At 39.1% G+C, this 144,179-nt stretch overlaps 6 protein-coding genes and 2 long non-coding RNA genes across 9 annotated transcripts; 5 read left to right on the top strand and 3 right to left on the bottom strand.

The window, feature by feature from the left end:
* Nucleotides 1–3,281: 3,281 nt before the first annotated feature.
* LOC131536404 (uncharacterized) lies at nucleotides 3,282–10,997 on the bottom strand. The gene is made up of 2 exons (XM_058769291.1): nucleotides 10,976–10,997; nucleotides 3,282–6,033 (listed from the first exon to the last, which is right to left on the bottom strand). Exon 2 carries the CDS (start codon nucleotides 6,015–6,017, stop codon nucleotides 3,939–3,941), a length of 2,079 nt encoding a protein of 692 aa, XP_058625274.1. The 5' UTR covers nucleotides 6,018–6,033; nucleotides 10,976–10,997; the 3' UTR covers nucleotides 3,282–3,938.
* Nucleotides 10,998–28,578: 17,581 nt separating this feature from the next.
* On the bottom strand, nucleotides 28,579–31,193 carry LOC131537759 (uncharacterized). Its single transcript, XM_058771386.1, has 3 exons — nucleotides 30,905–31,193; nucleotides 30,154–30,647; nucleotides 28,579–30,046 (listed from the first exon to the last, which is right to left on the bottom strand). The coding sequence occupies exons 2-3, from the start codon at nucleotides 30,632–30,634 to the stop codon at nucleotides 29,535–29,537; spliced, it is 993 nt and encodes a 330-aa protein (XP_058627369.1). The 5' UTR covers nucleotides 30,635–30,647; nucleotides 30,905–31,193; the 3' UTR covers nucleotides 28,579–29,534.
* Nucleotides 31,194–51,954: 20,761 nt separating this feature from the next.
* Nucleotides 51,955–52,889, top strand: LOC131537806 (cystatin-B-like). Its single transcript, XM_058771457.1, has 3 exons — nucleotides 51,955–52,149; nucleotides 52,488–52,583; nucleotides 52,691–52,889. The coding sequence occupies exons 1-3, from the start codon at nucleotides 51,973–51,975 to the stop codon at nucleotides 52,817–52,819; spliced, it is 402 nt and encodes a 133-aa protein (XP_058627440.1). The 5' UTR covers nucleotides 51,955–51,972; the 3' UTR covers nucleotides 52,820–52,889.
* A 20,042-nt stretch (nucleotides 52,890–72,931) lies between these two features.
* Nucleotides 72,932–91,543, top strand: LOC131537530 (uncharacterized). The gene is made up of 3 exons (XM_058771050.1): nucleotides 72,932–72,973; nucleotides 81,371–81,456; nucleotides 90,286–91,543. Exon 3 carries the CDS (start codon nucleotides 90,294–90,296, stop codon nucleotides 91,317–91,319), a length of 1,026 nt encoding a protein of 341 aa, XP_058627033.1. The 5' UTR covers nucleotides 72,932–72,973; nucleotides 81,371–81,456; nucleotides 90,286–90,293; the 3' UTR covers nucleotides 91,320–91,543.
* A 5,784-nt stretch (nucleotides 91,544–97,327) lies between these two features.
* Nucleotides 97,328–100,034, top strand: LOC131535861 (uncharacterized). The gene is made up of 3 exons (XR_009269760.1): nucleotides 97,328–98,440; nucleotides 98,532–98,619; nucleotides 99,460–100,034. It is a non-coding gene; the product is annotated as an uncharacterized LOC131535861 (long non-coding RNA).
* Nucleotides 100,035–100,519: 485 nt separating this feature from the next.
* LOC131535860 (uncharacterized) lies at nucleotides 100,520–104,805 on the top strand. Its single transcript, XM_058768369.1, has 2 exons — nucleotides 100,520–103,798; nucleotides 104,105–104,805. Exon 1 carries the CDS (start codon nucleotides 100,857–100,859, stop codon nucleotides 103,317–103,319), a length of 2,463 nt encoding a protein of 820 aa, XP_058624352.1. The 5' UTR covers nucleotides 100,520–100,856; the 3' UTR covers nucleotides 103,320–103,798; nucleotides 104,105–104,805.
* Nucleotides 104,806–117,511: 12,706 nt separating this feature from the next.
* On the bottom strand, nucleotides 117,512–118,930 carry LOC131537930 (uncharacterized). Its single transcript, XR_009270432.1, has 4 exons — nucleotides 118,900–118,930; nucleotides 118,573–118,654; nucleotides 118,232–118,308; nucleotides 117,512–117,666 (listed from the first exon to the last, which is right to left on the bottom strand). It is a non-coding gene; the product is annotated as an uncharacterized LOC131537930 (long non-coding RNA).
* A 7,162-nt stretch (nucleotides 118,931–126,092) lies between these two features.
* Nucleotides 126,093–129,454, top strand: LOC131537729 (phospholipase A and acyltransferase 1-like). 2 transcript variants are annotated; one of them, XM_058771358.1, is made up of 4 exons: nucleotides 126,093–126,166; nucleotides 126,337–126,445; nucleotides 128,257–128,486; nucleotides 128,650–129,454. In XM_058771358.1, the coding sequence occupies exons 2-4, from the start codon at nucleotides 126,340–126,342 to the stop codon at nucleotides 128,746–128,748; spliced, it is 435 nt and encodes a 144-aa protein (XP_058627341.1). In that variant the 5' UTR covers nucleotides 126,093–126,166; nucleotides 126,337–126,339; the 3' UTR covers nucleotides 128,749–129,454. The 2 variants fall into 2 exon arrangements, with proteins under 2 accessions (XP_058627341.1, XP_058627342.1); XM_058771359.1 differs by lacking the exon at nucleotides 126,093–126,166 and having other exon boundaries at nucleotides 126,193–126,445.
* Nucleotides 129,455–144,179: the final 14,725 nt, after the last annotated feature.

The raw sequence follows: 144,179 nt of genomic DNA, 5'->3' as shown, positions 1-144,179 counted from the left end.
TTACATGCCTTATTTAAACCCTGGACTTTCTTTCCCTCTCTGCCGAGTATTGTATGCACATATCCCTCTCCTAGCGATAGCTACTCTACAGAGCCCTTGTTAGTAATCCTAGTCTTGCCTTGCCTGTTTTCCTGTGTTCGTTTTCAAGCCCGTGTTTCCTGGATTAACCCTTTCCGTGCCATTCCGTGTTTCTGTTCAGTTCCTGTATTGTCCTGCGTTTTTCACTCCCCTAGTGTTAGCTGCTTTATGGAACGTTTGTTGTTTTCTAGTCTGTGTTCCCAGAATTTACCCCCGTCTCACTGTTCAGACTCTGTTTATTCCCTTGCCTGGATTATTGCCCGTGTACCTGGATTATCTCACTGCCTTGCCCTTTTGGATACTGTTCGCCCATCGTCGACCTTCGCTTGCCCTAGGATTACTCTTTGTCTTGTCCCTGCCAGACCTGTTTGCCATTGTTTTAACCCTGCCTGTATATATGACCATGTCTTTAAATAAAAGCTTGCACTTGGATCCGCACGTCTCACGTCTCATCAGCCCCGTTACACATATAGTGTAAAACTATAAACTTAAGATAATTAAAATCTGGTTGTGCCACTTCATGACAATTTAAAAAGTACTCTCCCATCCAAAAGAAACCATGGTAAATAATTCTGTTTTAGTGGTCTTAAAACAGTGATTGTCTAAAACATTCTTTCATGACTTAATTCAAAATGTAATATATATGCTTATATTGTGTAAATAATCATGAAGTTGCAGTTTTTAATGAAGTTGACATTTTAGATAGTAGTATTACATATAATGAGCTTTTTGAAGTTTTTATGTCAATGAGTAATGGAAAGGCCCCTGGACCAGATGGCATCATTATATGTTATGTCCCATAATGCTCTCTTTATATAACAAAATATTAGATACAGGTGACTTCCCAGAGATTTGGTGAAGCTGTGATTTGTCCGCTATACAAGAATGGTGATAAAAATGATGTAGGAAATTACAGGGGGCTTAATGTGCTTGGTGCTTGGTCTTGAACAGGAGATTAGTATCTTACGTAGAAGTAAATAATATGTTTTATGAAGAACAAGCAGGGTATAGGTCAGGTTATCCTACAGTAGATCATATTTTTATTTTGCAGTCAGTGGTTCATAAATATATTACAAAGAAAAAAGGAAGGATGCATTTATATTTATTGATTTCTCTAAAGCTTTTGACAGTTTCCAGCATAACCTTCTGTATTTCACTCTCATTAAGAATGGCATTGGTGGAAAAGTTTCTAGTGTATTGAGATCTATGTATTCTAAACTTAAATCATGTGTGAAAGGAACCAATGAGTCCACTTCTGTTTATTCTTTTCTTAAATGAATAATGAATATATAACAATGTTGAAGAGACATGTAAAAGATATTCAGATCGAAAGTATCACCGAAGTACAGACCTTGTTATATGCTGATGAAATGGCTAATATAGCAGATACAATTGGAGGGTTACAGAAACAGATTGAACAGCTGGAAAATTAGTGTAATCTTTATGGTATGAGAGTGAATTTGAGTAAAACGAAAATTGTGGTTTTTAGAAGAGGAGGCACAATAAATAAGGATGAAAAATTGCTAGTGAACAGATTGAAGTGGTTAATTGTTACAAATATCTTGGTATGTGGTTTACACCAAAATTGTCATGGTGGAAAACCTGACAACTTTTAAAGCAATGCTTTCCTTGCTAAGGTTTGTTTGTAAACATAAAATTAGGTGTAATCAATCTTAATATTTGTTTGATCGCATGGTTGCACCCATACTTTATTATGGATCTGAGATATGGGGTTTTGAACCAGTGGAGTGTATCGAAAATGTTCAGGTATTTTTTTTTTTTAAACTCCTGTGTATCATTACAAGTGTGATCAATGTAGCTGTCTTGGGTGATTTGGGTAGATTTGTGTTGTCCATTTCTTATATGAAAAGATGTACTGGATCATTGTATTGGATAAAATTAGTGTGTATGTCTAATCATCGTTATCCAAGAAAATGTTATAATATGATTTTACAATTAGATGAAGTAGGTAGTGTAGTGTCGTCCGCCGCAGCTCAAAGAACAATACACAGTCTTGGAGTTTTGATGCCAGAAGAATAGATTTTATTCAACAGGAATAAAACCGAAGCTTGTCTGCAGAAAGGCTTCCCGATGGTCTCTCGGCACTGGTATATATACATGATTTTAAGGCGGGCTTCTATACATTAAGCATCCCTCGTATGTAATTCTATCTCTCGCTTGGGAGAGATCCTTCTAGACTTTGTTATGGTCAAGGGGGGAAAAGCCCCCTCCTTATTTTTTCCAGATGTGTCTGCCACGTAGGCACCTTTGCACAGAGGCCTTAGAATATAATGGGAGATTACATAGATATATTAATGGTAAGATTCACATTGATTATACTCGATTAATTCAGATCCTTAACAATAAAAATCTTCTACATTCCTCCCTTTGAGACTTCATTAAGTCTCACAATTGCTTCTGTCTACCCAGAGTGCTACTTCATAATTCAGTCCCTTCAGTTAACACTATCTAGTGACTAAATAAGTCACACAGTCTTACCATCAACGACTAAATGATGGGGCAGCACTCTGGAGGAGAATCAGAACCAAACATCTCTCTCCACCCTTGACTAAGAGAGAGTAAAAGATTATGTCTCCTTGCCTCCTTTATCATAAAATACAATGTTATAAGCATGAGCGTGCAATTGGTTCAGCGCTTGCCTGTGGTTGTCACAGTTATGTATATCAAAAACAAAAACACATTCAAAATATAATACATTGAATATTCCAAGAAACAATAGTTCAGATCCGTTGATCTTCAGCTCAGATACTTTGCGCATCGTAGAGGGCCATCCATGGGCAGGGGTTAGGCTAGCACTTACACCCAGGATGTGGCTCATCTTTACATCTCTTTTTCATAGTCATCAGAGTCGCTGGATCCGTCATCCAAATTTTGCTCATTTGAGATCAGTTTGTTTAGCAATTCTTCATAATACTCATCCAAGTTTCTTTCTGTGATTACTCGTTGATTGTTCGGGACTTTTATCATCTCCATTTGTTTCACAGTAGCATTGACGACCAATGTTCTTAGTATAGGTAATACACAACAAAATAATAAACCTCCTATTAATATGGCAACTCCTAAAAACATTCCCAGTTTAGCAAACCAAGCTCCTAATTTTAAATCAAACCAATCCCACATTTTACCATCTGTCCCAGCATTGGTTTTAAGTTCAACCCTTAAGTTTTTCAATTTGGTCTATATTTTCACGTTTTTTGTAGTGCATGGGAGGCACAAAGTGTAGGTGAAATAAGAACATTTACAGCTATTCTTAACCAACAATTGAAAGAAAAAGCACATGAGGCATGGTATACATCAGTTTTGGAAAATAATGAGTTAAACATTCACAATACAAGTCTCTGTTGATACAAGAGAGCTACATTACATCTGTTTATAACATGCAACTGGTACGATCATTGTTCCTTTTTATCATGTTTATCAAGTCATCATGTTGCTATAGAAACAGATAGAGTAATACACCAGCAGCAGAGAGAATCTGTAGTTATTGTAAGTTAACACCAAATATTTCTGTGATAGAAGATGAGAAGCATTTTTTGTATGATTGCTCTTTGTATGAGGATTTGCGTAAGAAATACTTAGGTGTTCTTGTTCTTGTTGGTGATGTTTGTATTGATGTGTCAAGTGTTTGTGATTCGGGGGATGCATGGAGATTGGCATTGTATATATATCATGGAATGAAGAAAAGAATGTCTGCCATGTCATTATGATTTTGTGGAACTTTGGGCTGAATTTCATATTCCTGACTTAATTCAAATTGAAAATTTGTTTTTATTTAACACAATATTATCATCTGGTGCTCAGTGCTTACCAATGTAAAGAAAGTAGAAAATGCACAATGCTCAGATGTATTTTGCTGCTTCTTCCTCATTGAATCCAGCTTCAACATCTTCTCGAATACTCTTGATTTCTTCGGGAGGAGCAGCAGGTAGAATGGCAAGCAATTCTTGATCAATCCTTTCTAGTCTTGCAGTGCTCTTCTGGTTATACTCCTCTTTGTTCTTCAGGACAAGCCTTAAGATGGCTTTCTGTGCCTCATCGCAGCTGTTCTGGAGCTGTTTACGTTCATTCTCAAATTCTGGTGCATGTTTATCCATGGCCATCAGTTTGCCCAGAGAACTGATACGGTCCATCAGGTACTTGTTGGAAACATCAGTGTATGTTCCAGAGATCATATGGACCAGACTAGCGATGTTACAGGCTTGGGAGGCTTGAGTGTACAGCAGATCTTTTGAGAAGAGCTTTGCGTTGTAGGAGAGGGCTTGTGTTTTCTCAGATGTTGAGACAAAGTTTGTGAGAGTTTTGCTCAGGCTTGTTTTCACAATGTTGGATACCATCTGAAAGAAGTGGACCATCTTCTCCCACTGCTCCTTCACTCTCCCCATGGCATACATTCCTTTAACCAGCATCTCTATGGTAGTTTTGAAGTCGATCTCTTTCAGTTCACAGTTTCTCATAGTGACCAGGATATCAGTTAGTTCCTTCTGGTTCTTCTCTAGATTTTCCACACACTTTTCATAGGTCTCTCTGGTCTTGTTCAGCTGAGCTCGGGACTGCTCTATGGCAAATCTTGCATTCTCTGTAGCCCTCTGTGAAGGACTCATGTTCTCTGACTTGCTTTCTTCTTTAGACATCATTGGTGGTTTTTGAGAAATGGCTGGAGAATTTGTGATGCCTTTGCTTTTGCTATCAAAACTACGAGCTGACTTAATCAGAGCCGAGACCGCTTTTATTATCTCAGCGCTTTTGTCTTTGTCACATTTCCCCTCTGGTGCATATGTTGCAAGCTCAATGCATATTTTCATGCCCTGTTTGCACAACTCCAGAGCTTGTTTCTTTGCTGGGCAGTCAGGGATGTCCTGGAAATTCTCACTGATTCTTCCATACTGATTTGCTACAAAATCCGTCTTTGTGGTTTTGTTCTTCTGATCGTATAGATTTGTCCAGTCAATGTCTTCCACCTTATTCTTCTCATTCAGTTGTTGCTGGATAGTCTGTGCACATGTTAGAATTTCTGCTGACTTACTATAAACATTTATTTCATCTACCATATCTCTTTCCTGATCTTTAATGCAGCTCTTAGGACCAGATGTCGTTGTTGTTGCAGAACACGCCATCATTTGCCCTGGTTGAGAAATAACAGATGCCACTCCATTGATAATGCCTGTAATGCTCTGTGTTATCCCACTCACGAAATCCATTCCAATCATTTCCCATCCATTAGGGAGAGAATCCAAAGATTTCTTGTAGCTCTCGTGAGCCTCATCCAGTTGCTTCTCCATGGCACTCATGGCCTTCTCAGTCCTTTTCTTGGTTTCTAGTGCAGACTGCTCCCTCAGTTTGCCCTCTTCTATTTTCTTCTTGATTGCTACCATCTCCTCCCCATAGAAGTGCTCTGCATTCATACATGCTTCGAGCAGCTCTTGGATGATATTGATGACATCAGTGAAGCGCTTTTCAGCAACATTAGACAACTCAAGACATTCATCTGCAATGACTTTGATATTGCCCAGCTGGTCAGGAAGAAGTGCTTTAACAACTTCATCATTACCTTCGAATAGAATCTTCACAGCTGCCTTCATGTAATCTGGAACTTGGGCGGTATGGAGGCGAATCTGATCCATGCTCTTATGGGCCTCGTTAAATGCCCACCATCCAGAGTTACACACTTGCATGAGGCAAGCGCGAAAGGAATCAGGGTATTTGATGTATTTGTAGCCATTTTTGGGTGTATTTTTATTGATAGAGAAATCTGTTGAGGATGAGATGAACACCAGCTCTCCGAGGATGGCTATAGATAGAGGTGCTGGAGTCAGATACTCTTCCCAGTTGGCATAGGGCTGCATAATTAGTTTGGTTTGGTTCCTCATGTCTTCAGCAGTAGTAAGACTTTTAGTAGATTTTACGATTTCAGAAGTCATGACTTTCCTGTTTCTGCTTAAAAAAAGAAAAAATTTGAAAGTAAATGTCTTACGAGGAATCTCTGTAGCTTGAATTGCATGATTTGCAGCATTCATCACAACAACTTTTATCAGAATGTACATAGATGTAGCGATAGAAAGAGAGAGGATCAACGTACTAAACAGACACACAAGATATGAGGTCCTCTTAATTCACATATCTCCGGTTTCGCAGGCAAGGCTTAAGGCTAGTCCCAGACTAAAACGCATGTTGGAGCTGTCTTAACTGAAAATAACTTGCACCAACATGTAATATATCTGTGCTATTGTTTTGTCTGAAGATGCACTCCGCTCGTGTTTTTTCACAGAAGTGAGTACACCCCTCACATTTTTGTAAATATTTTATTATATCTTTTCATGTGACAACACTGAACAAATGACACTTTGCTACACTGTAAAGTAGTGAATGTACAGCTTGTATAACAGTGTAAATTTGCTGTCCCCTCAAAATAACTCAACACACAGCCATTAATGTCTAAGCCGCTGGCCACAAAAGTGAGTATGCCCCTAAGTGAAAATGTCCAAATGGACTCAAAGTGTCAAACTTACTGACTTTGTTCACACAGGGTATTAGTACTTCTCAGATTTTTTTTTGTTTTTAATTTTCGTCATTTTTTTTTTTGTGGCTTTTATTTCACCTAGTAACAATTGTGATGCTCCCGGTCAAAAATGACCGGACTCCAAACAATTGCTTATAAATCTCTCATTATGCTATATTATCACCAAATATTGGATTCTATTTTTTTTGTCAACTTGTTTTCTTTCATTTAGGACTAGTTTTGTGTTTCTATTTGCATCTGATTAATCGTGGCTTCATTTATCTGAGAGTATAGGTACCTCGTTTTTTGAGTGAAATGTTTTTTTATGAATAATTTTCACAATATTAAACAAAAAATTATAACAAATTTGCACTGTTTATCACACTAGTGTGCTTTAATATTTAAACAGGAAGTTTGCTTTTAAATGCTTTTATTCTGTACAAAATTGCAAAAAGTCACACTTGTGGTGTTCCCGGTCAAAAATGACCAAACAATTGCTTATAAATCACTCATTATGCTATATAATCACCAAATATTGGATTCAATCTCAAGCCTCATTTATCCAAAAGTAGGCACCTCATTTTTTGAGTGAAAAAAACCAAAACATTTTTTATGCATAATTTTCATGATTTGAGATAAAACATTCTAAAAATTTGCACTGCTTATCACACTAGTGTGCAACATTGAGTTATTCACATATTCTTATTCTGTGACAACTTATTTACATCATGTGATGTTTTTTTTTTTTTAAGTTTTGTACATTTTAGGACGTTTTATTTAGAAAACAAAAAGGTTCTACAAAGTCGAACTCTAACTTGGTTCTACAAGGTTCTATAAGGTTCTATCTGTGAATCAGCCAATCAGCACTTCGAATGCACACATGAGGACCAATCAGGATCAACGTTCTTTGTCATGTTGCCACACTGCTAAGTAACAGCAGGAAAGATTAAACATTATACAACAATAATAATGTTTGCATAATCAATAAGTGCAATTCACCTTTATTCCACAAAGTGGCACTGTTTAAAACATAATGATGACCTGATTTTTCACTCATAATTAGCGCATGCATAAAACAAATAATCATCTGCAAAAATTGAACTGGCTTGAATGGCTTTACTGCAGAGCAATTACTGCACATAATGAAATATAAGTGTCACTGTCGTTTGATGGTGGATGTGGTGAATAGCGATCAAAATGTTGTTTTTGAAGATGCTGAAAATGATAGTTTTGAGAATATATTGAGATTGTGAATATGAGCAGATGCTGATTGTATACTGGAGAAATGAGCTCTGACGGTAAATGAGCAGTGATGGTAAAATCATCTGCTCAAATCAAACCCTTCTAAGTTTCAAAAGGTAAGAAAGTATGCTTATTTGAATCTTTTTTTTTTTTTTTCTTCAAATATCAGGAGAGTTTGCTATTGCAGCAGTTAGATAGCAGCAGTTATATTTAAGGCTTAATATTGTAAAATTTAAGACATTTTAAGACTGCATGAATATGGATCATCCATGCTGGATATAAGTCTGGGTCGCTAAAGACCCGAATATGTAATGATGGGCGAAATATTCATGCAGTTTAAAGTCTTCAAATGTCTTAAATTTTACAATATTAAGCCTTAAATATCAAATAGTCAACCATTTAAATGATGGGGTCTTAATTACAACAATAAACGTCAGCATGTTATCTCGGTCATACTGATTTAAAGAGAAAGCCATTTTCCCGCTTTTTGTGGAATAAAGTCCTGGTCAGATTGATTAGAGTAACGTTAGCTGCCTTAACTGTTACCTCAATAATGTGTTTAATTACCCACTATAATCCTAGCTAAAATTAACATTAGCACTGAACAAAATATTTAGTATTGCCCTTTGTGCCTAACTTAACCTTAGAAAGAATTATTTGGAATAAATATGATAAAGAAAGCATTAAATTGACCTTTCTCATACATGTTGACACAATGTTACAACACTAGTTTTATGTTTTAAAACAAATTATAAAAAAACTATTTGTATTTCTTGAAAATTGTTGCTTCAATTAATGTTTTGTGAGATAGAACCTTATAATTCCAAGCGGAAAATGACTTTTTACAATTAGAAGGTTCTATCTGCATTTGACCCGTTCCAAAAATCCCCATTTAAAAATCTGAGAGGATTTTGATATTGTACATTTAGAATACATTTAGGGCCGCTGTCATTTTCATGTAGGAAAGAGACTTGTTCCCCATATCATTTTTGCTATATGTAATGCAAAAACTTTGAAGCTCAATATCTCAAAACCACCCAGAATACAGATAGAACCTTAATTCCAAGGCGACGAAATATTGGATTCAATCTTTTTGTCAACTTGTTTTCTTTCATTTAGGACTGGTTTTGTGTTTCTATTTGCATCTGATTAATCGTAGGCCTCATTTATCTGAAAGTAGGCACCTAATTTTTGAGTGAAAAAAGCATTTTTTATGAATAATTTTCACAATGAGATAAAAAAATTATGAAAATTTGCACTGTTTCTCACACAAGTGCGCTTTAATGTTTAATCAGGAAGTTTGCTTTTAAATGGTTTAATTTTGTACAAAATTTCACAAAGTCACACTTGTCAAAAATGGCTGGCCATTGAAAGTGAATGGGGAAGAATGAAAGTAAGAGAAACGACTAGTGTTCAGGAGCATGTTGTGCTTGCAAACATAAAGGCCTTGGACCAGTGTGTGTGTGTGGATGCATGTATACTCACGCTATCACACACACACACACACATCCATGCATGCAAACTATTGTGAATATCACACCTATTTCCTCCTACCCTAAACTGCATGCAATATGCTTTTATGATAACTCTCTCTCTCTATCTATCTCTCTCTCACACACACACACACACACACTCAAACTGCCTTGTCTTTAGCCTGCATTGACTTCAAAAGAATCTTTTCTTGCATCACATATTCTAAACAAAACTTTATGACCATAGGTTTTGAGGCTTTCGTGTTCTCACAGAGTAAAAGTATACATTTTAATTAGAAAAAGTAGTGAAGTAAAAGTAAAATTTGGCTGAAATATAAAAACTCAAGTAAAGTACAGATACTCCCAAAAAATACTTAAGTACTGTAACAAAGTATTATAAGTTCGTTACATTACACCACTGCTTGCATTTTAGACGCGGGCTGAGAGCACTAGCTTCCATTTCATTTATCAGTTTTATACTGCTGTTTCACCTTCCTGTTTGTGCAACTGACTGTGCTGACAGACGACTATGGACGTCGTGGTTTCGAACCTCTGATTTACCGCATGTTTTACGGCTATTCTGCCCTATTGATTCGTATGATATCTAGGTGTTTGGACATTTTTGTCTTTTGTGCCATTTACTAAGCTAATGCCTTGTATGTTGGTTAACTGAAGCCACTTTGAATGATTTTAAATATTATCTGTGATTTGTGTCATTTTGGTTGTTGAGTTTATGTATTCATGCCCTGCATTTGCCAGTGTACCCACATGTGAATGCTGGATGATCTGTGATACTGAAGCTGAATGGAAGGGGAGTGTACTATCTTTTTATGGTATTAGGATTTTTATTTTTTTGTCACTTGCTTTAAGAAATTTTATGCACTGATTTGCTGTGTGATTGGTTCCTTCTGTCTAGTTTTCACAAGGTTTTATTTTATCTGACATTCATAGGTTATTTTATTTTAGTTCATGTTTTTTGTTTTTAAATTACATTCAAGTTTTGATTATCAGTTTCAGTGATTATGATTATCAGTGATTATGAATCAGTGATATTATTGTTGTTGCATTCATAGAGCAAAACTTTCACTGATTGTTTATAGTTTAATGAAAATGAATTGCAGTAACTTTGCCAAGCATAAAGTAGGCTTATTTAACATATATGGTCCTCTTTTATAGTGTTTTTAACTACTATGTATTAACACTTAAATGAATAATTTGCATCATATAATGCACTTAATGTGAACATACACATTTTTTACATTGCACTTACATTTAAAAAATAACAGTGTGTACATCTGTAATTAAGTATTGCAATTACATGTACAAATATGTATTTCCTTTCCCTATCTTTTCTCTTTTGTAATTTTTGTTGTTTATTAAAATCCCTTCTAGGGACAAGTGTTGCAAATTAGCTTGAGCTACAAGCATTGGATGGCTGTTGTTCTCAGTGTTATCTATGTTTACTCTATCTGTCCCTATACAAATAAAACATTAAATAAAATTAGACCAACACTGTTGATCCTACGCCGTAACTACAATATTGTACCTAACAGTTGATTGATTGATTGATTGATTGATGCGAGTACATAGTAGTTAAAGACACCTAATATAAGGACATGATTTGATATGTTAAAATAATAAGTAATTTTAATTGTAATCGACTTACCTTTTTTGGAAAGTGAGAAGCGTTTTGCCAAGTAGGGTAAAGTCTGGTAGAATGGTGAAATGAGCACACACCTCTGTTTTTATGGCCATCTGAAAGGGGCGGAGGTGAAGGATGAAGACTTGGGGAGGAGAAACTAGTATGATAACTCATACTCTGTCTTAATGTTATTAATGTTTTTCCCAGATTACACAAAAACTCTCTGTAGATGGTTTGGTTTTAGCCTAGGAGTTTAACGCCCAAAACCAGCCCACTACCCAATTTTTTTATGTTTCAAGCAGATAAACAAATTACATACTATACATCTTAAGCAATCAAACTTATGACTGGGCACAGCTTAAAAATACACCATGTACAAGTTAAAAGGTCAATAATTAAAACGAATATCATAATCCATACTGATGTATGTTCTTATATGAAAGAAGAAAAAATATATATACAGTGGGGCAAAAAAGTATTTAGTCAGCCACCAATTGTGCAAGTTCTCCCACTTAAAAAGATGAGAGAGGCCTGTAATTTTCATCATAGGTATACCTCAACTATGAGAGACAAAATGAGAAAAAAAAATCCAGAAAATCACATTGTAGGATTTTTAAAGAATTTATTTGCAAATTATGGTGGAAAATAAGTATTTGGTCAATAACAAAATTTCATCTCAATACTTTGTTATATACCCTTTGTTGGCAATGACAGAGGTCAAACGTTTTCTGTAAGTCTTCACAAGGTTTTCACACACTGTTGCTGGTATTTTGGCCCATTCCTCCATGCAGATCTCCTCTAGAGCAGTAATGTTTTGGGGCTGTCGCTGGGCAACACGGACTTTCAACTCCTCCAAAGATTTTCGATGGGGTTGAGATCTGGAGACTGGCTAGGCCACTCCAGGACCTTGAAATGCTTCTTACGAAGCCACTCCTTCGTTGCCAGGCGGTGTGTTTGGGATCATTGTCATGCTGAAAGACCCAGCCACGTTTCATCTTCAATGCCTTGCTGATGGAAGGAGGTTTTCACTCAAAATCTCACGATACATGGCTCCATTCATTCTTTCATTTACACGGATCAGTCGTCCTGGTCCCTTTGCAGAAAAACAGTCCCAAAGCATGATGTTTCCACCCCATGCTTCACAGTAGGTATGGTGTTCTTTGGATGCAACTCAGCATTCTTTCTCCTCCAAACACGACAAGTTGAGTTTTTACCAAAAAGTTCTATTTTGGTTTCATCTGACCATATGACATTCTCTCAATCCTCTTCTGGATCATCCAAATGCTCTCTAGCAAACTTCAGATGGGCCGGACATGTACTGGCTTAAGCAGGGGGACACGTCTGGCACTGCAGGATTTGAGTCCCTGGCGGCGCAGTGTGTTACTGATGGTAGCCTTTGTTACTTTGGTCCCAGCTCTCTGCAGGTCATTCACTAGGTCCCCGTGTGGTTCTGGGATTTTTGCTCACAGTTCTTGTGATCATTTTGACCCCACGGGTGAGATCTTCGTGGAGCCCCAGATCGAGGAGATTATCAGTGGTCTTGTATGTCTTCCATTTTCTAATAATTGCTCCCACAGTTGATTTCTTCACACCAAGCTGCTTATCTATTGCAGATTCAGTCTTCCCAGCCTGGTGCAGGTCTACAATTTTGTTTCTGGTGTCCTTTGACAGCTCTTTGGTCTTAGCCATGGTGGAGTTTGGAGTTGGACTGTTTGAGGTTGTGGACAGGTGTCTTTTATACTGATAACGAGTTCAAACAGATGCCATTAATACAGGTAACGAGTGGAGGACAGAGGAGCCTCTTAAAGAAGTAGTTACAGGTCTGTGAGAGCCAGAAATCTTGCTTGTTTGTAGGTGACCAAATACTTATTTTGCCGAGGAATTTACCAATTAATTCTTTAAAATCCTACAATGTGATTTTCTGGATTTCTTTTCTCATTTTGTCTCTCATAGTTGAGGTATACCTATGATGAAAATTACAGGCCTCTCTCATCTTTTTAAGTGGGAGAACTTGCACAATTGGTGGCTGACTAAATACTTTTTGCCCTACTGTGTATATTATAGAAATAAATAAATAAATAAGTAAATTATATATATATATATATATATATATATATATATATATATATATATATATATATATATATATATTTCTCATCCAGTTTATAAAAGGCACTTTTATGAGAAGATTTGTTCAGTCTGGATTCTTCATCAGCTTGTTTCTTGCACTATGATGATGAAAAAAAATAAAACTAATATTTTTTTACTAGTACTGGTTAAAGGAGATTACTTCTCATAACCGTGACACTTCACAGTCCTGTTAAAGCCATTTCTGTGGAACTTCATTGCAACATTGTGCATTTCTGAAAACAGATAACGATACACAGTACAAAAACTTTACTACACATTTCATAGGAAGAGTATTGTGTCCTAAGGGGAAAACGAACACAGCGGCTGCTTCAGTTGCATTTAAAAAAAAAAATGTATTAATCCTTTTTATTCCTCAGAAAATCTGAAGAGGCATGTTGCTATATTTAAGGTTTCTCTCTATTTAAATTACATATTCATTATTCTACAGTTCGGTCCTAAAATGTCTTCAACTATATAAATGTTTAGATTAATGTGCTCACAGTCTTAGAAGAATAAAAATGTTAATAATATAATTATTCACAATTGGTGGAGTCAGGCCTGGATTAAGAACACATAGGACTAGAGATCTTGGGTCCTAAAATCTGTACCCAACCCGAATCACTTCTTACCAAAACCCCAACGTTTTTTTTAAAAGAAAAACCTTGTTCTATATAGTATGAATGTAATCTGGACGTACTCAATTCGTCATGTTGTCATTGTCATCTGATCTACCAGCATCAGCTCTGTCACATCACTGTCATGTTGTCATTGTCATCTGATCTACCAGCATCAGCTCTGTCACATCACTGTCATGTTGTCATTGTCATCTGATCTACCAGCATTAGCTCTGTCACATCACTGTCATTGTCATCTGATCTACCAGCATCAGCTCTGTCACATCACTGTCATGTTGTCATTGTCATCTGATCTACCAGCATCAGCTCTGTCACATCACTGCCATTCATAAATCCTCTCCCATGGCCTCATGGGATAGTAAAGTGTTCATCGTTGCCTACTATTTTATGACTTTTGCCTACTATTTTATGACTATTGTGACACACTTGTCATATACTGTTTTTCGCCTACTATATAGTAGAGAAATATGTGTGATTTCGGATAAAGCCCTTATATTACTCCACCCCTGGACAGAGCGTGTGTAAGAGCTTTTTGAGGAAAATGCACAAATAAACTAAATCTATTACAACTGTCGCTAAATAAGTGAAAATTAAATTACCACACGTGGAGATTCCACAATTCTCAGCTGAGAATGCGAATACCTCTTTCCCCGTAATGGAACAAGGGCAGCCTACACAACCTTGGTGAAGACAAGAAGTGACAGGGCCAGCCCGGAGGGAGGATCGAGACATCAGAATCAGAATCAGAATGAGCTTTATTGGCCAGGTATGTTTACACATACAAGGAATTTGTTATAGTGACAGCTGGTCAGCACAGATTTTTATGCAGGCTGGTGACACACCGTCTGGGCCTGGTGCTTTCCTTCTTTTGTCCTTTCTGAAGACCTGACACACATCATCTTCACTGATCTTAATTGCAGGTGTGGGGGAGCGGGGGGGTTGCTGGAGGTGTGAATGGTTCTGTGGAGAGATGCTCAGAAGAAAGTGAAAGAAGAGGGGGACGGGGGTGTCGAGTCTGTGTCCCGTGCAGTGCTGTACTCACCCCCTTGGGAACCGGAGACATAGGAAACTGCTCTGAAAGTTTGGGTACCACGGGCCGGAGAGCCAGTGGTGGAACAACCCAAAAAGGGAAAAAAGGATTTTCCACTGGGGGAAGGAGTGGACTCACCATCTCCTGAAGAGCAGGATCCAGTGTGCAGCCCCTCCGTCCACTCATCGCCGAGGGCGCCCTCCTGCTGCCCCCACCTTTGATTCAGCGCGGCCCCAGCAGCAGCCTTCACTCCGGCCGCATCGTGTGCGACGGAGAACTGCTTGGCAAAGCTCTCAACTGCATCACCGAAGAGGCCTGCCTGGGAGTTCAGGGAGTCCAGGAAGCGGTGCTTGTTGGACTCACTCATATCTGTCAGGTTCAGTCATAGGTGGCGTTCCTGAAGCACCAGAGTAGACATCTTCTGACCGAGGGACTGTGCTGTGACTTTCGTTGCCCGAAGGGCAAGGTCCGTCGCTGTGCGCAGCTCCTGCATCAAACCTGGGTCAGAACTGCCCTTGTACAGCTGCTTCAACGCCTTGGCCTGGTAGGTTTGCAGGAGGGCCATGGTGTGCAGGGCAGAGTTGGCCTGTCCAGCAGGCGCGCTCAACTGGGGGGATCTCTACATACCCCTCCACATACCCCCTGAGGGCAGTGAGGACAGAAGAAGCACTAGCTCTGTTTCGGGCAGAAAAGGATGCTCTCCAAGACCTAGTCACTTCTTCATGCACTTCTGGGAAGAATGGAACCTGAGGTGGCTGTCAATGATCGGCCTGCGCCCCCAGGAACCAATCGTCCGGCCTTGCGCATTCGGGAGAAGGAGGAGGCCTCCAGTGCAGCCCGACGATCTCAGTGGCCCGGGAAAGCATAGCAGTCAGCCCTGGATCTGACTCGGGCAACGCCACTCTTCCTGACGGATCGTCATCCTGTCATCCGCTGGTGCTTCGGACGAGATGCTGAGCCCTGCCCTGTCCGAGAAACCAGCAAACTAGTCTGGAAACACCAGATGGTGCAATGTGCTGGAGGAATGAGAGGCCCGCGGAGACACACTCGACGGGGAAGCTCTCACCATGATCTTCAGATCACCCTGACCATCTTTAAAAAGACGCCCATCGCTCGTGGAGCTCTTTTAGATATATGATGTTTTATTAACAAAGTTCGGGAGGAGCACGTTCAGATAATTAACCTAATTAACACGAGCGGAGAAGAATCAACCCAGTTAACAAGATAAGAGGTGTGTATACTGTATATACACAGCAGACTTACCTCTGTTCATTGGCAGTTTTCCAGCATCCCTCCGCCACCCCTTCTCCGCACTTACAACTATTCCTGTCCTAACCTGTACTTCCGAGCTTGGAGCCCTCCCCTCGGACAGCACACCAAATATGCATAAACTTTATTCTATTTATTATTTGTGTATATATAAGTGTTAACTCGTGAATGCTCTTTTAGAAAGGAAAAGTGTTGAAGCGCCCAGAAGAGGTCGCAGCGTGACAGCAGAATGAGAGCAACCTCCGCTGATGCGCCATCAAACCAAGACTGTCAAACGCTGTCCTGCAGACACTCTCGGAACGTCCCTTCGCCACAGTAGCTGTACCACCACTGTACAGCCGGGCACACAGTCTCAGCTCCCCAGCGAAAAGCTGATGTGCGTTTGTACGCACTCTCCTTTTATACCCACGCTTTGTGGGCTGTAATCTAAAATGTTACCCTTACTTTCTTATTTGACATAATGTAAATTAGGAAGGAAATAACAGGAGTACAATTATTTTTTGTGAAGTTCAACAAACAAATAAAAAGTCACTGGTCTGAGCGATGGATGTACTGTTGTCACACAGTCACCAGCAGAACCAGCCTCCTACACACGCTCCCTCTCTCCTGATTACTGATCACCCGCACCTGCACCCACTTACCGACACCACATTTAAGCACACTCCACTCACTCACTCATCAGCTAGTCTCAAGGTAGCAAGCTATTGTCTGGTTGCTGTCTACCTCCTGCCTCGGATCTGCTGGCCTGCCGTTTACCCGCCAAGGAAGGAACTAATGCCCAAGATAAGACTCTTTATACTGCTTCCTCAGATGTTTTAGTTACTTGTTACCTGGAAGCAAGATCTTTTGATTTCTAAATAAATTACTCACCTGCTTGCCTGAACCCTCTCGTCTGCCTACTTGACCAGACTGTTACAGAAGACTAGCTCCCAAAAAAACAAAAAAAAACAAATTCTCTCACAATCAAGTCATGGATCCACAATCGGACACCTTCGCCACATTCGTGCATGCCTTACGAGAAGCTCTGCCTTCTCCCATTCCTCCCTCTGCCAGTCCCATGGCCCGACCTGGAACCTTCTCGGGTGAGACAGCTGCATGCAGCGGATTCCTGCTACAATGTTCCCTTTATCTTGAAATGCAACCCCAGCTCTTCCCTACCGAGTGTTCCAAGATTGCCTTCATCATCTCGCTCCTCTCTGGCCAAGCACTTCAGTGGGCAGAAGCCTTATGGGAAGCCGATAGCCCTCAGGTGAACTCCCTTGAAAGTTTCGTGGAACACTTCTGGGAGGTCTTCAGTCTGTCTACCACCAAAGTCTCTATACATGATGAGTTGCTGCAGTTACAGCAAGCAGATTCTTCAATCCATGAGTACACCCTCCGGTTCCGTGCCCTCGCTGCTAGTAGTGGCTGGAATGATTCGGCACTGCTCTCTGTGTTCCGCCGTGGGCTCAATGCCACTGTTCGTCAACACATGTCCATCTATGACACGGTGGGTCTCAAGAGCTTCCTCCTCAAAGCAAGCCGGGTATCCCAACACCTGCTTGCCTGCCACTCAGAGCCCGTCATTCCCGCTGCCCCCTCATCAAAACCGGCCCTCGACGATCAAATCCATGCCGCCACTCTAACAGAACCTGTTCCGCCGGGAGGTCCCGAAGGCAAGAAGTATGTCCCATCTACCCTTCGCCTCACCCTTCTGGACTCGATCCACACCTCTCCGGGATCCGGACACCCAGGCAGCAACCGAACCCTCTCGCTCCTCCAAGGTCGCTACTGGTGGCCCAACATGGCCCGGGATGTCGGCCGGTATGTCAAAGGTTGTTCAGTCTGTGCCATCTCCTCCACGCCTCGTAAACCACCAAGGCAAATTGGTTCCTTTACCAATACCTGCCGACCCTGGTCTCACCTGGGAATAGACTTTGCCACAGACCTACCTCCTTCCGACGGATATACCACCATCCTGGTGGTCATAGACCGGTTCTCAAAATGGTGTAAGCTAATTCCCCTACGAGGCCTACCTACCGCCCTAGAGACCGCAAAGACTCTCTTCCAACATGTGTTTAGGAACTTTGGACTTCCTGAGGACATAGTATCTGACAGAGGGACCCAATTCACCTCCAGAGTCTGGTGAGCGTTCTTCCGCCTCTTAGGTGTCTCAATCAGCCTATCCTCCGGCTATCACCCTCAGACCAACGGCCAGACTGAACGAAAAATTCAAGAGATCGGTCGATATCTCCAGGCCTACTGTCACAATCATCAAAATAGCTGGAACCAGTATCTACCCTGGGCAGAATATGCCCAGAATTCGCTGCGTCAATCAACCACAGGATTAACACCCTTTCAGTGCGTTCTTGGATTCCAGCCACCGTTTCCCTGGACCGGGGAGTGCTCGGAGGTCCCGGCGGTAGATTACTGGTTCCCGGGAGAGCGAGAGGGTATGGGACTCAGCTCACGTCCATCTCCAGCAGGCAGTCCGGAGACACAAGTTCTACGCTGACGCTCGCCGATCCGCTCATCCTGTCTACCAACCTGGTGATCGCGTCTGGCTATCGACCAGAGATATTTGTCTCCGACTGCCCTGCAGGAAGTTGAGTCCCCGGTACATAGGTCCTTTCCCCATCACAAGACACGTTAATGAAGTCACCTACCAATTGCAATTACCGGATCATTACCGAATCTCACCCACCTTCCATGTCTCCTTACTAAAGCCCTTCACTAACCCTCTTCTCCCTTCCTCCTCAGAACACGAAGTATCACCCCCTCCACCCGAAATCGAGGTCAGTGAGGCCATCTACAGAGTCAAAGAAATTCTCGACTCCCGGCGGCGGGGCGGCCAGTTACAGTACCTCATAGACTGGGAGGGGTACAGTCCTGAGGAGAGATCCTGGGCCGACAAAAATGACATTCTCGACTCATCCCTCATTTCAGATTTCCACCAAATCCATCCCGATCGCCCTGCTCCCAGGGGGCGTGGTCACCCTTGCCGTCGGGAGACGCCCGTGGAGGGGGGGGGGTAATGTCACACAGTCACCAGCAGAACCAGCCTCCTACACGCGCTCCCTCTCTCCTGATTACTGATCACCTGCACCCACTTACCGACACCACATTTAAGCACACTCCACTCACTCACTCATCAGCTAGTCTCAAGGTAGCAAGCTATTGTCTGGTTGCTGTCTACCTCCTGCCTCGGATCTGCTGGCCTGCCGTTTACCCGCCAAGGAAGGAACTAATGCCCAAGATAAGACTCTTTATACTGCTTCCTCAGATGTTTTAGTTACTCGTTACCTGGAAGCAAGATCTTTTGATTTCTAAATAAATTACTCACCTGCTTGCCTGAACCCTCTCGTCTGCCTACTTGACCAGACTGTTACAACTGTATATCCTAAGGGCCCAGACTGGAACAATAGTACACAAGGAAGACCATTTGTGACCCTGGACCACAAAACCAGTCTTAAGTCGCTGGGGTATATTTGTAGCAATAGCCAAAAATACATTGTATGGGTCAAAATTATTGATTTTTATTTTATGCCAAAAATCATTAGGACATTACTAAAGATCATGTTTCATGAAGATATTTTGTGAATTTCCTACCATAAATATATAAAAACTTAATTTTTGATTAGTAATATGCATTGCTAAGAACTTTTCTCAATTTTTAGATTTTTTTCTCACCCTCAGATTCCAGATTTTCAAATAGCTGTCTCGGCCAAATATTGTCCTATCCTAACAAACCATACATCAATGGAAAGCTTATTTATTCAGCTTTTATATTAAGTATAAATCTCAATTTCTGAAAAATTACCCATATGACTGGTTTTCTGGTCCAGGGTCACATTTTTGTTTTGCAGTTAGGTAGGGTTGGGTACCGTTCACATTTGAACCGGTACGGTACCCAGTGGTACCTTTTTTCGGTACTTTACTCTCTGTGTAACAACAAAAACATTTATTTCAGTGAAAAAATAAGTCCAAACCTCTCAATTTCAACATTTTGAACAATAGTCGGTATGCTCACCCTGCAGTCTGCGTGGGTCCTAATGCCCCAGTATAGTGATGGGGACACTATACTGTCAACAAGCACCGTCTTTCGGATGAGATGTTAAACCGAGGTGCTGACTCTCTGTGGTCATAAAAATCCCAGGATGTCCTTCGATGAAAAAGAGTAGGGGTGTAACCCCGGCATCCTGGCCAAATTCACCCTTTGGCCTCTGACCATCACGGACTCCTAATCATCCCCATACACTGATTGGCTGCATCACTGAGTGCGTTTACATGGACCCTCTTAATGCGATTATAATGAGATTTTGGCGATATTGCGATTATGCTTTACCTCATGTAAACGCAATACTTCGATCTAAATAATACGATTAAGCTCATAATCGCAGCAAGCATAATCGTATTAACATAGGTGGCGTACGCCGATTTTAATCGGAATATACAGGCATGTAAACACCTTAATCGCAGTATTGCCGCTCTGACCAAAGTGCGCATGCGCTTGTGACATATATGAATAACGTGACACGCACCTGTAATAACACGGAGATTAGAAAGCGATGGAGGGAAGAAAGCATCGCATTCTGAGGAAAACACAACAAGCTGCCAGCAGTCTCTGTGCAACATGATCTCACAGAATTCCGTGTAATGTTCACGGACTTAATTAACCCCGAATCTGTGGTGGCATCACGGAATCGCCGAAAATTCCGTGATGGACTCACAGAAAAAATTCCGTGATGGACTCACAGAAGTGATACCAATGTAAGTCAGTGACAGGCATCAGCTGTGCTCCATGCACGGAAACCAGTGAATCCGTGCATTGACCACGGCTGATGCCTTCTGTGAGCCCATCACGGAATTTTCGGCGATTCCGTGATGCCACCACAGATTCGGGGTTAATTAAGTCCGTGAACATTACACGGAATTCTGTGAGATCAGGTTGCTCTGTTCCTTACCCTCATCCAGAAAGGACGAACAGAACGCGACGGCAGCGTATAGGCAAACAAATTCCATCATATTTCTATCATGGCGCCGAAAAAGCGTGGAATACAGCGATACAAAATCATTATGCATTAGACGTAAATAAATTAAAACAGCGACCAGTAACACTGCTCTTTCTGAGTCCATCATTTGTGCTGTCCAGTGGGGTATGTGAATAATGGCAGTGAAAAAATTAACCACAATTCTTAGCGAATAATAAGAATAATGGAAACTGCATGTAAACGGGAGTAAGAGCTTTGCTCTTGACATGTAAACATCAAAATGCGATTAAGTCCTTACTCTGATTATTGGAAATGATCGCAATATTCGTGCGCATGTAAACGCAGTCACTGTCTCCTCTCCACCAGTAAGCTGGTGTGTGGTGGGCTTTCTGGCGCAATATGGCTGCCATTGCATCATCCAGGTAGATGCTGCACATTGGTGATGGATGAGGAGACTCCCCCCTTCCATGTAAAGCGCTATATAGATGTAACAAATTATTATTATTATTGTGAGAAAGCCAACTTACTGTAATTGTACTTAAACTTATAGTGATTATTAGTGGTTCTTACCAAAGGCAAGGCATCACTATTGTTATCTTGCATACTTATTATTATTCTTCTTCTGGACAAAAGTTTGGTGCGCTACTCCTCCTGCTCCGTTTGTCACAGACCCATGAATGAGGTGTCAAATCGACCGGCTCATTGAGGAGAGGTGTGCTATATCTTTTCTAAGCAACTGGCCCTACGATCTGGCCCACAGCGAACGAAAAAGTGGGCAAAAAAAGTCCCTTTGACTTACAATGGCAGAATGTTCGTGAATTTGAATCTCAGCTGTCACTTTCTCTCATACACACATACACACATACACACACACAGGCCCTTAAGCCCGGCTCACACTACAGGAGTTTTTATTATGAAATCTGGTTGCAGCACACACATAAGGAAAATCTTTGCAGATTATCTTCCCTCAAATCTTAAACATGCACACACTACAAAATTTGTGGCGCATCACACACTACAAGATATTATTGAGATTATCATGCCAGAGGGAGCGCCTCACGTGATCTCACGCAGCAGCTCTCAGCAATGTTTACATATGTTAGCAAGCGTGCTAGCAGCTTTCACTCACCCGGTACGTTCAAAACTGAGGCGATTTCACCCCAGCGCTTCTCTTTCTCCTAACGGTTGTGATACGTTTTCAACATATTATACAGTAGGGATGTCCAGATTCGATCACGTGATTGGAAATCGGGCCCGATCACGTGGTTTCAGACTCGATCGGAATTGGACATTACCTCCCGATCAGGACTCGGATATATATGTATATATATTCTCATTATTTTTTTAACACATCTATAGTTATGCGGTGGCACAGAGCTAGACCTCTTGACTCCACACAGAAACAGCAACGCGTGCGGCATGACATCACTTTGTTGCAGAGACGCTATTGGTTAAATGCCCGCAAAGTAGAACACGGAAGCAGCTTGAAGCGGAAAGCGCGAGTATGTCTGCGGTCTGGAGGTATTATAAAGTTGATGACAACAACATTGCTATAGCAAACTGTGAGATATGTAAACTTGGGATTGCAAGAGGTGGAAAGGAAAAGGCTACATTTAACACAACAAACCTGATACGGCACCTCAAAAACAAACACCCAACACAATACAGCGAGTTTACCCAGGCAACCCAGCCGAAGACGAGTCAGCTCACGCTGCAGGAGAGTTTGAAGAGGAGAGAAAAAATGCCACAGGACATCACAGCCAAGATAGCACAAATGATCGCAATGAGTGACCTACCATTCACCTTTGTAGAGAACCCTGGATTTCTTATGCTTATGGAGCACGTAGAACCTCGATTTGAAATGCCATCTCGCCACTATTTCACCGAGAAAACTCTGCCAGCCCTTTATAAGAAGATTTCTGACAAACTACTTGTCCTGTTATCAGATGTACCCCATGTTTCGTCCACCACAGACATCTGGAGTTCGTCCGTAACTCCCATGTCTCTACTAAGCCTTACCGCACAATGGATTGACTCAAGTTTTGTTTTACGCCGTGCGACCCTACATGTCCAGGAATTTCGCGGATCGCACACCGCAGAGCGCATCCAGCAATTGATGGAAAAGATGCTAAACAACTGGGGAATTGACAAGCAATGGGTCCATGTTCTCTTATGTGCAGACATGATGGAACAGCAGCCTCTACATGCTGCAGAGCCTACTGCAACAAAAGCGTGCTCTTAGTGTCTTTGCAGCTGAGCGCACTCTACCAGCAACACTGACAGCTCACCAGTGGGAGCTGATGAATAAGACTGCTGATGTGCTATCCCCCTTTGAAGAGCTGACCAGGGATGTAAGCAGGGAGACTGCAACTGCAGCTGATGTGATTCCTGCCATAACAGGTCATTTGTATTTTTATTTATTACTTTATACTGTAACATTTATTGATGTTGTTTGAAACAAACTATAATCCCATGCATTCATTAAATCATTCATTCACTCATTAGTCCTCAGACGTGTTCTGTCTCGGGAGGATGATGATGACCAGGGAATAAAAACAATGAAGAGGACTCTGCTGGAGGCAGTGGAGAAACATCATGTTTATATAAAGTCAAGTCATCACCAGACACCAGTATTAAGCCAATTTATTTTTTACTTCCTTTTTAATTTAGTTTTGGGTAATTTCGTTCTAAGGTTAGATTTTTTTTATTGTTTATTAATTGAGTACATGTGTAGGCAGTTGCCTAACTGAAGAGCTGTGCTATGTGGTGTCTCTTGTCTTATTGTTTTGAATTGTGTGTTACTTTTATCTGTTTCTAGCTTTTTCACAAAGTCAGCCAACCTGTTGCTTGCAAAGGAACACCTTATCCAGGAGGTGGCAAAGACAGAGGGGAGGAGGGCTGTCAGTGCAGTGCCAGAGGAAAATGAGGCTGCAGCAGAGCCAGTAAGCAAGGCACCACATCATGAAGCATGTAGCAGCCTGGACATCGCCTTTGAGGAAATCTTACAAGAGAGGCAGTCACGGTCCGTGAGTACCACATCAGCAGAAACTCAAGTGCAGACCTACCTCTCAGAAGAAAAGCGACCCACTTCAGTACTGGAAAGAACATGCTAATCAGTTTCCCTCTATGGCTGCTGTTGCAAACCAGTATCTCAGTGCCCCCTGCAGCTCTGTGGACAGTGAGAGAATTTTAAGTGCCGTTGCAAACGTCCTTGATGAGAACAGAAACAGGCTCAAACCTGACAAGGTAGAGATGTTAGTTTTCATTAAGAAAAACATACATTTCCTTCTGTGAAACTTACTACTGTGATGACAGTAAGAGTTAGGAGTGCAGTTCCTAAAAGCACATTAGTGGCTTTGCAAACACTGTGGCACTTTTATTTTTTTATTTGTTTACATGCCTGCCGGGTATTTTAAGTTGAGGTGCTATTTGTTTTTATATTAGACTTTTTTTATATTTACTGTTGCACTAAAGTCCAAAAGTGAAGAATTTATGTTATTTATTACTTGATTGTTCAAGCTACCTCACAGAAGTGCTCTGTTTGTTAACAGAGTTGTTGAATGTTAAAATAAGGTGAATTAAATAAAAAATAAGGAACATCCTGGATCTGTTTCTTCGCTCTTATTTATTCTTTTTTGATGTATTATAGAAGTATCGGATCAGGATTCGATATCGGTAGATACTCAAAATCAAATGACTCGGACTCGAGGGCAAAAAAACCTGATCGGGACATCCCTATTATACAGACAATCGTGTTACTACAAAACTTCAAGAAGCAGTTTCACTATTCAGCGGAGCCGTACAGCAGCTGTTTTGCAGTCTCGCATTAGCTGTTATAAGTGTTGACAGAATCATATAACCGTCATCATCCCGATTTAAATCCTAAACATCAAACATGTTTGATATGATTGGGGCGGCCCCGATTTGTGTGCTAGAGGATCGGGAGGTGCAAAGTTCTAACGGTGAACGCCTCACATTACCAGATAATCTGCGCCGAACATCGGGACTGATCGAGGTGCTCGACAAGATTTCCCCTCCGATTCTCAGGAGGCGGAAATCGGAGGCTAAATTGGGCAAAAAATCCTGTAGTGTGAGCCAGGCATTAGGAACCCCTTCTCTCTCTCCGTAACTCCCACACACTCATTTTACTCATCTTTTAAGTAACCAATAAGTAATGACCTATGATCTTCATAGCCACACCCTAGCAACCACTTACAGCACCCTAGCAACCACCCCATAGACTTCCATTGAAAACAGATCAAAAGGGATATCTTTGGAGAGAAGTGTCATTGTAACGGGGCTGACGAGACGTGAGACGTGTGGATCCAAATGCAAGCTTTTATTAACAGGCATGGTCATAAATACAGGCAGGGTCGAGCAATGGCAAACAGGTATGGCAGGGACAAGACAAAGAGTAATCCTAAAGCAAGCGAAGGTCGACGATCTGCAAACAGTATCCAGAGGGGCTAGGCAGAGAGATAATCCAGGTAAAACGGGCTAGAGTCCAGTAGGGGTGCAAACAATGTCCAAACAGCAAGGCAAGGGTTAATCGAGGGAACACAGGCTAGAAACAAACACGGGAAAACAGGCATGACTAAGACACTAACAAGGGCTCTGAAAGTTGCTACAGCTAGGGAAGCGGTAAACGCAAACAATACTCGGCAGTGAGGCAGAGAAAGTCCAAGGCTTATAAAGCGTGTGTGATCAGTATGTGCGTGGGATCAGGTGTGCGTGTGATTAGTGCAATGAGTGATTGGTGACAGCTGTGATCAGTGTTGGATGATGGGAAATGGAGTCCATGTGATGTGTGGTGTGAAAGTCCATGTGGTGAGCGAGTGACCTCTGGTGGTGAATGAACGGAAGTGCAGACCAGATTCGTGACAGTCATAGAAACATGCAGGTTTTGCTCTTTTGATTTGTGATCGCAAACAGGATTTCCTTCATGCAGTTGTAGTAAAGTGAATAATATAAAAAGCGAGTACAACAGCACGATAACATAACTGATATAATAGATTTATAGTATCACAAATTATATGTGTAATACAATAATAAATAAATGAATAACAATAGATGAATAATAGCAAGTAGAATATGTAATATCAAGGGTGGAATAATACAGAATAGACAATAATGAAGAATAAATTAATAGTAAATTATAAAGTAAATTAAATAATTGTGAAAAGTACAGTTTTATAATGGTATTTGTATAATAATTATTAAACAAAGTAAGACACAACTAATGACAAGCAAACAATTGTGGTCATGAATTCCAAATTGTGTTTAATTAATGAGCTCCTTGAGTATTTTATATATAAAACCTGACTAATAAAGACTAATTCTCCACTGCTTCCCTCAAGATTTTCCAATATTTTCTAATGAGGTTTTTCAATGAATGAGTTGACAAAGCTTGACATTTTGCTCTACAATGCAAATTACACACACACATGCAGAAAACACACATTTTGAAACAGTCGTTTATTTTTCAATATATGTTACTACATAGGAATGTTTGGGGTGTGAGTGTGTGCAGTTTACATTGTACAAAAAAATGTCAATTGCAGCTTCACTCATTAAGGAGTTCCTGTGTTTTTTTACATTATGCAGTTTTTGTGTAAATGCACATACAGTACATGATCAGCATTAAACAGCCTGTGTAAATAATTTTAAATGCAGTCTACAGTATTGTGATTGACTGAAGAAACTGGTTATTTTTAAATATTTGACAAAAACGACAAAAACATTTAATAAGGTAATTATATTGTTATAAAAGTTACCCTTACAAAAGTTAAAAAATGTTCCTGGAAGTCTGTTCCGGGGAGACAGAGTGGTTTGAATATGATCAGGGTCATTCTGGCCATTCATTCAGGGCTGTTCTGGGTTTTAACGAGTACAAATACAACATTTGGCTGTGGAAGCAAAGCCTAGTCTCTTGGAAATGCAGGGAACATGCTTTCTTCAGCTTTCCTTAAGGCTTGCTTTGTCCTGTTTGCAGTTGGTGAAAAAAAAAAAAATTATATAATCAGTCCACAGTTTTATTATAAGCTATGAAATCCTTATAATAAAGTGATGATAAACTTACTCTTTGTAAATGAGTAGTGAAATTAAAGAGAGAAGGATTGGAGATGAATTTCATTTACAAATACCTTAGGCTATTTGTAAATGAAATTCATCTCCAATCCTTCTTCTATGGTTTCAGGTTTATCCACAGTTATTCGAATGCTAGAAAACAGCTGATTTTCCAAGTAAAAACCGCCAAATAACATTTACACGTAGTTACGTTATTCAGTTGATACATCTCTGCATCAACTGAATGAATCTTTTTTTTTTCCCATTTATTTTTTATTCCCAGTGAATAGGAGTTAAAACTCCCACCGGATGACAATAATAGACCATGCAAAATACAAAAAAATAAATAAATATATAAAATAATAATAAATAATAAAATAATAATAATAATAATATATTTAAAATATTGCCAAGTAACGTTGCAAACAACAATAAAATCACAGAAGGACTTTAACTGTAAGCGACACAAGTATATAGAAAACAAAGGTATTGTTTCCTATTTTTTCCTGATGTTTGTTATTATTTCAAATTTTGTATACATTTTTATAAACTTTTTTTAAATTTATTTACTACTTGTTGCATGTTGACAATAACACCATCAACATTGTCTATGACCAGATATGTTAGTGGACTTTCAAAATTTGCTTTGCTTGAGAAAGCATGAAAATATACAGTTATGATTTTTATTTTTTTTATTTTTTTTCATATGATTTCGTCGGGTTAGTTTTGCGTCAAACATATTGTAATTTTCGGCAATCGAGATCTGGCAGCAAAAGCGCATTTTTCCACCTGGGCGAGCGCTTCGCGGACAGTATACCCCGCGCATGAAATCACGCGCATACCAGCTAAACACTGAGAACGCGCTACAATCCTGACGAGTCACAGCCACAGAGCGGAGGCGCCACAGCTGCGGAGAATCCGCTTACCCGGAAGCTTCCGTCACTCACGTAGATTTACAGAAAATGACCATTGTTTTTTCCAAATAAATAATTTTACATACTTATTTCCAACACTTTATTAAGCTTTAAGTCACATCTCAAATGACAAGAGATCAACTTATAATCATGTTTATATTCATTAGCCCGTGATTCTCTCAGACGGTCTGGGTATGCGGCACGGAACGCCACTGATATATATATATATATATATATATACACACACACACACACATATACAGGTGCATCTCAATAAATTAGAATGTTGTGAAAAAGTTAATTTATTTCAGTAATTCAACTCAAATTGTGAAACTCGTGTATTAAATAAATTCAGTGCACACAGACTGAAGTAGTTTAAGTCTTTGGTTCTTTTAATTGTGATGCATGCGTCGAACATCTGTGTACTTTGGCCTTAACCCATAGTCTTCCTCTGAAACATTTACGTTATATATTATTAATACTATCCTAGATTATATAGACAAGGGTACCGTTTCAGATACTATTTCTTTCTAAAAATGAACAGTTGTGGGGATACTGCTTTTTTTTACTGCTTTGGGGAAGTCGTGGCCTAATGGTTAGAGAGTTGGACTCGTAATCCAAAGGTTGCGAGTTCGAGTCTCGGGCCGGCAGGGATTGTAGGTGGGGGGAGTGAATGTCCAGCACTCTCTCCACCTCAATACAACGACTGAGGTGCCCTTGAGCAAGGCACCGAACCCCCAACTGCATAAATGGCTGCCCACTGCTCCGGGTGTGTGTTCACGGTGTGTGTGTGCACGTTGGATGGGTTAAATGCAGAGCACGAATTCCGAGTATGGGTCACCGTACTTGGCCGTATGTCACTTCACTTATTCTTTTCTAGAATTTTTGACAGAAAAGGTAGATTTGAGATCTGTCTATAATTAACTAATTCTCTTAATCAAGGTTTTTTTTTTTCTTTTTTTTTTTTTAATGAGGTTTAATAATAGCCAGCTTAAATGTTTTCAGTACATATCCAAATAACAGTGATGAGACCCCAGAAAGAAGACCCCGGAGAGAGGTTAATAACAACAATTGTTTAATTTCCATTGCATAATAAAACAATGTAGGCCAAATCTTTTCTGATAATATTTATATAAAGGTAAATAGGCTTACAGCAACAACAAATCTATTGACGTTCTCTTCTTGATTCATATCATATTCAGGTATAAAATCACACATGGATGAAAGTACATGTTAATTACAAAGATTTTTAGTGATTAACAGTTTTGATTCTCAAGCAAGTATAAGATACAGTAACTCTGAACAGAATCAACATTTTACCCCGTTAACAACCCATCCCAAACTCGTCCCCAGTTATACAGATTTGTGATTATTTATAAGAATATGCTATATACTGTACTACTATATGTGTCCTTTTTTTGGTTTGGTTGGACATTTCACAACAACAAGCTAAATAATTAAATCACTGTGTCAAATTGGCAGGAAAAAAACTGTAAATAACTGACTATTTCTATAGATTTTTTTCTTTGTTCATAGAAAATATTTGACAATGTGATTTATTTATTTTTTTTAATAATAACTGCCATATGCAGAATTATTGGGAGAGTTGCATAAAGCCAGCAGTCCTCCAACATTCTCCCTCAAAGTGTTTATGAGGTCTTGTATGCCATGACTGTAGAATAGCCGATTCTCTGCAATATTTGCTACTGCCTTCATCACATCTTCCATGGCCTTTACCACAGGCTCCCAGAGGATGAATCGCTGTGTTTGCTTCTCTAGTACATTGACTCTACCACTAAGAACGCTCAGAAGGTTCACAGCTCTCCGCACCAGTTCCTGGATATCTCCTGTGCTCTGTAGATGCTTTTGAACCATCTCAATCTCGCCCTCAATCCTCTTCAACGCCTCATCCGTCTGCTCGATTTCATCTTGTGCCCGAGAGATCGTTGACTGGCATTCAGACACTTTTCTGTGGTTCTCCTCCACCTGAGAGTTAAACTGTTGTTGCTCCTGCTCAGCTGCACTGATGGCATTTGAAGCCTCGTTTAACTCTCGCACTCCCTCACTCAGCATTACTGAGCCTAGATGGAAACAAGAAATCTCATCTAAGCTGAAATGTCATCAGTCAGAGTTTTGTTAATGCATCACTTCATAACTATTCAGAGGGAAGCTAAAATGAATTTCTTACCAGCAATCCATCCGATAATTGGTATGGCAAGCAGTACCCCACCTGCAATGGCAACACCTTCACCTGCATTCCTCCTATCTTGAGCTACTCTTTCAGCATATTTTGCTGTTTCTAAGTTTCTTTCAGCCTGTTCCAGAGCATCTTTGGAATAACTTAGCAATTCCTCAGCAGACTTTTTCTCTGTGCATAATTTATCCATGGTCATGAAGTTTTCTTTTTTCTGATGCTCAATATTTTGTTTCTTTCTAATAAGATGCTCCATTTGTTCATCCAAAGAACATAGCTTTTCTTTAATCCTGGACTCGGATGTTTTCAGGGACTGCTCGGCATGCTCAATATGTTCCCTGATTTGTTTGTAATCGGAGCACATGTCAGTGGTGGGACTGACATGCGTGTTTTTGAGGGACTTGCAGATGTTACAGATAGAGATAATTCCCTCATTTAGAGGCCCAGACACTGCCTCCATAGACTGCAAATCCATAACACTGCAGGAACTAAGATATGAAAGAACAACTTAAAAACACATTTAAATGGTATACACGGGAATACTTTTCATTGTCTTGTATTTAAAAATATAAATAGAAAATACTTTTACACTGTTTACTTTTAATAACAAGTATTACAATTATAATATGTGTGGGTAAAAAACCCCATAAACATACATACCTATTACTGTGGAATATGTTCATTTTCCCTGTTACAAAAAAGATATTATCTACTGTTCATTTTTTAAATAATAATTTCTACAAACCTGTTGGTGATAAGAGAGATGCAGAATATCCTCGGGATCCCAGATCTGCAGTAATGTATTTACTTTATACACTGATCTTAAATAATACTTCTGACTCCTAAAATCAGATCATTTAGAAAATCAGATTAAATACTTCAACTGTGTTTTAGGTTGAGGTTTGGTATATATTTTCATGTATATTTCAGTCAATTTGAAAAAAAAAATAAATAAAAGTAAATAAATAGATTTTAGAATTACAATTACGCAAATTTGTATATTGTGACATAACATCTAGGCCCGATTTCACAGACGGGGCTTATCTTACACCATGACTAGGCTTTAGGGTAACACTTTAGAATACTGTTCCTTCGTTAATGAATAACTACAGAGGAACAAGTGATTCATGCACTATTAACATTGTAGTAACTACCATTACCTAACAAGAAACTCTGATTACTGATTTAGTAAGTAATCGTGCTCAATTGAAACTGGTAGTTCACTATTAGCTAATCAATAACTATTATTTTTTTATAAGAGCTACTGTATACAGGTTCATAATTCATGTGAATTATGCATAATGTATAATTAATTCTAAAATGAAGATCATGGTAACCCACTAGTATTGACTCAAGAATGAACAAATCCTTCTAAAGGAACTACTAATTACTTGGATCAGTATTCTAAAGTGAAGATCACGGTAATTAAATAGTAATGATTTAAGTGTTACCAAATCTGAATATTACCAAAGTGAATTACTAACCAGGACCTTACAAAAACCTCAAAACTTTACAATGACTTCAGTAATTACTAGGGAGTTATCACCATCTTCACTTTAGAATACTGATCCAAAAAAATTACTAATTCTTTTAGAAGGAAGTAGAACCACCTGAATAATTACTATTCAATACTTTACAAAAACCTCAAAAGCTTATAATGATTTCAGTCATTACTAGAGAGTTATGATCTTCACTTTAGAATACTGATCCAAATAATTAGTCATTCCTTCAGAGGAATTTGGTAATACTTCAGTCATTACTAGTGGGCTATTCTTTACATTAGAATTAATTGTACATTATGTATTATTCATATTAATTATGAACCTGTATACAGTAGTTCTTATAGTTCTTTGGGAGGCATGAAAGAATAATAGTTACTGATTAGCTAATAGTGAACTACCACATTCGACTAAGCACTATTACTTACTAATTCATTAATCAGAGTTACTTGTTAGTTACTAGTAGTTACTAGAGTGCTAATATTGCGTTACTCATGTGTTCTAGTGTAGTTATTCATTAATGATGGAACAGTATTCTAAAGTGTTACCGGCTTTAGTTAAGTTGGCATATTTAAGCAGCTTTTATAAAGATGCCTTAGAAAAAAGCATTACTGGTGAAACAAAACAATAGCATTGACATATTTTAAGGTACATCACTACAAGTTATTTTCAATTAAGATAGCTCAAACATGCATTTTAGTCTGGAACTAGCTTAAGCCTTGTCTGTGAAACAAGGAGATAGTCACTTAAATTAAAAAGGTGATTTAAAAAAAATGTCTATAATGAGATGATTAAAGCCAAATTTAGTTGACTGCCATCAATAGTATATTCGATCAAATGATCCTAAAAGCAATTGCCTTACCCTGTCCAAAAGAGAAAGCGGTTTCTTCAGGCCACAAGATCTGGTAAAGCTGAATGGTGAAATTAATTAATTCTTCAGTTTTTATTGTCTGGAAATGATCCCACCCTCAACCACTGGTATTTCCAAAGCCCTTCCCCTGTATCTAAATGACAGAAAGGTCAAGAAGCCCCTGTCTGCAGCCTGCAGAATGAGGCGGCACTTTATCTGGGGTGGGGCTGCACTTTTAGTCTATTCCACCCCTATTAGACTTACTGGAGACTTTTGGAAAGTTCTCTGGAGATTCTGTAAACTGGCAAAAGAGTGAATTCATGCCTGTTACTAATAATATTGACCCAGGCGTCATACAAAACCTACCTTTTAAAATTGCAGCAGACAGTTTGAAATATTTGGGGGTCATTTTACCTAAAAATGCAAAGGACATATATAAATTAAATTACTTAATTATGCTAGAGAATTTGAAACGTAATATTGAAAGCTGGAGGACCTTCCCACTGTCTATGGTAGGGCGCGTGAATGCAATCAAGATGGTGACATTGCCCAGATTTCTTTATCTTTTCCAAAACCTGCCAATTTTCCTGCCCAAATTGTTTTTTTAAAAGCCTTAGATTCGATTGTCCTGCCATTTGTGTGGGGCTTCAGAGCACACCGTATTTCTAAGTTACATGTTTGTAAACAACGGTCAATGGGAGGATTAGGCTTGCCAAACTTCCAGCATTATTATTGGGCTGCAAATTGCAGAGCCTTATCATACTGGAAAAAAATCTCATCTTCCGGGGCCTGCAGATGACATTCCATCTTGGCTCGCCATTGAACAGAGTGTTACAAATTACTCTCTCTCTTCTTTGCTTTTTGCAGCACCTGTACCACTTAAAAAAGTGGCCAACACAAACATTGTGATTAGTAGCTCTCTCAAAATATGGTATCGGGTACGGAAAGCATTTGCATTTTCATCTACCACACTGTCCACCCCTATTGCTTGCAATCATGCCTTTAAGCCATCCCTTACAGACTCCACATTTTCAGTTTGGTCTAGCAAAGGAATGGTCACAGTGAGAGACTTGTACGTGGATGGTAAATTTGCCACATTTTATCAGCTGAAGGAGAAATTTGATCTTCCATCAACGCATTTCTTTAGATACCTTCAGCTGAGAAATTATGTTTGCACGTCAATCTCACAATTTGAACTGCTTACAGATGAAAATGAAGTATATAAATTGCTTTCTGCCTCCTCAAATACCTTCAATTTGATTTCCCGCTTCATGGGTGTCTTTACCAGTCAGCTCGGCATATCTACCTTATATCTGAAAGATTTCTGGGAAAAGGATTTAGACATTCACATAACCGACGAGGACTGGCTTGAGTATGTCAAGGCCATAAATACATGTTCTATTAACTCAAGGTACCAACTAATTCAATATAAAGTAGTACATAGGCTTCATTACTCAAGGGTTAGGCTTAATAAATTCTACCCGTCCATCTCTTCTAAAATGTAACAAATGTGAATCTGCAGAGGGCTCTCTGGACATCTTTTTTGGTCATGACCGAAACTTTATGGGTTTGGGAGTGAAATTTTCAGATTCTATTCAGTGGCTTATTCCTGTGACCTCTCCCCTGACCCAGCAATTGGTGTCTTTGGCTGGTCTAACTCCCTTCATGGCTTAGGCCATCAAATTAAAAAACCTGTCCAATATGGAATGGTAGTAGCTACAAAAATCATCCTTTGTCAATGGAAAAAGGTATCAAAACCACTTTTTAAATCTTGGTTCTCTGAACTTTATGCCACTTTGCATTTAGAGAGACTCAGACACAACCTTTCTGGTAACATTGCTGGCTTTGAGGCCACCTGGGAACCCTTTCTTAAACATTTAACAAATGTCCAGGGTAATAGTGTAGCGAGGAGTCCGAGGCAATCGGATCCATTTGCAGTGTTTTATTAAGATCAGTATAACAAGCAGACAGAGGTCGATCAACAGCGTCTTGGATAACACAGAACCAGGATCATAAACGTTTACCAGGCTTGGGTCGGGGCAGGCGGCAGGCAAGAATCAGGTCAGAGTCCGAGCGAACAATCAAAGGGGCAGGCGGCAGAGAATTCCAAAGGTCAAGGCAGTTCAGGATCAAACACGGAAGAACAGTCAAAGTAAACCGCTCAGAAATGTCAGACAGGCTAAACAAGACTTCGCGTTGGAGGAAAGTGTGAGTGTGCCTTATATAATGGGGTTGATGGAGAACACCTGGCGGTGATTAGTCCTAGGTACAGGGTGTGTGGGAAATGGAGTCCATACGAGTGTTAGTACTCGGGTGAGGGTGCCCTCCGGTGGTGATCGGAGAGAGCCACAGAGGCCTGGCTTGTGACAGAGCGTTCCATGTCTCCTCACTCCTTCTTAGCCAGTCATTGACAGCGGGAAGCTCTGAGGGTTCTCCTGACCAGGGGAATAATGGGGGTTGGAATCCGAGAATGCATTGAAAGGGGGTAAGTCCAGTAGCTGGTTTCCTGATGAAGCGTCGATAGAAATTTGCAAATCCCAGGAAACGTTGAAGTTCCTTTATTGTTGTGGGCTTAGGCCAATTGAGCACTGCGTGCACCTTACTGTCGTCCATGGTGACCCCCTCAGAGTTGATGATATAGCCCAAGAACGAGATCGGTGTCTGATGGAACTCACATTTCTGTACCTTGGCATACAGTTGGTGTTTGATGAGCCGCTGGAGCACTGCCCTGACGTGTTTGACATGGGTTTCAAGGGAGTTAGAGTATATCGTCAATGTAGACGATGACGAATTGGTTCAGCATGTCCCGGAAGACCTCATTGATGAATGCCTGGAACACAGAAGGACTGTTGGCAAGCCCGAACGGCATAACCCGATATTCATAGTGCCTGGATGTGGTCGAGAAAGCTGTCTTCCACTCGTCTCCCTCTCTAATTCGAATCAGGTTGTATGCACTGCGCAGATCTAGTTTAGTGAAATATGTGGCGGTACGGAGCTGCTCGAGGGCGGCAGGGACCAGGGGTAATGGATAGCAAAACTTGGTGATGTCATTGAGTGCTCGATAATCAATGCAGGGTCGGAGGCCTCCATCCTTCTTGACGAAGAAAAACCCCGCTGAAGCTGGAGACTTGGACGGTACAATAAACCCCTTTGACAACTCCTCTTCTATATACTGCTTCATAGTCTCGGACTCAGGTTGTGAGAGAGGGAAAATTCTGCCTCTAGTGGGCATCGACCCTGGGATAAGGTCTATGGTACAGTCACTAGGTCGATGCGGAGGGAGTTTGGAGGCTTTGGCCTTACTGAACGCCTCTGACAGGTCCTGGTATTCGATGGGTAATTTGAAGAGATCTTTGAGCCTCTCCTTCATGGGAAGAGCAGTTGATTTGGGGCTTGAAGTCAGACAGTGGTGTTGACAGAACTCTGACCATTGGAGAATTTGCTGTGTCGACCAAGAGATGCAGGGATTGTGTCTCTCCAGCCATGGCAAGCCCAAGATGACAGGATTCTGAGGAGATTCAATGGCGAATAGCCTAATGGATTCGGTGTGTAGGGCTCCGGTTTGAAGATGTAATTCGGGGGTCAGGTATTTGATCCTCCCAGAGCCCAGCGGCTGTCCGTCTAGTGCTGCCACTGCTACCCGGGATTCACATGAAATGAGAGGGAGGTTATGAGACTTGGCAAATGAAATAATAAAATTCCCCGCTGCCCCCGAATCAATCATGGCTAGGGTCTCGATTCCCCCCTCCTCCCTGTTAATAGTGATGGGGATTCCAAAAGAAGTGCGGTGATCGTGATCAGCACTCACCGTAGTTGAATCTCGCCGGGACGGGCGAGCTGGACAGGCAGCCCTCAGATGCCCCGACTCCCCGCAGTACAGACACAGATGTTGACGGCAGCGGGGAAGTTTATTATTTCATTTGCCAAGTCTCATAACCTCCCTCTCATTTCATGTGAATCCCGGGTAGCAGTGGCAGCACTAGACGGACAGCCGCTGGGCTCTGGGAGGATCAAATACCTGACCCCCGAATTACAACTTCAAACCGGAGCCCTACACACCGAATCCATTAGGCTATTCGCCATTGAATCTCCTCTCCCGCTCCTCAGCAGAGAGGCGGGTGACACCGACCTGCATGGGTTCTGGTTCTGGAAGTCTCGGTGTGCTGGGCTGAGGTAGGGCTGGACAACGAGTGCGTCCCACCTCCTTTCCACTAGCAGAGTGTTCAAAAACCTCCCGGAACTGACGAAGGAAGTTGTTATAAGAGGGAAAAGACATGCGGTTTCCCTCCCACATCGCAGTGGCCCACTCCAATGCTCTGCCAGTAAGCAGTGAGCAAATAAACGAGACTTGGCTGTCATCTGTGGAGAAAGTGAGAGGTTGTTGGTTGATGTAGAGGTAACATTGCATAAGAAAGCCCTTACATTTCTCCGGGGACCCGTCATATTTGTCAGGAAGCGAAAGTCGTGGGTTGTGAGGAGTGGCTAGCACCGGCGCTGGTGCGGGCAGAGTGGTGTTCAGTGGCGGACTCGCCACGTGGGGGGTTTGCAGTGTCCTCACTAACTCCTCGGTGAGTGAGGTGAGCTTCTGCAGCTGTTGATGATGTGCGGCTAGCATCGAGGCTTGGGCTGATACCTCAGTGGAGAGCTGATCTAACACTGCTGGGTCCTGGTGTGGCGAAGTCTTCTGTAGCGAGGAGTCAGAGGCAATCGAATCCATTTACAGTGTTTTATTAAGATCAGTATAACAAGCAGACAGAGGTCGATCAACAGCGTCTTGGATAACACAGAGAACCAGGATCATAAACGTTTACCAGGCTTGGGTCAGGGCAGGCAGCAGGCAAGAATCAGGTCAGAGTCCGAGCAAACAATCAAAGGGGCAGGCGGCAGAGAATTCCAAAGGTCAAGGCAGTTCAGGATCAAACATGGAAGAACAGTCAAAGTAAACCGCTCAGAAATGTCAGACAGGCTAAACAAGATTTCACATTGGAGAAGAGTGTGAGTGTGCCTTATATAATGGGGTTGATGGAGAACACCTGGCGGTGATTAGTCCTAGGTACGGGGTGTGTGGGAAATGGAGTCCATACGAGTGTTAGTACTCGGGTGAGGGTGCCCTCCGGTGGTGATCGGAGAGAGCCACAGAGGCCTGGCTTGTGACAAATAGTTTAAAGGTTTGACTTTTACTGTCTGTATTATTATCATATTGCTCGTTCCCACTGGCCTAGAAATAGATGTATAATATCATAAAAAATGTGTATAGAACTGGAGGAACTGATGTACTTGACTCTAATTTCTGTCCTTTTTTTTTTTTCCTTCTTGTCTTTTTGTATTGTTTTATGTTGTCATAATGTGGAAATCAAAATATAATATACAAAAAAAAAAAAAGAGTTGGAGTGGTTTGAAAGATGATTTTGCATATTAGTACCTTTACTTTATCCAGAGGAATTAATAAAGAAATATAAATGGGGCCCAGTTCCGACCCACTGTGGTCCCACAAAATACCCATATATGGGCCATTTGTGGGTTCAGAGTGGTCACCCATTTGGGCCCCATAAGGGTTCTGTATGTGGCCCACCTTGGCCCCAATTATTAAGAACCCATGTGGGCCCATATAATGAAAATCTACATGGGCCCCACTTAGAGCCCACTATGGACCCATCGTGTGCCCCTACGGGCTAACACACATGGGGCCCAAGTGGAGCCGATGGACAAAATTGTACGGGTCCCATTTGGGTTGCCCATGCAGGGCCAAAGTGGCAGCCCATCAAGAAGCCACATGGGGCCCACGTGGAAATGTTGGCTGGGGTGGCTGCATCACCGGCATCTTGCACAAGAAAGGCACACAAGTGTCGTTCAGTTTTGAGTTCGTTGGAAAATCATACTGAGTAAGTGCAGAGTATAGTAATTGTACTTTTATTATGCCTAGAATATGTGGTAATATTATTTGTGGTTGATAGTGTCAAAATGTAGTTTCTTTGTTATTGGCATTCTGTTTTCTCATGAAGTTTTCATACAAGTTTTCCCAAGTTCAAGAGTGTTCTCTTCACCTCAGTACGAGGCAAGAGTGCCACTGTCGACCTTTTGGCGAAAGATGCGATAGAGCCTGTCCCCCCAGCCGAGATGAAGAAGGGTTTTTACAGCCCTTACTTCATAGTCCCCAAGAAAGGTGGCGTGTTCAGGCCAACCCTGGATTTGTGAGTTCTGAATCGGGTCCTTCATTGGCTCCCGTTCAAAATGCTCACTATTGCACAAATGCTCCATTTGTTCGCGACAATCTGAAGGACCTGAAGGACGCGTACTTTCACTTCTCCATCCTTCCTCAGCATCAACCGTTTCTTCGGCCCATCAGTACAAGGTCCTCCCATTCGGGCAGTCCCAATTGCCTCGCGTCTTTACGAAGGTTGTGGAGGCTGCCCTTGGTCCACTACGCGAGCAGGGCATTCGCATCCTCAACTACCTCAACGACTGGCTCTAGCTGATTCTAGCTCAGTCTCAGGAGTTAATATCTCTGCCGGCAAGTGATGGGATCCAAATCGGCAGTGACCGTTTCAGAAAGCCGATCGGGTCATCCTTTTCGGCCCCTTCACGTAGTCCCAGCAGGCGGAGATTACCGTGTCTGCTGCGGTCCTGTAGATCAGTCACCTGCTGCTCGAGGCCAGTGTGTTCGCCGATCACTTTTTTCTGCTCTCTCTGTTCCCCGATTAAAAAGTCAACTTTAGAGCATGTATTCTGGATTGTAGTCATGTGAGTGGGGAATTCGGTGCGCATTGCTGCTAATTCAGCCTTCAAAATGTCCTGAAATCGCTTTATAGTGATCGCCATGTTGTCTTCAATGTCGGCTCAGCCCGCCGCGGCTGCTGGTTTTGTTTTCTTCTTAATTGGCGAGGACGCTTTTCCACTGCATGGTATGGCACGGTACGTTTCTGTATGGCTCACTTTTGGGGGGTTTTCCACTGGGTACAGTACCTGGTACTTCGTACTTTTTTTAGTATCACCTCAACCGAGGTTCCAAGCGAACCGTACCGTTACCAAAACGTGACATGCAAACGCTGCTGATCACTGATTGGCCTGGAGAAAATCGTCACTGCCTGCCTCATTGAACTTGCGACACGAGACCCGCTAGATTTAAATCAGCAAGCCAGCGAAGGATCGAACACAACTGTTTTGAATGAGCGCATTTTTCTTTTAACAACCAAAAAATGGCTGTTTCGTGGTCTGTTGAGTAAGTACAGACGGTCCTCTCGTTGATAGCCGAGGAGCAGATTCAGCGAGAGCGTGATGGAGCGAGGCGGAATTGAAACATTTTTCAGGAATCACGGCAGTAGACGCAACTATAACGACACGTGAATAATCCCGGCCACTCTAAAGCGGTATTGTAGTGGAAACACAAATCGTACTGAACCGAGCCGAGCCGAGTAGTACCACGCAGTGGAAAAGCACCATTTGTACACTGGCCAAACGACCTTCCACCCTATGAATAAAGGTGAGAAGAGCAGGCTTGGCTCCAGGGGGGTTTAGAATTAGGCTATGCATTTAAAGTGCCCCTATTATGCCATTTTTAAGGTTGCTAATATTGTATTATGAGTCTCCTAAAGCAGGTTTACATGCATCCAAGTCAAAAAACACTTTAGTTTTCTCAAAAAATAGCTCAGATAGCGCAGTCCTTTGTGATTGATCTACCGCGTACAGTGCAAATGACAGCCATGGGCGGACATTATGCAAATGTGTTACTTTGTGATGTACAGCTGTAACAGAATAAGTAATTGAATCGAATTCCTAAATGACTCGTTTAGGCGATTGCGAGCCGACTCTTTTTTTGATAGACAATAACTTTATATATAGTGCACTTTCGGCTTCACAAATTTGCAGAAAGTTTATGTTCACATACTGCTACATGACACACTGCATGAAAGGTAGTATTCGAAAAGTAGGCTGAAATGCCCATCAGACAAGCGCTACATATATATATATATATATATATATATATATATATATATATATATATATATATATTTTAAATAAATATAATTTAAAAATAATTTTTCATCATTCAGAATTTTTCACCATTTTTATTGTAAATGCAGGCTTATACTGCTTACAGAACTCAGTTAGATAAAAATCTTGCAATACTTAAAAATACGTCTTATCCACTAACATAACCATGCTGCAGTGATGCACAGGCTTCTCTTACAGCAGTGGTCAGTTCTTTTTAAACATTATTATATATTAAAAAATACGTATTAAACATGTTTTCTAGCGATATAATTCCAAATGCAAGGCATCTGTCACGGTGCACACAGCAGGGAGGAACGAGGAGACGAGGATAACTCAAAATACAATCTTCAATAAATCCAAAACAGACAGGGCAAGACAAGACAAGGCAAGGCTGGGACACACAGGAACACCGTGGAGTAACGAGTAGACCAGACCAAAACTAACTGAACAGGCATGAACTAAATACACATGATAATAACAGATAATTACACACACAAACACCTGGACTGAATAAACTAATAATCACACAGAACAAGGACAGGAACATGACCAAATATGGACACAAGAGGGTGGGAAACACAAGACACACGACAGAGGACTGACAGCATCACAAGATGAACACTCTAATCCATATTTACAATTAAACTATGCAACGTAAACTTTTGAAGGAGTGGATAGAGTGAAGATTGATCTGCTATATCCTCCAGATTGATATTAATCATATTATTACATTATTTCTTATTACTATGTCTTGTTTGATTATTAATCAAGTTACTGATCAGTATTTAACCTCCCAGATTGTTTGATGATTGACTTAAGTTAGTAGAGCCATAAGTATAAGTATATATATATATATATATATACAGTATGACCCAAATAAGAATTATCACCATATATTGCCATCTGAACAAGTAACAAGTCTGCCACGTTTGTTCTACCCAACCGAGGAAAAAAGCATTACAATAAATTGCGCTACCAACGATGATTGAATCTAAAGACCAGTTAGTTCATATCACATCAAACTGTGCAAAGTATTATCATAGTTATACTTTGTTCTCAAATTATTAATGTTAAAATCAGCATTGCATGACTATGAGTATAGTATTAGCGTGTAGATTTCAATTTTTGTACAGTCAAATATCTAATTGTCATACCATTCAAATTTCATATTAAGAAATTCTTTTAATCCAAAAAGCAAATGAATCTTCCTTCAAACTTGTTCTAAATACAAAAACTTGTGTAATCCTACGTTGGCTATCTGTAAACTGTAATTAAAACTGGAATATAAAATATATATTTAGCAAAAAGATAGAAACAATACAGTACTACATAGCTTTATTGAAACACTTTTTTCCTTTTTATTAACACATGGGTTTACATACAAACTTAAATGTCTCAAAAATACATTCAATATATAGTAGCTACATGTGAAAATACTTTACATACACACACACACACACACACACATATATATATATATATATTGTTCTGTTGGCTGTGGAGTCAAGACATTTGCAAATATGATTAAAAGATGAATATGAGACAAAACTACAGAATGTCACATTTTATTATTAGCTGTTTCAACACATACATGCTTTACCAAATAAAAAGAACAACACTTTCAGTTCATCCCACTCATTGATGTGAGCATAAGTATTGGGACAGTTGAACATAAGGCAGATATAAAAGATTAAAAGCTATTATTTAGTTGCAGATCCCTTGCGCACAATCACAGCAGTGAGTCTGTGACCATAGACATCACCAGACTCTTGGTCTCATTCTCTGAAATACTTTTACCAGCCTTTAATGCAGCCAATTCCAATTGTTGCTTGTTTTGGGGAGTTTTTGCCTTTACTCTCCTCTTCAGCTGGTGAAATTCATGTTCAATCGGATTTAAATCTGGAGATTGACTTGGGCAATCTAAGACTTTCCATTTCTTTGCCCTTATAAACTTCTTGACTGAACTGGCAGGGTGTTTTGGGTCATTGTCCTGATGCAATATGAAGCACTTCCCAATGAATCTGGTGGCATTTTCTGGAAATATTGGTAGCCAAGATGGTTTTGTACCCTTCCAAATTCATTCTGCTACTGTCATCATACATGAAGTCATCAGTAAAGTTGAGAGGGCCTGTTCCAGAGGCAGCCATGCATGCCCATGCCATGACACCACCTCCACCATGCTTTACAGATGAGGCTGTATGCTTGGGATCATTCCAATTCCCTTTTTTTCTCCAAATTTTTGCTTTTCCATCACTTCGATAAAGGTTCATCTTTGTCTCATCGGTCCATAAAAACAGTTCCAAAACTCTTCTGGCTCACCTTTGTGCTTTTTTGCCAACTCTAATCTTGCCTTTCTATTTTTGGTGCAGGTCAGAGGTTTGCATCTTGCTGTGTAGCATCTGTAATTCTGTGTCAAAGTCTCCTGAGGACAGTAGATTGACAGAGCATCACCCCAGCTTTCTGGAAGTTGTTGGTGATTTCACATACACGTCTTTTAGGGGTAGTCGTGGCGATTTCACATACACGTCTTTTAGGGGTAACCTGAAGGTTGCTGGTTCGATTCTCGCGACCGGTGGGGATTGTGAATGAACAGCACTCTCTCCACCTTCGATACCATGACTAAGGTGACCTTGAGCAAGGCACTGAGCCCCTAATTTCTCCCCGGGCGCTGGAGCAAGGCTGCCCACTTGTGTGTGTGTGTGTGTGTGCGTGCGTGCGTGTGTGTACTTGTTCACTACTCACTGCTGTGTGTGTGCACTTGGATGGGTTAAATGCAAAGCACCATTTTGAGTATGGGTCACCATACTTGACAATACGTCACGACTTAACTTAACTTTTAGGGTTCATTTTCACAGCTTTTATGATTTGTCTGCCATCAACTACTGTTGTTTTCTCAGACGATCAGGTAGTTGTTGGTTGCTGGTGTCGCTGGTGGTTTCCAAACTCTTGATTTCTCCATGCCCTTTGTTTTTGCTAGAGCTCTAGTTGACTTCCTCTTTTCTTTTAGCATCCAAATTGCTTGCTTTTCTCTCAAAGTCAGCTCCCTTATCTTCATCCTGGTTTGTGTCATCATCGAATGAGAGATTGAAAATGCAGAAGTAATGGATATAACTGATATGACACATTCCCTGCTTTTAATATCTGAAGAATTAATGCATCAGCACACAGCTGATCACTTAGAAAGACCTGTGAGGCAACTGTTCCAATACTTATCTCACATCAGATAGAGGGATGAAACTCTAAAAGTGCTGATCTTCTTAGCTGGAAAAACATCTGTGTTGAATCACCCAATAATAAAATGTGACATTCTGTAGTTTTGTCTCATATTCTTTTTTTAATCATATTTGCAAATGTCTTGACTCAACAGCCAACAGAGCAATTTTGTCTTTACTGTTCCAATACTTTTGGAGGGCCCTGTACAAATTGTGAATAAAAACAGAATGCAATGATGTGGAAGTTTCAAATTTCAATATTTTATTCAGAATACAACACAGATGACATATCAAATGTTTAAACTGAGAAAATTTATAATTTTAAGGGAAAAATAAGTTGATTTTCAATTTCATGGCATCAACACATCTCAAAAAAGTTGGGACAAGGCCATGTTTACCACTGTGTGGCATCCCCTCTTCTTTTTATAACAGTCTGCAAACGTCTGGGGACTGAGGAGACAAGTTGCTCAAGTTTAGGAATAGGAATGTTGTCCCATTCTTGTCTAATACAGGCTTCTAGTTGCTCAACTGTCTTAGGTCTTCTTTGTCGCATCTTCCTCTTTATGATGCGCCAAATGTTTTCTATGGGTGAAAGATCTGGACTGCAGGCTGGCCATTTCAGTACCCGGATCCTTCTTCTACGCAGCCATGATGTTGTAATTGATGCGGTATGTGGTCTGGCATTGTCATGTTGGAAAATGCAAGGTCTTCCCTGAAAGAGACGACGTCTGGATGGGAGCATATGTTGTTCTAGAACTTGGATATTCCTTTCAGCATTGATGGTGCCTTTCCAGATGTGTAAGCTGCCCATGCCACACGCACTCATGCAACCCCATACCATCAGAGATTGGTTTTGATTCAAATTTTGATTCGTCTGACCACAGAACAGTTTTCCACTTTGCCACAGTCCATTTTAAATGAGCCTTGGCCCAGAGAAAACGCCTGCGTGCACTGTAAATGATGATAACTTCAAACTCTTTGCAATTTTTCTCTGAGAAACTCCTTTCTGATATTGCTCCACTATTTTTCACCGCAGCATTGGGGGAATTGGTGATCCTCTTCCCATCTTGACTTCTGAGAGACACTGCCACTCTGAGAGGCTCTTTTTATGTCACCAATTGACCTAATAAGTTGCAAATTGGTCCTCCAGCTGTTCCTTATATGTACATTTAACTTTTCCGGCCTCTTATTGCTACCTGTCCCAACTTTTTTGGAATGTGTAGCTCTCATGAAATCCAAAATGAGCCAATATTTGGCATGACATTTAAAAATGTCTCACTTTCAACATTTGATATGTTATCTATATTCTATTGTGAATAAAATATAAGTTTATGAGATTTGTAAATTATTGCATTCCTTTTTTATTCACAATTTGTACAGTGTCCCAACTTTTTTGGAATCGGGTTTGTATATATATGCTGTATATGTATATGTTGACATATATTCCCCAATATATGGAAAACGGCAATTCCTGATGTATTTTTTCAGTATATTGTAATATATTACCACAATGTATTATTCTATATAATTACCAATATATTGAAAATTGTTTAATATATTGACCATTCATATATAATAAAATATATTTTCTTTCCGTAAGGGCTGCCATTGCTGTGAGAAATCACTCTCAGTCTTGAGGTTTTGATGCCAGAAGATAGACTTTATTATCATCAGACAATAAGGCCAAGAAAACTCTGCAGAGCAATCTATCGAATCTGTGTTGGTACACTATACAGTTTCACGAGTTTACTCTTACATCTAATCTGATAGCAAATAGTAAGCATATTTTGGCCTGCTGTCCTGTGGGAGGGCTCCGAGCCCAGAATATGGCCTGAACCCAGAGAACTCCCCCTATCCCTAATATGGGATAAAAATAGATTAGAGGTGAGGAGTTGGGGTGGAGGAGGGATGCCGGAAAACTGTCATTGGACAGAGGTAGGCAGGCTGCATATTTATACGCATTGTGCTCATTAAAAAATCCTTCGAAAAAGAGTAGGGGTGTAACCCGGCATCCTGGTCAAATTCGCCCATTGGCCTCTGACCATCACGGACTCCTCATCATCCCCATACACTGATTGGCTTCATCACTCTGTCTCCTTTCCACCAGTAAGCTGGTGTGTGGTGGGTGTTCTGGCACAATATGGCTGCCGTCGCATCATCCAGGTGGATGCTACACACTGGTGGTGGATGAGGAGACTCCCCTGTAGAACCTGGTCGAAAAGAACGCACACACATGAGTAACTTAAGAATATTCCACTGGAACTGATCTTCCATCATCAGCTCGTAAAATGAGCAAATGACCAACACAACGCCTCAATTCTATGACTAGTGTCCGGCCATACTCTCCTTATCGCCTCGAGAGACTCGTAAAACATGATAAGGTGAGGATGAAATGTCTGCGCTACATCTGCTTGGAGTTAACAACAAATAATTACTCCTTTGGAGAAGCTCCGGAACCAGAGCGTTCGCGATACTGCGACCCCGCTTACCATAAACTACCTTCTGATAAACAAAAAAATTGACTGACTTACAACTTCGTCTGAGCTAAGAAGATCACCAGAGCCACACAACGTGATACTCCTCATGACCTCACGACCTCCATTCGGTCTCCCGCATTCCAAGAGGATGCCGCCTCTTTTGCTCGTACAACAAAGAAACTCTAGTCACTCTAGTCTAGAGGATCTTTAAAAGGACAATCCAGAAAAGACTGCTGCTATTAAAGCAATATACTCAAGAGACAATATATATATGAATGTGGTATTTTATGTTCGTTATCTTGCTGTAGTTGTTAGAACTTAGGATATTTTTAATCTATGACTTAACCGTTTAGTAGGTAAAATTATAGGTATTTAATATGACAAATATCCCATGTGTGGTATTAAATTACACGTTATTTTGATTCCAATGAGGTGAAAAGGATGAATGTTGACTTTTAGCATCATAAGGTATGATTATAACACTTTATAGAAATCTGCTAGGATATTTCCTCCATGTGACATATTTATTAGCAGATAATGTATGCACGAAAAAGAAGTCGTGCTGGGCGGGGCTCCGCCCTACAGAGACAATGTGATTGGGTCAGACAGTGAATAGGATGGACTTAATTCTGTCCGATAAAACAGACACCCAACTTTGCAAAGTGTTGGGTTGGAACCACTGTTGAACAACTGGTAAAACTGCAAGGAAACTTGGCTGAAAGTCTGGGCTTTGCCCCCTGATCGCGCTGCGAAACATCTGGCTGATCATCTAAAAGACTTCAACACCCTGTCCACGTCTGACCAAAGAAAACTTGCAAAGCCACCGCGTAAGAACTTCAAACTTGCCATTCGTGCGCTGCTCAGGAAGCCATCAAATCCAAAAGGAGGAATTCCGAGTGACGTCACGCAACAACAACACGTCAGCAGGAAAGTCCGGGGCTTCCCTCCAGCAACAGCCTTCAACTCAACTTCAACTCACAGCAAGTAAAACAAACAAATCTCTTATTCGCTGAGCTGATTGATTGAATGAATCTTTAAAAGATAACGATAGTAGAGTCTTCTGTTTGTGACGTCCCAAGGTCGTCTTGATTCTCAGGAAAAGAGAATAGCTTAACTGTCTTCAAACTGCTTTTATCTTGCCATAACGTATGTATGTGTGTGTATGTGTTTTGTTGTGTAGTGTACCCTAGAATAGTAAATAAACTATAATAGTCTGGTGCAGTGATTTTCAAATCTTAAATTATTTGCCATAGATCGTGTTACCTGTGCTCAAAGATTTCCCAATCAATTCTGTATTATCATCAACAATACGCTGAATTGCTAAAATATACTGTATTAATACTCGCTGGTCGAGTCGTTAATAAGGTATAAATTATACAATTTTGATTAATATCAATTAATCAGATCAAAACTGATGAATTTCTACGATTTGGTTCCCTAAAGCTAAAATTTATAAATGAAGGATAAAACCTTACACCCCCCTTCCATGTAAAGCGTTTTGAGTACCCAGAAAAGTGCTATATAAATGTAACAAATTATTATTATTATTATTATTACATTGCCGTTATTGTTTATGCACTCTTTTACCTTTTTTGGCTGTGCCTCCAATCTCCTTTTAGGAAGTAGACAGGTGATCTCAACTTACGTTAAGGGAGATGAGGAGGCCTGATCATATATTTTCTTTAATGTCTAAATAGAGTGTGCAGCTTCACCATATACTGCAGTTTTGTAATGTTCCATTCTCGTGCAAACCTCTACACACAGGAAGAGACATGACTAAACAACCCGACACACAAATGTCCACATTCGCATTGATTATACTTGACCAACTCATATTTTGATCAATAAAACTCTTCGTCATTCCCCACTTTGAGACTTACTAAGTCTCACCTTTACTTCTCTTTACCCAGAGTGCAGTTTCACAATTCAGTCTAATCAGTTATCACTACCCAGTGACTAAATTAAGTCATCAGGACCAAACCTCTCCCCCCCACACTTGACTAGGAAGGAGTAAAAGATCCCGTCTCTGTAACCCCTTATTTAAGATAAAACAATGTTATAAGCATGAGCATGCAATTGGTTCAGCGCTTGCCTGTGGTTGTCACAGTTATGTAGAATACAATAGATAGTGAGTCAAGCTCTCACTATTGTCTGTCAAAATTGCTTATTCTTTAGGACATAAGGCTGGACTGGTACCTATAGAAAAAACACAGAATTCAAAGAACTGCTGTGAGACCAGTGAATAATCAAGATTAATGAAAAGTTAATAAAATAATCAACAAAATTTGAAGCAGTCTCTATAGTGATCATTAAATATGCAGCTCCTGTGCACACAATGGGAAGGGATGGAAGTGCTTCTGGTTAGATCATCAGTCTGTTGAAGCTGTTTGGCTGTTGCACTGGGTCATCAGTCTGTGATGGCACTCACAGGCCTGATGTTGTGCTGTATGGTCTCCGTTGTTTCTTTCAGTCTGGCTTTTGATTGCTTCTGCCAGTTTTGCATTTCAGGATGTTCTCTTCACACTCAGGAAAAGTCTCAAGTGAAAGATTCACCTTTTCCTGCTTCAAGTCACAATGCAAAAAAAGTATTTTCTTAGTTAGATTTTTTGTCTTGTTTCCAAATAAAATATCTAAAAAAATAAAATAAAAATAAAAACTAGTCAAAATTAAGTGAGTTTTTGCTTGAAACCAGCAAAATAATCTGCCAATCTGAAGCAGAGCTACGAACCAACTGCCCTAAACTCAGTGCTTTTTCCCTCACTGCGCCTGCGCGACACTTAATTTCTAGCGATTATCGACGATTTGATTGCACAGATACTATTTAAACTAAACTGAGCTAGACAATGACATCTCTGAATTCAATAATGAAATGCCTTTAACTGAAAATTGAAAATTGAGTGTTTAATCTTATCATTATACATTACTGACACTCTATCCTCTAATTTGATACTGTTAAGTGCTTTGACACAATCTGAATTGTTAAAAGCGCTATATAAATAAAGGTGACTTGACTTGACTTGACAATAGAACCTGAACCATTTAATCTTTAATGCAACAAGAACGAAAACGACAAGAGGGAGATCTTTGATAAAATAATGTTATTATCATAGGAAATGTGAACCATTGTCCATCATTTTTCAATTAGTGATAAAGACAAACATGTCGCAAAATTATAAATATTTCAATTTTAAACCATGAAGGCGAGCCAGTGCATGCCACACAAACAATTTGTAAACTGCAAAGTTGTTTTTGAAATTTCTTTGTCTGTAGGCTAATAAAGGTCTTATTTTCATTGATGACTGACTATTACAGTGTTCGGACATAGGATACTTTAGACAGAATTTTAATTATAGGCCTATTCATTGTGTAATATATCAAAATGTTTTAAATCATTTTCAATGAGGAGTATTTCACACGTGTACAGTGTGAACACATAAATCGTGAGCTTTGACTTTACATCACATGCGATATGCTCTTACAGTGTGAGTTGGTACCTTGATGAAATCGCACAGAAATTGCAGTGTATGGCCCGGCCTTAGGCAGGACAGTGACCCTCCAGGACCGAAGTTGCCCATCCCTGATATACATACAACAATTAACCCCCCCAAAAATAAATACAAAAACACAATAAAATTTAGACCTTTAGGGCCATGAGTCAAACATGCCCACCGAGTTTCGTTCCGATCGACCTCCGTTAACCTTGTCTAATAGGTGCTCACAATTCATTGGCCATGTTTTGTGAGATGCACAAATGTCCTCATAGACACCTGTGGCACTGTCACGCTTATGGATTGTTTTGTTGTGTTTTCCCTCCCCATGTGCTCCGTGACCTAGTTTCCCTCTTGTTTGATCATATCATTTGGTTCAGGTGTGTCTTGTCAATTACCCTCGTTTCATCTTCCCTTGTTTGGATTGATAAAGACTGTTATTCGTGACTCTCCTTCGTCTCCGCGCTCCTTCACAGTAGTCACCGTTACAGGCACTTTGGACCAAGACATTGCATACCAATTTTCATGTTGATTGGACAAATGGTTGTGTAGTCATTGCCATTTTTATGTTTTTTTTTTCCCTCTTATAGCACAACCAAGAGGCCAAACTCCGTGATTTTTTTTATTTATTTTTTTTCATAAGTGTTCTGAGTTTGGCGAATATGTCATTCTACTCAAAAGTTACAGCCGTTTTAGTAAAAGTGGCCCTGCCTCTTTTGAACGTTTTGGCGTCCCTTTGCGATGGGGAGTCGAAAGTTCAACTTTTTTTGATAATTATTGATATTCACTCTCCAGAGAATCTTTCTGCACTGGTTTTGTTCCGATGAGGCGAAAAACCTAGGACTAGTTTGCAAAAGTAGGTTTTTCAAAAGATCCAAAATACCCGAAAATTTAGCCGGGTGACAATCATATCCGAGGCTTGCATTTTGTCCGGCGTGAGCATGTGGCATGGCAGGCCAAATTAAAATTCACCCTAGTTTGGGCATCTCTGCCTTAAACTAGGCTAATAAACTATTACACGTAACTTTATAAATAACCATACTAATATACATGAATGATTATCTGTTTATTCAGGTGAAGCCATGCATAGAGGAGATTTTATGTTTACGCTTCGCTTGTCCGCTTGTGACGGAAGAAAACTATGTGATGAAGGCAAATGAGCGTTTCTATGGGTTTTGAGCTTGTGAATTCATCACCCAAATTTGAACTGTTGAAGTGTTTGTGTGTAATAAACCCACGTGTATTTCTTTCTCTCTCTCAGGTGGACGTTGGAGGAGATGTGTGTGTTCATGCGATGGAGGGAAACTGAGTGTGCTTAAAATCAAGTTTCCTAAAACCCACAGTAACCTCTACACATACAGTATTAGTTTAACAACACGCGTGCACATGAGCTGCCATACTCTATAGAGGAAGTGTTCAAAACTATTTCATTCTTTAATATTAAAGTCAATATTCAAACCCTATTATTTATTATTGCAAAATATTTCCATTTAAATATATTTTCTATGTGAATATATTGTAAAATATAGTTAATTCCTGAGATTGCAAACATTATCAGTGTTGAAAACAGTTGAGCTGCTTCATATTTTTGTGGAAACTGTGAAGCATTTTATTTTTCAGGATTATTTGATGAATAGAAAGTTCAAAAGAACAGCATTTATTTCTTTTTATAAATGTCTTTATTGCCACATTTGATCAATTTAATGCATCCTTTCTGAACAAAACTCCACTTAACCTTCTACATGATTAATTTAATTTCACTGGTAGCTTATCATAATCTATTACTTAACTCAATAACTCAAATGAAGTTCAAGTATAGTGTTCTTTGTCAAATCTATAAACATGTTAATTCATTGCATTGTAAGATGGCATAGAAGGGTCTAAAATAATATCTTAAAAAGGTATCTTTATACAGATGAAACGCATAATTTGAGCCTGGATTTATTTTCCTGTCCCTTCTTTATTGTGTTTTATTCATAAAGATGCAAAAGCACAATTGTTAATAGTTAACCCCCCAATTATTTTTTTATTTGTCATTTACATTTGCCATTTACACCCACTGACTCATTCAAACCTCCTACACTGTAAAAAAAAAAAAAAAAAAAATATATATATATATATATATATATATATATATATATATATATATATATATATATATATATATATTATTTGTATTTTATTTATTGAAAATCTTTTTTTTTTTTAACCATGGATGTAGTTGTGTGAAATTTTCCACTTTTACATATAACTAAATTTAGCCCCTTTGATGTGATCACATGGTATTGACGGCTCATGTCATGTGATTTTGGCAGCATAAATAGTAAAGGAGAATCTCTTCTGGGAGTCAGACTGACTGATAATTTATTGGTACGTCATCCAAGCTTTGATCAGCAGCACATTGCAGCAATGAGTTTGCCTTGGAAGGAGACTGAGAAATCCACTCGAGATGTGCAGAGGTTCTGCGATAAGGTAAGAGATAGAAAATCCAACGTAGTAAAAGGAAAAAAAAAAAAAAAAACACTATCTTTCAAACGTTTGGGGAAAATTATGAAACAAATCTATGGCTGCATTTATTTGATTAAAAACAGTTAACACCATAATATTGTGAAATATTACTACATTTATGCACAGTTTTACAGACAAGGCATAAGCCTAGTCCCAGACTAAAATGTGTGTTTTAGCTGAATGAAAATAGTTTCATATTTTTTCAAACCAAATTTATAAATAAATAAATCAACCAACCAACCGTTTGAACAATATTGTATATAATATGTAGGTCAACGCAAAATGTGCATCTGTTTATTCAGGTGAGGCCAGATTTAGAGAAGAGGATTGGACCGAAGTCTGTTTTCACTACCCTCAACTTCAGAGCGGCTGATACTGAAATACAGTACATAGCCAAGGTAAATGGGTGTTTTCTTTATTCATTTTTTTTAAACAACTTTTCTTGCAGTATCTACACTGTCATAACAGTGTACAATGTGACCGTCTCTTTCTCTTCTTCTCTCAGGTGCATGTTGGAGAGAATGACTGTGCTCATGTGAAAATCTCTCAGACTCTCCCTTGCTATGGAGGGGAAGTGAAGATGCTTGATTTCCAGTTTCCTAAAAAAAGAGAGGATGAAATCGAACCCTTCTGAAGAAGGGTACTTGCAGAGCGACTCATACATGGAAAAACACTTTTCAATAAAGTCCTAAAGCATAACTGTCTTTGGTGTTTGATCTTTTCACTGTCAAACTGAAAACTCAAATAATAAAATAGGAATATTTAAATATAAAATGAGCTGAAGTAGAAAATATAGATCTGTCTTTTAACAGACGAACCCTAAATGTTTCCAGCGACAATCTCAAAGTAAAAACAAGAAACAGGGTTTTATTTTTTATTATTTTTTTTTGCTCGGCTGAGCGAAGGAGCCTTTGTTTTTTTGTGGCCACAACAATTGCTAGCCTCGAATCAGGCCTGCAACGAGGTGGGTTTCAGGGGGATTTGTGTGTGTGTGTGAGTGAGAGTGAGTGTGGATCCTCATATTCCTTAATCTTAATTATATTCCTTAGTCTTAATATAGTATTTCACTGTGATTTTCTAAATCTGAGCTGATTGATACTGTTAAAGTTAGGTTTATTATAGGGGTCCTATTGTGCTCTTTTACAAAGTCTTGATTTTGTTTTGGGGGTGTACTAGAACATGCTCTCATGCTCGGTGGTTCGAAAATCGCGTTATTTTTTAATATATTTTATATCATTACAATACCTCTCTCCCCAGCCTGACACAAACAGCTCGATTAGTTCCGGGTTTGATGAAGGCCCGCCTTCCGAAAAACTAAATGTGTTGTGATTGGTTAGCTGTCCCAGTGCGTTGTGATTGGAGAACAGCTTAGACGGTGTTTCAGTACTGCCCCGCCCCTTGCCAAAGCAGCAAGTTCATCAATATTGCCGAAGTGTTATAAGCTAACGCTATAGAAAATCATTCACGTTACGTAAATTCCAGTTTGTGAGAGACTTGGGAAAATTATAAATTGGAGCATATTAGTTGAAAGCGAACTGTTGAAGAGAAAGAAATTAGTTTTATTTAAAAGCATAAAAGAGAGACAACAGGTTGCATTAATCCATTTATTGGTGTATCTTTTGTTTTGTACTTCTCTCCTTTTGTTTTTTGAATTCATTTATTGGTAAAACTATACATCTACAGCATTCACACACTTTTTGGCATTTGCCTACCTGACTTCATATTAATACATCTTTGAATTTACTCATTTAATTGTGTAGTCTGTTGTCTTCCATTTCTTTGATTGAATTGTATAGTGAGTAACATCATTTAACAAGTAATCAGTTAGTAACACATTTCTATCAGGAGACAGCTAGACAAAGGATCAATAAGAATTTCGAACTCAGGCCCTCATCAGTCCAGCGGTAAAGTGATAAGGACGCTACATATGGTTAAACGTTAGTAAACTTTACGCATTTCTTTTAATAAAATGACAAATAAAAATCTTCATTTGAAGGGCTATCTGACCCTTACGCCTCCAAACAAGAGAGAACCGAGACACCCCTACCCTTCACATGAATGTGTGAAATGGAGGGGTAGGGGTAAGTGTAGGGCTGAGGGGTGTAAATGGGAAATGGGATGAGTACCATCTCTTTTCAACAGGTTAGGTCTGCCCCAAAAACTCATCCAATTATTTATGAAGTCTGTATTATTCTTTGAACAAGGAAAAAGATCAACTTTATTTGTCCCCGAAAGGAAATTTGTCTCGGGCAGAGTGCTACAATGTTGCTCTAAACAATAATACATACAATAATGATAGACGAAACAGATTAAATAAAACAATTAAGAACATACATTAAAATACAACAATATGTAATATAAATAAATACAAAAAACACAGTAAAGTGCTAATGTGCCATAGGTGCGTTGTTCTTATTAGAATTCAATAGATTTATGGAGGCAGGAACAAATGAAAGCTTCAATCTATTAGTTTTACACAAAGGCATTCTCAGTCTCTTTCCTGATGGCAGCAATTGGTATTCACTAAAAAGAGGATGATCAGGATCAGTGCTAATACTTTTTGCCCGTCTCACCACTGCCTGTTCATATAAAGTCTGTTTTATTCCTATGATTTTCACAGCTGTTTTGTGGATATGAGCCAATTAGTTTTTCAGTTGAACAGACAAGTTTCCAAACCAGACTGTAATTCCATAGCGAATGAGACTTTCAAACATGGCTCGGTAAAAAACAAGCAATATATTGCTACCCACCCCATACAATCTCAGCCTTCTTAAAAAATAGAGTCTCTGTTGTAGTCGTGTGCACAGACGATCAATATGTGTCTTCCAACAAAGAACACTGTCCATATAAAACCCCAGGTATCTGTAAGATGTCACTTGCTGTATCAATGAACAATGAAACATGCAAACTAAGAGTTAACCAATAAATCTACAATGACTAAAACAATTCTTCCAGCTGACCTTTGACATCTGTTACTATTCTGAAATTCAACTAAACCCAACTTAAAGTTGTATGTTGAAACAGCAGTGGGTGTTATTTCCTATTTACAATGAAGCATAATGCAAAGTTGCTGAAATCATGTATGTTGAAACAGCAGTGGGTGTTATTTCCTATTTACAATGAAGCATAATGCAAAGTTGCTGAAATCATGTATGTTGAAACAGCAGTGGGTGTTATTTCCTATTTACAAAGAATGCAATAATGAACATTTAGGGGTGAACTAAATCAATCAGGCTCCAAAAGAACAAATAAGAATAAGAAGTACTCTGAATTGAACATGATTTAATATTGTTATAATTTAAACTATAGTATCATAATCTGTTCACATAGATATATCCATTCATCACATAGATCTGTCTAATCAAACATGAAAAACAGACTAATAACTCTAACAACTGTTTCTGATTTTTATTGTACATTTATTTTTGGTAAAGGATACTTTTATTGCCAGGGCTATAATATTTTAGGGTTTGTTTCTGCCGGGACACTCATTGGTGGCGCACTCTAGGTGCTCGATCATATTAGTTGTGTTGTTCCTATCCTGTTAGTTGTGTTCCTATGGTAATGCAGGCATTTTAATCTAATAAATGTTGGGTTCTTTGTAAAACCAAATTAATAATAAAGTAGTGATGACAAAATTAGCGTGTTAATGCAGGCAATTAATTTTTCCAGTTTAACAGCGTTAAACATATTTAATGCAGGTAACACAGGGGCAGAGCTGGGATTGACCACCCCACTCACAAGTGCTGCTTTTGTCTCTTTTTTTCTTAAACGTGTCTATTTAGACACAGAATGTCTTTACAAACGCATCAAATGGGAGACTTTTCAGGTGCACACTTCAATTCGACTCTAGTGGCAGGTGCGAGTCAAATTAGTGCGGAAACTGTACAGGTGACGAGGAGCTTGACCGACCTTCAACGCTGAAATATGGTTGAAATAAGGTCGGTTGTTGTTTTAACACTGAAACAACGTTGAAAGAATGTTTAATGCTAAATGGTTGAAAAAGGTTAACAAAAACACTTGTAAATCAACGCTGATTTTTTCTTTTTTATTACATGAACTGTATGTTGAATCAACTTACTGTCTTCAAAAGCATACAAAATAAATTTCTGCCTTTTAAATTATTATTATTTAAGATTATTGTTAAACATATTCTAAAATCTAAAGGTATATGTTAAAATATTATCATAATTGGCAGCTTGGCAAATGGCACAGATTCTGTGGCCACTAGAGGTAAGCAGTTTTTGCTTATATAAGTCGTTTGTGTTGTTTGCCAGTTAGCCCTTGGTGGTAAGGAATCTTAAAAATTGCTCTTCCAAATTTAAAGAACAAAAAGAAAAAAGGGTTTTGATTCCAGAAGAAATTATTGCATGCACAGATCTGTTTTGCGTTTAAGAAGGCCTCGACGGATAACAGTAAATGAGGGCAGATTGCGCATGTGTCTGTGTGAGTGTATTTGTGACTATGATTGTGGTTGTATGAGAAAATCTATATTTTATGGATGAGTGTCTGAGCCCTAAATAATAAAGGGACTTGTATAAATGTTATTTTTTTTAAAAGGTGTTCCAAGATATTGACTTTGCCGATTATTGAAATAATAATATTATTTAATGAATCATCTTAATAGAGAAATAAAAATATTGCATGTGCTTAAATTTTATATCTTATATCTGAAGACGTCTGAATATTTGTATTTTGTTATTCCTGGGAGACAGTATGAAAGTATGAAAGTGAATATATTACAGTTTCAGAGATTTGGGTTTGAGTTAACTAAAGATAACTTGTGTAGCGCAATGTTGAATGAGAGCAAGATTGGGTGACCAAGTTCATAGAAATTTTGAATCAAAAGCTATAGGACATTTAAAAATAACAATGGAACTTGCTGATTAAATAATTTAATTAAATAAAAGGAATTATATTATGTTGGTTGGGAAAATTCATTCACCATTACTAGATTATTCTGAACCATCATTACGATTGAAGTCTGTAGTTTAACATACGCATGTCATATTGCTGTAAAAGAAATAATTATTTTGTTTAATTTAATAATAAAGGTAGATAACTGCTGCTTTCTGCATTTTGCAAAGAAAAAACTGCTTGCTATTTTTATGCAACGAAGAACTTGCTTTACTAAAATAGGATAAGGATATTTATGGTGACTGATGTTGTCCAGTTGCATATGACATTCAGAAACTATGTGGAATGCCACCAGGTCTACGCTCAGTAGAGTCTAACGAAAAAAGTTCATGTTGTATTCAGAATCCGTGGCATTCCACAGCTAAAATCATCCAGTTCACAATCAGCTGAAATCTCAAGAAAAAATGTTTTTGCCCAAAAAGGGGGGTGTGAAAGAGTATGAATGATGGTGTTGTGGAGGATGAATGATGGTGTTTGCTTACAGTTGTTTTTGCCAAAACAACTGTAAGCTAATTTTATTTTTGTGGGCCCACAGGGCAGGCAAATTATGCCCAATGAAATAATGACCATGGATGAATTTGTGTAAGTTTCCTGGTCAGTACCTGGGTTTTTGTTGTGGCAGAAAGAGAAACAGTGCCACACTTGCGCAGCGCATTACATGGGAAAGCAAAGCAAGCTTGCTCTGTCCACCCCACATCTAACTTTCTTTTTCTTTTCACTTTTACTTTTCAGCATATCAAGATGGAGCTGATTCTGTCAAAATGATAAAATATTGTCTTTCTGACTGTTAACATAACTAAAGTGGGTTGAGTGTTGTCCAGGTTAAAAGGCCCATGCTACTGAGCAAGATAGGCCTAGGAAATTATCCAGTGATATAATCGAACTCAGTTTATAAAACAAAGAGATAAATGAATTAGCAAATTGTTGAGAATAAATTTGAAATGATTTGAAAAATAGTAAGGATGCAGGTAACGGAGTAAAACCAAATTCTTTATTATATTATAGAAAATGGGTATTAACCCTATACTCAATGTACTGACAGCAATGGATTTGTGAGCTCAAAAAAATGCCTAATGCATCTAATTCTACAATCTCAAGCCGTAGACAGCAGCACCCAGATTTCCCTAGAATTGACTTTTCAACCCTCATCTGAATCTGGCAGTGGCTTTTACTGAATCCAAAATGAATAAGAATTGGACGAGAAGCAAAAAATATCTAGATAAAACAGACACATTATAGATAATAATTATAATATCAGTCATAAGAAAATTAACAATTACAATGTTTTATGGGAAAAGGAAGAAAAAAATAATTGGTATAAATGGGTAAAATACACAGCAGAAAAAGAGACATGGGAAAACTGCATAGTTTACTTTGAAGCAAGACCAATTTTATATATTGTACCAATACTTATACACAATTCCAGTTGTAGAATATTTCATATAGAATTTTCAGTATTTAAAGGAAGGCCCACCACCTATATTTGATTAAATCAATATTGCATTGGCAGACATGTGGTGGACGTGCAAAAAATATGGCCTCTTGCCAACGTTACCAAAAAAGGGGTCAGGATCAAGTACTAGGGTTATGCTGACTCATAAAATGAGTCACATTTCTCTAGAAGAGGAAACAACAAATGAAGAGAAAACTACAATCAAAAGAGCAGATGAAAAAGACCCTGCAGTTTATATAAATTCAATTGGTCAACCTAAAGGCATACCTAACAAATCTAAAGCAAGAGATGAAGTCAAATCAGGGACTGAATCAATATTCATTTGGATTACGCAAAATAAAAATACAGAATGGATCAATTATATAAATTACAACCAGCAAAGATTTATTAATTACACTGATGAGGCCTTATCACTTCTAGGAGAGCAATTGGATTCAACAAGCAGAATGACATAACAAAATAGAATAGCTTTATATTATTTGTCAACAATTTGTCAAAAAAGGAAAAGTATGTGTTATGTTTGAGGAACAATGCTATACTTATATACCAAATAATACTGCTCCAGAAGGAGCATTTAGTGAAGTAATAATCAAATTAAAAAAACCTAAGAATGGAAGATAAAGCAAATGCTGGGAAGGATAATCAAATGTGAGATTGTTTGATCTAAAGTTAAGAGCATATTTAGCTATATTGGGAATGTTTTTAGGAATTGTAGTTTTGATAGGAGGATTGCTATTTTACTGTGTACTTCCTATATTGAGGTCACTAATTATCAAGGCCACAGCTAAGCAAATGGAAATTCTAAGATGTCAAGATGATGGAAAATTGATTTTTGAGGGTAATCAAAATGGCCCTCCACAATACACAAAGTGTCTGGGCTGAAGATCAACTATGCAATTTTTTTTGTGATGTTACATTTTTGATGTTTACTTCTATTGTATTCTACACAACTGTGACAACCACAGGCAAGCGCTGAACCAATTGCACACTCATGCTTATAACATTGTTTTATCTTAAATAAGGGGTTACAGAGACGGGATCTTTTACTCCTTCCTAGTCAAGTGTGGGGGGAGAGGTTTGGTCCTGATGCTCCGCCAGAGTGCTGTTACCTAATCTAGTCATTGGTGATAAAACTGTGTGACTTAATTTAGTCACTGGGTAGTGATAACTGATGAGACTGAATTGTGAAACTGCACTCTGGGTAAAGAGAAGTAAAGGTGAGACTTAGTAAATCTTGATTATTCACTGGTCTCACAGCAGTTCTTTGAATTCTGTGTTTTTTCTATAGGTACCAGTCCAGCCTTATGTCCTAAAGAATAAGCAATTTTGACAGACAATAGTGAGAGCTTGACTCACTATCTATTGTATTCTACATAACTGTGACAACCACAGGCAAGCGCTGAACCAATTGCGAATGTGGACATTTGTGTGTCGGGTTGTTTAGTCATGTCTCTTCCTGTGTGTAGAGGTTTGCACGAGAATGGAATGTGCAGACATTACAAAACTGCAGTATATGGTGAAGCTGCACACTCTATTTAGACATTAAAGAAAATATATGATCAGGCCTCCTCATCTCCCTTAACGTAAGTTGAGACCACCTGTCTACTTCCTAAAAGCAGACTGGAGGCACAGCCAAAAAAGGTAAAAGAGTGCATAAACAATAACGGCAATGTAATAATAATAATAATAATTTGTTACATTTATATAGCGCTTTTCTGGGTACTCAAAACACTTTACATGGAAGGGGGGTGTAAGGTTTTATCCTTCATTTATAAATTTTAGCTTTAGGGAACCAAATCGTAGAAATTCATCAGTTTTGATCTGATTAATTGATATTAATCAAAATTGTATAATTTATACCTTATTAACGACTCGACCAGCGAGTATTAATACAGTATATTTTAGCAATTCAGCGTATTGTTGATGATAATACAGAATTGATTGGGAAATCTTTGAGCACAGGTAACACGATCTATGGCAAATAATTTAAGATTTGAAAATCACTGCACCAGACTATTCATCAAAAATTAATCGAGAGTTTATTTACTATTCTAGGGTACACTACACAACAAAACACATACACACACATACATACATTATGGCAAGATAAAAGCAGTTTGAAGAAAGTTAAGCTATTCTCTTTTCCTGAGAATCAAGACGACCTTGAGAGTCACAAACAGAAGACTCTACTATCGTTATCTTTTAACGATTCATTCAATCAATCAATCAGCTCAGCGAATAAGAGAGTTGTTTGTTTTACTTGCTGTGAGTTGAAGTTGAGTTGAAGGCTGTTGCTGGAGGGAAGCCCCGGACTTTCCTGCTGACGTGTTGTTGTCGCGTGACGTCACTCGGAATTCCTCCTTTTGGATTTGATGGCTTCCTGAGCAGCGCACGAATGGCAAGTTTGAAGTTCTTACGCGGTGGCTTTGCAAGTTTTCTTTGGTCAGATGTGGACAGGGTGTTGAAGTCTTTTGAGATGATCAGCCAGATGTTTCGCAGCACGATCAGGGGGCAAAGCCCAGACTTTCAGCCAAGTTTCCTTGCGGGGTCGCAGTATCGCGAACGCTCTGGTTCCGGAGCTTCTCCAAAGGAGTAATTATTTGTTGTTAACTCCAAGCAGATGTAGCGCGGACATTTCATCCTCATTTTCATCACATTTTCATCCTTTTCACCTTATTGGAATCAAAATAACGTGTAATTTAATACCACACATGGGATATTTGTCATATTGAATACCTATAATTTTACCTACTAAACGGTTAAGTCATAGATTAAAAATATCCTAAGTTCTAACAGCTACAGCAAGATAACGAACATAAAATACCACATTCATATATATATTGTCTCTTGAGTATATTGCTTTAATAGTAGCAGTCTTTTCTGGATTGTCCTTTTAAAGATCCTTTAGACTAGAGTGACTAGAGTTTCTTTGTTGTATGAGCAAAAGAGGCGGCATCCTCTTGGAATGCGGGAGACCGAATGGAGGTCGTGAGGTCATGAGGAGTATCACGTTGTGTGGCTCTGGTGATCTTCTTAGCTCAGACGAAGTTGTAAGTCAGTCAATTTTTTGTTTATCAGAAGGTAGTTTATGGTAAGCGGGGTCGCAGTATCGTGAACGCTCTGGTTCCGGAGCTTCTCCAAAGGAGTAATTATTTGTTGTTAACTCCAAGCAGATGTAGCGCGGACATTTCATCCTCACCTTATCATGTTTTACGAGTCTCTCGAGGCGATAAGGAGAGTATGGCCGGACACTAGTCATAGAATTGAGGCGTTGTGTTGGTCATTTGCTCATTTTACGAGCTGATGATGGAAGATCAGTTCCAGTGGAATGTTCTTAAGTTACTCATGTGTGTGCGTTCTTTTCGACCAGGTTCTACAGGGGAGTCTCCTCATCCACCACCAGTGTGTAGCATCCACCTGGATGATGCGACGGCAGCCATATTGTGCCAGAACTCCCACCACACACCAGCTTACTGGTGGAGAGGAGACAGAGTGATGAAGCCAATCAGTGTATGGGGATGATTAGGAGTCCGTGATGGTCAGAGGCCAATGGGCGAATTTGACCAGGCTGCCGGGTTACACCCCTACTCTTTTTCGAAGGATTTTTTAATGACCACAGAGAGTCAGGACCTCGGTTTAACATCTCATCCGAAATATGGGGCTTTTGACAGTATAGTGTCCCCATCACTATACTGGGGCATTAGGACCCACGCAGACTGCAGGGTGAGCATCCCCTGCTGTCCTCACTAACACTTCTTCCAGCAGCAACCTAGTTTCATGAAATGTATATTGAACACGCCTTGAGGAAAGATTATGTTTTATTAACAAGGTTCGGGAGGAGCACGATCAGACAATCAACTAATTTGGCGCAGGTGCAACTCTATGCTTACTATTTGCTATCAGATTAGATGTAAGAGTGAACTCGTGAAACTGTATAAAAGAGTGTACCGACACAGATTCGATAGATTGCTCTTTTTTTGCAATTTTTTTGGCCTTATTGTCTTATTATCTTCTGGCATCAAAACCTCAGGACTGAGAGTGATTTCTCACAGCAATGGCAGCCCTTACGGAAAGAAAATATATTTTATTATGTACGAACGGTCAATATATTAAAGAATTTTCAATATATTGGTAATTATATAGAATAATACATTGTGGTAATATATTACAATATACTGAAAAATACATCAGGAATTGCCACTTTCCATATATTGGGGAATATATGTCAACATATACAGCATGTATAGTGCCCTCCAAAAGTATTGGAACAGTAAAGACAAAATTGCTCTGTTGGCTGTTGAGTCAAGACATTTGCAAATATGATTAAAAAAAGAATATGAGACAAAACTACAGAATGTCACATTTTATTATTGGGTGATTCAACACAGATGTTTTTCCAGCTAAGAAGTTCAGCACATTTAGAGTTTCATCCCTCTATCTGATGTGAGATAAGTATTGGAACAGTTGCCTCACAGGTTTATCTAAGTGATCAGCTGTGTGCTGATGCATTAATTCTTCAGATATTAAAAGCAGGGAATGTGTCTTCTGCATTTTCAATCTCGCAATCGATGATGACACACATACAAACTAGGATGCTGACTTTGAGAGAAAAGCAAGCAATATGGATGCTAAAAGAAAAGAGGAAGTCAACTAGAGCTCTAGCAAAAACAAAGGTCATGGAGAAATCAAGAGTTTGGAAACCACCAGCGACACCAGCAACCAACAACTACTTGATCGGCTGAGAAAACAACAGTAGTTGATGGCAGACAAATCATAAAAGCTGTGAAAATGAACCCTAAAAGACGTGTATGTAAAATCACCAACAACTTCCAGAAAGCTGGGGTGATGCTCTGACAATCTACATTCCTCAGGAGACTTTGACACAGAATTACAGATGCTACACAGCAAGATGCAAACCTCTGACCCACACCAAAAATAGAAAGGCAAGATTAGAGTTGGCAAAAAAGCACAAAGGTGAGCCAGAAGAGTTTTGGAACTGTGTTTATGGACCGATGAGACAAAGATGAACCTTTATCGAAGTGATGGAAAAGCAAAAATTTGGAGAAAAAAAGGGAACTGTAATGATCCCAAGCATACAGCCTCATCTGTAAAGCATGGTGGAGGTGGTGTCATGGCATGGGCATGCATGGCTGCCTCTGGAATAGGCCCTCTCAACTTTACTGATGACTTCATGTATGATGACAGTAGCAGAATGAATTTGGAAGGGTACAAAACCATCTTGGCTACCAATATTTCCAGAAAATGCCACCAGATTCATTGGGAAGTGCTTCATATTGCATCAGGACAATGACCCAAAACACCCTGCCAGTTCAGTCAAGGAGTTTATCAGGGCAAAGAAATGGAAAGTCTTAGATTGCCCAAGTCAATCTCCAGATTTAAATCCGATTGAACATGTATTTCACCAGCTGAAGAGGAGAGTAAAGGCTGAAACTCCCCAAAACAAGCAACAATTGGTATTGGCTGCATTAAGGGCTGGGAAACGTATTGCAAAGGATGAGAGCAAGAGTCTGGTGATGTCTATGGGTCACAGACTCACTGCTGTAATTGCGCACAAGGGATCTGCAACTAAATAATAGCTTTTAATCTTTTATATCTGCCTTATTGTAATGAGGCAGTGGCGTCAGCATCCATGTGCAGTTTTATTAAAACATAAGAGAAGTCAGACAGGCATAACTCAGTAACTGGTGTCAGATATAGCAGAGGCAGGGCAGAATCAGAAACAGAGTTCGGGCTGAGGGTCGGGGCAGGCGGCAAACAGACAATAGAGATACTCAGCAAGGCAGGCAGAGTCAGAAGAGGCAGGCAGCAATCCTTCGGAAACGGGTAAACAATCCAGGTCATCAACAGGTAAGCATACACAGGGAAACCGCTCAGAAATGACTGCATAGCAAAACAAGACTTCACAAGGAGAGCAAGGGTGGCACAGTTTAAATAGACCAAGCAATGAGGAACACCTGTGCAGGTCATCAGTCTCTGGCACGGGGTACGTGGGAAATGAAGTCTTAATGAACCGGTTAATACTCTGGTGATAGTTCCCTCTGGTGGTGATTGGAGGGAGCCACAGAGGCTGAATTTGTGACACTTATGTTCAACTGTCCCAATACTTATGCTCACATCAATGAGTGGGATGAACTCTAAAAGTTTTGTTCTTTTTATTTGGTAAAGCATGTATGTGTTGAAACAGCTAATAATAAAATGTGACATTCTGTAGTTTTGTCTCATATTCATCTTTTCCTCATATTTACAAATGTCTTGACTCCACAGCCAATAGAACAATTACTTATGGAGGGCATTGTGTGTATGTATATATATATATATATATATATATATATATGTGTGTGTGTGTGTATGTAAAGTATTTTCACATGTAGCTACTATATATATATATATTAACACTTATATGGGAACAGGTATTTTACATATATATGTAACCAAATCTGACAAATATATTTTGTAATATATATCAATATATGTATGTATATATCCCGTAATGTATGACTATAGAGCTTGGCAACCGGCGTCACTGCGCAGTGCATTCTGGGACGTAAACAAGAGGGTGCCGCCATATTGTGTGGCCACATCGGGCGAGACTTAAAACAACCACACGAAAAACAATGTTGAAAAGTCGATTAAAAGAACGAAAATGTACTATACAGAGACAAACTTCTACCGGACGCTAGAAAATGGTACCTGGAAAAGATGGCCAACCACCCGCACCTATATTTTTGTCTGATTTAGATAACCGCACCCGATCGTCACATTCAGGGTTAATATACGGTCATGAAAAACCTGGAAAAGTCATGGAGTTTTAAAACAGCAATTTCCAGGCCTGTAAAGTTTTGGAAAAGTAATGTTTCACAATTCTATGTACAGTAGAATTATGTTTAATCAGGTCCTGAATTTCGGTGTGGGATTGCGCATATATTCCCGCAGCTTTCGACTTTAAAATGAGGGAAATTCCTGCAAAACATTTATTCAATATAGCGTGTAGGTTAGATGAGTGCTGCTGCACGCTGCGATACAAGACTTTAGCTCGCGTTTCGGTAGACTTCACAGAATTGTCAATTGCCTAATCAGTCATTGTTGCATCGTCACAGAAATGTATTATTTGCACGTCTTTTGAAGTCTTTCGGTACTCATGCGCTCCAGAAGCGCTTTTCTGTGCACTGCAGTCACGTCCAAAGCGTGCGCTGCGAACAAACAAACAAAGCTTGTTGCGCTTAAGTGGACAAATACACACAAAATAACGTCAAAATGGTTGTCCTGGCGAGTATCCTCATAAGCATTGTCGGTTTTTTCTTAAGTTGCGAACGCATATGTATAAGTATTGGATCCGTGAAACAGGTCTTGTGACAGCAGCCTAATAAAGCTGTGCCGTCTGTCATTAATGTTAATCAAACAAAAGACAGTGGAAATCCCTCACTGCTCTTGACTAAATAATGTTTTGTTGAATAACTTTAATATGTTGATTTACAGTTTATTCAATTTCTGTATCCTATTTAAAACACGTTCATATTACAACTTCCTCGGTGCGTCGCAACAAGTGGCCTCACAAAATGGCGATTTTTTTCCATCAGCCACCGTGGCGCTAGAGCAGTGACGTCACGCCCCCATCCCCTATACATATGTGTGTCTATATATTAATATATAGTAAATATATTAATATCTACTAAATGCATGTGAAAATACATTTGTACTATATATATACTGTATATATATATATATATATATATATACTGTATGTATATATATATATATATATATATATATACACACACACACACACACACACACATATCGTATACAGTATATATACACACACACAACTTGCTACGTGTACTGCGTTAGGCTAACTGAGACTTGGCACAGCACTTATATATTGTTGGTTATTGTTGGTTTGATTGCTATTGTCCTCATTTAAGTCACTTTGGATAAAAGTGTCTGCTGAATGATTAAATGTGGACGTTAATTTGCCTGAATCTGTATAAAATTGGGGACCTTTGTAGGCATATTGAATGTATTTTTGAGACATTTAATTTTGTATGTAAACCCACGTGTTAATAAAAAGGAAAAAAGTGTTTCAATAAAGCTATGTAGTACTGTATTGTTTCTATCTTATTGCTAAATATATATTTTATATTCCAGTTTTAATTACAGTTTACAGATAGCCAACGTAGGATTACACAAGTTTTTGTATTTAGAACCAGTTTGAAGGAAGATTAATTTGCTTTTTAGATTAAAAGAATTTCTTAATATGAAATTTGAATGGTATGACAATTAGATATTAGACTGTACACAAATTGAAATCTACACGCTAATACTATACTCATAGTCACGCAATGCTGATTTTAACATTAATAATTTGAGAACAAAGTATAACAATGATAATACTTTGCACAGTTTGATGTGATATGAACTAACTGGTCTTTAGATTCAATCATCATTGGTAGCACAATTTATTGTAATGATTTTTTCCTCAGTTGGGCAGAACAAACGTGGCAGACTTGTTACTTACTTTTTCAGATGGCAATATATGGTGAAAATTCTTATTTCGGTCAAACTGTATATAATATATATATATATATATATATGGCTCTACTAACTTAAGTCAATCATCAAACAATCTGGGAGGTTAAATACTGATCAATAACTTGATTAATAATCAAACAAGACATAGTAATAAGAAATAATGTAATAATATGATTAATATCAATCTGGAGGATATTCAAAAGTTTACGTTGCATAGTTTAATTGTAAATATGGATTAGAGTGTTCATCTTGTGATGCTGTCAGTCCTCTGTCGTGTGTCTTGTGTTTCCCACCCTCTTGTGTCCATATTTGGTCATGTTCCTGTCCTTGTTCTGTTTGATTATTAGTTTATTCAGTCCAGGTGTGTGTGTGTAATTATCTGTTATTATCATGTGTATTTAGTTCATGCCTGTTCAGTTAGTTTTGGTCTGGTCTACTCGTTATCCTCGTCTCCACGTTCCTCCCTGCTGTGTGCACCGTGACAGATGCCTTGCATTTGGAATTATATCGCTAGAAAACATGTTTAATACGTATTTTTTAATATATAATAATGTTTAAAAATAACTAACCACTGCTCTAAGAGAAGCCTGTGCATCACTGCAGCATGGTTATGTTAGTGGATAAGACGTATTTTTAAGTATTGCGAGATTTTTATCTAATCGAGATTGTCATTTATTTTTTAATTCTGTAAGCAGTATAAGCCTGCATTTACAATAAAAATGGTGAAAAATTCTGAATGATGAAAAATTATTTTTTAAATATATTTATTTAATATATATGTGTATATATATATATATATATATATATATATACACACAGGTGCATCTCAATAAATTAGAATGTTGTGGAAAAGTTTATTTCAGTAATTCAACTCAAATTGTGAAACTCATGTATTAAATAAATTCAATGCACACAGACTGAAGTAGTTTAAGTCTTTGGTTCTTTTAATTGTGATGATTTTGGCTCACATTTAACAAAAACCCACCAATTCATTATCTCAACAAATTAGAATACGGTGACATGCCAATCAGCTAATCAACTCAAAACACCTGCAAAGGTTTCCTGAGCCTTCAAAATGGTCTCTCAGTTTGGTTCACTAGGCTACACAATCATGGGGAAGACTGCTGATCTGACCGTTGTCCAGAAGACAATCATTGACACCCTTCACAAGGAGGGTAAGCCACAAACATTCATTGCCAAAGAAGCTGGCTGTTCACAGAGTGCTGTATCCAAGCATGTTAACAGAAAGTTGAGTGGAAGGAAAAAGTGTGGAAGAAAAAGATGCACAACCAACTGAGAGAACCGCAGCCTTATGAGGATTGTCAAGCAAAATCGATTCAAGAATTTGGGTGAACTTCACAAGGAATGGACTGAGGCTGGGGTCAAGGCATCAAGAGCCACCACACACAGACGTGTCAAGGAATTTGGCTACAGTTGTCGAATTCCTCTTGTTAAGCCACTCCTGAACCACAGACAATGTCAGAGGCGTCTTACCTGGGCTAAGGAGAAGAAGAACTGGACTGTTGCCCAGTGGTCCAAAGTCCTCTCTTCAGATGAGAGCAAGTTTTGTATTTCATTTGGAAACCAATGTCCTAGAATCTGGAGGAAGGGTGGAGAAGCTCATAGCCTAAGTTTCTTGAGGTCCAGTGTTAAGTTTCCACAGTCTGTGATGATTTGGGGTGCAATGTCATCTGCTGGTGTTGGTCCATTGTGTTTTTTTGAAAACCAAAGTCACTGCACCCGTTTACCAAGAAATTTTGGAGTACTTCATGCTTCCTTCTGCTGACCAACTTTCTGAAGATGCTGATTTCATTTTCCAGCAGGGTTTGGCACCTGCCCACACTGCCAAAAGCACCAAAAGTTGGTTAAATGACCATGGTGTTGGTGTGCTTGACTGGCCAGCAAACTCACCAGACCTGAACCCCACAGAGAATCTATGGGGTATTGTCAAGAGGAAAATGAGAAACAAGAGACCAAAAAATGCAGATGAGCTGAAGGCCACTGTCAAAGAAACCTGGGCTTCCGTACCACCTCAGCAGTGCCACAAACTGATCACCTCCATGCCACGCCAAATTGAGGCAGTAATTAAAGCAAAAGGAGCCCCTACCAAGTATTGAGTACATATACAGTAAATGAACATATTTTCACAAAAAAAGTTTTTTTATTTTTTTAATTGGTCTTATGAAGTATTCTAATTTGTTGAGAATTGGTGGGTTTTTGTTAAATGTGAGCCAAAATCATCACAAGTAAAATAACCAAAGACTTAAACTACTTCAGTCTGTGTGCATTGAATTTATTTAATACACAAGTTTCACAATTCAGTTGAATTACTGAAATAAATGAACTTTTTCACGACATTCTAATTTATTGAGATGCACCTGTATATGTATATATCAGTGGCGGCTGCTGGTCTTTCAAAGAGGGGAAGCTCATTTTCGGCCTACATCATAAAAATTGTCCATTTATTTATATGTAAATCCTGCCCTACGTTCCTTTTCAAGAAAATGCTCTGTGACCCTGTCGTACTAACTAGGCGTCTTTTCCAGTGATGCTAGTCTAGCCTACTGTATGAATGAATGAATGAACAAACAATCTAAAAAAAAAGATATTAAACTCGACGGAGGAAATGTGGAAATTAGGTTAAACTAAAACAAGGAATGTGGTGTATAATAGGGTTGTCACGATACCATAAAAATGTCTTACGATACTATACCAGCTTTATTTATAATTAAATTCTACAAAATGAATAAAAATTTAATAAATAAATAGATGTAAGTGAAAACAGACAATATTATTCTCTGAATACTTAATTAATGTGAATGAATGACTGGCTATTGTTATCCATGAAATGATCTAAACAAAACTCATCTTAGCACTGCACAAAAGCTGCATGAAGTGACATTTTGATGTGGCATTTATTCATTTATACTGTATTTATAATTGCATAAATAATGTTATGAGATTAATGTTTTAAATACTAAATTCTGAATATAGAAATATGTCGGAAAATAATGTAATATGCCTACTTTTAGACGGGAAACTTAGAAATGGCCAGCAGGTGGCAGAAGTTCGTGATTGAATCACTGAGTCATTCAAATGATTCTTTCAAAACGGCTGAATCCTTCAGGAGCGAATCAAATGACTTTTTATAGAACAAAATCGCTGTCAATCAAAAGGAGATGCAGACCCTCTAATCATCACGCAGAAGCCCGGCGTCCAGGCCAGCCCACTCCTCCATTCACCCCAGAGACACTGAGCGTCCGTGGGCGGGACATAATCGCAGCATTTATCCAAAGACCGTCTAGTTTCGAAGCACTGAAAAAAAACTGTTCAAAGCAGCCCCATTGAAGTCAGTGGACGCTCGGCTTCAACAGAGAAATACACTGACGCTACGGGAATGTATGAGAAGGAACTCGAGTCAGGCGACAGTATATATATAGTAAAGTGAGGGCAGCAATTTTTGACAGATATATTAGCCTACCATTTGTATTGCCATAGTTTAACTACAAAAATCAAACTATAGTTAATATAATGAAACTATGGTAAATTTGTGGTTACTGAAGTTTTACTACAAATAGCATATGGTTACTATAGTGAGATAATAGTAAATTTGTGGATACTGTCATTTTACTGCAAATACCATAGTTATGGTTACTATAGTAAAAACATGGTTAATTTTCCAAAGGGCTTTAATGAGTTAACACATGCCTTTTTAGAGCGCTTTTAGCTGTGTAGTAGCGTGAACGTTTACATTAGCTTAGTGGGGAAGATCCCGAGGTTGCCAGATTTGCGTAAAAAATCAGGCTTAGAAATACTGTAAGAATTGGCAACACAGGAAGGTCCTGGCAGATCGCAGGCCGGATTTTTGCAGAAAAAAAGGGTTCAGTGAATCTGAAAATGCACACACTGTAAAAACTGCTACATATAACGACTTTCTACTTGGGGACCTTGATATAAATGTAGTTCAGTAAAAAGTATGATATTTGTCTTTCAAATGTAGTGAAGTTAAAGTCGCAAGTTTCCAGAAAAAATAATACTCAAGTAAAGTACAGATATGCAAAAAATGTCTTAACAAGGTTGGGTTGAAGGTGATGGTCCTTCATCCATCCAGAAATGTCTGACAGGCTGCAATGTGAACAGCTACCCTTGGATCATCTAGCTGGAATGAGAAGAAAGTACAGGCTGCTGCCCCTCAGGAATGAGGACTGGAACTGGAGCAGATCACATGTAAATGTGAACTTGTGACTGCTCAACCCTGTAAAAACATGTCAAAATAAACATGAAACAACATGAGCAGATCTAAATTTAAATGTTGGAATTGACACATTTCATTTTCACTTATTTAGTGACAGTTGTAATAGATTTAGTTTATTTGTGCATTTTCCCCAAAGCTCTTACACACGCTCTGTCCAGGGGTGAAGTAATATAAGGGCTTTATCTGAAATCACACATAATTCTCTACTATAAAGTAGACAAAAAACAGTATATGACAAGTGTGTCCCAATAGTCATCAAATAGTAGGCAACGATGAACACTTTACTATCCCATGAGGCCATGGGAGAGGATTTATGAATGGCAGTGATGTGACAGAGCTGATGCTGGTAGATCAGATGACAATGACAACATGACAGTGATGTGACAGAGCTGATGCTGGTAGATCAGATGACAATGACAGTGATGTGACAGAGCTAATGCTGGTAGATCAGATGACAATGACAACATGACAGTGATGTGACAGAGCTGATGCTGGTAGATCAAATGACAATGACAACATGACGAATTGAGTACGTCCAGATTATATTCATACTATATAGAACAAGGTTTTTCTTTAAAAAAAAACTTTTGGGTTTTGGTAAGAAGTGATTCGGGTTGGGTACAGATTTTAGGACCCAAGAAGATCTCTAGTCCTATGTGTTCTTAATCCAGGCCTGACTCCACCAATTGTGAATAATTATATTATTAACATTTTTATTCTTCTAAGACTGTGAGCACATTAATCTAAACATGTCTATAGTTGAAGACATTTTAGGACCGAACTGTAGAATAATGAATATGTAATTTAAATAGAGAGAAACCTTAAATATAGCAACATGCCTCTTCAGATTTTCTGAGGAATAAAAAGGATTAATACATTTTTTTTTTATAAATGCAACTGAAGCAGCCGCTGTGTTCGTTTTCCCCTTAGGACACAATACTCTTCCTATGAAATGTGTAGTAAAGTTTCTGTACTGTGTGTCGTTATCTGTTTTCAGAAATGAAGTGTCACGGTTATGAGATGTACTCTCCTTCAACCAGTACTAGTAAAAAAAAATATTAGTTTTATTTCTTTTCATCATCATAGTGCAAGAAACAAGCTGATGAATAATCCAGACTGAACAAATCTTCTCATAAAAGTACCTTTTATAAACTGGATGAGAAATATATACAAATATTTTTTTCTTCTTCTTTCATATAAGAACATACATCAGTATGGATTATGATATTCGTTTTAATTATTGATTTTTTAACTTGTACTGTATATGGTGTATTTTTAAGATGTGCTTTGTCATAAATTTGATTGCTTAAGATGTATAGTATGTAATTTGTTTATCTGCTTGAAACATAAAAAAATTGGGTAGTGGGCTGGTTTTGGGCGTTAAACTCCTAGGCTAAAACCAAACCATCTACAGAGAGTTTTTGTGTAATCTGGGAAAAACATTAATAACATTAAGACAGAGTATGAGTTATCATACTAGTTTCTCCTCCCCAAGTCTTCATCCTTCACCTCCGCCCCTTTCAGATGGCCATAAAAACAGAGGTGTGTGCTCATTTCACCATTCTACCAGACTTTACCCTACTTGGCAAAACGCTTCTCACTTTCCAAAAAAGGTAAGTCGATTACAATTAAAATTACTTATTATTTTAACATATCAAATCATGTCCTTATATTAGGTGTCTTTAACTACTATGTACTCGCATCAATCAATCAATCAATCAATCAACTGTTAGGTACAATATTGTAGTTACGGCGTAGGGTAAACAGTGTTGGTCTAATTTTATTTAATGTTTTATTTGTATAGGGACAGATAGAGTAAACATAGATAACACTGAAAACAACAGCCATCCAATGCTTGTAGCTCAAGCTAATTTGCAACACTTGTCCCTAGAAGGGATTTTAATAAACAACAACAAAAATTACAAAAGAGAAAAGATATGGAAAGGAAATACATATTTGTACATGTAATTGCAATACTTAATTACAGATGTACACGCTGTTATTTTTTAAATGTAAGTGCAATGTAAAAAATGTGTATGTTCACATTAAGTGCATTATATGATGCAAATTATTCATTTAAGTGTTAATACATAGTAGTTAAAAACACTATAAAAGAGGACCATATATAAGTTAAATAAAACTACTTTATGCTTGGCAAAGTTACTGCAATTCATTTTCATTTCATATAAACAATCAGTGAAAGTTTTGCTCTATGAATGCAACAACAATAATATCACTGATTCATAATCACTGATAATCATAATCACTGAAACTGATAATCAAAACTTGAATGTAATTTTTTTTTTTAAACATGAACTAAAATAAAATAATCTATGAATGTCAGATAAAATAAAACCTTATGAAATCTAGACAGAAGGAACCAATCACACAGCAAATCAGTGCATAAAATTTCTTAAAGCAAGTGACAAAAAAATAAAAATCCCAATACCATAAAAAGATAGTACACTCCCCTTCCATTCAGCTTCAGTATCACAGATCATCCAGCATTCACATGTGGGTACACTGGCAAATGCAGGGCATGAATACATAAACTCAACAACCAAAATGACACAAATCACAGATAATATTTAAAATCATTCAAAGCGGCTTCAGTTCACCAAAATACAAGGCATTAGCTTAGTGAAATGGCACAAAAGATTGCCATTAATACAGGTAACGAGTGGAGGACAGAGGAGCCTCTTAAAGAAGAAGTTACAGGTCTCTCATAGTTGAGGTATACCTATGATGAAAATTACAGGCCTCTCTCATCTTTTTAAGTGGGAGAACTTGCACAATTGGTGGCTGACTAAATACCTTTTTGCCCCACTGTAGATATCATACGAATCAGTAGGGCAGAATAGCCGTAAAACATGCGGTAAATCAGAGGTTAAACTTTTACTTTTACTTCACTACATTTCCTAATTAAAATGTATGCTTTTACTCTGTGAGAATACGAAAGCCTCAAAACCTATGGTCATAAAGTTTTGTTTAGAATATGTGATGCAAGAAAAGATTCTTTTGAAGTCAATGCAGGCTAAAGACAAGGCAGTTTGAGTGTGTGTGTGTGTGTGTGTGTGTGTGAGAGAGAGAGATAGATAGAGAGAGAGAGTTATCATAAAAGCATATTGCATGCAGTTTAGGGTAGGAGGAAATAGGTGTGATATTCACAATAGTTTGCATGCATGGGTGTGTGTGTGTGTGTGTGTGTGTGTGTGTGTGTGTGTGTGATAGCATGAGTATACATGCATCCACACACACACAGGTCCAAGGCCTTTATGTTTGCAAGCACAAACATGCTCCTGAACACTAGTCGTTTCTCTTACTTTCATTCTTCCCCATTCACTTTCAATGGCCAGCCATTTTTGACAAGTGTGACTTTGTGAAATTTTGTACAAAATTAAACCATTTAAAAGCAAACTTCCTGATTAAACATTAAAGTGCACTTGTGTGAGAAACAGTGCAAATTTTCAGAATTTTTTTTATCTCATATTGTGAAAATTATTCATAAAAAAGTTTTTTTCACTCAAAAAATGAGGTACCTATACTCTCAGGTTAGTTAGGTGCCTACTTTCAGATAAATGAGGCCTACGATTAATCAGATGCAAATAGAAACACAAAACCAGTCCTAAATGAAAGAAAATAAGTTGACAAAAAGATTGAATCCAATATTTGGTGATTATATAGCATAATGTGTGATTTATAAGCAATTGTTTGGAGTAAACACCACAAGTGTGACTTTTTGCAATTTTGTACAAAATAAAAGCAAACCTCCTGATTAAATATTAAATGAAATAATAGGACAATTCAGCTGTATAACTTATTCATGCTCTGATGCATGCTGGGAGTTTTGTACGCCAAGCTACAGGTGCTGGTCATATAATTAGAATATCATCAAAAAGTTTATTTATTTCACTAATTCCATTCAAAAAGTGAAACTAGTATATTATATTCATTCATTACACACAGACTGATATATTTCAAATGTTTATTTCTTTTAATTTTGATGATTAGAGCTTACAGCTCATGAAAGTCAAAAATCAGTATCTCAAAATATTAGAATATTACTTAAGACCAATACAAAGAAAGGATTTTTAGAAATCTTGGCCAACTGAAAAGTATGAAAATGAAAAGTATGAGCATGTACAGCACTCAATACTTAGTTGGGGCTCCTTTGCCTGAATTACTGCAGCAATTCGGCGTGGCATGGAGTCGATCAGTCTGTGGCACTGCTCAGGTGTTATGAGAGCCCAGGTTGCTCTGATAGCGGCCTTCAGCTCATCTGCATTGTTGGGTCTGGTGTCTCTCATCTTCCTTCTTGACAATACCCCATAGATTCTCTATGGGGTTCAGGTCAGGCGAGTTTGCTGGCCAATCAAGCACAGTAACACTATGGTCATTGAACCAGCTTTTGGTACCTTTGGCAGTGTGGGCAGGTGCCAAGTCCTGCTGGAAAATGAAATCAGCATCTCCATAAAGCTTGTCAACAGAAGAAAGCATGAAGTGCTCTAAAATTTCCTGGTAGATGGCTGCGTTGACTGTGGACATCAGAAAACACAGTGGACCAACACCAGCAGATGACATGGCAGCCCAAATCATCACTGAATGTGGAAACTTCACACTGGACTTCAAGCAACATGGATTCTGTGCCTCTCACTCTTCCTTCAGACTCTGGGACCTTGATTTCCAAATGAAATGTAAAATTTACTTTCATCTGAAAAGAGGACTTTGGACCACTGAGCAACAGTCCAGTTCTTTTTCTCCACAGCCCAGGTAAGACGCTTCTGGCGTTGTCTCTGGTTCAGAAGTGGCTTGGTAGCCCTTTTCCTGAAGATGTCTGAGCGTGGTGACTCTTGATGCACTGACTCCAGCTTCAGTTCTCTCCTTGTGAAGCTCTCACAAGTGTTTGAATCGGCTTTGCTTGACTGTATTCTCAAGCTTGCGGTCATCCCTGTTGCTTGTGCACCTTTTCCTACCCAAATTCTTCCTTCCAGTCAACTTTGCATTTAATATGCTTTGATACAGCACTCTGTAAACAGCCACACCTTTCAGTAATGACCTTCTGTGACTTACCCTCTTTGTGGAGGGTGTCAATGTTCGTCTTCTGGATCATTGCCAAGTCAGCAGTCTTCTCCATTATTGTGGTTTCAAAGAACAAGAGATACCCAGAATTTATACTGTAGGGATGGTCATTTATTCAAACTCAAATGTAAATATTCTAATATTTTGAGATACTGATTTTTGACTTTCATGAGCTGTAAGCTCTAATCATCAAAATTAAAAGAAATAAACATTTGAAATATATCAGTCTGTGTGTAATGAATGAATATAATATACAAGTTTCACTTTTTGAATGGAATTAGTGAAATAAATCAACTTTTTGATGATATTCTAATTATATGACCAGCACCTGTACATGTGATTCTGCACACTAAGCTAAACGAAATACCTCTAGTTTTGGTTTCCTCCAGCTGCGCTCCATTATCTGGGCTGCTCTCTTTAGGGCGCGAGTATGCTCATTATACCACGGTGTTGGACTTTTATCCTTAATCTTCCTTAAGTGTAAAAGAGCAACCATATCTAAAGTGCTAGAGAGAGTCCATAGTTTCTGTTACATCATCAAGTTGTTCTGAGCTATTGGATATGCTGAGGAACTGAGATAAATCAGGAAGATTATTTATAAAGCAGTCATTGTGGTAGAAGTGATGGTTCTACCGTATTTTTAACAAGGAGTTGGCTTTACAGCTTTAGCTATATGGAATATACAGGAGACTAGATAATGATCTGAGATATCATCGCTCTGCTGCAAAATTTCAACGCCACTGACATCAATTCCATGTGACAGTATTAAATCTAGAGTATGATTTCGACAATGAGTAGGTCATGACACATGCTGTTTAACACCAATAGAGTTTAGAATGTCTATAAATGCTGATCCCAACAAATCTTTTTCATTATCAACATTTTCAGGTTTGATCTATAAAGTAAATACTTGCTTTATTCCTGTTTTCTGCTTCTGCATATTATAGAGCCAATTGGATAAATAATGCAGCCATAATTGTGTGGGTGTGTTGGTATGGATGTCAGAGTGTGGTTTGTATGTGTATCATAAAAAAATGGTATGTGTGTTCTTGAAATATTTGAGAGAGAAAAACTCCACTGTAAATCACAAATCCAACCACTGTGTGCACCAGTGGAGTTTTGCTGGCATCTAATGGTGAAAATGTGGTACTGCGCCCAAACAAAATCCTACTGAAAGCTCATTTTTTGAGATATCAACCTCAAATTTCGAACACAACTTGTTTAGATTTATGGCTTTGATTTTCTAGCAGGTTTAGAGTTCAACATGTTTCATAAAATATATATTTTATATAAAATGTTCTTAAATAATTTTCATAAACTTAAACCTCTATAACTTTTTTTGGTTTCACTTTAATGATAATCTGCCATGGGTCTTCTTTAAAATGAGACCAAAGTTAAGTCTGCTCCCAAGCTTCAAATATTTATGACCGTTTTTTGACATGGATATTTTTGTCTACTATGGACCTATGTGTAACTTTTTTTATTGATGCACAAGGGTTAACATTAAAACTTTTGAAAAGATCTATACCTATGTGGAAATGGCAAAATGAGCCATTGAGTAATGCTCTAGAGCCATCTGGTGGCTGTAGTTAAAATGTCATGTTTTTTATATTTTAAAAGTGTTTGTGGTAACACTTTACAATAAGGTCATTCGTTAACATTACTTAATGTATTAATTAACATGAACGAACAATGAACACTACATTTATTACACTCTTTATTATGTTTGGAGTACACAATTTAGCTCACAACTGAAATTAGCATTAACTAAGATTAATAAATGCTGTGGAAGTATTGTTTATGCTTAGTTCATGTTAACTAATGTTGTTAACTAATGTTAACTAATGAACCTTATTGTAAAGTGTTACCGTGTTTGTTTTCAAATAGATGAAAAAAATGATTTGGCATTAAACTATGGCACATTGGCCATGTTATCCTCATGGATTAAAATTATGAATTTAGGTCTTTTATAAAGTGAATGTTACATAAAAATCTGTTTTTATATAAAAATCTTATTTAAAATATGTTTTAATTTATTTGTGTAAATGTAAAAAAAAATATCATAAATCCTCCAAAAACTGCACAAATGTGCAGTAAAAACATTAATAAACTGAGTAAAATAAATAAATAAATAAATAAAAAATTATATTAGTATTAGTTACATTTTTGGTCCAAAATGACCCCGAACAGTATGAGCGTCATTCCCAAACGAACAGTGCTTAAAGTCAAACTAACAAACCTTTGTTATATGTGTTGTTGTAAACCTATATCTTCTAAAGTTTAGGCAACTCAGAAGTGAAGACCAGGAGACTTCGGGTTGTATCTTCAGCAGGATTCTTTTATTGAGAACACAAGCTGTCGGTAGCTGTAGTCATCGAAAATCTAACTAAAGCAGTGATACATTGTAGTTTATATACATTTTAGGGGGCAGTGCTTAGGAATGGAACCCAAGCACCTGGGTGACAACCTTAAGACATGCAAATGAAGTATTCAGGTATAGCATACTGCCCCATTTAACGACTCCTAATCTAATCAGCCTAAACTACCCAAAGACTGAGGCCGGGGCCCCTAGAGCCATTACAAACAAAAGGCAAGAGTCTCCGTCGTCTGGCTCATTAGACTTACAATAAGAGAACAGGAACTGGCAGGGACCTCTTGAATCGTTCATCTGATGTCATCATCTTCACCATAAATGCTAAATACAATGTATATAACTTCTTCAGTTTGTACACCATTACATTGGAATCTAAATTAAACATTTAAATAAATTTGTAATCCCACAGTGTACACAAATTAGTGTATTCAACCTTATTTACCTCAAATGAATGTAAAGTAAATGTACAGCTACTTTCAAATTAACATTTATAAACCCTGAGAAGTTGATTTTACTCTTTAATTATGAAGTCAAGCACATGTCTTCTGTTTGTTATAATAGTTTAAGAATGTAAGGATCCACCCGCTAGTCCAAACAATGTAATCCAGCGGCCTGGTCGAAGGTTTAATGCATGTTTGGTCTTTTACTTGCGCCTCTGAGTCTATCTAGATTTAGTTTCAATTTTAGTCAAGTCAAGTCACCTTTATTTATATAGCGCTTTTACAATACAGATTGTGTCAAAGCACTTAACAGTATCAAATTGGAGGATAGAGTGTCAGTAATGTATAATGATAAGATTAAACACTCTATTCTCTGTTAAAGGCATTTCATTATTGAATTCAGAGATATCATTGTCTAGCTCAGTTTAGTTTAAATAGTATCTGTGCAATCAAATCGGCGATAATCGCTAGAAATTAAGTGTCCCCAACTGAGCAAGCCAGAGGCGACAGCGGCAAGGAACCAAAACTCCCTCTGTGACAGAATGGAGAAAAAAAAACCTTGGGAGAAACCAGGATTTCTAGTCTAGCTCCGTGCTTGATCTGACTCCAGTTTCAAGTGATCATTAAATTTAGACAATATTCATAATTAAAAATTGATCACAGATATAGATTGTATTAATTTAGATATCTGATTATTCTGAAAATCCCATACTTTCAGTTCTTCGTTCATTAGGGACCAGTTATCGCTTAGCAATTCACTCGGCCAACAGTGAACGCACGGCACAAACTCGTCAGTTCTGAACTTACTCAGAGGGTGCAGAGGGTTATAATACCTTTAAGTGAGCTGCGCCTGCATACTCATAACAAAAAGTGTATTTTTTCCAATAACCACGAGAGCTACACCGTGTTAAGCCAGCGACAGTCAGAAATCCAAAGTCTCCTTCATGGTGCTCCCCATGGTTCATCCATTAGTGCTTTGGTATGATCTGTTCTGAATGCATATTTGCGGAAAATACTGCTACACATTAATCTACTTGAAAAATTATTTCAGAAGAGATCAGAATAAATCAAATATAACAATTTATTATTAGTCAGGTAAACGTGTCATGCCAATTACATAATAAAATAATAATAAGCCAATTCAAAAATAAGGAAATACATAATCATCAGTTGTTCAAAGATGAATCTAAGAGTAAAATGTCTACCTGACTTCAAGAAATACATAAAATGGAACATATGAAACAAACTCCACACCACGGGCTGATCTGGCTACAGTATTGCAATGAGTGATTTGCAACTTTCCCTTAAATACTCCCAGAACAAAAGGACCATAAACATTTATTCTCGGCCCCCCACAGATTACTTTTGTGTATGGGGAATGTGAAGCATCTGTAGGAGCTGCTCTCGTGCCCCAAATGGTCACACCTGTAGAGCAATGTTTATCAGATTTTGAAAGGAGACTGCCTACAACAGAAGTACAGAATTCACTTAAGTTTTCAATATTTCTCATAATATAAGTGATTACTGTGAAATTGAGACCATTTCACCAATCGCACAGAGACCTTTAAAATGATACCAAACATGAAATTATGAATGATTATGAATTTTGAAGATACAGTAAATGCATGATATAAATATAGCAACTTGAGCTCTTGACACTTCTATGTCATGCCCAGGGGGGAAGGAGGAAGCCTAAGGATGGGTCAAGGGACAGATGAGCAAATGGTTTTTCTCCCAGACCTTCCTGTCAGATTAGAACGTTTATTGTTTATTGCATGTCATGTGTGCTGCGAGAGTTCCTGAGTTTTGGCCTCATGAGGAATTAATTTCATAAAGGAAATAATTTCACTCCTTTCAAAGAATTATCATTAAAATAGCTGCTACAGAGTTAACATGTCAAGAAAACTCTATTATCTATGTATTTGTTGGCATTTTGACAGTCCTGGCTATAAACATGAGTGACCCAGATATACTGTATGCCCTGGATATACTACATCATTTGAGAATTTATTTTTGGCATTTTGAGGTGAATTGCACTGTAAGAGGAAGTTAATGAAATAATTTTTGTACAGTTTTGTTTTACTGTAAAACCCGGTTTCGTTTGTTTTCTTTTCTAGATAAGAACACACCCACATTCCCGAAAGAGTTAAAAAAATCTGAGGTGTTCAACAGAAGCGCAGAAGAGACACTCTCATTACTCAAGGTAAGTCATGAACAGTGATGGGAATAATGGCGTTATAAATAAACGGCGTTACTAACGGCGTTATTTTTTTCAGTAACGAGTAATCAAACGAATTACTGTTCCCCCGTTACAACGCCGTTACCGTTACTGACAATAAAATGTGCTGTTACTATATTATATTATTAGAATTAAATTTTTCAGTTCATCTGAATGGATGCTCAGTGTAGCTGTATTTGACGTACCATAAACTCTAGTGTGAAGCGCATGACTCGCTGTCGCTTTCTCTCACATACGCGCACGCAAAGAAAGATAGTCTTTCATAACATGCAGAATTGACGCGCTACATGTAAACGATATTCTTTGTTCTATTTTCCTGTCAAAATAACGGAGTTCTTTTGGAATTCTTCAGCTTTTAAGAACTGCTGGTTTCTCTGTTAGTGGGCGGAACTTATGCGCAAACGACAATCTCATTTCTCTGGCGCTCACCTATTATTGTCCCTGTTTTGATTTCAACAAATCAATTCGTGCGAACGCAGACAACGTGATTAATATTCATGAACCCAGCAGCTCATTAATCCTTAGTGCGTTTTATATTGATGACAAATATGCATTCATACTTGGTTATTCTAATTACTAAAGTTCTATCATCATATAATATTAAATTATGATAATATTATATTATAATGTTTGACTGACTGATACTAAGTGTCAGTAGATAAATAGTTTTCTAATAATAATTTATTACTTTTAGTGTCCATTTCATTAATTTAACATATTTAATATTGGGGGCATCCAAAGTTATTTGACATTTGAACATTTTTTAAAAAGTAACGCAATAGTTACTTTCCCTGGTAATTAGTTACTTTTATAATGATGTAACTCAGTTACTAACTCAGTTAATATTTGTGAGAAGTAACTAGTAACTATAACTAATTATTTTTTTAAAGTAACACTAGTAAGTAAGCCCAACACTGGTCATGAATCATTATCATTATTAATCTTTCTGCAGTGAGAAATCACAGAGATTGTTGTGTTGTTTTATTATTGTCATCATAAGATCAACATTTGAATTCAACCTTTACCAAACAGAGTCTCAAGCCTGTATAATCTTCATCTTTACTAATGGATTAGTAGCATTTTATGCTGCATTAATAATCCTAAATGCTTTTTGAGAAGAAATCAATTGTTCATGGCTCTTACAGTTAACATGAGAGATCAGATGCTGTTTATAAACCCTTAATGAATCACTGACAGTGATCTAGATAACTTCATTAGGAAACCTAATCTCATTGTATTTTAGCTTCTTTTGCCACAACAAATGTATTTTAACTAGGGCTGTCAGTCGATAAAAATTTTTAATCTAATTAATTACACGATATGTCGATTACTGCTGTGAAAATACCCCCAAAAGATTATTTAATGCTATTTTTGTGTTAAATGAGAAAATTAATTTGTGTTAAATTAAGTAGACATTACAAATAGTAGCTTTAGAAATAAATATTTTATTTGATTCAACATAAAATTTATTAGACATAAATGTTTAGGCTACAACGGCACAACATCAGCTATGGAAAATAAAAGAAGATAATTTGAGAAACATAATTGGTAACCAAAACAGCTTTGTTACAGACAGTCTTCAGAAGTTTCACAAAAGAAAGTAACACCGTGTCCTAACTACATGCGACACAACGCGATGCCACAACATGCAATAAAAGGTATCTTTTCCATGTTAATCAGAGTTTTTGTCCTAACTAGCCGCGACAGCAACACACAAAATTTCTAATTTAGAAACGGTTTCTATTTCCGTGACGTCACAGCTGGAACAACAACATACAAACTATATGACAGTATATAATCTCAGGTGATTATGTGCTTTATTCAAAGTTAAATGTGTCTAATATGAGTTTAAATATTATATTACGTGACCTTATAGCCATACTGAAAGCAACAACAGATAGTTTACCTCAGATCTTGAAAATAAATTAAAGCAAAGATGACCGTTAAAACTGTGAACTCGCTGCGAACCAACAAGTGTATTCCATAACAGAGATGTTATCAGTCACTCAGCATGTACATTTAATGATGCTTTAATATTCATGAATTAGATTACAAACGTATCCATTTCGTTGAGAGAGCAGTGCACTGCCAGAAAGAGCCCGGCTTTGCTTGTCGCTGGAATCTTGTCGCGTGTAGTTAGGACACGGTCATTCTGGTTTGAGAAAATCAGCGGTTCTCAATTCCAGTCCTCGCGCTCCCCCGCTCTGTATATTTTGTGAGGACTGGAATTGAGAACCACTGAAGTAAATGATGACAATTTTTTGGGGGGTGAACTATGCCTTTAAAGTCCCCCCCCCCCCCTTTTTTTTTTTTAAATGACATAAATACTCTAAATAAGAAACTAAAATGGTAATACTTTAGTATGGGTAATTCTCACTATTAACTAGTTACTTATTAGCATGCCTATTGTTAACATATTGGCTGTTTATTAGTACTTATAAAGCACCTATTCTGCATGACCATATAGGGCTAAATAATTAGAGCTAAATTAATATTTTGAGTTTTATCACATTGTCATTATTCAACAAACTTAGTGAAATTAAGTTCACATAATTGTTTTAAAGGAGAAGTTCACTTCCAGAGCAAATATTTACAGATAATGTACTCACCCCCTTGTCATCCAAGATGTTCATGTCTTTCTTTCTTCAGCCATAAAGAAATTATATTTTTTGAAGAAAACATTTCAGGTTTTTTCTCCATATAGTGGTCTTCAATGGTGCCCTGAGTTTGAACATCCAAAATGCAGTTTAAATGCAGCTTCAAAGGGCTCTAAACAATCCCAGCCAAGGAAGAAGGGTCTTATCTAGCGAAATGATTGGTTATTTTCTAAAAAAAAAAATAATAATACAATTTATATACTTTTTAACCTCAAATGCTCGTCTTGTCTATCTCTGCGATGTGCATGCGTATTCTGTGCATCTCCGGGTCAATACAGTTAGGGTATGTTGAAAAACTCCCATCTAATTTTCTCCCTCAACTTCAAAATCATCCTACGGTGTTGCAGAAGTACACTGTAAAGAGTGATACACTATATTTACTCAATAAAATTGTGTCAACCGATTACAAGCAATAGTATTAATTAAATTCAACACATAAGAATTAATTAGAATTAATCAAATGAGATGCTTACAAATTAACCATTCAAAATGAGTAAAATAGCACAAAAGAATTAAGTAAAATTTAAACAAAAATATTCGTTTCAATATAATAAAAATTATAAAAATGCTATACTAATGAATACTGTGTATCTATATATCTATATATCTATATATATATACATATATATATATATATATATATATATATATATATATATACACACACACATATACATATATATATATATATATATATATATATATATATATATATATATATATATATACATATCAGGGCTGTCAATTGATTAAAATATTTAATCGTGATTAATCGCATGATTGTCATGAGTTAACGTGTGATTAATCAACTTAATCACACATTTTTATCTGTTCTAAATGTACCTTAAATTAATACTTTTCAAGTTTTTAATACTCTAATCAACATGGGCATGGACAAATATGGATGCTTTATGCAATATATGTTTATTATTAGTGAAACCATAGTTAACAAAGCATGAAGACTAGACAAAAGGTCATTGATGTTATTCAAAGAATTTGTCCATGTCTATTAGACACATGAAAAAAAGAACATAGAAATACCAAGTTCCAATTTACACAAGCCTGTTTATAGTTTCACAGGACAGGGCAGCTCGTTTCTTCTGAACATGCAAAATTTACATTTATTATTTATTTATTATTAAATTTGTTTGCCTCTCTGTGCCACATACTGTATTTTGATGCAGCTAAATTCTCAATAAAACTGTTTTCATTTATATATTTTACTGTTTCTGTTGTCAGACAACCAGATTAATATGAAATAGTGACTGAAATGTGACCCATTAAAGCCGCTTTTCCACTATCGGGCCGAACGGTTCTAAGAACGGTCAGGTACGGTTCCAGTTGTTTTTCCACGTGAGCAGCGCGGCACGATTACAAACCGTTCTCGGCCCGGAATTCTCGGCACGGTTAGACAACCGCACTGAGTTGTGCTGGTAGAGTGCGTGTGCGTGACCTCGCCACTCAGGATCTGTCACTTGTCTGTTGCCTGGCTGCTAGTTTCTCCGTAGCTTGCTAAGCGCGCCATTTTGAGCAATATAAACACAAATTAGTAATAAAATCTAAAGAAATTTCTGATCATCCTCCATAACGCGGTGGTTATTTACACCTCATATCATATGTAAACACTTGTGTTACCACGGCAACGACTGACGCATTTGAATTGCTTTCCAAAGAGATCCGTTAATAGCCCCGCAGTGGAAAACGAAACCGTATCCGTGCTGACTGGCCTGGATCGGCATGGAACGGAATGGAACGATTAGGCAAAGAGAACCGCTCGGTCCGATAGTGGAAAAGCGGCTTAAGACTACATAACCAGCTCTCCCTTCCAAGATGTTAATCTGCACAAAAATCCTGATTTATAATCGAGCCGTCGTCTGATAAACTCAAATAGGCTACACATAAGATAAAGACAATAGCTGTGCTGTGATTTCGGCTATACTTGCATGTAAAATTATGCTAAAAATTACCACATACTGATAAAATGTATAGCCTGAATGCACTGTAAGTCGCTTTGGATAAGTGTCTGCTAAATGCATAAATGTAAATGTAAAGTAAATGTAAATTATAGAAGCAACATAATATCTGTGTTTAACTGAAAGCGCTGCTCCTCCGCCGCTCGCTGAACAGAGCAGACGCAGAGAGAGTGAGAAAACGAGCGAGAGAAAGAGAGAGGTGTGTGCGCAGTGGGAAAGAAATACCTCGCACTCATGCGGCAGTACCGGCGAGTTTCAGAAACTAAATAAAGTTTTGGCAAATCCTAATGATTGGTCGCTAGCAACACTGTCAGCATCGCCGTCCATTTCTCCAACTACAGGCTAAGCCACGGGTCAAACAGAAAATGCGCATTGCATTAAACACGCGTTAATAAAATTCATGGATAACTGTTTATTTTAGGGTGTCTTAAGCCCAACTAAAGCAAACACTGACCACTATAATGGCAACTTACAAATTTTCTTAGAAAAATAGATTTTCTTCTTTGGTGATTCTGCTTGTTAACCCCCTGGGGTCGAAGCCTGCACCAGTGCGTTCTGTCTCGTGTTTTCTTTATGACCGCGAAAACAACTAAAAATACTCCATGAGTTTTGATCGTACAGATAAGAATAAGGTATCGTTTGAAACTGCAAAGGGTCTACTTTTATTTGTGTATAGTCATAATAACAACAAAACAATGTGCTTTTAAAAAATAAAGAAAACAAACAGGGTGCGTTCTCTGCCAGCTTTGTCTCTGTCACCTCTCTTCACAGACACGTAAATAAAACAACATGAATCTCCACGAATACTCGCGTAACTGCTCCAGGTGTATGTTCACTACTGTGTGTGTGCACTTGGATGGGTTAAATGCAGAGCACAAAATCTGAGTATGGGTCACCATACTTGGCCACACACCACTTCCCTTCCCTTTCCTAACATACATGAGAAATATATGTATAGAAAGCTTGAAATGTCTACTTTTAAATGAAGTCACATCCAAAACAAATATTCTCTGTTAAAGTAATCCGTATGAAACCAACGCGATGTCCAGTTTTCCCATCTCAACTCATTACATCTAATGCGGTCACGGTCACGCCCACGCGCCGATCACACTTTTCAGATTCAAACATCCACGTGAGGCACGCGCAAATGTAAAATATTATATAATATAAATATATATTATAAAAAAATTAAAACATTTTGAAATTCTGGGAATATTTCTCTGAAATATTTCTCTCGGCAGATCTTCTTCCAGAAACAAAAAGTAGCCGGGATGAACTTGTTTGTTCATGTGGAGGCGATGTGGACATTTACATTCACGCATGCCTCATGTGGATGTTTGAATCTGAAAAGTGCGATTGGCGCGTGGGCGTGACCGCATTAGATAAAATGAGTTGAGACAGGAAAACCGGACATCGTGTTGATTTCATACAGATTTCTTTAACAGAGAATATTTGTATTGGATGTGACTTACTTCATTTAAAAGTATACATTTCAAGCTTTCTATACATGAGTGAGTATTTGCGGAGAGTCATGTTGTTTTATTTATGTGTCTGTGAAGAGAGGTGACAGAGACAGAGCCGGCAGAGAACGCATCCTGTTTATTTTTTAAAAGCACATTGTTTTGTTGTTATTATGACAGTGGCGGCTGCTGGTCTTTCAAAGAGGGGAAGCTCATTTTCATACTTAATTAATGTGAATGAATGACTGGCTATTGTTATCCATGAAAAGATCTAAACAAAACTCATCTTAGCACTGCACAGAAGCTGCATGAAGTGACATTTAGATGTGGCATTTATACATTTAGACTGTATTTATAATTGCATAAATAATGTTATGAGATTAATGTTTTAAATCCTAAATTCTGAATATAGAAATATGTTGGGAAATAATGTAATATGCCTACTTTTAGATGGGAAACTTAAAAACGGCCAGCAGGTAGCAGAAGTTTGTGATTGAATCACTGAGTCATTCAAACAATTCTTTCAAAACGGCTGAATCCTTCAGGAGTGAATCAAATGTTTTCATGAATGGCTTAGTGAATCAGTGATTCGCCCAAATCAACGCAGAAACTCTTGCTCATGTCGTATTGCCTGTTTTTTAAATGTTTTTTAAAATGACATCAGATGGTCTGAATCAAACCCTTTTTTCTGATAAACTGCAGCATGAACAACAATGTGCAAGTGCAACTTCTCATTGCAAACTGAACTGAAGCATCGGGAAACACTCAATACCATATAACGCGTATACACAGACTATACTACACAGAGCACAGCAGAAAGACATTTGGCAATCAACTTGTAATTTTTCTGCTGGCATGCATGTTCAAATGAACGTTTTAAACGTTTAAAACATATCTTACGGTACCGTATGGATGATACTATAGCTTTAGTATCTCGATACTACTGTAGTACCGGTGCATCGTGCAACCCTAGTGTATAATTGTGTGAAATGTATGATGAAAATTGACTAGCAACTTCGCCAAGCAAATACCAAGAAATAGATTTCAGCAGTTCGTCTTTCGACTACACCTGCAAAATCCGCTAATGAGCTCGAATAGCTTCAGCGTCAGCGACTTTTTATAGTACAAAATCGCTGTCAATCAAAAGGAGATGCAGTCTTTCGACAGACCCTCCAATCATCACGCAGAAGCCCGGAGTCCAGGCCAGCCCACTCCTCCATTCACCCCCAGAGACGCTGAGCATCCGTGGGCGGGACATAATCGCAGCATTTATCCAAAGACCTTCTAGTTTTGAAGCACTGAAAAAAATTGTTCAAAGCAGCCCCAATGAAGTCAATGGACGCTCGGCTTCAACGGGGAAATGCACTGTGACACTACGGGAATGTATGAGAAGGAACTCGAGTCAGCCGACCTGCTATATGTAGCTGATTCTGAACGAACTCGAGATGAACGTGTTCTAACGCATTTTTAGTCAATAAAATGTTAACACAATAGTATATATTTGACCATTCATTTTTTTACATTATAGGGGAAGCTAAGCTTCCCTTGCAGTCTTAAATAAATCCCCACTGTATTATGACTATACACAAATAAAAGTAGACCCTTTGCAGTTTCGAATGATACCTTATGTACGATCAAAACTCATGAAGTATTTTTAGTTCTTTTCGCGGTCATAAAAAAAATACAAGACTGCCCGCGCTGGTATGGGCTTCGACCACAGGGGGTTAATATTTTGAATGTTTTTTAGTCATTATGCAGAAATTATTTGACAGGATCCTGTAGACTCACACAGATATCAAGATTCAGCGTATGAACCTCAACAATGGTGTCAATCAACGAAAAGCTTGTTTTGTGATGTTCAGCGTTGATCTGAATATTTTGTTGACTGTCACCATTGTTGAGGTTCATACGCTGAATCTTTGATATCCGTGTCAGTCTACATGATCCCATCCAAATAATTTCTGTATAACGACTTAATTTTCAAAATATTAAAGCAAGACAATTTCATGAAGTTGTATTCTAGGGCTAATATAATGTGAAATAATTAAATCTAAATAATGTCCTCAGAGATCAAACTCATGGGTGAGATTTGAGAATCAAGCCACTATGTGATGACTGAATCAGCAGATCAGTTTTTCTTCTTGCAAATTTTGCTATAACAAATATGCTTCAGAGCTCACAGTTATAGCAGCCAGAGAAAAATTTAAGTTAAAAAGTCAAGGGTCAGGAACCCAACTAAAGCAAGCACTTACCTCCATAATGATGACTTCAAACTTTATTATTTTCAATAAAACGGCGCTTAGGCTTCCTGGAGGCTAAGTGAGAGCTGCCCGTGCAAGGCCAGTGCTAAGAGGCCAACGTTTTGCCAATGAGCAAATTCTCAGGGGCCCTGCGCTGGCAGCCCGTAAAGGGTTGTTTGCAGGGTTGATTTTCAAAAATATTGCTCACTCCTTAATCACTTTATATGGTTAATCAATTATTTTTAAGTTATTTACCAACCTACATCATATTTTCTCATTTATCTAAGGTGCCTAATGGTTTTTATAGTCTTAAAAAAGGTATAAAATCAAGGAATTTCGAAACTGGGGTTTTCAGAATAACTAAACTTCAGAACTAAATTTTATATTGTATTTTTTCACATATCAGTCTCTAGAATCAGTGATATAATGATGCTTAATATGTCTGTGTTCGTCTGTGTTGCAGGTTAAGGCATGATGAAAAACATTATCCCCAGAAGCAAAACTAAAGGTGTTGACATCTGTGCAGGGAAAAAGTACACGTATATAATTCGCTCTGATCTTGGCTGTTATATGCAAACAAGTGATTTAAACAAATGTTCAGACCTCACTATTTTCGGTCTGCACCCCTCCTGCCAAAATGGAGACCATTATCTTGCTGATATGGATGGCTACTTTTACATTATTAAGGATAAATCATACCGCAAAGTCACTGATCTGTCAACAGATGCTAACGCTGTTGTTGAAGACCTTCATCCCGACTTCCAACGTGGAGATCACTACTTAGGCATCAATCAGTTCTTTGTTATCCTGTTTAAAAGCAGGGGAATTTGTAAGATAACATCTGGCCTGGGTAACATCTCCACTGATATACAACATAATTTGAACCCTAAATCCAGCAACGGTCTCTATTACTGGGGTCTGTCAGAATGCTGCTGCTTCCTGAAGCCATCCTTAGAGTGGGGAGTCGAATACTGCAAAGGCGCTGACCTTGCCAAAGATGATGATCTTGTGGGCTATTCTGTTGACCCTGATGTTGTAAACTTCCTGCCTGGCGGTCTGTCGATAACTAGAGGTCCAGCCTTTGGCAGGTGGGAGAATATTAAAACTATAACTAACAACAGTGACACACCACTGACATGGAAGAAAAAAATCATTAAGAAGGTCGGTTACAACAAGGAGAAGATGGCACAGATGACACACAACTGGAAGATAGCTGCGTCAGTCTCAGGAGATATCACAGTGTTAATTGCGAAATGTCAGTTCTCCTTTTCTGCAGAATATGGAGGTGCACATGTGCACACTGAGAAGGAAACCTGGAATGACGCGACCGATATAGAAGAAGAGCTATCATTTGAGCTGAAGCCAAACAAGAGTTTATATCTGTGGCAGTACAGACTGGGTCTTGGTGATAAACCAGTGTTGTTCTGCCGTGATTTAATAATTAGCAAAGAGCCGAACCCTCCAACTAAAGTCCCACTGCCATTTGCAAAACCATGAGAAAACGTCATCATCTCTGAAGATAATTGCATGCTTTAGTTAAAGTGAATCTTTACATATCTGTAAGCTTTACTTAAAAATAAGAGAAGGCAGGATGATACTGTATTGTCAGCAGAGTGTTTTTGATTACAGTACATACTATAAAATACTACACTGTTCATTGTAGACACTTATAAAACATTGTCTTTATGATGAAAAGTATGAAAAAAAGCTCCTTTCCTTCACTTGGTTTCTGTGTAAATTTTACTTGTATTCAGTAAATCCGCTATTCAGAACTTTTTAATTGCAGTCCTTGATTTGGATTGGTCAATAGCTGTGCTTTAATAAAGTGCAAAAATGCCTCAAAAACACTCCTATGATAGAAAAACACTTGTAAAAATAATAAACACAACATCAGAACGCAACATCAAACATAAAAATCCTACACCAGCCCTAAAAAAGCGCTCATTAATTATTTAACATTTTGACTGAAATGGGTATAAACAATTTTATATATCTTACAGAAGGTTACAATTCATAATCTGTGCAGTATATGCAATGGACCAGCTAAGATTAAAATCTGCACACTGAGTGCTTCCCTAAGAACGTTTTGATGTTGCCGAGGTCAACTAATGTCCCATGAGGTTTGTTTGGTGGCCATCTTGAAATGACATCATCGCGAGTGGAGAAAAACACAGATTTTCATAACTCCTGAACCATACAACATACAAAGACAAATTAACCCACTTTTTAATATAATTCTGACACCAGGACTCAAATGGAAAGGTCAGCCACTCTCTGTTGGTGAAAAACAGGCAAATAACACATTTTTCAGCTCATATCAATGTAACTTTTGCTATGTTGTTCCGCTATAGTTTCCTGCATTAGCCAAATGACACTAGATTTCCTCTTATATCAATTGCAAGGTTGTTAAATGGACGGCAAAATATAATATAACCCAGAAAAAATCTACACAAATCAAAGTAGAAATTGGCATGAACAGCAGCCCAATGCTGCTACTTTCTAACTCTTTATTTGCCATTATAGCTACTCATTGTTTACTTTTAACTGTTACTTGTGCATTTCAGATATCAATTGTCACCATACAACAAGAATATTTTACATCTTATATGTATTATCTCCTTTTTTACAACTGGAAATATGTCACTTGTAAAAATGTAATATGGGTTTATAAATAATATATAGTACTGTCAAATTAACTTACCTGCTAGATAGCTAGCTAACACTAGGTAATGTAAACTTAGCTACTTAATAACAGTGGTGGAAGTATTATTCAGAACATCATCTCAAGTAACACTGCATGAAAAGAGGTGTATCTGTACTAGGAAACTCCTGTATACACCACTGATTTTCGGAAGTATCTAGTAGTACCACTGAGTGTATACGTCAAATTCCACCAAGTTAGGATACTTCCGTAATGATACCAATGCGGATGTATTTTGCTGAGGTATGCTACCATGGTACATCAATTTGTTGCCATGACACTTAATACACTCAAGGATTTTGTCAGGGAGACATTAGGCTTGTTTGAGATGCACCTCGCCTCGCCTGAAATGTAGGCGAGAGTAGGCGGCTGCAGTGAGGGGAGGAGTGAAATAAGCATAGTCATGACGGACAGTTCTGAGCTCTCGAAGTGGAACAGATACCTACCAGAGCAAAGGCAGATATCGCGTTATTCTCACTCATATGCTGTGCTGCTGATAAACATGATAATTTCAGTTCTGTTGCTTTTATATCAATATAAATATGATGAACAAGACACTCAAAGTGCTTGCTATTTAATTCCAATACGAAAGGTGTATTTATCATCCATTTTTATTTGAATTCAAACACGTATTTTAGATTTTATAGAAAATATGACAACAATCACATATCTCACAAAGAGATGGCATTGTCATAGTCTTTGGGAATATTCATGCACAATTTAAATACATAATAGCATGAAATCAGATTTTAAAAAAATAAAACATTTTAGAAGAGAACGCAGCATCACGGTTGTCTGAACCAATGAGCATTAAGCTGTGTTGTCAGTCAGTCGTTTCCCATCATGCTTTTGATCAGCGCAGTCGATGGAGAGCAACTGTGCGCGACTGCTGAATCCGACACAGCTGCCTCGCCGTCGCCAGAGTTTTTTGGCACACGTCAGCATGACATCAGAGCAAGGCGGACGTAACTCGGACACTTTTCTAACCGGCATGCATCTCGCGGTGATCACCGGTGATCGGTTCTGCGCAGATTTTACTCATCTCAAACAAGCCTATTTTCACACCTCAAGAGCCACACCTTTTCACAACTGTGTCCCCTATTGTTTTTTTATTTCAACATTGATTGGTTGTTTAAAAATAAAACATCCAAATCCCTGGCAACTATTGGAGCATTACCCAGTCACTTTCCTGTTGATATTATTTGACTGGTCACACTTTTTATTCATCCCAACCTAATCCCTCATAGCTTAGTGACTTGATTGGTTATTGGCCAGCTATGTAGATAGACCCTAACCATTCTCAACACCCTCAAAAAATGAGAATAGAATTTATTTTTTTTAAAGGACTTTTATTAAAATGAAACCAACACTTTTAAGCAATGTGGAAATATATAATATATGAAACTGTACAAATGGTTTAATCAAACAAAACAGTTCCCAAAGCAATAAAAAATGAAAAGAAAAACAATATTACAGAATATGAAACTGTACAAAAAAGAGCAAATGAAGAAAAGGAAAACAATGAAAAAATAAACGTGCAGTTATATTAAAAGCAACATTAAACACACAGGCAGTGCTTGTTAAAGTAACAAAAAAGAGTGTCCTTCTGGCTCAGTTCCATCAGCTCTAATACACTGACGGTGTGTAAGGGCATAGCGCATATCCGCCTCCAATCTGCGCTGAAGCTGCTGGCAAAGATCTGATACTGTTGATTCCTGTGAGGTGGAGACCTCACAACCCACACCGGCCTTTCATCAACAATGGCATCCTCCTCATCAGACATCAGTTCCAGTGTTGCAGTCTGCCACAGTTCTCTCTCTGCATCGGTTTTTATGACCCTTGACCTGGACTCCAGCAACTGCAAAACACACCATATGTTAACTTCGAAAAACACAATATATAGATTAATTTCTACACTTACTCATCTTTTCCTTTGTCGGTTTTTAGCCCCTGCCTTAATGGAGTCTCTTAGCTGGGACTTTCCTGGCCGAGACAAAGAGTATTTCCTCCGCAATGTCTCGTAGAAAGTCCTGCAATATGCTAAATAAATAAAAAATATTCAAATAAGTGACAGAAACAATTCAAATTAAAATAGGGAGGAAAAAAAAAGAGGGACATAAAATAATTACAATAACACTTTTATGATTACCTTTTATACACTCAGGGTCTGCATCTTCAAAAGTTGTCCTTAATTCCTGCAGCAGATAAGTCATCACTGCCTGATTATGAAGTGAATTTATTCCCCCCAGTCTTACCCAGTTTGTGGATCGAATTGTGGAGGCGCCTTACAGCTTCCTGTAACGTTGAATTAAAAAGACTTTAATACATGTTTCCCTCGCGGCCGAGTATTGTATGCGTTTACCGCTCCCCTAGCCGTAGCAACTCTACAGAGCCCCTGTTAGTTTTCCCCTGCCTGTTTTGGATTGTGTTTTCCCGTGTTTGTTCTAGCCCGTGTTCCCTGGATTAACCCTTGCCTTGCCGTTTGGACACTGTTTGCACCCCTATTGGATTCTAGCCCGTGTTCCCTGGATTATCTCTCTGCCTTGCCCACTGGATACTGTTCGCCGATCGTCGACCTTCGCTTGCCCTAGGTTTACTCTTTGTCTTGTCCCTGCCATACCTGTTTGCCATTGCTCGACCCTGCCTGTATTTATGACCATGCCTGTAAATAAAAGCTTGCACTTGGATCCGCACGTCTCACTTCTCGTCAGTTTTAAACCTCAAAACAAACAATCTGTCATGGATCCGGCCGAACAAGCTGACACTAGTTGAGGAAAGTCAGAGCAAAGTCTGCAGATTACAGCTGACAGATTCCACAGAAAATCGGGTAGTGTATGATGGTCACAGACTCTAATTTTTTAGCTTCAGACTTTGATATGTGACATGTTTGATATTTTCAGCCGATTTTAGAACACACATTGTTTTCATTTGTCATGCATCTCCTAGCAACAAGACACACGTTTCTGTGTGAGTTTGTCATGATCGGAACAATTTTAAAGTCTGGTAGTGTATGATCCTAGTTTGTGTAGTGTATGATGCCCAGTTTTCCTTTGTCACTATTTACAAAGTTGGTAAGTGTATGATGCCTAGTGCTTTAAAAATCTGTTCAGATTTTAAAAGTCGTTTAGTGTATTCCAGCCTTTACATGATTTTCATATGAGGAATAAGCTGTATAACCGCAGTACCATACCACTAGTCTACAGTGAAGTGCTGTTCAGATTGTGATATGTGGCAGCAGTGTGTGACATTATCTGTAACAGTTTGTCCATAATAGACTTTAAGGACTTTTTTTTTTTAATTTAACATTTTTATATTATGATTTTCTCATCAGATTTCACTTCTGTCGAAAATAGGGTTTACTGACGAAATAGTGTTTTTTTTTTTTTTGGATACATGCTAAGCATTTGGTAGAAGGAGGTGCAGCACATATACATTTAAACAAGCACATTAAAACAAGGATAGCTTACTTCTATAATTACGTATAAAAGTTCAAACTAAAGATTATATATTTTTATGCATAGCAAAATGCCATGTTTATTACATTTTGAGTGATCTTTCCACAGGACGCCATGGTGACATTTCCACAACAATTAGGAAGGGCTCTATTTTTGAGAATTCACACCTAGATCTTCAAGCCTGGCTCAAGATAATGCACAAGTCAGTTTTATTTATTTGTTGTTTATTTGTTTATGTAATTAACCAACTAAATTGTGACCTGAATAGCCAATGTAGCTGAATAGCAATGCAATTGCTTTAATTAAAAATGATTTAATTAGCAATTCTTCATTTTTATTGGACTGTTTACAATTCACATTGTCTCAAAGCAGCTTCACAGAAAATAATAGATCCAAAAAAAGAGCCATTACTTTAACCAAATCCTAAATGCATGCCATTCTGTTGTATACACAGTTCTACACAGATTATTCACTTTAGCTGAAAAGTTTTATGTGGCAATCAGGTCATCACACTCATTTTGACAGTAACAGTGGTGACTTGCCACAATTTTTTGGACTGTTGGGTTGCATGGTGGCAACAACAATATGATGACCATTTTTAAAAATAAACATTTACTATAAATATTGCAGTTGCAAGATTTTAGTGTATTGTGTGCAGCGCCAATACACGTCAATCACTGATACAGTTAAATATTTTATCATTTCATTTGTATTTTATTGTTTTTTTATTACTGGAGGTGTGGGAGTCTCATATGGATCACCACTATTTGTTCTCGTCAGTTTTGCTCAAGGTCTCAGGAGAAGACATGTGGACATGATAGAAGAAAGTGTTTGCAGAAGTGGTGCATCCATTACAAAAGTATATGATGCTCTTCGTCACAGCTGCATCACTGCTATGAAGCGTCTTCAGAGGAAGAAAAAGATGCGGATTGGTGGTACACATGCTTTTGTCATCATTGATGAAAGTAAATTCCGTCACAAAAGAGAGGTACAGTACAGAACGACAGATGACATTGAGATTACTAAGAAGATATTTTTGATTGTTAAATAATAATAATAACATGATTATATCATTTTGGTTTGACTTTTGTGTAGTACAACCGTGGGCGATTTGGGAGAACCTGGGAAAGAAATCGTTCATGGGTTTTTGGAATGCAAGAGGTGAAGGGCATTCGTCGAAGACCAATATTGAAATTGATCAAACAGTGTTCCAGAAGGCATCTGCTACCCATTATACAGAAATATGTAGTTCCTGGGAGTCAAGTTCTCAGTGATTGCTGGAGGGCGTACAGCACCTTGCAGCAGCAGGGTTACATTCACTATCAAATAAACCATAGAAGATTGGTGTACAATGAACATTAATCAATCCCAAAACAAAATTAAATTGCTGTATAAATTGCATATTCGTGGAGTAGGGCTAAAAATAATCGCCAAACAATTTTGGGAAAACAACAATGAGGGAGACAAAGTGAGTGTCCTAGTGGTTGCGAGCATACCGGGAGCCAATGGCAAGGCCGTGATCCCTTTACTTAGCCCTTTAGAAATTGAAGTGTTACAAGCAGGTAATAAGTTTACTTCATAGATCGTATATTTGGTGCTATTATATCGCTTATTTGTTTCACTACGATTTTACTGCACTAAACGTTTTACTTTTTTAAATGATATACCTAATTGTTATTGTGGTGTGTTGTGTGCGTCATTACAGCAGAGACATCTCGTGAAATCCGTCAGTCCGACGATGATCGAGTAAAGCATTTGTTAGCCTTGTTAACGATTCTTTGCATCAACAACTGTTGTGTGGTTTTAACAGAAGTAAATTCAGCAACAATTGAAAATGCTCTTTTCAGTAGCTGCGTCCCAAATCGCGTACTTATGCACTATTTATGACGTTTTGTAGTATAAATAGTGCAAGTACTGCGTTTACACTGAAAATTCCAAAAAGAAAAAGTGCACTTTAAATACCCGGATGGTGCACTTAAATAACCGAAAAAATTAAGTCTAGAATGTTGGACACTTTATGCACTCAACGGTCGCAGCTTTTTTACGTAGCGGAAGGGGAGGAGCTATCGGGCGCTTAAGATTCATTAGAAAATGGCAGACGACACTCCGATATCGTACAAATGTAAGTCGATTTTTTTTTTCTATCAGTCTACTTTGTGTGGTTTAATTTAAAGATTCACCATTATATCTACATATATTATGTTGAAATTTGTTATTTACGAACTTTGTCTTATCAATCATCATAACTTCAAGTGTCATGCTTCGGATCCTTAATATAGAAACCCTCTTCAGTTTATTTTCTTAATACTTAAACGCTTAAAAATTAATATAATGTCCATTGATAGGCGTTATTCAACAGTAGTGTTTTGTAAAATCTCTCATAGGGACCGAAGAAGATACGTGCAATCTTATTAATTGTCGCGCTGCTAACAACGAATTGTTTACCGCAACCAAGGATATGAGTAAGTAACCACGACATATTAAATAACTTTAAGAGTAATGTTTTAAAGCATCCTACTTGTGGGTAGCACAGATTGTGTTGTATTTTTCTAGGGCATTTATCTCCCAGTATGGCTTGGAGGGGAGTATTACCCCATCCTGGGCCAAGAAAAAATGGGAGAACCTTAAACAAAAGTATAAGGTAAGAGCAAGATTCAACCAGTTTGGTTTTCTTTTACATTTGCATGGCTTACTATCTACTCTGTTAATTAAAAGACTGTTTGTATGCATATTCACTAATTATGAGAAGCATACATTTAAGAGGCTGAGAATTAGCTGAGCATATGAAGAGTTTATGTGCAAAAACAGATAACTCCTTTTCTTTTCTTTTTTACATTTTCAAAAATCATGCTTTTATGTTATCATATTTGTTTTTCTGAGTTATTTTTTAACCTAGTCAAAATAACCCAAACTGCATTTTGATTGAGATTAATTGGAATGCACAATAAAAAAAAAAACATGATTTTTGAGAATTGTTAAAAACTGAGTTATCTGTTTTTGCAAATGAACTCTTCATATACTTGTTTAATAATTAGTTTCACTTAGCCTGGAATTTTAATGGATGTAACAAATCTTTATTTGAATGTGGCAATTAACATTTTTATTTTTAAACCTTTATTTGAATATGGCAACATGAATACGTCTCTACAATATTTCTATGAATAAATCTCTGACAGAGACTATCAGCCAATCACTGTATGCATAGTTAATAAGCACGCTGACATCATCCATAGCAACGAGGTCAACCCCGCCCTTACTCTCAGCTTAAGACTTCTCTCTATTCCTTAGTAAAAGTTTTGTCTCAGCAGCTTTGTGAATAGGTTTTAAAAGAAAACTCTTTGCTCATCAGCTTGTTAAGAGGGAGATCCATGAACTGAGCCAAGGGCATCAAATAAGAGAGACATACTACATGTGCAGAGCAGTGTTACCCCAGGACTGAAATTGTGAATCACTGTTGTAAACTATCTATTTGTTTATGCAGGATCTAAAGTGCCCCAAAACAGGAGTCAGCACTGAGGGGGGTGAGAGTACTGCTGCATCCTGGAAGTGGTACAGTTTGATGGATGAGTCAGTTGGGGGCAGGCCATCTGTGACTCCGCCTGTCCTCATTGGCTCATCCTCCCAGGATGCAGTAGTGTGTTCACCTCCCTCAGTGTTGACTCATGAAAGGAGCGAGGAGCCTAGAGTCACCCCCAAAAGGAGGACGATAGAGGCCAATGATTCCCTATATGAGCTCGTCCAAGAGATGCAGGAGAGGGATGAAAGGCTAGAAAGAGAAATGATGGAGAGGGAGGACAGAAGAGAGAGAGAGAGGGAGGAGAGGCGAGAACGAGAGGCTCTGCTGAGGGAAGAGAGGAGAGACCGGGACATGGCTGTGCGAGATAGTCGCTTTTTGGCTATTCTGGAGAGATTAATCAATAAGTAGTGAGATAAAATAAAATAAAAAAAGAGATATAGTGAGTAAAAACAGTGAGAAGTTTTAATAAAGAAATTCTACAAATTAATACATATGAATAAATATATTAAGAAATTTGTGACTTACATTTGTAAGTAAATAAATATGAAGATAAAATTAAATTTGTTGTGTTGTCATTTTGTTGTTACTGAAGGTATGTTTAAGACAAAATATGTAGAGCATATGAACAATATCAAATCAGCTTCTATGTAACATATCATCAAATTCTATTTACAGATAATTTGTTTAACTTTGTTCCAATTTACTAGATTCTGAAATACAGATGGTCTACAAGTGCTGGTGCATAACACATAGCTGCCATTCTGTCTCTCACTTCTGCCCCGCATACAGCATCCACTGCCTCTACTACAAGTTCATCCTCATCATCGATGTCATTTGCCTCATCTGCATCCATGATGTCTCCATTTGTTAAACAGATGTTATGCAGAACTGTGCAGCAGGCCACAACCTCGGGTGCATACAGGGGGTCCACCTCAAGGGCTTTCAGGAAGATAGAGCGCCACCTGGTTTTCAGAACCCCAAAAGCCCGCTCTACAACACTATGTGCTTTTGACAGGTGGTGGTTAAAAGCCTGCTGAATTGGTGTGTGTAGAGGGAGTCTGTAGGGGTTCATTACTTTAATTGGCTGGGATAAACAGGGGTATCCACCATCACCCACTATACATCAGCCAGGGGGAGGATAAAGCCTCTGGTGGAAGATGGGGCTATGTTTTAGCACCCTGGCATCATGCACAGACCCAGGGAACCCTATAAACACATCTAGAAATTTGCCTGAGTGATCACAGATTGCCTGAAATTGGATTGAATAGAATCTTTTTCTGTTTAAGTAGCAAAGGGCGTCAGCTACTGGCGGCTTCAGGCGCACATGACATCCATCAAACCTGAGTGAGGACCCAACGAGGATGGAAGAAGTGACCCTCAGAAGCACCACTGTCACAAATAAGGAGGTGTTTGAGTGGTTCAAATGGGATAGTATTGGAGCAGCGTGTGACCCGAAATGCGGGAGCTGCAAGTGCAGTAAGTGCCCTCCGGGAGGCAAAGAGATGACCCTTGGAGAAGAAAAGGACTTGGAAAAGATAAAGGACTGCCTCTCTTATGTGCTAGCGGACAAACACAGCGACGCCCCGCACTGGGATGCGGCCTACCCATGGAAAGTAAGCCCAGCGATTCTGCCAGACAACCGCCGAGCAGTAGAAGCAACCTTCCTGAACACCGAGGCTCGGCTGGGAAGAGAACCTGTGTGGAAAGCGGCATATGGAGCGCAGATCCGCAAGATGGTATCAAGAGCAGCCATCGAGCTCACGAAGGAAAAGATCAAGGGCTGGAACGGCCCATTCTGGTACATCAGCCATCTGGTTGCCCCGAATCCTCATTCTAGCTCAACGCCAGTGAGGATAGTCTGGAACAGTAGCCAGGAGTTCAAAGGGTTGAGCCTGAACAACCTCCTGCACAAAGGCCCTGATGTCCTCAACTCGATCCGAGGTGTCCTGCTTAGATTCAGGAGCAGATTGTATGCTGCTCTTGGCGATGTAAAGAAAATGTATAATTCCATGTGGCTGAAGGACGAGGAGGTCCATCTCCATCGATTCCTCTGGAGGGATAACCCCGAAGATGAAATCGGTGTGTTTGCCGTTGTCAGAGTCAACATCGGTGACAAGCCTGCCGGATGCATCGCTCAGGTTGCCATGAGAGAGACGGCAAACCTGCCTCAGTTCACATCCATGGTTGAAGAACGTCGGATCCTGACAGAGGACTGTTATGTGGACGACATCTTGACGTCGCATGATGATCTTCAAACTCTGATTAGGATGACCGAAGGAGTGGAAGAGATTCTAAAAGCAGGTGGCTTCGCCCTCAAGCCCTGGGTCCTGACAGGCCAATGTGGGAGGAGTGAAAATCCCATTGACCCCAGCAACGTCAGGTCAACAGAGCCCAAGACTCTGATACTTCCCAACCAGATGCGGGAAGAGGAGAACAAGGCATTGGGATTGGGATATGAACCTGAATCTGATAAACTCCGAGTGCTGACGTCAGTGAACTTCTCAAAGAGGCGAGGAAAGATGAGGACTGGTCTGGATCTACGAGAGGATGAGATCAGAGGCAGCACCCCCGACTCTCTCACCCGATGCATGCTGCTGAGTCAGATTGCAGGGTTCTATGACCCCATCGGCCTGGCCTCACCTGCCAAGCAACAAGGAGTGATGCTCATAAGAAAGTCCTTTCAGGAAGCAGGAAGAGACCATCCCTCCAAGGACACCTGGGATGATCCTCTTTCGCCACGTCTTCGAGAGGCTGCAATAAAACTCTTTGAACAAAATGTGAGGCTTGGCCAAATTAAATTCGACAGGAGTCTCACACCCCTTGGAGCTATAGGTCGCCCAATGGGGATTACGTTTTCTGATGGTAGTGAAGCTTCCTACGGAGCCGTTCTTTACCTACGGTGGGAGACAGAAGATGGAGTCGTAGTGAAGCTGGTTGAATCAAAGACCAAGCTCACCCCTCTAGACCAGAAAGGTGATGTCATTAAAGCAGAGCTGTGCGGGGCTGTCTTTGCATCCCGCCTGAAGACATACTTCGAGAAGCACTGCTACATCAAGGTCGATCGGTGGATCCATTTTGTCGATAGTCAGACAATCCTGGGAGCTATCCAGAAGGATAGTTATGGCTATCAGACATTTTTTGCAAACCGGATTGGAGAAATCCACAAGGCCGGATCAGTGGATAGCTGGAGGTGGGTCGAAGGAAGACAGAATGTCGCTGACCTCCTCACAAGAGAAGCATCCCCTGAGGAGCTTGCTGAAGGATCAGTCTGGCAGGAAGGCCCAGAATTTTTGAAGTTGCCTGAATCAGATTGGCCTGTGAAAACTGCCGGTGAGATCAACCCCTCTGTTGTCGAAGAGATCGGGGGACTTCGGAGGAAGGCGTTCTCAGCACTGGTTACAATAGGAGCCCAGCCCAGGAAATGGTCAGGCCCAACCAGTGTTGCACTTGTGCGCCTTGTGGACCCCCGAAGGTTCAGTTCACTGGCACGATTATGCGGGACCATCGCTTGGATGAGACAAGCAGTAGAAATCTGGCTAGGCAACAGCCCTGCCCCAGTTCGGTCAAAGTGGGAGGCAAGACCATACCTGTCTGTGGAAAAAAGAGCAACAGCTTTCAAAGATCTAGCTCTCGAAGCTCAAGATGGTGTCGAGTTCCGGGACACAACCTTGGATCGCCTAGTTGTTCAGAAGGAGGAAAAGACAGGACTCTTGCTCTGCGGAGGGAGAATCCAACGCTGGAATGAGGATAGAGTGGCTGTACCGCTAATCCCATGCCAATCGTGGCTCGCTACCCTACTGTACCCTACTACATACACGAAGTAAGAGCATGCACATCCCATACCTCGCATACCCGGGCAGTACACCACACACCTGCCAAAGGGATGTGATTGACTTGGACATTGGACTAAGCTGCTCCTCCATCGGTCGTGCCTTCATTAGACACAAAGACATTGTGCAAAGCAAAGGGCCCTCTTGTGAAAAAAAAAAAAAAAGAAAAAAAAAAGGTGTCACTAAGAGGGGTCCTTTGAGTGATTTTGTTAAGTTCCCTGGATCATAAGATCAGGAACTTAAGTGGGAGGTGTTGTGTTTTCTGCGGAGTTCGGTCATTTGTGAGATTTTTGTTTAATCCAATGTTTATCAATGTATAAAAATTGTATACATGTTGCAAATAGCAGTTTATAGTGTAGTGCCCCTTTAAGAGGAGTGTCCTGTGAGAAACATGTGACCGGTGTTTACTATAAAAAGGAAGTGGGAGATTCATTTAATTTGTAATGACTTTCAACCCGGTGTGCAGCCACTTGGTAAGCTCTTTTAATTTCAAATGTTTTCTTGTCTGCTTTATGATTCATGTTGTCTGCTGTCGCCATGCTATGTTGTTGTACTATGTTTACTTTCTTTAGCTTTATGTTTGAAGTGTGAAGCATGTACATACAAACAAATTATGAAGTAATGATGATGATGATTATTATTATTATAGTACATTTAATATTATTATATTTGTATTTTTGACTAATGTTATTTATTGTTGCTTATTGTTATTGAGGTAATGAACTGGGGCTGTTTGTAGTATGTATGAAAATTTAAATGTTGCATTTCCTGTTTTTCAGATTTATTACCTGGTTATCCTTTGTGAAAAAAATAAAATAAACAAACACATGTGGAATACCGAGTAATATCCTTTGTACACTGGGTTGCCCTTTCCGTGGGAAGAAAAACGGAACAACCTTATTGAAGATGGCAGACCCAGCAAGCCTGGCAAATCCATCACCTACTGAAGGTAGGTCATCAGCAGAAGGAAGAGAGATGACCTCTCTCATGATGCTAAGGATTCTCCTGCTGACGTTGCGGACGGCTCTGTGTACAGTAGAGCGAGGGATGGCAAAAGCCCTGGCAACAACTCGATATGATGTGGCACTTGCTAACCAAAACAGGAACATGAGTGTCTCCAGCACAGGGCCCCAGCCATGGTCACACTCTTCTCCAGGGCTGTCATTAAACAATTGAATGACCGTCTAGACAGATGAAAGTCAGGGCGGAGATCACTAATGCCATCAAAATACACTGCCAGAATGGGAACAGTGTTGTTCAGCTGGCAGTATTGGTTTGGTCTCTCTCTCTCTAAAATTGAATGACAAAGAATATATTTGATTGATGATCATGTTATCACAAAAGGAATAAAAAATTATCTTTACAATGCGTTTCTTGCATTATTTTAGACACCTTGTAAACCTGTCAGCTTTTACAAAAAATAAACTGATATTGACTAAAATTGGGTCTGTTTTTTAAAAATATCTGCTCAGCATTTAAAAAGGAAGTGGGAAAAGGAGTAAATTCAAAATTAGCATTAAATTAAGGCTGCTGCTAAATTTTGCCACTGTGGGGCACTATACTCATGTTTACATTTCCAGCAGCCGCAACCATAACTTACTATTATATTTATTTTGGATCGGGCAAGCAATATTCTCCTGCTTAGACGATTACGCTGCCTCCTGACGGTGCCTGGGATTGTACTCGTCATGACAGGTACTATTAATGTAAATAATAAAAATAATAAATTCATCTGTGGTAGCAAAACCAAAAGCGGATTGTTTTACATCCGCTACACGTCATATGCCATCGACTGGGAAACGTTTTGAATTTCCGGTTAGCAAAAAAACATTAGTATTCCATTTGGGATGATACTAAATTCATACACTACACGATTGAGTGCATAAGTGCATAGTACATCGTGCGTCATTTGGGACGCAGCTAGTGTTTTGTGTTACATTCCTTTTATACTGTACCTCACTAATGTTAATGTTTAACTAATGCAGACAAACCAGCTAATGTTTATATTGTTCATATTGATAACTTGAACATATATGTGTATATATATATATATATATATATATATATAGGTTTTACTCTTTAAAGTCTCAACATTATCTTATACAATTGGTAAATCCCCCAAATTAGCCAAAATGTTATTATAGTAAGTATAGTATCCATGTTTTTTGTCCTATTAATTATTATCATTTGTGTTTCATTTGTAGTGTTAGGCTATTAGAAATATCGTTATTGGTTATACTTTTGATTTAAAATTTGAGCTTACCCTGCCTTTAAATAAAACCAAAAAGCTATGGTTACTAAACCATTTATTTATTTATTTTAACAAACAAACTAAAACCCAGCCTGGTTTTAAAGAGGTTTTAACTTTTTTACATTTTCAAAAACTTGTCAAAACTCCTGTTAAACCAGACTAAACCAACAGAGAATTTTTATTTCTGGACACCTCTGAATATGCTATATCCATAGGTTTAAGTTAATACTAATCAGTTTGATTACTAATTTCCTAACTATGTACAGTATATTAACAACTGCACAGGTTCACTTTTTACAGTGCAGATATTGTACAGTTGCTTTACTCAAGTCTTTTTAAATATGATACACGTGAATCTCTGCCTGTCAGTAAGGGGGTTGCATTTCATTATATCATCAAAGCTTTAAGAATACTTAGGATTTCATGCTTAACGACTTTGTAACTTCTACATTTTTTTACTTCTCTTTCCTTCTCTTTTTCTTTTTTTCCTCTCAAAAGAAGAGGATGAGGAGGAGGAGGACGATGTAAAGGATGTCAATGTCCTCTTCTGCTTTTCTGGTTTCTCTAAAAAATAAATAAATTTGTCTCTCTGTATTAAACTTACCAATTTCTCAACTTTTATTTTCTAATTTAACAGGCTTTTTGTAACGGAGCCAACGAGACGAGAGACATGCGGATCCATGTGCGAGCTTTATTACAAATGCGTGGTCAGAAAACAAGCAAGGGTCAAACAATGGCAAACAGGTACATCATAGGCAAGGCAAAGAGTCATCCAAAACGGGCATGGGTCAGTCGACAGCGAACAGTATCCAAAGGGGCTAGACAAGAGAGGTAAATCCAAAACGTAAGCAATATTCCAGGCAGGGGAAGACACAATCCGAAACAGGCAAGGCAAGGCAAGGCAAGGCAAGACTAGGAAAACTAACAGGGGCTCTGCAGAGTAGCTAAAGCTAGGGCAGCGATAAATGCATACAATACTCGGCCGTGAGGGAGAGAAAGTCCATGGCTTATGTAGGGTGTGTGATCAGTGCAATCAGCTGTGTGTGAAAACAGTGCAATGGATGATGGGAAATGCAGTCCAGTGTGATGTATGGTGTGAGAGTCAATGTGGTGAGTGAGTAACCTCTGGTGGTGAGTGAACTGGAAGTGCGTGGCCAGGATTCATGACACTTTTGTTGAAATAAATATATATGTTGAAAAGCACAAATTGTTGTTAACAAAAATGTAACTTACTGTAGCTATGATGAGGGGCATTACTAGATGTTGATGGAGCAGGGGGAGGAGCAGCAGATGACTCCAACATCAGCGGATCCAGCTGTGTTCAAAACTGATCTCTCCTGTTTATTAAATTGTTTATTAAATCCCTCTTCTTCTCCTGCAGTTTTGTAAGGACAGTGGAGGCAGTAGGAGCTACGTTTTGTTTTTGATCAGATGACAAGGCTTGAGGAAAAAGGAAGCATCCAAGCCAACATTAATGTCAGGGACCATGTTTTCTTTAGTATGGTACAGAGCATTAATTTCTACTACACAGCTGTCTGCAAATATATTTCTGTCAACGTGCAGGTTATAATAAGCTTGTTAATAAAAACACAGAAACAAAAACACTATAGACTACTGATTAGAGCTGCATGATTTTTTTTCATTCTTGTCTCAAATAGAGATCACGATTTTAATACGGAGTACCCAAAGTCCCTAGTTCCTGGGGAAAGTTCCTGCGGTGGAAACGGGGCTAAAAACTGGCTTGCCTGTCCATCTTTCTGCTCAGTACATCTGACCAAATCATGGACCTGAGCAATTTAAACAAAAGTGAGATAATGTGCTGGTAATTATATCTGGAGTCCAGCTTACCTTCTGTATGACTCTCAACGCCTTCTGCTTCACTGTCCCCCATGCTGTTAAATCTGATAAAGAAGAGAATTTAACTGTCAAGCACATTACTAATCACATGGTCCTTGCGGACTTGGTGTATTCAAACCTGACTCGTTTGGAGCATTTGTTCGGAACCTGGCTTGTTTTCGCCCTTAGTTCAGTTCATTTAAGCATATATACAGTGGGGCAAAAAAGTATTAGTCAGCTGTGGGATTACAAATTTATTTAAATGTTTAATTTAGATTCCAATGTAATAGTGTACAAACTGAAGAAGTTATATACATTGTATTTAGCATTTATGGTGAAGATGATGACATCAGATGAACGATTCAAGAGGTCCCTGCCAGTTCCTGTTCTCTTATTGTAAGTCTAATGAGCCAGACGACGGAGACTCTTGCCTTTTGTTTGTAATGGCTCTAGGGGCCCCGGCCTCAGTCTTTGGGCAGTTAGGCTGATTAGATTAGGAGTCGTTAAATGGGGCAGTATGCTATACCTGAATACTTCATTTGCATGCCTTAAGGTTGTCACCCAGGTGCTTGGGTTCCATTCCTAAGCACTGCCCCCTAAAATGTATTTAAAACTACAATGTATCACTGCTTTAGTTAGACTTGGATGACTACAGCGACGCACAGCGAGTTCTCAATAAAGAGTAACTTCTGGATGAAAAGATATCCCAACTTCTCCTGGTCTCTGCTTCGACAAGAGGAAAAAAGGTTTACAACAGATGGTGCCGTGACCCGGATAGAGTTCCAGCTTTTTCCAGAATCCAGATTGAAAACTTCAAGCTCAAACAAAGATCTGCTTCCAGACTGCATCTTTTGGAATCCAGCGAAAACTTCTAGCTGAACAAAGATTTCCAGACTGAATTTTTCTCTCAACTAAGGTTGTGGTGAGTGCTGTCTCTAATCCAAAAGAACCTTTAAGACCAGTACAAATTTGTTTATCCTCTGCGCCGTCAGAGAAGAGTTCACAGACAGCTGTAGGGTTTGGTTAACTAAATTATCCTCTAAAAATGTATTTTTAGAGATGAAGGTTACCCTCTGTTTTCAGGCAGGGAAGATTTAGCATAACGTGCTAATATTGTGTTACCCTCTGTTTTAGGCAGGGAAGAATTGGTCATCCTCTGTTCAGGCAGAGAAGGTTAGCATACATGCTAAAATTTGGTTTATCCTCTTTTCACAGAGAAGGTTAGCATTTCATGCTAATAATTTTGGTTTATCCTCTGTTCTTGTAGGCAGGGAAGTTAAGTGTGAAGTGTTGGTAATTTGGAAAGTTAACAATAGTTAAGCTGTGTTAACAAATGTACCCTCTGTTGATCAGAGAAGTTTTTAGTGTTTTTGATTGTGTGGTAACAAAGAAACTCACAAGATGGTTAGAAGGAATGCTAGGCTGATTCAAACAACAGAAAAGGATGGTCTTGCGACTCCATTGTGGTCAGATAGTGAATTCAAAACACTGTTAGGGGAACAAATGAACCTAATAATCACTGAGAAAGTCAGACAAGAACTAACGCAGAAATATGAGATCCATCCAGACAAGACTTGGTCTGTAGATGAGTGTAAAAAGGTATTAGGAGCATGTATTCGCAAGAACAATGTGAAAGGTATTATCTGCTGCCACAGAGAATTTGGTTTAGCGCTAGCTACACAACAATCTCAGCGTAACTCAGAGCTAGAGAAACAGAACAAAGAGCTCCGTGCTAGAGTATCCTATTTTACTAAGAAATTGAACCACAACAAAGCTTCAGAAAAAACTGATGTGGAAGAAGTTAGTCAACCGAATGACAATTATCCTGACTTACAAGCTTTCTTTGAAAGAGATGTAATCATCCAATCAGTAATTGATGTGCCTGTAGATTCAGTGAAGGTATGTGGCGCTAAGAGACGATCTCAAGGAATTGAGGGAATTGAAAGTGTTCCTCCCAACTCTTCTGTTGTGCAAGTACAAACTGTTGCCAAAGCACTAGGACCTAAAGATATAGAGAGACTGTCTCAGAGCTTACCCTCAGCACGCACAAATTTTTCTGAATTTAGAAGAGCATTGATCAACAAAATGCGTCTCTACGACATGTCGTTAGCAGAAGTCACACAGCTGATGTCACAAATTCTAACTGAATCTGAATTCAACAGTTTTGAGTCTGCTGTTACTTCTGAACTACAACATGCCAGTAAAGGTGATTTGAGAGAAGGGGTTTTGAAAATTCTAAAGAATATCATGGGACCCAAAATAGACTGGTCCAGAATCACTAACTGTGTGCAAAGGAAAGAAGAAACTGTGAGTGAATACACTGAAAGGTTTTGTCAGTCAGCTGTAACTTACAGTGGAATAGTGGATGATTCTGAAAGTGTGCTTGATGACAAAGGACCACTAGTTCGAACATGGTTTGATGGCCTTTTATCAGAGTACAGATCAGCTTTGCCGTTCTTAGATCTAACATGGTCCACTGGAAGCTTGCAAAACAGCTTGGACAGGTTAGCTACTTGGGAAAGAGACTCTGATGTTAAAGCCAGAGTAAAGATTGCAGCAGCGTCCTTTAAGGTTAACACAGAGAACCGACAGAAACGTAAATGTCCTAAGAAGGAGAGCAGTTGTCATTACTGTGGTAAACCTGGACACTGGATGAAAGAGTGTAGGAAAAGCAAAAGACATTAGGAGAAATTAACAGCTTTACTCAGCTCCTACTCAGTCTACTTGGTACTCTGAAGCAGCCCTCCCGCTTCACCGAACTGTTGGAGCAGTTTGCTCAGGTGTTAACTGTTAGGGCTGTGAGTGCTTAATTTCCCAGTAATGTACAACAAAGCTGAAAGATTCTTTGTAAATAAAACTACAGGAAGGTTACTGTAACTTCCTTCCATTGAGAGAATGCTAGTTAAGTACACTCACAGCCTTCAAAGCTATACTACAGCACACCCAGTCACTCACCTATCCTCTCTGGGTTATGATGTTTGTTATGACTGATGTTCCATTAGAGGATGGAGATGTCACACACTAAAGTTTGCACACCACCTACAGGGATAGGACAGGACACATGGACCAGTGAGGAGCCCCAGGGAAGAACCGGATGCAACAGGCTTCGGGGGCCAACCCTGTGGTGAACACACCCTCATAGGCCTTCCCCATCCACTAGTCCACCCTCACCTCACTGTTCTTTAGGTGTCACAGGAATTAAGAAATAGGGAAAGAAGGAACAACAATAGCAGACGCAGATTGAACAGAGGATACAACCCTAATGTTTGTAGTCTTTAGAACAAATACTGCTGTCTTTTGTTTTCTTTCTTCCTCTGTGCAGATACCACTTGATGGCTGTCCTGAGACCCATACGCGCCGAACTCCTCACCTGCGTATGAAGCCACAACCTCTAAAAGACAATGAGACCCACTGCCGAGCCAACTGTCACGGAAGACAGAAGAAAGAAAAAAATACACAACGCAGAGAATCACATACGAGAACTTCAGTCATCCAGCAACGTGATCAAGACATTCTTGATCTTTCAGCAAAATTACACCTGATGGCTGAAGATAATTCTTCATGGTTCAAACCTGTTAGTATCAAGTGTTTCATGCAACAAATGACTCACGCCCATCACGAGAAATGACAGTTCCAACCAGAAAAGACTATTAAGAACTTCACGGAGCTGCATGTTTGTTTCTGTGTCAGCATGCAGTTCGTCCCTACAGACAATCAACACAGAACAAGTGCTATGTGCCTGTAACGATCACAAGTTACAAGAATAAACTTTTAAGTGTCTAAATTTGTATTTTGTGAGAGTTATTAGAACTCTCAAAGGGGGAATTGTGGGATTACAAATTTATTTAAATGTTTAATTTAGATTCCAATGTAATAGTGTACAAACTGAAGAAGTTATATACATTGTATTTAGCATTTATGGTGAAGATGATGACATCAGATGAACGATTCAAGAGGTCCCTGCCAGTTCCTGTTCTCTTATTGTAAGTCTAATGAGCCAGACGACGGAGACTCTTGCCTTTTGTTTGTAATGGCTCTAGGGGCCCCGGCCTCAGTCTTTGGGCAGTTAGGCTGATTAGATTAGGAGTCGTTAAATGGGGCAGTATGCTATACCTGAATACTTCATTTGCATGCCTTAAGGTTGTCACCCAGGTGCTTGGGTTCCATTCCTAAGCACTGCCCCCTAAAATGTATTTAAAACTACAATGTATCACTGCTTTAGTTAGACTTGGATGACTACAGCGACGCACAGCGAGTTCTCAATAAAGAGTAACTTCTGGATGAAAAGATATCCCAACGTCTCCTGGTCTCTGCTTCGACAAGAGGAAAAAAGGTTTACAACACAGCCACCAATTGTGCAAGTTCTCCCACTTAAAAAGATGAGAGAGGCCTGTAATTTTCATCATAGGTATACCTCAACTATGAGAGACAAAATGAGAAAAAAAAATCCAGAAAATCACATTGTAATATTTTTAAAGAATTAATTGGTAAATTCCTCGGTAAAATAAGTATTTGGTCACCTACAAACAAGCAAGATTTCTGGCTCTCACAGACCTGTAATTTCTTCTTTAAGAGGCTCCTCTGTCCTCCACTTGTTACTTGTATTAATGGCATCTGTTTGAACTTGTTATCAGTATAAAAGACACCTGTCCACAACCTCAAACAGTCCAACTCCAAACTCCACCATGGCCAAGACCAAAGAGCTGTCAAAGGACACCAGAAACAAAATTGTAGACCTGCACCAGGCTGGGAAGACTGAATCTGCAATAGGTAAGCAGCTTGGTGTGAAGAAATCAACTGTGGGAGCAATTATTACAAAAAAATGGAAGACATACAAAACCACTGATAATCTCCCTCAAAATGATCACAAGAACTGTGAGCAAAAATCCCAGAACCACACGGGGGGACCTAGTGAATGACCTGCAGAGAGCTGGGACCAAAGTAACAAAGGCCTCAAATCCTGCAGTGCCAGACGTGTCCCCCTGCTTAAGCCAGTACATGTCCGGGCCCATCTGAAGTTTGCTAGAGAGCATTTGGATGATCCAGAAGAGGATTGGGAGAATGTCATATGGTCAGATGAAACCAAAATATAACTTTTTGGTAAAAACTCAAAGAATGCTGAGTTGCATCCAAAGAACACCATACCTACTGTGAAGCATGGGGGTGGAAACATCATGCTTTGGGGCTGTTTTTCTGCAAAGGGACCAGGACGACTGATCCGTGTAAACGAAAGAATGAATGGGACGATGTATCGTGAGATTTTGAGTGAAAACCTCCTTCCATCAGCAAGGGCATTGAAGATGAAACGTGGCTGGGTCTTTCAGCATGACAATGATCCCAAACACACCGCCCGGGCAACGAAGGAGTGCATTCGTAAGAAGCATTTCAAGGTCCTGGAGTGGCCTAGCCAGTCTCCAGATCTCAACCCCATCAAATCTTTGGAGGGAGTTGAAAGTCCGTGTTGCCCAGTGACCGCCCCAAAACATTACTGCTCTAGAGGAGATCTGCATGGAGGAATGGGCCAAAATACCAGCAACAGTGTGTGAAAACCTTGTGAAGACTTACAGAAAACGTTTGACCTCTGTCATTGCCAACAAAGGGTATATAACAAAGTATTGAGATGAAATTTTGTTATTGACCAAATACTTATTTTCCACCATAATTTGCAAATAAATTCTTTAAAAATCCTACAATGTGATTTTCTGGATTTTTTTTCTCATTTTGTCTCTCATAGTTGAGGTATACCTATGATGAAAATTACAGGCCTCTCTCATCTTTTTAAGTGGGAGAACTTGCACAATTGGTGGCTGACTAAATACTTTTTTGCCCCACTGTAACACAGCTATTGCTTGGATCAGAATAAAAAAAATGGTCCAAGATCACCTGAGCGAGGTGACCTTGGGCCGCTTGAAAATGGACTCTTGAGCAGTTAGCTTGTGGTGAAACCACACTAAATAAGGGTAATGACATACACTGCATGAAAAGCAGCAGTATATTTTGACATATGGTTGAACAAACTGTCTGAATTGCAAAAACTGCATGAACCAAGCTGACAAAGCAATCATGTTATTGGTCTACAGGGTTACAAAACACCTTAAAATTAAATTATTATAATCTTAATTCAAGTGATGAAGGATTTCGAAAGTCTGACAGTAATCAGTGTTGAGTACTACTGTAAGGTTAACCCTGTCTGATTTACTTGTTTGAAAATGATTAACAGTTGAAAACATTAGAAATGTAGATTATGTAGATTATGATTAGTAATGTTACATTACTTTAATAAAGTAATTGAAAAGTTACACTACTTATTACATTTTAAGTACGGTAACTTGTAATCTGTAACCTATTTCATTTCCAAAGTAACCTTCCCAACACTGTTAGTAAATGTGTTCAAGTTTGTCACAATAACACGTTAACTAATGCAAAAAAGAAACATTACTTACTCATCAGATTGATGTCCTCTTCTGGATGAAATCGTATTCTTCTTTCTTCCAGAAAGAACAGTAGCTGCGATGAAGAATCTCCTAGCTCTTTGTTTGTGTTGGGCGTTTGCACGTGCGCACGTCCCACGTGGATATTTACATATGAACGGCGCGAGCCGCGAGGGGGGTGGGATCGCATTAGAGATAATGAGTAAGTTAAACATTAGGTAGCAAAACTGATGACACCAATCAGAATCTCTGCATCCTAACAACGGAGAGAGGAGAGAGCTGAATGAATAATATACATGGGTTTTATACTTACACATTCAGTATAATTACAGTACAGTACCAGTACATGATGGAAATTTCACTCTTCTATATGTACAGTAAACTGTAGCATATGTTGTACACCTTCAAACATGTGACTGTCAAATTTTATTTGTAACAATTTTTTTATGTGTACTGCATGTTTACAGAACTGTGAAATGACTGCCTAGAGATAGTCTTGTGTCAGGAGACCAGGAAACTGCTATAGTACTGTCGTTACGTGTTGTTCCCACAAGGAGTATGGGGAGACGAAGGACCGGTGCAATAAGGTTCTTTAATGACAATAAAGATTTCAGAGACAAAGTACACAACACCAAGATAACTTAAGTATAACATTAAGACTCAACAAAAGTGGAACTCAATCTGAATGCTTATAAAGCAAACTAAAACTAGGGAGGAAACGAGATAATGACAAAACACAGGTGAACTGACTTAACCTTAATTAACTAATAAAGAACTAATGAGGAAAACCGGAACAAAACCAAATTAGGGAAAACAAGAACAGATAGATGAAACAGAAACAGACTAAACTGAAGTCCCAACTCCTAACTGTATACTGTAATGAAATTTGACCAAATGTGCAGAGGATGCTGAATTTACTTTTTTAAATTTTATTTTATTTTGTACTGTACTGTATTGTGGTGCAAACCAAGTTCATATACAATTCTTTTGTATTTGAACTTTTCTAGTGTTTTTCATCCACTGCAAGATTACTTTACAGTAGTAAAATAAAAAAGGATCTGTTCCCAAAAGTTAATTACTGAATTATTATCTGTAATTTAATACTGTAATAGACATTGAGCTGCAAAAATAATTCCTGAATCCTAATAAGAGTTTTTTGTTAAGTGTTATTGATCTCACGAGTGTTCACTGGGCAGGAAAGTCATCTGTGTATTTGAATTGTTTGTAAGCATTTAAGAATATCTGTAATAACTAGATTGAAAAGTTTGAAAGACAAATTTATGCTGGCTTGTCTTAAAGTCTTGTTTAAGAAACATAAATAGTTTGGTCAGTTAGATGTTCTAGATGTTTGCTAAAGTGTTGCTAGTTGGTTGCTAGGATATTCTGGGTGGTTGCTACACTGTAAAAAGGTTGCTGTAAATTTTACAGTATTTTACTGGCAGCTGGATGCCAGTAAATTACTGTAAAAATGATTATAGTATTGTTACTGTAATTGCATTTACAGTATAATAATGGCTTTACTGTATTTTCATTTACAGTATTTTTTTTACCGTATTTTCATTTACAGTATCAGTGCTGTAGTGTTCATTTTCATGTAGTTTAAAAAAATTTTACCTGTAAAAAACAATCAAATTGTGGTACAGCACTGTAATCCATAATTTTTACCACCCCAACTCCATAAAAATCGCAATGAGCATTAGCTCTGATTATATTATTTTTAATTGTTGAACATTTTCTTTTTAAAAGTATAAATTACAAGTCTTGATCTCTAGGATGAACTAGCTGAAAAAAGGGCATCACAACAGTCCCCTGGGCACTTTGTATCATGGCAAAACTTACACATACTGAAAAGCAAAAACAAGTAAGCACACTAAACAGTCAAAAGTTTTTGAACAGTAAGATTTTTGATGTTTTTAAAGAATTCACTTCTGCTCACGAAGCCTGCATTTATTTAAGCAGTAATACTGTGAAATATTTTTACTATTTAAAATAACAGCTTTCAATTTGAATATATTTTATAATGTAATTTATTCAAAGCTAAATTTTCAGCATCATTACTCCACTCTTCAGTGTCACATGATCCTTCAGAAATCTAAAGAATTCTAAAGAAATGACTACTTTTATTTAACAAGGTTGGTTTAAATTGATCAAAAGATAAAGACATTTATGATGTTACAAAATATTTCTATTTCAGATAAATGCTGTTCTGAACTTTCTATTCATCAAGGAAACCTGAAGCTGTTTTCAACACAATTATAATAATAATAGTTTTTTTGAGCAGCAAATCAGAATATTAGAATGATTTCTGTAGGATCATGTGACACTGAAGACTGGAGTAATGATGCTGAAAATTCAGCTTTGATCACAGCAATAAATTACATTTTAAAATATATTCAAATAGAAAACATTTATTTTAAATAGTAAAAATATTTCAAAATTGTACTGTTTTTGCTGTACTTTGGATCAAATAAATGCAGGCTTGGTAAGCAGAAGACATTAAAAATCTTACTGTTCAAAAACTTTTGACTGGTAGTGTTAATAAAATCAAATAATACATTAAAAATGAGTTTGTGTTGTGTTAAATTTCAGTAATTTTGACAGTCAAAGTTGACAAGCTCTCCGATGAGAAACAACAGGATGGGATTCAGGCAGATCATTTTTCTTTGCACCCTCTTTCCAGAATTCCAGCTGACCTGTAACTTTCAATGCATTTGGTGCCACAAAGATCTGAATGAACCTGCAAGCACAAGAAAAAAAAAAAAAATTTTTCAAAGCAGTGTTTACAGAATTTGCCTCAACTGTCAAACTTGGTGCTGTATGCACTTTGATGTTAATAAAACCTTATATACTGTACTACATCTGAACGCACCTACAAAGGAAGGTACATAATTAGTTGATAATTCATCACATTCAAATTATTAAAGCTCCATTTTTTACAATGCATTCTCAATCAGTAGAGCAAAGTGCTAGAATGCTGAATTAATGGGTCTGATTCCAGGGGCGGTTCTAGGGTGAGAGGATATCCGGGGCTTAGCCCAGAGACATTCATTTATCTATCAGAATACACAGGATACAAGTCAAATAAAACAGGCTATGCTGAAGTTACATTGGCTAAGTGGCTTAATTTTTTTTTTAAAGCAAAAAGTGTAATTAATTACAATTTGCACTTACAAATTGCATAAATAATATTGTGAAATTAATGTTTTAAATATAAACACAAAAATATGTAAATGATAGAAAAAAAAATTAGAATGATACTTTTAAAAATGAGACTAAAATTACCAGTAGGTGGCAGCAAGCCACTGTCTTAATGACTGAGCCACTGAGTCATTTATTTAATCTATTCATTAAAAACTGCTGATTCTTTCAGGAATGAAGAAACTGTTTTTATGAATGGATCAGTGAATCACTGATTCAAGGCATTCAAAAAAGGTAAATTCTTTTAGTAATGAAACACTGTTGTGTGCAGAGACGTACAACATGGCTTTGTTTAGAACCATTTTTGCGAAAAAAGACAATATTTCTTTTCAAGATTTAAATCACTTAATATTAACTTCTTGTTTATTGAATTTTGTTGCCCTGCCACAGACCATGCTAAATGCTAACCGATCTGTTCATATAATCTAGTCATTTCTAAATGTGTGTGTGTGTGTCCTAGAAAATCTGTGCTTATAATACCGTGATTAAAAATCTATATTTGTTGCTATGCAGTAACAGTAATCTAATTTTGTCAGATTTTTCTGCATTTCTGTAAAACGGACAGCTGGCTGTATGATGATTCTGCCCTCATATTCAGGTTCTTGTTTTTGCTTGGAGAAATGTCCTGTAATAGACAGAGTCACAACACCCTTTTAGTATTACTATAGTTTATGATCAGAAAAAAACTACCGTACAGTAATACAAACATTTTGAATAAAATAAACATTTTTGGTAACACTTTACAATAAGGTATCATTTGTTAACATTGGTTAATGTATTAATTAACATGAACAAACAATGAACAATGCATTTATTACACTATTTATTAATCTTTGTTAATGTTAGTTAATGACAATACAGTTGTTGTTTATTTCATGTTAGTTCACAGTGCATTAACTAATGTTAACAAACACAACTTGTGATTTTAATAATGCATTGGTAAATGCTGAAATTAACATTAACTGAGATTAATAAATGCTGTAGAAGCATTGTGCATTAATGTTTTTAACTAACATTAATGTTAACTAATGAACCTTATTGTAAAGTGTTACCACATTTTTTTATATTTATAAGCAAATCTTACTATATTAATATATTGCTAGCCCGTTCCTCTCTTATAAAGTAAGTTAGTGGAGAACAGCAGTCCGTGTCTAATTTGGCTACTTTAGTAACATTAGATGAAAGCTCACCTGTTGTTACGACGGCAATCACAGGAAAAGACTCCAATACTCCTCCGATGCAGACGACATGACCACAAGACCACAAACTTGAAAATAAAATACAAAATATGTACTTTACAGTGGTATTTCTTAACTCAGTTTTCTTCAGTATTTCACGTTAGCTCGCGGTTTTATTTTACGTCTCTCACGGAATAGGGACCGTCTCTAAAGTTACATACAACATTGGTACACACGTTTCTAACTTAAATAGCATTTGAAGAGAATTACACTTGTGATAAAGAGGCAGTGTACAAAAGATATTATGGTTCTCTGTGTTCGTTAACTTCGGCTAACTGACATTATTAACTTACCAGTTGATGTTATCATCGAAACTATGCCAGTCACAAGAAGAGGCGCCAAAATACACCTCCGACGTTGTCGACAAAATCTAGACTAGAAATTTAAAAAGAACAAACAAAAGAATTACTTGAAAATACTGTTTAAAATGTCCACTGAATTGAAACAGTAGCCAATGCACTTCACCTCAGTAACATTATTTCACGTTAGTTCGTTGTTAAGGTTAAGTAACGACTCGCCAGATTAACTAACTTGCATCAAAAGGCAGCCAAACCTACAAACGTGTTTCTTGGTTTAATAAGGTTTATTTTGGCTAATATAGGTGACCTTAATTTACTCACCAGTCTACGTTATCACCGTTATGACGGCGTTAATCCGGCCGTCAGTCAGAAAAAAAGGCCCCAACTCACGACATGAAAAACGACACGATAAATAATGTTAGTTTGGTGTTAATGAGTTAAAACATCTTAAAATATCTCAGTTTTGCATAAAACAGAAATAATATATGCCTACTAACCTTTTTGTCTAGTTAACAGTGCAAAGTGTCTCTTTTGTCCTTTTACCTCTGCTTCCACCAAACAGCAAACAAAATAAATCTCCCTTGCCATTGGTCAGTTTTTCGCGGGCAAATTCACTACTGTAAATTTACAGTAGTTTACTGTAGTGACCATACATTTTCCCATAATTAGGGATGGGTACCGAAACCCGGTATTAAATCGGTCTCGGGGCTAAATTCTGAAAGACCGGAGTATCGATAAGCTCTGACGTTATCGGTTCTGCTGTCGGTACTGGAGAAATCAAGAAAACACACATACATTTATTGTTACTATATATACACATTATTTTGCAAATTATATTTCACCAGAGTTGCCAGCTGTTTTTATGTGCAATAATATTCAAACATCTGTCTATGATACATTTTTGCTATTCACAATTCAGAAGCGAGAACGCGCTTACGCGGAGGAGTTTCAGCACGTGCAACATGAAAGCCCTGTTTAATTATGATAGAAGAGAGAACTAACTATTCAAACATCTGCTTATGCTTTAGGCCTGTGCTGTGGCTGTTATATTAAGCTAAGTTTTTTTTTTTTTTCGATTTTGGCTTCTAAGTATTATAGCCGCGTTTCTTCTAGCACAACTTCCTTCCCTTTACAGCGGTGCGCATTCGTTCCTCCCTAACCAAAACTTAACGTCAGAATCAGCTCAATCGGTGATTGTTGTAAAATGCTGTCTTTACTGCTGCTACATTGCGGGACATGTTTGATAATAAAACGTTGAAAGCGCAATCAGCGCGAGAGACGCTGTTCCCCAGGCTGAAATGTGTGTGCGCGCCGCGCTCCAAAACGGACAAGCAAATTACACTTTGAGCTTCAGGCGCATCTAAACGATCAAATGCACACAAAATGTCAAAATGGCCAGCTACGAGAGTATTCACTTAAACACAGTTTATGTCTTAAGTGGACGAGATCAGTTGGGAGAAAATCTGATGTGTGTCAAACTGTCAATATTTTGTCTTAAAGTGACAGACTGCTGCTTGGGCCATCAATGTTAAATAACAAAATGCAAAGAGAAAATCACCCACAGCTCTTAATCTGAATAACGTTATAACTTTAATAAGCATTAATCTATCAATACATACAGTGAAAATTATGCAGTACATTTTAATTTTTTTGTTTTACATTTTGATTACTTTTAGATTTGTTTTGTAGCTATTACTTACCTGAACACTAATGTTAGTAGACCTTCATGGAAAACTGAAAGCACTGTTTATTTCATTTAATTTGTATATTTGTTTTATTGTATTTGTCGGTTTGTTTTACTTTGTTTCTTTGTTCATGTTCTTACTGTATGTATATAAAACACTAAAAATGCCTGCACACTGGTGCATTTACAAATTGATGTTTTATATTCATTTAATTAAATATTTATTTTACATTTCAGAATATAAAGCAATGGTAATCCAGCTCCTAATCTGTCTCATATATATATATATATATATATATATATAACAAAAAGTACCGATAAGAATACCGTTAAAGTACCGGATCGATAAGCAGTATCGGTAAGAGTAGTAATACCGTTAAAACCTTAAAGGGGTCATATAATGCCATTTTTGTACAAGCTAATATGATTCTTTAGGGTCTAAATTGAAAGTTTGTAATATACTTTAATTAAAAATTCTCATTAGTATTGTAAGAAAACACTCATTTTACCTGCTCAAAAACAGCTCTGTTTTCAGCACACGGTTTTAGTGCGTGTGTTTTTAAATGCTAATGAGCTTTGCTCGCTCCGCCCCTCTGTTCTGTGGGGCGTTTTTGACACAACACACGTGGAGTGTTGCCTTGACAACAGTTGAGGGTATATTTTGAAGAATGGCAGCGGGAGTCTCTGAGGATACTGTGCAACCGTAACGTTTTGTTCATTATAAACGTGGGATTATTAATTATATTGAGAACGTCGTAAATAGAAAACATGCATGTACCCTGAATGTAAACATTAGCCACATACATCGTGAAGCGTGCTAGCGATTTGCAAAGATTAATATAAAGATTAATATAAAGGTTAATTAAACGTTACACTCACTTCTTCTGGAGGTTCAGCAGGAACACGAATAGTTGGTACCGATTCTTTTTTCAGGAGCAGCTTCTTAGCAAAACCAGCTTTATACTGACCTTCATTTATAAAGCAGTCTGGTGAAAATGATTCGCGCAAACATGAAAACATTGACGTTGCTCGTGGGGAATATTCCTTCAAAATCAAAACTCAGCCACTGTGTCTTCAGCGGTTCGGACTTAGGAACATCAAAATGACTGCTGTGTTCATTATTGCACCCGAGAACAGAACACCACAATCGCTTAGACGCCATTCTGCTCATAGACAGCTCCAGCGTATATCAACAATGACACGCGGACTATGATTGACAGCTCGCTCACGAGCAAGGGAGGGTCTGTGTTGAAACACTGCTGTCAATCAACCATCGTGGGAGGGGCGTCCGACCGTGTGGCGTCACACGGTCGAACGGCTTGATTTGAGACAGGGTAAAACAAATAAGGAGATTAACAAAAAAACACTGGATGGATTTTTATCATTTTATGATGGTTGTGTACAGGCACTGCTAACACACATTTCAGTACAATCAACTTGTAAAAGTGCATGTACCATTATATGACCCCTTTAACGATACCCATCCCTACCCATAATCCTTTGCAGTTTACAGTAAAATACTGTATATACATTTTACAGTATCTTACTGTACATAATACAGTAAAATACTGTTCAAATTACAGAAATCGGTTACAGTGTAGGCTTTTGCTATGCAGTTGCTGGGGTGTTGTAGACTAATGATAGTGTGTTCTGGGTGATTGCAGACATTCCCACCTCTGGTAATAACAGAATGTCTTCTTTAATGATACAAGCTCAGAAACATTTATAACCTGTTGAAGTTTTTTTATATTGTGTATTGACTTGCTGCCATGGTGGATTTTGAAATGTTGTTATTTATTTTTCATTTTAAACAGTATAGATGATTACTTAATGGCAACGCAATATTTGTGAACACAACTGTGCATGTCAGACAATAAATCCCCAAAAAGTATGCATGGGGGCTTGCTTTGGTGTTGCTTAGACCCCATGCCACCCTAAAAATTATTTTCTAGATCCACCCCTGCTTTAGAGGGGTGCCGGTGTCTGATATTTGCACTGCAGCCAGTTGGGTTACACCGCATACTTTTACGAGGTTCTACCGGTTAAATGTTCTGGAATCCTCTGCTCCGTCATCAGTGTTACACTCTATAACGCCCTAGTTGGCGATCAAAGTGAGTATTGTCAATATGGTGTTGATCATTCCACCTTAGGATAGGTGTCATTGCGAGTGTAGATGCTGAGGTGCGGCTCCGCATATGCGTAGATGTTTTGCCTACACAGCTGCTGAGAATCCTCCCTCGCAATGGCTTGGGTACACTTTTCCCATACTTTGATGGTTATTTTTGACTTGAAAGGGAATGATAGGTTGCGGATGCAACCCTGGTTCCCTGAAAGAGAAAATAACCGTCAAGCCATGAGGTCGCTCTGGAAGCCTTCACGGCCTGAAGGGCAAAAGAGGAAGTGACTCTCTGCACGTTGCATATAGTGACAAAACAACCGTTAGGACTAAACATAGTCTGTCTTAGTCAGCAGCTCTGCGTGACAGATTAATGACATTCTACACGCCCTGTGCTAAGAACTCCCCAATAAGTGTTTATCGCAATTGCATTGCCGATTTTCTTATGAAACTGGCTGGACAACCTCTAGATATCAACACAGGACACAGCAGGTTGGAGGCTTTGAAATGCACTGTCCACTTTAGCTGTCTTGCTTGTCAAAGGGTCAGCACCTGCATCCTTAGACTGCGCAGCTATACACGTTAAAATGTGACCTAAACCCATCGTTGAAGTTTGAATACCAGCACATCTCCAGTTCATTTTGCCATTGCGACTCAGTCAGCAACCACCGTTCTGTTTCTCTTAAAAAATGTTCCCCCTGTTTGGTTTATGCATATACTGCAGCTCAGTCTGCCAAAATTTAACATGTGAACAAAGATAAGGAAGCAGACAATTGTTGGGTAATAACCCACAGCTTTCCTTAGAACTACTGTTTTAAGGAGTAGGAGTTGCTGTAATTTATAGTAATATCTTCATCATTACTCGGAGCGGAACAGCTAGTTCATGAGTTCATGACCTCAAGGCTAGATTATTGTAATGATTTACTAGCTGGTTGTCCTTGCTGATTACTTACAAAGCACTAAATGGTTTAGCTCCCCAGTACTTGGGCTCTTAACCCATTATAGTCCTCCACGTCTATTGTGATCTCAAAATTATGTCCAGTTGATAATACCTACAATTAGTGTTGTCACGGTACCAAAATTTCAGTATTCGGTACCGATACCAGTCAAAATCCCCGGTTCTCGGTACCAATTTCGGTACCACATGCTAATTAAAAAACACATTATTTTTAATAATAAAGTCAAACAAAAATAAAATGTGCAAAAATCAATGCCATTCTTTATACTTATTTAAATTGTGTTTCAAGTTTTTCCGCAAGTAAAAAAAGTATGAAAAACAGTAAACAGTAAAGTTTCACCCAAATTTAATTTGTCTTTTAATTAATGAAATTTAAACACATTTTATTTTTTTGCTAAATAAAGGGAATTTACTATTAAAATTAAAATATGGAAGAAATATTGTGTGATTATTTCTTTAAAAATAAATATTAATTTTTTTCAACAGTAGTAAGAGTATCACATACATTCTACTAAATAATAGTAATATATTTCTGGTACAATGTCTTTAATATAAACTTTTATTTTGACGGGTTGCCGTGAATAGGCCTACCTTTACATTTCTGTGTGTAGCTTATGATATGACACTGGTTTTACTCAAATGAAACGGTAAAATGCTCGTGAAATGACTCTCAGAGCTGTTCTGGAGACGTTGTTTATGTATTTTTGTCCTCATTGAGACTCAGATGCTGAAATCACCGCGAGCGTCACACGTTCATTAATTCACACACAGACTCGCAGAACATGCAAGATTCATATCTGAATCGACTTTTGCGGCTTAATATTTACAGATACTAATCCATGTCGCGATTTAATTTAAGTGTAATGACCTACTTTTGATTAATTCATCCAAACTTTGACAAATTCCGTGACATTCCGTGCTAAACTGTAAATTCCGTTTTTATAACTGGATTCCGCGATTCCGTCCGTGTTTTCTGCATCACGTCAAGAACCGGGCTGACCGGGTACTCGGTACCACCGGTACTTACAAAAACCTGGTACCGTGACGTTTTCATTTTTTTAGTACCGACTTGGTACCGAAGTACCGGGTCTTTTGACAACACTACCTACAATATCAAAATCGACTGCCGGCGGTAGATCCTTTTCCTATTTAGCACCCACACTTTGGAACAGTCTTCCTAAGATTGTCCAGGAAGCAGACACACACTGTCAGTTTAAATCTAGACTAAAAACACATCTCTTTAACCTGGCATATTCATAACACATTATCTACTTCTAAAATTCAAATCATGTAAAATGTTAGTCTGCATAGATTAGGTCAGCCGGAACAGGGAACCTTTCCCATAACACCTGATGTACTCGTCACATCATAAGAATAATGGCGTCTACGCTAATATTAGTCTCTCTGTTTATCCCGAGGTCCACTGTAGTCTGCCGGATCCAGGCCATATCCAGATGAGATGAAGGACCTGCGCCTGGACAAGACCACAACACAGCCCTGAAGTGTCAACTAGACCCTCCCCTGTGAAAGTCTCTTTTCCTTCTGTATAGATAAAATGTTGTTGGGGTGATTCCGGTTCGCATGGATACGCGGAAGCGACTAATGTTTCTGTGTAGTGCATGCCTAACAAGTGATTTGGCAATTTCGCTTAGAGAAAGACTACGCGTCTGCACATGAGCGCATTCAAACACGCATACCTATAGACTGAACACGTGGTACGCATGTGCACACCGTAACCGCATTTTGAAGTTTACATGGTGTTGAAGAAAATGCTGACTTTCATATGTTTACGTGAAAATGTAGTGCATAACCTATTCTTTGGAATGGCTGTGAGGAAGGAAATGGGTCTGGGGCTTTTAGCCTAAGACGTATGGGTGACAAGAAAATCCATAGGGCGATATTGGGCTAAGAGCCAGACGAGCTGAGGACGGGGGAGATGTATGTTTGTGACTTGAAGGGTGATCTAAGGCCTAAATATAAGGGGAAATGAGCTTCAAACTCATGATATAGTAGAATGTTATTTACTTTCTCATCATGTATGGAAAAACACAGCTGCGGAGAGTTTTTGTGATCTTGTAACCTTGAGTGCCTCGAGTGTGGATATAAGGTGGAGGAGCACCCTCCCCGTTTCTCGCACTCTGCAGAAACCTGTGTGTCTGTATGACTGTTGACCTTCTATGCAAAAAAAAAAACCATTGTCTCTGGCGAGAGTTAGCTAAAATTGCTCCAACAGCGGAGATAACTTTATCTCAAAATTTGCATTCTCAAGTCTCCAAACACAATTGTCATGCAAATGAATGGCCAAAACGCATTAAAGGGTTTCTGTTTTCAATTATAATGTCGCGTAAGTGGCCCCTAAAATTAATAACTAATGATTTTTACAACAGAAATGAAAAAGAAAAAAACCTCAAAAACTCACTTTAGCTGGACAATAACTTTTTATAGAGTTGCTGTAGAGGCCAAAACAATTTATGTCCTTTGACTTTCCTATTTTCACTGTAAAGCTGCTGTGAAACAATCTGTATTGTAAAAGTGCTATATAAATGAAGGTGACTTGACTTGACTACTGAACCACAGCCAAGAAAATATGACCAGTGGAAGCAAAGGAGCAGCTTATTATAATAACCACAGCCTATTATGTTTGATGTAAACAAGTGTTAGAAATTGTGCAATTTTGCAATTCTGGGGAAAGGGGATGGCACTTCCTCATACCTTAATGAATATGTATATGAGTATGTATAAGAGCAGCGGGACTAGTTGCAGCAGAGGAATTCTCCTGTGGTGTCCTGTCAGTTGATCACTGTCTTCAGTTTTCAAACTTAAAACTGAGGTATGTTATGTTTTTCCTATGCTATACAAGCACAGTGAAAACTATGATAATGTAAGACTTTATTTTCAGTTTGGAATAAACCTGCCATTATGAGTTCATCCTACATGGAAGTACAAGTTGATAGGATTTCGTTCAGTACTATATATTTGCCAAAAGTTTTTCTTTTCTAGGCCATGAAATTTGGAGACCTCCTTTCATACGCTCGCCCTGGGTACAAACACTGGGCGGTGTACACTGGGACGAATAAAAAGGGAGAAGATACGGTTGTCGAGTTTACAGGTACAGTGATTCTATGTAGAAACTTCAAATCATGGTTTCCTATCTCTGACTAGCCTTTGTCTTACTAAAAGTGCTTCTTAAATTCTTTTTAAAAACTTCACAAGAACACTGATACGCTCATTCTGCACATCTGTTAACGTCTATGTTTCAGCTACTGCTTTATGCAGTAAAGGATTAAAAACCACAGGTATAGTCGATATTTGACAGAACCAGAATGGAGGGAAAAGGGTAATTTATCTTATTTTCAGCCACTATAGAGCATTCAAAAGCATTGTTTTACATGTGAATCGCATGCATAATTGTATTCATGGATTTTATGCGCGATGCAATGTGAATATGAAACTAATGTAAATTAACGAAGGTCAACTTGTTATTTTAACTGCAACAGTGATCAGTATTCTTTTCTTTCATCACCTAAACATTCCTGTCTCAAAGCACTACTTCTATCACCCATGTCCTCTTTCCTATTGTCATAGGCAAGACAAAATGTAAATGCACTGCATTGCACCACTGCAATGTATAAAACTACACAAGGAAGAATTAAACAATAGTACCTAACAACATATTTTGAACATGAGTACATATTCTGAAGTGCGTATTACAGCACCATGCATTTTATTAAGGATTTAAAATGCATTTAAACAATAAGACACGTGTTTCATAGCCTATTGTGTAATAGTTCTTAAACATTCTATCGAGTTAACTGTATACAGTAGGGGTGGCACGGTACACAGATGTCACGGTTCGGTACGTACCTCGGTTCGGGGGTCACGGTTCGATACGATTTCGGTACAACAGGGGGGAAAGAAAATCTACTATGCTCAGTTTCTTTTTATTTATTTTGAACAGACAGTAGTGCAAATTACTATTTTCTCCATCTAGATGTGAAAATACTAAACATTATTACATGTTATATATATAAAATCTGTTTTGTTTTCATTGTGAGTGTACACAAATAAAAGCAGACCTTTATACAGTGATTATTAATAAGACAATAAGTGTTTAAAGTTGATTCTGCTGGTATAAGGAAACAGTTGAAGTGATCGCGCCGGAGTGCATGCACACACACACTCACATCAGTTCCAGCATTGCTAACTTGACAGCGCAGTTGGTACTTCATCAAAATAAAATACAGTGAGCCAAACATCAGCGCGCACGCCTCTGTGTCACCGTTGGAATGCGACTGAAGTACAAAGCCTATCATTTACATAATAAATAATAGTTTAGCATTAAGATACGTTACATCGCAAATATATAAATATTATGGAATATTTGGATTTGTGCCGAATGAGAGAGGTAGGATACTCGAGCACAAAGCTCCATTTCGCAAACAGTTGAGTGCGCAAGCCTTTAAAGTATACTGTATAAGTATCCCTATATGAGAGACGAGTGCAGAATCAGCACATGGTCACTGTCTAGGGGGCTTTGTTTTCAAGTGCGCAACTCATGGCATTCGCTGTTCTTCTGCTGGCGGTTATCAAACAGCGCTGCATTACTGCGGGCGCCCCCTTCTGGATTGGGGGTGAATCGCCTGTATTCGTCGTAAGGCCTCATGCACCGAACCGAGACGCCCGTACCGTGACGGTTCGGGACAAATACATGTACCGTGCCACCCCTAGTATTCAGTATACTGTGCAGGATGTGCTTGTCTCTTGTATATTTTGATTATTACATGGTCAGGTGACTTTTAATTGTTAGTTATATCGCAGTATTATTTTTACATACAATTACCCAGTTGGGTTTTTACTGGATCAATCTAGGTATGGGGGAAACAGTTCAAAACAGCTTTGATAGTTAAATATTTCCTTCAGGTGAAATGGGATCAAACAGTAAAGCAGGAGCCACTGTGAAGCAAGGTCTGCTCAAGCCTGGTTTCACAGTCGAAAATCAACAGCATGGGGAAACAGCAAAATCTGAAGCAGAGATGAGAGCAAATGTTGAGAAGGTTTTGCGAGATGGCGCCGGAAAATATGGAATACTCGACAACAACTGTGAGCACCTAGCCACATTTATTCGCTACGGGAAAGCCCAATCACTACAGGTACATTTAAAATCGTATTCTATATAACTCTGATTACAAACAGATCCTTCTTTTTAGAACCTGATACAGGCCTGAAATTACCACAATACTGTATAATAAGGTACCCTGCACATGGAACATCAGCTTCTGATTGCCTTATATTGGTCTTTTCTCTTTTATACAGGCAAATCGCGTTCTCAATACGGCACCAAACTTTAACAACGAAATTGCAGATAACTTCGGTGCATCTTCCTTTGGTTCGTCCAATATGAAATTTAATTAATTTCTTCAATCTGCATTCCCCCTCCACTGCACTCACATGTTATTTGATTTGTAGTGAATGTTTTTTTTTTTTTTTCAATCATATTAAAGTTGATTTGGCTGCACTGTGTCTTGATTGTACAAAAATATCTTCATTTTAACAAGATTTATGTAACTTTTAGAACAGGTTTTTTATGTCACTCTGAGAGGAGTTTTAAAGCAGCCAGTGGGATAATTAAAAATGTACTTCTTTTAAACAACAAATTCGCTACTTCCCTACACGCCGGCTCAGTGCACATCTCATCAGGGAGACGTGAACCTCTCCCCATGGCTCCGCTCCAGATCCCACCGCAGAAGCAGAATTAACAAGTTACTTTCTCGGTGCCAAACCTAAATGTACCATTACAGGTTGTTATATATATATATATATTTTTTACAAATCAAGGGATAACAATACAAATGTCTATGTGTTTTTTGTTTGGTTTTTTTTACAGAGAAGGAATGCAATCCTTCACACAACAATCTCAATGCAAAAGTAAATCATTCTTTTATTAAATGCACAGAAACTCTCTGACTCTTCCATCCAGATCGGGGTATTCTCTGCTTTTATTGTTATTTTATTTCTTATGCATTCCATTTTTATTCTTATGTATTTGTTTCCTTTTCATGTAGAGCACTTTGAATTACCATTGTGTATGAAATGTGCTAAATAAATAGACTTGCCTTGCCTCGCCTTACATTCTTTGTGGGAAAGGTAACGAAAAAAGTAGAAGAGGAGACAACACCAACATAAATTATTAGCCTTTCAAATGACACATGATGACCATTACTAAAAATTAACGCTATTTTACTATAGTAAAAGTAACCTGTATTATTAAAAATATAGCTTCCTGTCAAATCTGATGGGGGAATTAATTACATTTAGTTTTGTACTAGATCTTCACAGGGTACTTGCAGAGTTGTTAAAATAAAATTGAAATGAAACAGGCTGGGGCACACATTCAACAAGCCCTAAATATAGCTAGTCAGCAAAACAGGGTAACTGCAAGTTTAAAATAAATATGTTTTATGCAATCGATACGTTTGCTTTTTTAGTCTTATTTTTTTTGTACAGCACTTTGGTCAGCCTTGGTTGTTTTTAAATGTGCTTTATAAATAAATAATGTATTGTATTGTATTGTATTTGAAATCGATTTATGCACCACTATATCAATACATATGAATTAGAGGTAAACGAATAATGGATTTTGCTGATACGATAATGTTAAACCAAGTTAATAAACAGATTAATCTGCCGATATCAGTAAGCTCTCTATATTGAATGTGTTAAATAATGTTTTAGTCTTTTCATGTCATTGGGTGGCCCAGAGAGAGGAATAAAGAGTTATGTTGAATTAAATGCCAGATTCAGTTTATTGTGTAACTAAAACACAGATATTAACCAGAAAGAAATAAAAGAAAGATAAAGTTGTTTTATGTGTTACATCTGTCTTATACATCTAAACGAGCCTGAAATGCACCTGGACATTTATTTTGAAATGTCTGTGTGTGTGTGTGTGTGTGTGATAAAGGAACTTTCCATCCAAAAGCGGAGGGGCAACTGTTTAAATCTGTCAATGTGGGTGTGATGATTTATACATGAGTTTATTCAATAAAAATATACAAGCCACAAAGAGATGTGAAAGCAGGAAAAATCGAGAAGGGTCTGGCTGCAGACTTGCACTTGCACGCTCAGACTTGGACGCTCAGACACCAGCACAAGTCACTTGCAGAGGAAGCGCTGGTGTCGCTCCCCTCCCCTACCCACCGCACGAGCGGGAGTCGGTTACCACAGCAACACATTCACTTACAGCAAACATTCTCTTTATATTATATTAATTATATTTAAGTTTTTCTCAGTCGCTTTGGTGCATTAATCAGATCACAACTAAAATTCTTGTTCAACCTCCACACTATCTAGTCACTTGTGCACCTCATAAAAGCAATTTCTCATTATTTTGAACAAATTGCAAATGCTTTGGTACATTCATGCAACTGATTAAGTACAAGTGCCATCTGCTTCTTACATTATCAATTGCTTATGCCATGTTGATCAAAATGTATGGTTCTCTGTTGAATAGTCTTACTCCCCAAAACATCTAGGCATTAATTCCATAAGTCATTAAATTCAGAATAGTAGTTGTCATTGTGCAATCAGACAGTGTTCACTATATTGTAGTGTAATACAGCATATTTACATTATATAGCAGAGACTACATCTACTCTGTGCTGCCTGCCTCACTGGATCCGCTACAATTTGCATATCGCAGCAACCGTTCCACAGACGAAGCTATTGCCTTCACCGTGCACACTGCTCTCTCCCACCTGGAAAACAAAAACACCTATGTGAGAATGCTGTTTGTGGACTACAGCTCCGCATTTAATACCATAGTGCCTGCCACACTGGTTGCGAAGCTCCAGACTCTGGGACTAAACAGATCTCTGTGCAGCTGGATCCTGGACTTCCTGACAGTAGAGCCCTGCATTTCGGCACGGGCCCAACGGGCCCCCGACTTTTTTACATCCCTAGGGCCGGGCTTCGGGCCAATTTTCACGTCATAGTTCAGACGCAGGCCAGGCCTCGGGCCTGTTTTAGTTTTCTCCTTATTTTTATATTTTAGACATCCATCAATTAGTGAGGAAAAGAAATTGCCGCACTGGTGGAAACAACACGAGACCGTGCCGCGACTGTGAAGAGCGGCTCGACTGTGTTTAGAGTCCCACAGCAGCAGAGAGCCATCAGCGCAGCTGAAGAGTTCTGCGCTCAAATACACGCAATAAAGCTTGCCGTAAAGCCCCAGCAAAAGTAATTACCATGAATGTGTCCGTGGAAATAGTAAGGAGATATTTGAATTACTTACTAATAAACTACTGTTTTTTTGTGTCAGTGTTGCATCAGTGTGGATCCATCTCCTCATTAGACGCGCCTTTAGAGAGAAGTGCATCTTCACGGATTATGATTATAATGAATGAGTTTTTATTTTCGATTTATTTCGTTAAGTAGTAATTTAAAGCTTTCTATAGATATATTTATCATGTCTGTGAGGCATGTATTCGCTGACTTTGGATACCATGGATACCTCTCCTGTACAAAAATAAATAAATAAATAAAAATTGTATTCTGGTGACAGTATGATAGAGATTAACAGCCAATTTTAGCCTGCGTTTTCTGTAACGTATTAGCCAAGTACTAACATTACTAACCAAGCATAAGAGACTAGCCATCAGGCAAACTACTAGCAAGACAACGTAACGAAATTAAAAGTAAGTTAGCTAGTAAACTAGTTCAACACAAATTTTTACATTACTCTGGTGTTACATAAGCGTACATCTCATTATTTACCGATATTTTGTTGCTGTGATTCAAACCAAATGATGTGTCTGATTTACATTTAGCGTAATGCTAACTCACCTGATATGAAGTGTGAACTGCAGAGCCTGGCATTTTTAATTTGGTCCTCTTTCTAATCGGCTCGTCTGAGGGCTTGTAACCAAAGCCGTCTGCGGTTGGCATTAAAAAGAGTGTGAGTTGAAGGTATTCGGTAAAACTTAAGACTACTGTTTACAGATTTCCGATTCTGGCATCCCACTGCACAACACAACATTTTCCCGGTCGTCTTTTGCAACCAACATGCGCAGTTGAAACAGCGTGACGTCTGTGTGATGTAGGGTAATAATTGGCCTATATGTCTGATAATCAGAGCCGCAAAATACACAAGCTGCATAGGGCCCCCGAAACACCAGGGGGCTCCCTTGCTCTCAAAGATGATTTATTTTTAGTTTAGTTTTTGAAGTGGGCGAGCAGTTATCAAAACATTAATGTTAATTTCTTTTAATGCGGTGCGCTGTCGCCCTTTCTACGTAAAAAAAAATCAGTCAAATCATGTAAGGTGAATGTCGTACAGTCTTGATCGAGACTAAAAAAAAAACGAGTACCGAGCCGCGGAAGAGACTGTCAGTCCTGTCTTGTGTTTTCCTCCTCTCGTGCCCATATTTGGTTTGTTCCTGTTCCTGTCATTATGAGTTGATTAGTCTCCATCCGTGTTTGATTTGTTCCCCACCTGTTTGAGTTCTCCTCGTCTGAATTCCTTGTGTTTATAATCCCTGTGTTTCCCTGTCTCCGTGTCAGCTGTTAATTGTCATTTCTTGTGTTCCGTGGGTCCTGCATTCCTGTTATTTCTAAAATAAAGTCTATGTTGGAAGAAACTCCTGGTCCCCGCGTTTCCCTGGCTCCAGCAGGACCGTGACAGAACAGCTGACCTAAACCGTAACCTCTTCCGTTTTCCCCCCGTTTTGTTTTCCACGTTTTTGTCAGTTTTTTGTTCCTGTTTTTTGTTTCTTCGCCCTTGCCCAACGGGATCTCCATTTCTATGAGTATGCGGCCGAGTTCTGTAAGCTCGCGAGGGGAATGCCGCTGGAAGACGCGGGCATCCTCCACCTTTTCCGGCTCGGAGCCAATCTCCACCATCCCATGGAGCTCCCAGACACCACGGGACTGTGTTGGAGAGAGGCTATTTACCAGTGTCTGGGAAGCGTCCGGGCCCGAGCCGGAACTAGCCCGCCATCCGCGGCCCCCCCTCACCAGCCGCCGTTCGCGGCCAACGCAAGCCCGCCGCCGACCGCGGCTCACTCTGACCAACCGCCGTTTGCGGCCCACGCAAGCCCACCACTGATCGCGGCCCACGCAAGCCCGCCGCTGATCGCGGCCCACGCAAGCCCGCCGCTGATCGCGGCCCACGCAAGCCCGCCGCTGATCGCGGCCCACGAAAGCCCGCCGCCGTCCGCGGCTCCCCCTCACCAGCCACCGTTCGCGGCATCCTCTCACCAGCCGCTGTTCGCGGCCCACGCAAGCCCGCCGCCGTCCACGGCTCAGTCTCACCAGCCGCTGTTCGCGGCCCACGAAAGCCCACCGCCGTCCGCGGCTCCGTCTCACCAGCCGCCATTCGCGGCCCACGCAAGCGCGCCGCCGTCCGCGGCTCCGTCTCACCAGCCGCCGTTCGCGGTCCATGTGCACCTGTTCATGGACCTTTGCATCAGGTTGACTCTCAGGACTGGATGTGGGTCTGAGGAGGTGTAACCTGTCTCTGTCAGTCGCGTGAGCTTCCACTTCTGGATATCTTGGCCTTCTGTAGTGTTTGGTCAAACTGGGTGATGTTTTAGCCAGTTTGTCAAGGTCTTTGGGAGTCGTCTCGTGCAGTTTCGGGGTCTGCATGGAGAGGCTTTCTTCTTTTGCTAGAACGGAAGAGTTCTATGGTGAGGGCTGGCGATGCTTTGGTTTGCGGCCATTCACTTCTTCCAGTGTGTAGCAATTCTTGGATGGGGGACTCCGTTCTGCTCAGCGGTGGTGATGCTGATGAGGGCTCCGCTTTTCTTGGCTCTAATTCCTTTTCAGGTGGTCTTCCAGAGCATTTATCTTAGAGTCTTTGTTTTAAGGTCAGTTTTAGCTTCCTCTAGTAGCTGTTCTGCAGACTGTAGATGTCTTCTCATGTCTTTCTGGGAAGCCTTGAGTTCTTGTCGGTCACGTTCAGCAACTGCAAGGGCTTCTTGGAGCTGTTCAACTTTTTCCTTTGTTTCCGGTTTCACTCCACCTGTTCCCTTGAGTTTATCCTGAGTCGTGTGTCAGGAGTCTCTTCCGGATCGTGACTATTACTCAGAATATTAAAAGTTCAATGGGTTGCAAACCCAAAGTGGAGTGCGTTGTAGTGGGGCTTTGAGGTTCAGGCTTGCTGTTTCGGAATTGACAGCAGCCTGACATGCTCATGGTCTTGGTTGAGGCCGTAGCTCACCATGCCATACACTTGTGATGTTGTTGCATGCCTGATACAGGTGTTGGTGCTTGACTGGCTTCCTGTTCATTGTGGCAGACTCATCTTTTTCCTAGCCAAGGAGGTGGCGTGTGAAGCTGAGATAGACTCAAATTTCCAATTTGCCAAATTATGCCAGTGTAACTGAGGAGTTCTTTGATGCAGTTCTTGTGAGCTGATGCGATTTAAAGGGTGATCAGGATGGCTGTCACTTGTACTGTGATCACTGGGAGTCCAGCTTGAAGTGTTGCTGTGGGAGACTGGAGAATCACTGGATGATTCGTGAAGTGCAGAGCTGGGCTCTTTTGTCATCTGAGTAGTTAGTGCCCCGGTGGGAGCAGTGTTCTGCTGAAGTGGGCAACCCCCCTTTAGTTCTGGCCATGTTGTTGGTGTAGACCAGGACTAAGGCAGTAGTTGGTGAATCCAGCTGTAAGATGAAACTCCTTGGGATGAGGGTAAATGAGGCATGGTGTAGAGTGCAGATGCCATTTGAGTTTGATGATGTAATGTGGTCTTGAGTGAGTCCACATAGCTGACATCAACTCTGCATCGTTGCTTCTTGTGAAGAGCAGCTTTGGCACTGGCAGTTGTCGACAGGTGCAGGATGTCTCTTAGAAAAGGGGGTGTGGCTCAGAGTGGGGCCAGGTTCCCTCCATCCCCTTGAAGGTGTGTGCTTGAGGGTTTGGCCACGCTGTCTGTGTGTCACACTCTGGCTGTCCGTTCCCCTTTTGTGTATGCTGGTACTGCAGTCTCATATTTTTGCCGGTGTAAACGTCTGGTATGGTCTGGCCAGACGTTCTTGCACTTTACAGGGCTTCTCCAGGCGGTTGCAAGGTCTCATAGGAGACTTGTGCACTTGCTTGCCAAGGCAGGTCTGGTGTGTGCTCGGTGAGTGCTTTGAAGCGTGTGAGGCTTCAGGCCATGTCCTCATGGCTGGCTGTGAGATTTTCCCGTGACCTCTGTGACCTGACAGTCTGTCTGGGTGACCTGTCTGGCTGGAGTGGCTGGGGTTCTTGCACTTCAGCCCAGAGTTTCGGCTGTCTCACTTTCAGCAAAGGGTCAATGTGACCCAGCAGCTCTTTATCACTGAGAAGGTGGTATCCATGTATGGCTGCATGTTCCGTGCACACCTTTGGGCCTTAAGAGTTCAGTTCTGTTTCTGAGCTTCAGCTTGGGGTCTGCCCAAGAGTTGGAAGTGACATAAAAGTTGGATTTACTCCAGTGTCACCAGAACTCCAAGTCTCGCCTTGTTTTCCAACATGCTGTTTCCTGGTTTTCCGATTGGGTCCCTCAGCAGTCCTGGTATCGGGTTTGTGTGGTGACCGGTATGCTGACAGGTGTTGGATCAACCTGGATGTGCAGCCATCAGCTGAGGTGGCTGGGTGATGCCATTACCTGGTGATGGAACAGCTGGCTCTGTGGTCAGTGGCTGGTTAGCAGAGATCTGGGTGAGTGTTCAGCTGGTGGGCATTTTGGGGCGGTCATCCATTCCAGTTCTCACACTTATAAGGAGTCTGTACTGCCCATTTTGCCTCTTTGCGGGCCTCCTCTGAATGAGTTCCTTTAGGATACTCAAGATCTCTATACTGTCTCAGATGTAGCCCCACTGTTCAGCTCTGAGAAGAGCTGGGACGTGTCACGAGGGTTTCTGCTGGTGAAATTTCAGGTTTGTTGCTCAGTGCTCTGTCTGGTGCTTGGGAGAGGCACCATCACGGCTATGCTGTTCCTGCTGGTTGGGAACTGTGTTGACTTTCTGATGAAGCATCTATCACAGTGATGTGCCTTTCAAGATGCAAAGGCAGGAGGAGTCTGGGTCGTGGGCTGGTCTGACCTTGAAACTGAGTTCTCGCGACCAGCTGAGATGTCAGTGCTTATCTCTGTGTCCTGGCTGTGCACTTCAGATGAGTTGGCTGGCTGGAAGTGTGAACGTTCCCGCACTTGAGGCTAATTCTCTGAATGCTTAAAGTCCCTTGGGCTCAAAACCATATGGCAGGTCCATGTTGGTGAAAAGAGGGCCGGTGTCCATTTGGGTTGTGTACACGGGGTGTACGGTCTCATGGAGCTGATGGTCAGGTGCAGGAGAGTTGACCGTGTGTTTATTTTGGCTTGTCGTGGGCGGTCAGCCGTCTGCTGATGTGCTGTTTGGGTGCCATCTGGTGTTAGGATGGATGTCTCTGTGGTGAGAGACTGTTTGACAAGATCTGGGCGTTTCTTTTAGTAGGAGGGCTTTCTGGTAAGTTGTTGGTTTCTTATGCCACTCGTAGTTAAAAGGAGTTTGATAGTCTGATATATCCTGTTTGCCCTGCTGGGGAGGCCACTCGCAGGATCAGTTCGTTTTATGTCCTCAGGATCTCTGTTGCTGGCCCGTGTGCTTCTCCAGAGTCCGTTCTGGGTACTGTGCAGGGATAGGCAGGATTTTAACAGTCTTTATGGAGGCAGCGCTGTGTTGTCTGTAGGCCATATGGGCTGAGTTCCGCAGATGTCAGGGTCGTCATTGTGCGGGGGAAGACCATGGCGCTTGAATGGTGACTCACCATGTGATGCGAATTTCTGGGAGGAGGGAAGGTTCTGGAGTTGAAGCCTTCCTCCCTTGTGGCCTGTTCTGTTGTCTGCCGTAGACTCAGAGCTGGCTGTAGCAGGCTTCCTGTAGTTTTTGTAATCCGCTTTGACAGTGTCAGACTGCTGGTACAGGATGTTGAGTTTCAGACTGGAGGTGATCCTGAGCAGATAGTCTGTCTCGTGTGGTCACATTGGGCAGAGTACAAGCATAAAAGTTCATGTTTTGCAGGCAGGCAAGTGTGGTGGCCTTCTGCAGGCCAGTTGGTTGGGGTCTGTGGGGCCACACGGTGTGTGTATCTGCAGTGATGCTCTGGAAGGGTCCCTGCCCCACCTGTGGTTGCTGGCAGGTGAGGTGTGAACAGTGGGCCTGGGCCTGCTTGTCAGGGGAAATTCTGTGTTGTGTTTTCCCTTTCTGTTCACCTTGTGGTCTGCAAGCCTATTTCAGTTCATTTGTGACATTGAGTTTGCCTTGGCTTCGTTGGTTGATGTTTGAAGTTGCCTTGTCGCTGAGCAGAGACTTGGATTTCAGCTCGGGCTGCTTGCAGGTGGCATTCACAGGCATTGTTTCAGTTCGCCTGGGTCATTACTTAAGAGAGCCTTAGCCTGCTGCAGCCTCTCTGGCTTCTATTCCAGCTGCTCTCTGTGCTCAGTGTCTGTGTGGGTTTTGTAGAGGCATCCTGAAACTTTCTACTTCCTCTTGTAGCTCCTTGTCCTCTTCATCCGCTGTCATTTGCTGGTCCAGCTGGTCTGGCGGTTCTGCACGCCGCTCCCGGTCCTCCGGCCTCCTTGTGGTTGAAGCATCTTCGCTTGGCTTTAACTGGATGATGCGGTTGTAGGCAAGGGCACCGATGATTCTGGCTGGCTCTCTGTGGCTGTAGCCCTGGTTTGATCATGGTCTGTCTGCCAGTTCAGGTTGTCATCCAGCTGTTTCACTCAGGTGCTGTAGATCAGGAGTGGTCCCGGACCGGAGGGCGTCTGTTGCAGTGCTTAGCTAAGCCGGATGATCTGGACACAGGTGGAACACAGGTGGAGAGGGAAAAACACAAAACACCAATGCAAGTCCGCACAGATTTAGTGAGCTAAAATATTTGGGCTATGTGTTGCATGATTAACTGGTGTGATCAGTTAGTGACGCAAACTAAACGCTTACATATCGTGGCTGATAAGGAAGGAGTGGATAATTGGTGTGAGTGAGCACCCGAAAACTATGGGTAACACTGTTGATGGGTGATAACCTAGGGGGTCATTTAATGACTTAGGCTATTTGGTTTATCAATGTTATTACCAAGTATTTTCTGATGGTTCAAACAGGTTCGGTCTCCGGGCACACAAAAACAATCAAAACAAACAGAACCAAAATTAATAAAACAAATCAAAGTTCAAATTTAGAAAGGAATAGTGGGAAATCAAGGGCTTACTACCACCTCTAGGGGCTGTGACAAGGACTGCGGAGCGGGGCTCTTGTACTGCCTAGGGAGGTGATGAGAGAGATAGCTAGACAGACCAAGCACGCTAAAGCAGAGAGGATCTCTAGTCCTCTTCACGTTTCATATTGAGTGAATGGCTATATCTTAGGTGTTGTTAGGCTTGGTGATGAGCTGAGGTCACTCGGGTGAGCCCCAGTGGTTGGGCCGTCTCCCTTGACTCTCCCGAGCACGCAACTGCAGGGGCTCCTGATCACTCGCACCCATGGCACCCGGTGGCAACCACTCAAACAGCAATGCCTTTTGGCACAATGTTGCATCACTCAAGTGAGGGAGGCTCAACGACTAGCTGGCACAGCCAAAATTGGGTTTCGCCTGTGGGTCCCAAGTTACACGGACCCCTTTTGGGCCTCGAACTATGGATGAGTTCGCTCCTCTTAAAAGGGTGGACCACCGTGTAACTTCACAGGGTAATTAACCAAAATTGCCCATATGTGTCAGTCAGTATGGTTGATACAACACTTGAGGTACCCCATTGCTGATGTCGTGCTGCGTGTTGCCACTCGGAGTACAGGGCCAGAGGTATCCGAGGCGCCCCCCCCAGTACATGTCGGGTAGGTCAGGCAGACGAGTCCAGTCCCCGAGAATTCCCCATGGATGACTCGTCAGCTTACTGCCAAGCACCAGGGGGCATGCTACCTGACAGGGAACATTGAGAGGGGACAACAGAAAGATTAAGCGTCTAGGATGAAGCAGCTTGATGCCAATGAGCAAGGGGATCAGACGTGTGACTGTGGGCCACTAATAGATTTGAAGGCTCATTGTGCACCGCAGTGGCTAGCATTACCTATGCCTATAGAGGAAGGAGAGGATAAAGGTAACAAAATAAAATTGAAAATTGAAAACAAAGTTAAAATGTCCTAATTGCGTAGGAAAGTAAATGGAAAATTGTTTTAAATAGATTTAAAATCTAAGTAAATTCAATTTTGCTCAATAGGTGTAGCTAGACTTAACTACAGACTGGAGTAGATGAAATAAAATAAGCCCAAATAAAATAAATAAATAATTGCTGCAAATAACACAGTAAAATAAAATACACAAAACAACCTAAGCATGTGGGGGAGACCAAAGTAATTGATAGCCCAACAGAAGGTGGAACAGAAAGAAACTGTAGAGGTAGGAGTACTGTTACACTTTACACACACTGTCTCTAAGTGTCAGTCGGATGCTAACAGCTAACAGCTGAGAAAAGGGGCTTTAGCTTCTATCCATGTAGGGCCGTTAGCACGGTAGCTTCGGCTACATGCAATGGTCTGTTTACATTAGTCTGTGACGTATGCGCTGTCTTGAGTTTGAACCGGAAAGGGCTCGCTATCGCCTTCCGGGGTCAGACGTTGCTAAGAAACCGATGCACGCTTAATAACCGGTGTGCGCGAAGCACTTGAGCCAGATGTAAACATGCATGGGAATCTCTCGCTCAGCCAGACATGACCTGTCGTTCACACTTCATTCATAACTTACACAGCGCGTTCACTTCACAGACAATGGCAAAACATTACACCATTAAATCGACCAATTGCATCACATCAGTGGATTAATATGAATGCAATGATACGCGACAATAAGCAGATTAAATACTGTAGTGAGACTTTTTTTTTTTTTTTTATCACACAGCTAAAATTTAAGCCGCTGTCCTGAAGAGATTTTATCTGTTCAGGAGAGACTTACGCGGTTTACAACGAAACCCGAAAGTGGGGATTTTCTTTACCCAATATCAAATAGATTTAATCTAAAACTCTATGCGCTGCCGATCTGACATTTACTAGTTGGATATGGGACTTATGCTGTTCAAAACTGAAAATGGGGATTCTTCGCCCAAGATCATAACTTTAATATAAAAAATATTGATGTATATATTTATACGCGCTGCCGGTCTGGGATTTCTTCGCCAGATATATGGGACTTTATGCTGTTCAAAACTGAAAATGGGGATTCTTCGCCCAAGATCATAACTTTAATGTAAACAATATTTTTATATATATATTTATACGTGCTGCCGATCTGGGATTTCGTCGCCAGATATATGGGACTTATGCTGTTCAAAACTGAAAATGGGGATTCTTCGCCCAAGATCATAACTTTAATATAAAAAATATTTATATGCGCTGCCGATCTGGGATTTCTTCGCCAGATATATGGGACTTATGCGGTTGTTGCAACAATTACTTGATCAAGATTTTAAGACTCCCGGTTATCATTAATCTGACACCTGCAGTAAGATTAATGTTGCTTCGTGATCGGGCGAGGGGGCACGCATTAGTTAGCTACGCTAATGGTTAAACCCACGGGAGTAATAGTCTAGTTGTATGGCATCGGAACACCAATGGCATCAATCTAGCTATATATAATATAAGGCCTTATTTTTAAGATAAGCGAGGAACATCGCTCGCTATCTTCTTCGCGCTAAAAGAGGGTTCCTTCGCTCGATTTAGGGCGGTTAAAATAGCATTAAGACACACTATAAAAGGTTTCGTCGTTTTATAGGGTCAAATTTATAAAACTGCAGTTAAATTAAGTCATTAACAGTGGCTGTTTCTCAGCGAGAAACTCGAGAACTGTTAAGGCACGGAAAGTGGGCGTGTAGCCTACATTCATTCACAAAAAGACGCAGTTGGATAGTTTGAATAAACACACATAAGAAACACACAATTGTTACTGAATCTGCTCACAGAACTAGGTTTAAAACGTTGCCTGCATTCTCCACCATCTGTAGCATATTTGCTTTATGAGATGAACATAATTAATCATGACGGGTTATCAATTATATATCCATCTTCAGGAATTAGCTGTAGTATTAATAGTACAATAAAATGATTAGTTCGTCCGCAGTACGGACCCTTCTATTGACTCGAAGGAAAATTATTTATCTGGCCACGACAAATAATTTCCTTACTGAAGCATTGCTTCCGAGCATGTAACAAGACCGGACGTTAAAGTGACTTCGTTCTGAGAGCAGCAGACACAGACAACCAAGTGTGAATACATATGGATGTTTATTAAACTACACTACAGGGGAACATGTAACATAGAACTAGACACAGACTGTTACGACCCTTCCAGGCTGTTGATCATCTAGGGAGTGAGAAGGGGAACATTTTAACAGTTCCTTTTCCTGTCGTTAGTGACCACTGGGTAGCAATTGAGAATAAGACAAAACCCGAAACGTCAAGTGAAAACAATAATTTAATTAATATAAAGTAAGATGTACACTAATAATTCAGAATCAAATATTAACCCACAAATGAACAACCCCACACTAAATATACCAAAGGAAAAATTAACACAAGTCACAAATAGGTTCTGGGGGGGGAGAACGAAGGGAAAACTGGATCGTGCCAAACAAAAGAAAGTAATATAATCAAAACGAGTCTTACTAAATCATTTCAAACTAATCCTAGACTAAAAAGAAAAGATTAAAGGAAAAGTCTTCAACGTCCATGACGTCGTAACTTCCCTACTCTCACTATCAAAACCAAAAATACAAAATGTGGCACAAACCCCTAACCTAGTGTATCTAGACAAAACAAAATTAACCTAAGTGTGCATTATGTATGTCACGTGACATCCTACCTAATCCCTTCGCCTCCAACCAGGTGAGCTCAACTTTGAAAGTTACTCAAAAGAGTTCCAACCTCCCAACTGAGAAGTTTACAAGGGTAGACCCAAAAAGGCAGGATACACATGACAATACAAAATGCTAGAAAACACAAACTCAGAAACAAAAAGAAACAAGCATACAAAAACAGGTCAGATTCAGAACAGGCAGTCAGTCTCCCGCTTTGCAGCCCCATGTCCCTTAAGTAGCGCGTTCACCAGGTGTAGAGCATCAGGCTGTTTGGAAGAACGCGCCCACACAGCAGATCAGCCAATCACGTCCTCAGGAAGGATTGACAGGTCAGGCAGCCAACCAGCACACGGCCTGTTAAAGGGACAGTGCAAGAGAAAAGAAAAATCCCACACAGAAAACAAGCAATAACCAAAAATACTCAAAACGTCCCAAGGGACGTAACACAGACATACACACATTAAACATGGATGCCAACGCAAGGAAGGCCTGGAGAGAGAGAGAGAGAATGGCAGGATTTTAACATCAGCTAACTAAAACCTGTTATGAACCATTAGATAATCACATCACCTTAATTAAAAGGGGTCGAAGCCTAGAAGCGCATCTAGATAGTTAACAAGCGGTTACTTGCATGGGTTTCGTGGGTGCTGAGTAAAGCATCCTGGTGCATGTATAATGCGTAGATTCCTGATGAATTCCTTTAGGAGTGAAAGCTTCGTCATTCCAGTCATGGGTGATTAGTCCGAAGTGAGTTGACAAAGTTACTGATCTTAAAATCTGCCAGAAGATCAGACTCCCCCCGGAAGGGGAGCCGTGAGGTTTCCAAGGTGATAAGTGTGTCTCTCACATAGTGTACATCATTGTGTGAGGAATAAAGAGCAGATCATTTTGATATCAAGAAAGAGACATCTGAAAGGTATTAAACCAGAGATACCTTCATACCTCTAAATATGAGTGTTTAGAGCTTACTAATATGAATAACGAGTGGTAACTAGGCTGATATAATAAGGAAACATACAAACAACACATGCATACACCAGATACATTTATAACTGCTTAATTATGGCCTAAATAGAGAAAATGTCTTTAGGTGTGTGTGTGATGTGTATTTGAAATCGTGGAGACAGACTAGTCTGGTCCGGGGGGTCACCCCCCCCTTCTGTGGAATGTGTTTGAAGCTTGATAAGGACACTTAGTCGATCCTTTTGCATCCTTTTGATAGTGATAAAGACCATCTGCAATTTAGTACCCATATAAATGTAAACGCTGAGGCCAGGTCAGTAATTTATATGCAAAAGTCAAAAGGCTAAAAGGGTCCCTTAAGACATAAAGTCCCAATGACTATCAAGGATCATAAGCAGATGTTACACTTAACTGGAAAATTATGATTGCTCAGATAAACACATTATATTTCAAATGTAATTCACTTAATTTCAACAATCATGTTTTAAATTTTGTTACAGTGCAATCTATGTTGACATAAAACAAAACAAAAATATGACATCTTAAAATCTCTCTGTGTGTCCATAAAATACAGAATCGTCCCAAACAGAATTGTGTTCGGAGTCAAAAGAAGACAAAAATACAAATTTATGCAGTCTGTTATGACTAGATGCGAAGAACATTGCCCCTTTTTAACCCTCATGTTATGTGCAGATTTCGCCGTGGATGTATGGGTACATATTATTGACCCAAATATTTTAATAAATAATAAATTACTTGCATTCAAAGTCTTATTTGTTGTTTTATTTCTTATTTACTCAGACAGTGCCTTGTAAATAATGTTAAATAAAGAATTCATTAAATATATATGAAATATACACAATATACACAAAATGGCAAGATGGATTACAACAAAGTAAAGGAAATGAGAAATCTTGAAGCATAACCTTTCCCCAGAAGCCAGGAATGATATGGTATTAAGAGAAGGTCTGAAATCTTTACACTGAGGGGTAAGTGTGTCTTCATTCTAGCTTCACTTCTTTCAGGTTGCTCAGTGCCC

Source organism: Onychostoma macrolepis, chromosome 03 (genome assembly GCF_012432095.1).
Source record: "Onychostoma macrolepis isolate SWU-2019 chromosome 03, ASM1243209v1, whole genome shotgun sequence".
In the NCBI taxonomy this organism is placed as follows: domain Eukaryota; kingdom Metazoa; phylum Chordata; class Actinopteri; order Cypriniformes; family Cyprinidae; genus Onychostoma; species Onychostoma macrolepis.
Note: the sequence above shows the minus strand (reverse complement) of the source record. Positions and strands in the feature narration are given on the sequence as shown.

Excerpts from the sequence above, each read along its gene's own strand:
- LOC131536404 (XM_058769291.1), bottom strand. The coding sequence starts at position 6,017 with ATGACTTCTGAAATCGTAAAATCTACTAAAAGTCTTACTACTGCTGAA.
- LOC131537729 (XM_058771358.1), top strand. The coding sequence starts at position 126,340 with ATGAAATTTGGAGACCTCCTTTCATACGCTCGCCCTGGGTACAAACAC. Across the intron at positions 126,446-128,256 it reads TACGGTTGTCGAGTTTACAG|GTGAAATGGGATCAAACAGT; the intron begins GTACAGTGATTC and ends TATTTCCTTCAG. Across the intron at positions 128,487-128,649 it reads GGAAAGCCCAATCACTACAG|GCAAATCGCGTTCTCAATAC; the intron begins GTACATTTAAAA and ends TCTTTTATACAG.
- LOC131537806 (XM_058771457.1), top strand. The coding sequence starts at position 51,973 with ATGTCATGTGATTTTGGCAGCATAAATAGTAAAGGAGAATCTCTTCTG. Across the intron at positions 52,150-52,487 it reads TGCAGAGGTTCTGCGATAAG|GTGAGGCCAGATTTAGAGAA; the intron begins GTAAGAGATAGA and ends CTGTTTATTCAG. Across the intron at positions 52,584-52,690 it reads AAATACAGTACATAGCCAAG|GTGCATGTTGGAGAGAATGA; the intron begins GTAAATGGGTGT and ends TTCTTCTCTCAG.
- LOC131537530 (XM_058771050.1), top strand. The coding sequence starts at position 90,294 with ATGATGAAAAACATTATCCCCAGAAGCAAAACTAAAGGTGTTGACATC.
- LOC131537759 (XM_058771386.1), bottom strand. The coding sequence starts at position 30,634 with ATGGATTTGCAGTCTATGGAGGCAGTGTCTGGGCCTCTAAATGAGGGA. Across the intron at positions 30,047-30,153 it reads AATTATCGGATGGATTGCTG|GCTCAGTAATGCTGAGTGAG; the intron begins GTAAGAAATTCA and ends GTTTCCATCTAG.
- LOC131535860 (XM_058768369.1), top strand. The coding sequence starts at position 100,857 with ATGGAAGAAGTGACCCTCAGAAGCACCACTGTCACAAATAAGGAGGTG.